At 38.2% G+C, this 144,179-nt stretch overlaps 1 protein-coding gene and 1 pseudogene across 1 annotated transcript; both read left to right on the forward strand.

Annotated features, from left to right (window-relative positions):
* Positions 1–50,426: 50,426 nt before the first annotated feature.
* Positions 50,427–103,271, forward strand: SUCNR1 (succinate receptor 1). The gene is given in 2 exon segments (XM_068545633.1): positions 50,427–50,489; positions 102,282–103,271. Coding segments are annotated over 2 exon segments (1,053 nt in total).
* A 24,630-nt stretch (positions 103,272–127,901) lies between these two features.
* On the forward strand, positions 127,902–128,516 carry LOC137766782 (rRNA-processing protein FCF1 homolog pseudogene; annotated as a pseudogene).
* Positions 128,517–144,179: the final 15,663 nt, after the last annotated feature.

Raw genomic sequence — 144,179 nt, forward strand, 5'->3', positions numbered from 1 at the left:
TCCCTAACACCATACACAAAAATAAACTCAAAATTGGTTAAAGACCTAAATGTAAGGCCAGAAACTATAAAACTCTTAGAGGAAAACATAGGCAGAACACTCTATGACATAAATCACAGCAAGATCCTTTTTGACCCACCCCCTAGAGAAATAGAAATAAAAACAAAAATAAACAAATGGGAACTAATGAAACTTAAAAGCTTTTGCACAGCAAAGGAAACCATAAACAAGATGAAAAGAAAACCCTCAGAATGGGAGAAAATATTTGCAAATGAAGCAACTGACAAAGGATTAAACTCCAATATTTACAAGCAGCTCATGCAGCTCAATATCAAAAAAAACAAACAACCCAATACAAAAATGGGGAGAAGACCTAAACAGACATTTCTCCAAAAAAGATATACAGATTGCCAACAAACCCATGAAAGAATGCTCAACACCACTAATCATTAGAGAAATGCAAATCAAAACTACAATGAGGTATCACCTCACACCAGTCGGAATGGCCATCATCAAAAATTCTACAAACAATAAATGTTGGAGAGGGTGTGGAGAAAAGGGAACCCTCTTGCACTGTTGGTGGCAGTGTAAATTGATACAGCCACTATGGAGAACAGTATGGAGGTTCCTTAAAAAACTAAAATTGGAACTACCATATGACCCAGAAATCCCACCACTGGACATATACCCTGAGAAAACCATTATTCAAAGAGAGTCATGTACCACAATGTTCATTGCAGCTCTATTTACAATAGCTAGGACATGGAAGCAACCTAAGTGTCCACTGACAGATGAATGGATAAAGAAGATGTGGCACATATATACAATGGAATATTACTCGGCCATAAAAAGAAATGAAATTGAGTTATTTGCAGTCAGTTGGATGGACCTAGAGTCTGTCATACAGAGTGAAGTAAGTCAGAAAGAGAAAAACAAATACCATATGCTAACACATCTATATGGAATCTAAAAAAAAAAAAAAGTTTCTGATGAACCTAGGGGCAGGACAGAAATAAAGACGCAGAAGTAGAGAATGGACTTGAGGACATGGGGAGGGGGAAGGGTAAGCTGGGACGAAGTGAGAGAGTGATGGACTTATATATACTACCAAATGTAAAATAGATAGCTAGTGGGAAGCAGCCGCATAGCACAGGGAGATCAGCTTGGTGCTTTGTGACCACCTAGAGGGGTGGGAGGGAGACACAAGAGGGAGGAGATATAGGGATATATGTATATGTATAGCTGATTCACTTCCTTATAAAGCAGAAACTAACACAGCATTTAAAAGCAATTATACTCCATTAAAGATGTTAAAAAATAAAAAAGAACTGTGATGGTTCTGTATGAAGGAAAACAAAAAACAAAACACTAGGAGTTGTTATGTGGCTTGAATTACTTATGTCTTAGTCAGGTTGGGCTGCTATAATACAATACCATAGAATGAGTAGCTTAAACATTTCTTTCTTACAGTATTGGTGAAAAGTAAGTTTTCTGGAGGTTGGAAATTCCAAGATCAAGACACCAGCAAATCCATTGTCTGATGAAGGACCCCTTCCTTGTTTACAGATGGCTCTCTTCTTCCTATATCTTCCAGACCAGAAAGGGAAGGCATGCTCTTGTGTCTCTTATAAGGGCACTAATTCCATTCATGAGAACTCCACCCTCATGTTCTAATCATCTCACAAGTGGTTTGCCTCCTAATACCATTATACTAGGGGTTAGGACTTAAGCATATGAATTTGGGGGGGGGCATAAAAATTCAGTCCATAACAATATATAAATCTCTTAGATCTAGAGTGCAGTTAAGTCATCAATAACTATTGGCTATTATACCCAGATAGCTACCCTACTTCTCTGCCAGGTTGTATCAAAGCATCTTAAACTCTTTTTGTCCCTCTACCCTTTTGTGTCTTGCTTTTTCCCATATTAGGAAAGCACCAACTTCCATGTAGTTATTAAGCGAGAAGCCAAGGATCATTGTCCTCCTTCATCCTTGCCCCTGGTATTCTAGATCTCAGTGAATTCTCTTAGTCTTGAAAATTTTAAAAATTCACTCACTTCTCTTCATTTTCACCCTCAACTCTCTAACCAAGTTCTTGTTTGTTGTTCTCTGGACCTTAGTAGAAGAATTCTGACTTTACCACCTCCTCTTGTACCTCCCACTCCTGACCTTTTTGATCCATTGTCCATACTGTACCTACCAGTACACATATCATTGCTCTGCATGAAATTCTTCTCCTTTGAATTGAGAAGTGGACATCTATCCCTAGGGAAGAGGAGGCTGAGGCAAGGCTAGTAACTAAATTGGGAGGTGGGGTGAGGAGGGGATTGCCTGCCAGGCATGCCTAACTAATCTGTAGATGTAGGAATAGAAGTTGCGAGACTGAGCTGGGGCTAGGTCAAAGGGACTGTGATGAGAAATCCAAGGCAGATGGTGGGATAAAGTTCTGCTTGTGTCCTTCGTGGATGTAGATGAGAATGAAGCTATTATTGGAGGGAGTAAACAAGCTGACTTAGCGATCCCAGACATGTTAAAGCAATCAAGAAGCAAGGAACAATGGAAATCATTTCAGCCAGGAGAGCTGAAAGAGGGCCAGACAATAATGGAGCCAGTCAGGCACAGTAGCTGAAAGTGTGTAATTCAAGATCACTGTCTTAACAGGCCAATTTGGCATTTCCAGGGAAGCTCTGCCTTGGGTGTTGTCTCTCTTCTTTTTAAAGGGGCTGTGTCTGAAAAATAAACTGGTAAAACCTCAGGCAGGAGTAGGGTGTTGGTTTTTAGAGTTCCAATTCATATTTTTCACTGAATAAATTTTATAAAAATAAAAATATTCAAAACCATATACGACGAACAGTAAACCTTCCTGCCACTCTATCTCTGTAGCCACTTAATCCTCCTCCCAAGAGGAAATCACTAGTACCAATTTCATGTATATTTTGGAGATACCCCCTTTCACAAAAAAGTATATATGCTATGTGAAAATAACTTAGCAGAATAAACACAATACTTGGCACCTTGGTTTTTCACTGTAAATCTACATAGATACACCTTATTCTTTTAAACAGTTGCTGACTATTCCATTGCATAGATGTGTACCCACAATTTATTTAGCTAGACCCTTAGTAATAGAGATTTAAGTTGTTTTCAACCTTCTGATCTTATAAACAATGTTAAAATGAATAAGTTCTGCATATATCAGTTCCAAATATAAATCAGGTTATATTTATAGAAGTGGTTTTTCTGGGTCAAAGAATACGCACATTTTTTTATTTGAACTGCCATTGTTAAATCACCCTTCTCAGTGGCTGTTTCAATTTACACTCCCATTGGTAATGTATGAAAATGCCTGTTTTCCCACACCTTTGGTAGCAATTTTTGTTTTTTTGAAAATAACACTTTGTAATCTTTGTCAAACTGACAAGAGGAAAATATCTGTAGCTGCAGATGGTTAAGACCTAGTTGAGGTTTTATTTTATTAAGTTTTCTTCTTCTGCATTTTGTTCATAGCCTTTGCTGAAATTTTAGTTGGATTGTTGACCCTTTTAAAATTTGTAAAAGTTTACTATCAGTTAATGAAGTTAACACATTGTCTGTGATATGAGTTGTAAATATTTTTCCTAATTTTATTTTCCTTCTATAGACTTTATTCTTGGCCTTGATAAAATTTTTGGTAGTTGAATTTATCAATCTTTTATTTGGCTTCTGAGTTTTGTGCTACACTTAGAAAATTTTTACTCCAAGTTTATTTTACACGATACTCCCATATTTTCATCTAGTAGATTTACATTTTTTTTAATTGTTGATGATGACAGCATTTACTGAATAAGCTGATTTTCTTCATTGATTTGAAATGCCACTTTTATTGTATACCATATCTCTTTGTGTGTTTCATCTACTATTGGATTTCCTTTTCCCATTATCAGTTTTCCATTATTATAGCTAATCATATGCTTTTTATTGTAGCTTTATGACATTCATGTGCTGGATTAATTATTATAGTTTTATAATGTGCTTTGACTTCTGAAAAACTGATAATCCATCAGTAATCTTCAGAATTTCCCTACTGACTTTTCCTTGTTAGTGTTGTATATGAACTTTAGAATCAGCTTATTTTTATTTTTTAACATCTTTATTGGAGTATAATTGCTTCACAAGTGTTGTGTTAGTTTCTGCTGTATAACAAAATGAATCAGTTATATGTATACATATATCACCATATTCCCTCCTTCTTGAATCTCCCTCCCACCCTCCTTATCCCACCCCTCTAGGTGCACACAAAGCACTGAGCTGATCTCCCTGTGCTATGCACCTACTTCCCACTAGCTATCTATTTTACATTTGATAGTGTATATACGTCCATGCTACTCTTTCAGTTCGTCCCAGTTTACCCTTCCCCCTCTCCATGTCCTCAAGTCCATTCTCTACCTCTATGTCTTTATTCCTGTCCTGCCCCTAGGTTCATCAGAACCTTTTTTTTTTTTGTTTTTTATTTAGATTCCATATATATGTGTTAGCATACAGTATTTGTTTTTCTCTTTCTGACTTCACTCTGTATGACAGACTCTAGGTCCATCAAACTCACTACAGATAACTCAATTTCATTTCTTTTTACAGCCAAGTAATATTCCATTGTACATATGTGCTACATCTTCTTTATCCATTCCTCTGTCGATGGACACTTAAGTTGCTTCCATGTCCTGGCTATTGTAAATAGTGCTGCAATGTACATTGTGGTACATGTCTCTTTTTGAATTATGGTTTTCTCAGGGTATACGCCCAGTAGTGGGATTGCTGGGTCATATGGTAGTTTTAGCTTTTTAAGGAACCTCCACACTGTTCTCCATAGTGGCTGTATCAATTTACATTTCCACCAGCAGTGCAAGAGGGTTCCCTTTTCTCCACACCCTCTCCAGCATTTACTGTCTGTAGATTTTTTGATGATGGCCATTCCGACTGGTGTGAGGTGATACCTCATTGTAGTTTTGATTTTCACTTCTCTGATGATTAGTCATGTTGAGCATCCTTTCATGTGTTTGTTGGCAATCTGTATATCTTCTTTGGAGAAATGTCTGTTTAGGTTTTCCGCCGATTTTTGGATTGGGTTGTTTGTTTTTTGATATTGAACTGCATGAGCTGCTTGTATATTTTGGAGATTAATCCTTTGTCAGTTGCTTCGTTTGCAAATAGTTTCTCCATTTCTGAGGGTTGTCTTTTCGTCTTGTTTATGGTTTCCTTTGCTGTGCAAAAGCTTTTAAGTTTCATTAGGTCCCATTTGTTTATTTTTGTTTTTATTTCCATTTCTCTAGGAGGTGGGTCAAAAAGGATCTTACTATGATTTCTGTCATAGAGTGTTCTGCCTATGTTTTCTTCTAAGAGTTTTATAGTGTCTGGCCTTACATTTAGGTCTTTAATCCATTTTGACCCAGAAGTGGGATTGCTGGATCATATGGTAATTCTGTTTTTAACTTTTTGAGGAATCTCGATACTGCTTTCTATAGTGGCTCTGCCAATTTACATCGCACCCAACAAGACACAGGGTTCCCATGTTGTCACATCCTTGCCAACATGTTGTCACTTGTCTTTTTGATAACAGCCATCCTAACATGTGTAAGTGATACCTCATTGCTTTTGATTTGCATTTCCCTGATGATTAGTGAAGTTAGCACCTTTTCATGTACCTGTTGGTCATTTGTATATTTTCTTTGGAAAAATGTGTATTTAGTTCCTCTGCCCATTTTCTAATTGGATTTTTTTTTTTTTTTTTTTTGCTATTGGGTCATATGAGTTTCTTATATATTTTGCATATTAACCCCATATCAGGATATCCTCCCAATCCATAGGTTGCCTTTTCATTTTGTTGACTGTTTCTTTTGCTGTGTAGAAGCTTTTTAGTTTGATACAGGCCAACTTGTTGATTTTTGCTTTTGTTGCTTATGTTTTTGGTGTCATATACAAAAAATTGTTGCCAAGACCAATGTCAAGGAGTTTTTCAATGTTTTCTTCTAGGAGTTTTAGAGTTTCAGGTGTTACATTTGAGCCTTTAATCCATTTAGAGTTAATTTTTGTGAGGGGTGTAAGATAAGGGTCCAGTCTCACTCTTTTGCATGTGAATATCCAGTTTTCCCCACACCATTTATTGAAGAGATTATCCTTTCTCTACTGACTATTCTTGGCTCCTTTATCAAGTATTAGTTGACTGTAAATGCATAAGCTTATTTCTGGGTTCTCAATTCTGTTCCATTTATCTGTGAGTATGTCTCTATGCTAGTACCATACAGTTTTGGTTACTATAGCTTTGTAATATAGCTTGTAATCACGAAGTGTGATGCCCATAGCTTTGTTTTTCTTTTTCAGAATTGCTTCGGCTATTCGGGGTCTTTTGTGGTTTCATACAGATTTTAGGATTGTTTGTTCTAGTTCTGTGAAAAATAACATTAGAATTTTTATAGGCATCGTATTTAATCTATAGATGGCTTTGAGTAGTAAGGACAGTTTAACAATATTAATTCTTCCAGTTCATAAAATGAAATATCTTTCCATGTATTTGTGTCTTCAATTTCTTTCATCTGTGTCTTCATGTTTCAGGGCACAGATTTTTCTCCTCCTGATTAAATTTATTCCAAATGTTCTTAAAAATTGTTTTAATGCTACTGTAAATGAGATGGTTTTCTGTATATAATATCATGTCATCTGCAAACAGAGACAATTTGAATTTTTTTCCTTTCCAATTTGGATAACTTTTCTTTTTCTTGCCTAAATCCTCTGGCTAGGACTTCCAATACTGTGTTGAATAAAAGTGGCAAGAATAGGCATATTTGGCTTATTCCTGATCCTAGAGGAAAATTTTTTTTTTTTAGATTAATTAATTAATTAATTTTTATTTATTTTTGGCTGCATTGGGTCTTCATTGCTGCACAGGCTTTCTCTAGTTGCAGCAAGCGGGGGCTACTCTTTGTTGCAGTGCATGGGCTTCTCATTGCGGTGGCTTCTCTTGTTGTGGAGCATGGGCTCTAGGTGCATGGGCTCAGTAGTTGTGGCACGCGGGCTCAGTAGTTGTGACTCATGGACTCTAGAGCTCAGGCTCAGTAGTTGTGGCGCATGGGCTTAGTTGCTCTGTGGCACGTGGGATCTTCCCAGACCAGGGCTCGAACCCGTGTCCCCTGCATTGGCAGGTGGATTCTTAACCACTGTGCCACCAGGGAAGCTCTCTTTTTTTTCTTAGTCTAGCTAAATGTTCAATTTTATTTACCTTTCCAAAAAAAAAACAGCTCTTAGTTTTGTTGATCTTTTCTGTTATTTTTTTGTTCTCTAGTTCGTTTACTTCTGCTCTAATCTTTGTTATTTCCTTCCTTCTCTTAACTTGGGACTTAGTATGTTTTTCTTTTTCTGGTTTCTTGAGGTATAAATTTAAGTAATTTACTTGAGATCTTTTTTCTTAATGTGGATGTTTATCACTATAAACGTCCCTCTTAGAACTGCTTTTTTTCCTGCATCCCATAACTGTTGGTATGCTATTTTCATGTGTTTCAAGATATTTTTTGATTTCCCTTTTGAGTTCTTTGATACATTGGTTGATCAATAGCCTATTGTTTAATCTCCACATATTTGAGAATTTTTCCAGTTTTCTTTCTGTTATTGATTTCTAATTTCATAACACTGTAGTCAGAAAAGATATTTAGTATGGTTTCAATCTTCTTAAATTTGCTAAGACTTGTTTTGTCGCCTAACATATGATCTATCCTGGAGAATAGTCCTTGTGTGCTTGAGAAGAATGTGTATTCTGCTGCTGTTGGATGGAATATTCTGTATATACCTGTTAGGTTTATTTGGTCTGAAGTACAGTTAAAGTTCAATGTTTCCTTATTAATTTTCTGTATGGATAATCTATCCATTGTTGGAAGTGGAGTACTGAAGGCCCCTACTATTATTGTATTGTTGTCTATTTCTACCTTCGGATCTATCAGTATTTGCTTACTATATTTAGTATATGTAAGTGTTCTGATGTTGGTTGCATATATATTTAGAATTGTTATATTCTCTTGATAAATTGACCCCTTTATCGTTATATAATGACCCTTTTTTGTCCCTTGTTACTTAAAGTCTATTTTGTCTGATATAAGATTAGCTACCCCTGTGGGACTTCCCTGGTGGTCCAGGGTTAAGACTCGTGCTCTCAATGCAGGGGGCCTGGGTTCAATCCCTGATCAGGGAACTAGATCCCTCATGCCACAACTAAAAGAGCCCACAGGCCACAACTAAAAGATCCCGCATGCCACAACTAAAGAACCTGCATGACGCAACTAAGACCTGGTGTGGCCAAATAAATAAATAAATAAATATCTAAAAGAAAAAAAAATTAGCTACCCTTGTTCTCTTTGGTTTCCGTTTGCATTAAATACTATTTTCCATTCTCCCGGTTGGAAACTATGTGTGTTCTTAAAGCTGAAATGAGTCTATTGTAGGCAGCATATAGTTGTGTGTCATTTTTTTAAATCCATTTAGTCACTCTGTACCTTTTGATTGGACAATTTAATCCATTTACATTTGAAGAAATTCTTGATAGTTAAGAACTTACTAATGGCATTTTATTGTTTTTTGACTGTTAAGTAGTTCCCTTGTTTCTTTCTTCCTCTCTTGCTGTCTTTTGTAACTTAATGATTTTCTGTAATGGTATACTTTGATTCCCTTCTCTTTATCTTCTGTGTATCTGCTATAGGTTTTTACTTTGTGGTTACCAGGAGGCTCACATAAAACCTCTTATAGATAAAACAGTCTGTTTTAAGATGATAGCAACTTAACTTTGAGCTCATTCAAAAACTCTTTTGTACTTCCTTATTAAGGATTCTGAGGCTTTCTCAGACCTTTTATATGGATATGCCTGCTCTACATTTCTTGTGTCCTCTTGAGGAGGAATTCTCAAGATTATATGCCTTCTCTGGATCCTGCCAAGCCAAGCCAGGTGCTCACTGTGTCTTGTTTGCTTTCCCTAGTGTGGTATGGAATGTTCAGGTTTGTGTACTTTTTCCCAAACCTGCAGAGTTGAGTCTCTTTCTACACACATTCACTAACTGTCTGCAGTTAGGGGCAAACATAGGGAGCTGGCCTGGGGTGCATGGTGGGGGAGGGAGAATGAGGCATGTGGAGTGTTGGAGGAACCCATGGGCCAGTTGGGATGATCTGCAGGTGAGGCAGCCCCAGAGGCTCATGGGTGGTCTTCCTGATGGAGTCTGCAAAGCAGTTAGTAGGATCTGCATTTCTTTGATATCTTTCATTCATAGCCCAGGCTGCTGTTCTCCCAGCCACTCACTGCCTCCCAGCTGTGCAGTTCATGATGCAGTACTGTGGGTGGAGCAAGAAAGAAATGGCAGTGACCCGCACAGCTGGGGAAATCAGGTGCTCACTCACATGTTCTCAGTTTCCCCTGTGGCAGAAATCATGGGCCAAGAAGGTCTCTCTTGGCACTTTGTTCACCCTGGGGGAAGTGACACAGGTAAAGTAACACTGCTCCTCCTACCCTCTTCAACGAGTCCAATCTCAGACTTTTTTTGCTCCATTGGTATGTGGATCTTCTCTGCTGAACTTTGGAAATCCACAGAGGCTCTGTCATTCATGGATGATAGTCAAAAGTCTATTTTCTCTGGGGAGGAAGATGGTAGAAAACTCCTATACAGCCATTTTGATGATTTCACCTTATTTTTATTCAATAAAAGTTTTCTCATGACTAAATACAATTGGCTTCATAGAAACCCAAATAACATTTGCAGTTGGCCTTTGCATGGACAAAACTAAATTTATTTAATAGCTCTGAAATCATTTTTACTTCTCATCATTAAGCTTTCCTAAGCCTCATTTTTCTCCTTTCCCTATCAACTCAAACATTTGTAGGTGGAAATGAAAAATGAAGGCTACAAGGAGGGACAATAAACAGAATGTAAAAGAAAGGTATTTTGAAGATAAAGGGGAAATGTGCTTTTGGAGCAATTTGAGGAATGGAATTAAAATTATCAAAAACAAAAAGAACACATACACCATCATTTACTCTTTTTTTCCCTCCATACCCTCCATAGTCACCTTGGCACTGAAATATAAACTTGTTAATAACCACAATAAACTTTAGATCAAGCCTTGGTTGTTTTCTGGTTTTAAATTTTTAGTCTTCTTTTCTGCTGATGATAATTTTTATGATCTGTTTGTGGATGGTCCAAAGACGGGTTAAACTAGGGCAGTGGTCGAAAGAAAAAGGTGGAATAAATATATCTAAAATGCTTTGTCCAGTTTCACTGAATAGTAGCAATATAAATTCCAAAAAAAAACTTTGGCTTAGGTATGGAAGAACTTCATTTAAAAATTTTCCATCAAAACAGAAGTGACATATGTAAAGCTTGTATCTTGGCATCTGGTCTTTACTCAGTAAGCCCTCAACAAATTATGAAACAAAAGCTTTCAATAAATCATAGAATAAGAGCACTCAACAGCTTAAGGAACAAAAGAAAGGCCTCCACATTGAATGGTGATCAGGTGCAGGCTGAAGGGAAGTTATTTGTCCGTTATGGGGATTTTGGAAAAGCCATTCTTGACTCTTCTTGGAGCTTGGCTCCTAAGCTCTGGAAAGCTATAAGCAGACTCTCTGATTTGGATGTCAAATACCTATTGAAGTTTCCTTAGATTTTCTTTCTAGCAGATCATTTTGTTCTAAGGCTATTTATAGCTAAACTAAAAATTACAGCAGGGGCTCTAAGTGATGTTTTGGATTTCTCATTCTCCCCAGGATGGGAACAAAGAAAACAGAAGGCAGAAGAGTGGTATGGATGAATTACCCCTTTTTGGCATTGGGTTCTTAGAGAGGTAACTAAGAAATGAATGCCCTAGGGTGACTAGACAAGTCTAAAGGACTTCCTGGAGCTTCATAAGGTATGGTCTTCAGAGAACTGTGAAATGAAAGGGGTCCATATAAAGCTGCTTCATCTTAAGGCAGGCATGGTTGAGAGTTGGGGGTGGTGATCAATGCCTTATATTCTCAATTAGGCAAAATTATGAGATACAGTGAAAGTTGTCTCAGATATTTGTTCCAGCTACAGGAGCCTCCACAGCAGAGGAGTCCTCTCTTCCCTAACTTATCCATGGAGTCTCCTCAAAAAACATTTTCTTCATCTCTGGATCTACTTTTTTTACCCCTTTGTAGGCACTATCTCAACTCTCATTTTCTCCTTAACATTTGAGGGGTAAACTTATTAGTTATATATGGAATAGTGTGTGTGGTTGGGGGGGGGGGTAATGTTATTAATAATTCAAGTAACATTTAACTTTATAGCTTTCACATGCAACAATTTGTTCTCATAAGAATAATTTCATAGTGGTCATCTGTCAGAGGAGTTACTGCTGAGTCTTTCTATAAGGAAAAGACACTTTAAGGCAAGGATTGCTTCTCAAATCCTCTCTGTTATGTAAGTGATAGTAAATAGGAATTAACAAACATATTCTGTTTTATTCAATCACAGATAATCAATCAATACTCTATTTTATTCAATCACAAATAATCAATCCTATTTAACAAACACTTATCCACCATCTACTATATGCCAGCCACTATTATATCCTTTGGTTTTTAACCCTACAAATATCCCTCTCTCCTTTCTTGTAAGAACATTCTAATTCCATTGAAGGAATGTGTCCTGTATAAAATCAAATTCTGGCCTCCTCAGAGCAAAGCTTATGCATACCCAGATCCCAAATACTTCTTTTTACCCACTGATTTGTGATGGATGAACAGTTACGAGTTACTTTTGGGCAAGAATTTGCATCCTGATCTAAAGCTTAGCAAAGTGTGTTTGGTCTCGAAATTGGTCAGGCTATTTTAGACCATGAAACGGTACACTGAGACTTCTGTTCTAAGATAAGAAGAAATTTAGAGAAATAAGCAATAGAAGTCAAAACAAAGATTTTTGAATTTGAAAATGTGTGTTTTAATTCTATTTTGGATAAAATTAGTCCTTCTGTTTTTGTCAGAGAAATGTCTCCTTTTCACTCTCTTTGTTGTGATTAGTTCTAGTTTTTTGGAATATTTTTCAAAACTCCTAGGCTTGGAAGTTTATTGATCATGAATTATTATTTCTTGAAAGTACAGCATACCATGTCAAGAATACACCTATGATAATAGTTAGAATATTTGAAAATATTTACTCTAATAGACAGTAGCTCTACTATAATGATATATGTTATAAATCTCCCTTACCAAATTTCTTATGTTTTGATTTATACTTTTATTCCTTTATTCTCTGAAAAATCATTTGTTGTACCCTTTCTATGTTACTACTTTCTTTCTTTTTTTTTAGCTAATTTCTATGCCAAACTTTGGGAATGTATGAGCTGATTGAAATACTATCCTCAAGCCTGTTAAGAAAGAATATATGTAAACAAATTAATTATAATTGCTTGTTGCTATGTAGAATAGTATCACCATGATAAAGTATGTCAGAGAAGAGAAATTGATTTACTCTATTTGGTAGGGAGGAGTGAGTGAAGATACACTGAAGAAAGTGACACCTGAACTGAATATGGAAGGACAAATCAGTGAACGTTAGAGACAGTGGAGAGCAGCAGTGTGGTGTGGGATGTAAAGGTTTTCTAGACTTGTGCAAAAGACTGAGGAACACAAAATAATATTGTTTGTTAAGGGAAACGATCCTTCTTTATTCTTTTACTTGAAAAACATTAAGTGCCTGCTTTTACCACACTTTGTGTTAGGAGAAACAAAGATAATTTAAAACGTTCCTGTCCTTAAGGGGGAAGGTAGCAACAGATAAGTCTAGAAAAGTAAACAGGACCATGTTAAGAAATACAGATTTTTATCCTGATAGTGATGAAGAATCACTGATGATACCAGCTACTAGGTGAGAAACCAGAACAGAACAATATTTTTTAAAGATAATCCTGGGAGCAGTCTGGAGGATAGATTAGGAGGAGGGAGGAGAAATGAGAGACACGAAGCCCCCTGAGAAAGCATTTCAGGAACCCAGGAGAGATAATTCAGGCTGAGTGAGAGTTAGAATGAAGAGAAGTTATTGATTTACAACTAAATGTGGAATCAATTTGGTTTGGGGAAGGGAAAGAGAAACAGTTTTGGTTTTGGAAAATGGAATGGATGAGATATTAAAATCAAGATAGAGAAAATAGGTGTAAGAATAAATTGGGGGATAAATTGATTATTTGTGGACCTATTTGAGTTTAAAGTTTATTTCTATCCCAGTCCACTCCTCTGACAATCTGACATCTAACTGCTTTCTGGATGTCCCAACAGATACTTTATACTTTCTATAATTTTGAGTACTCTAAGTATCTTATATACAGTGTGTGCATGTGTGTGCGTGTGTGACTGGCTTATTTTACTTAGTATAATAACCCCAAGTTTCATCCATGTTGTAGCATATGTCAGAATTTCCTTCCTTTTGAGGGCCAAATAACAGTCCATGGTATGCATATGCACATTTTGCTTAGCCATTCATATATCCATAGACTCTTGGATGCTTTCATGTGAATAGCTATTAGCTATTGTGAATAATGTTGCTATGACTATGACTATGGTTATACATATCTCTTTGAGACCCTACTTTCAATTCTTTTGCGTTTATATCCAGAGGTGGAATTGCTGGATCATACGATAATTCTGTTTTTAATTTTTGAGGAGATGCTATACTGTTTTCCACAGCAGCTGCAGCATCTTACAGCATTTTACATTCCCATCAACAGTACACAGGGTTCCAATTTCTCCGCATTCTTTTCAACCCTTTATATTTTCTGTTGTTGTTGTAGTTGTTTGTTTGTTTTTTAGTAGCCAGCCTAATGGGTGTGAGATGGTATCTCAAGATGGTATCTTGTTAAAGTTTTGATGTTGGGCATTTTTTCATGTGCTTATTGGCCATTTGTATATCTTCTCTGAAGAAACGTCTATTCAGTCCACTGACTATTTTTGAATAAGGTTCTTTTGTTAATTTTTGAATTATAGGAATTCTCTAGGTATTCTGGACATTAATCCCTTATCAGATATATAATTTGCAAATATTTTCTCCCATTCTATAGGTTGCCTTTTTACTCTGTTGATATTGTCTTTTGGTGCACAAATTTTTAAATTTTCATGAAGTCCAATTTGTTTGTTTTTTTCTCTTATGGCCTGTGCCTTTGGTGTCCTATTGGAGAAATGATAAAGCAATGGTTTTTATCTTTTCATAAAGATATTGTCCCAAAGTCATCTCATAGTTGAGCAGATAATACAAATATAACATTACCTTTCAAATTCAAGAAATACTTTATTTTATTAGATGTAAAACATGACTTTCATTTTTTTTGAGAACTTTAAAAATATCTTCTAATACAATCTGTCCTGAAGAGACGTTACACTACGTCTGGATCTGTTTGAGAAATCTCACATGATCAGAAAATAAGCATTTTATTCTAATGCCCAATATTTGGTAATATTATGCAACATCATTTGAAAATTATTTGCAGTGGCTTGGGTGAAGTTTCCCCTTACATAAGCAAATAACTCTCAAATATTTAGTGGTAGTGGTTTTTAACATGTGTTGACTATTAGCTTTTATTTCTTTTCCATGGTTTTTTTTTTTTTTTTGTCCTTTCAACAAGTAATCTAGTGAAAGTGGTATTGTTTCAACAAATTTAAAAACAAGTGGGAAATAAAAAGCTAAAGCCATTTAGAGACTTTACATAATTTTGTGTGTAATTTTGGAATGTGGAGGGCATCAAGGTCAGTCTGAAGAGCAGAGACCAAAACTAGCTGTTATATCTCACAGGTCTAGTGCAAAGGCCAACTTCATGAGGCAGGCAGAGGTACACATAGGTGAGAGGTCCAGAATATTGGAGGCCCAACAGCAAACCATATTGACAAAAAGGAGACAACAAGAGTGAGTTTTATTATATATGACAGGCTAATTGCTCTTCTTTTACAGTCTTTGCTATGTGGAAGGCAAGCATGATGGCGGAAGTCTAGGCTGCCTACTTCGCCTTTTCTGGCATAGGTTGGGGTGAGCCACAGTTTTTTTCTGTGTTGTTTGACTGGAGTAGTGTGTTTATTATCTATATATTTATGACATGCTAAGCTGCCCCTTTCTTAGTCCTTTTTTAAAGAGAGCAGGTTTTTTTTTGTTTGTTTTTGTCTGTGTACCTTGGCTTTTCGAGGTAGCTGCTTTTTTCAGCTCAAAGTTTAGGACTCATGAGCCAAAAGAGAAAACCCAAGAAACTCACTATGATTTGTTCCTTAGGTCTGGAGAGCCCTAGCTGGTCTGCCTTCTTTCCACCTTTCAGAGACTTTTCATGTTTATTTTATGTATAATATTCAGGACTTTTAGTTGTACTTAGTGGGAGAAATAGGGAAAAGTGTGTCTATTCTATCTTCCTGTAAGTGGAAATCCATTTCTTTATTTTTTAGCATCTCTGAATTACTTTGATTTATGGTTGTCTCTTGTTTACAGCATATATTTGGGCCTTGTTTTGTGAGCCAAATTGGAAATTGTTTTTTTATTAAACAAGTGAGTTAAATACATTCACATTTATTGATATGACTGATATATTTGTTTTCAATTGTCATGATATTTTGTAATTATGAATATTTTGTTGTATTTGCTCTGTGTCTTCATCTATGAGATGTATATTCTTTATGTTCTTCTTTGTTCATTTATTATTTGTGTTTAGGAAGATTTGTATTTTTATTCTTGTGATTACCCCTTTTAAAAATATATTTAGTTCCATGTTTTCTTATCTAACTTTTTACTATCTGGTTTATACTATTTTTTCAGCATTCTTTAATGCTCACCTATTGCCTATATAGCAATGAGCCTTTTCTGTTTCACTATTTCCTTCTTTGTTCTACTCCATTTTTTTAGTTGTTTAATTTCTACTATGTCACAGCATGTAACATTTGTATTTTAGTCTTCCACTTTTATCCCATATTGTTTTAGTCTTATATGTACATTTATATATTTTATTACACTTATTATTGATCCTTTTGATGAAGGTTTCCTCATCATTGCTTGGTTGAAATTCTTTCGCTAGTTAATTCCTCAAGAAGGGCTGCTAAGTGCAGAATCTCCTGTGTTCTTCTATGTTAGAAATGAATTTACTAAGCTTGATATTTAAAGGACAGCTTGGTTGAACATAAAATGCTTTTTTTCACATTTTCTTTTACTGAATATTTTTATAAAGATTGATTCATAGTTGTCTTGTATTTGGTTTTGAAAAATCTGTCAATCTAATTATTTTGACTTTGTAAATTATTTGAATTTTTGCTTGGAGGTCTTGAAGATTTTAAATTTATCTTTAAAATCTAGTTATTTTACTAAGAAAATGCCTTCATCATTTTTGCCAGCTACTCAGTAAACCTTTTCAATGTGTAGATTTAGGTGATTTTTTAAAAATTTCTGGAACTTTTTCTTGGGCTATAGTTTTATATATTATTTCTGTTCCATTGTTTTCTTTTTCTTTTCCAGTGACTCTGATAATATAAATATTATTCCTACTTTACCTGTCTTCTATTTCCACCCTTTTTACTTCTTTATGTCATTTTCATTCTCTTGGTCATTTTCCTGCCTTTCTTCAATGCCTTTGTTACATTTTTATTTGACATGATTCTGCCTTAAGAATCTTATATTTTTCATTTCTGAGATAATTTTGTCTTTTCTTCCATTTCTTTCCTGAGTTCAAGCAACTCTTTTTTTTATTTCTCCCTGTTTTTTCCCCATATCTGTTTCCATTTCTGATTCAAGGTGGTTTTATTATCTGCAAATGTTTGTGTATATTTACTCTTCTATCTATATCTTTATTTATATAGAATGTTTTTTTCTGGGTGTCTGTAGCCTTCTGATCATGGTAATCATGTTTTTGAGGCTATCAAACTTCTGTTTTTATATTTTCTACAACATTTAGCATATGTTATGCTTAGCCTAGACTTTCAATAAATATAACTTTTCTATAGTTTTATATCTATAGATTTAGTAACTCAAATGATTATTTCCTATGAAAATGTTCAATTAGACTCTTGCAAACTATGTTTTCTGTAAAGGAAGACCTTCTTGCAGGGGTAACATCTGAGCTGAGATGTGAGAAGTCCACAAAATCCTCCTGTATCTTCTGATGCTTTCATCTTTTATCTAAATAAATTTATGGAACCCTGACCAGGCCTTCATGTGTTGGGTCATCTTTTGGCATTTCCTGGAGCTCCACTGGTATTGGAAGGTGTTGGGGAAGCTAGTAAAATAGTCTTATTCAGGCTTCAGAGGCAACAGTAGGCCTTTGACTAAACAAAGACCCTGAAAGAGCTACATGCCGAACTGCTAGACTACATGCAGGTCAGCAGAAACGGTGCTAGCAAGTCTTGGGAACTAACAGATAAAGAAGGGAGTAATCATGAAGCTTCCTGAGCCTTGGGAATCTGGCCAGTTCCCGGGGATAAGTAAATAACAAGCAATATGTTTTACCTCATTTAAATTTTTATCTGTTTTCTTATAAATCTATTGATCTTAGAGCTTTCATTTTTATTTGTAGGAGCCATTATGAGGAATGAACTCATTGTTATTTTCTATTTAATCTCTTATGTTAGAAGACATTCTCAAAGATAAAGAACAGGATTTTGAACTTTCTTGACTAAGCTGTGAGAGAGAAAAGATTTATGAACAGAGGATGTCTTTCTATTTATTTGGGTGTTAATTTTTTTCAATAATGTTTTGTAGTTTTCAGAGAATATGTTTTGTACTTCTTTTGGTAATTTATTTCTAAGTATTTCATTCTTTTTTATGTTGTACATAGAACTGTTTTCTTAATTTTATTTTTGAATTATTCATTGCTAGTGTACAGAAATACAATTGATTTTTATATATTCATCTTGCACACTTATGATGTAGTTCAACATGGTTCTCTGTCTTCTGTATTTCATGCAAATTGGCAGCTGGTTTAAAAGTCCTGATCAGACTCAGGTTCCATCTCTTTGGCCATTCTGTAGGTAAGGCTGTGTTCTTCCATCAGAAGACACATGCTGTCAGTTTTTGCTCTTTTTTGGTGTAGTAATCATTGATGCTTAGTAGCTAGACCTGTTAACCTCAATTGAGTTTGAAAAAAGGTGATATTCTAGTTGTATCACTTGTTTCATTTATTAGCTGTAATTTTAATAAAAAGCCTTTTACTCTTACCTACTCCTAGTTTGACCAGTAGTACAGTTTATATGGGAAAGTCAGGATAAATTCTTGATTCTTGAAAACATAGTTTTCAAGATGAAAAACTGCTTCACTGTCATTCTCAGAAGATACCTAGTTTATTGGTTTACTTTTTAAATATAATTATGAACTTACATATTTAAACATTTTTGATGGAATTCAATCCACTGCATTTCTCCTCCATATTAAAACTTAAATTGTTCCATATTTGGTCAGTGGGAGCCCCTTCAAGTTGGCTCCTGCATCCTTTTAACATGACCCTTGTGATATTTGATAGCTTCCTTACTATCTGGTAGGACAAGGTGTTCTTGGCTCAACTAGTATATTTCTTGCACTGGAATCATGTCATTTTTCAAGATGTTCTGGTTTCTTTCACTTTGAATTGTTATTTCAAGATCACAGTCTGGATACTTAAAATGCTTATTGCTCATGGGTTGGTTATTGTCAATCATTTTTAGGCTTTTTTAGTTGACAAAGCTAGAAAATGTTATGTGTGAATGCACACATAGAATCATATTTATATTTTAAAATGAAATACTTTGTGGCTTTAACAATGACAGTTCCACTTAGTATGATTTGTAAGTGTTTTTCCCCCCAAGAGTAGAACAGTTTATTTCCCATGATGAATCTCTGCTCTCATCATCCAAGCCTCCTCTGACCTGATGTTTTTATTCATGCTCCTCAAAGTCTCATATTGTTTTTCTCAGGCTCCCAACTAGCTTAACATGAAAGAATGAAAACATGAGGAAAGATATTTTCAGGAAGTTTCCCATCTGTACAAAAGCAAAACTCTTTTCACTTCAATTAGAATTTAAAACATTACAAATTAATATTGCTTGGAGTCCAGATACTTTGTGTGTTTCTTTTACTATTGAATATTTAATTGCTTTATTCAAAGAAGTCGAAATGTATTTCCTATATAGGGCCTCTAATTCAGGAGTGTCTCGAAAAGAGCTATACAGTCTTTGAAAACATGACTTTATAAACGTACAATGATGTAAGATAAAAAGAAACCATTTTTTGAGCAGCATAGATGATTCTCATCTATACGGTACATGATTTTTTGCTTTTTTACGTAAAGTTCTTCTCATGTATTTTGTTTTTCTGATTTCATTTGGTTGTCTGTCTATGTTCTCTCATAGCTCATTGAACTCCTTTTAGACAATTATTTTGAATTCTTTGTCAGGTAGTAAGATCTCCATTTCTTTAGGGCAGTTACTAGGGTTCTATTTTAGTTCCTTTGGTGGTGTCAAGTTTCCCCTGATTCTTTGTGATCCTTGTGGCCTTGTGTTGGTGTCCATGCATTTGAAGAAGAAACACTTCTTCCAGTCTTTGCAGGGAAAGCCCTTCACCAGTCAGCCCAGCCAAAGATTCTGGGTGGGCTGGCTGATGGGGTCCACCAGTGTTCGAGGGTCTGCAGCAAAATCCCTTGCTCACTTCAGTCTCCCTTCCTCCATGGGAGACTTGTGGGCCAAGGGGATCTCTCTTAGCATTGTACTCTGATGGGTGATGCACGTAAAGTGAAACTACTCATACCCTTTTCAATTCATCTTTTTTTATTTCTGTGCTCCACCTTGGTGCTGTTACCTCTCACCTGAATTCCAGAAATCTCATGAAGGTATTTTCTTCTGTGGACAGTTATAAAATTGGTGTTTCTGTATTAGGCTAGAACCTCCTATTCCTCCATCTTCTTGATGTCACTCAGCATTTTTTCTGGTACTTCTTTTGGTGAAAGACACTTTGGCCCAGGCCTGCCTCAAATACATGAGGTATTTAATCTGAATTATTTTTTTGTTTTTGGAGTTGTATGTTTAGTCAGAAGATGATTCATGAAACGAAGCTATTTGTTTCCATTTGTGCAAGTCCTAATCTGGTAATTAATAACAGATGAGAAAGAAAACCATTCTCTTTTGCATTAAAAATGTTCTAACAGTTTTTAAAAATATTTTAGTCACACTTAAAGATTCCTTATTAAAACAAGTCACATTAAGTGGGCTCCTCTACAGAATAATCACCCTTGCAAAAAAAAAAAAAATCTATGGTTAAGCTCCCACTCCCTCATTTTCTTCCCCCAAGGAATGTTAAGATCCTAAAAATTACCATAAACTGGTGATGTGTATACTTTAATTTCTGACACAACTTGGGCTACCTTGAATGAACTACCCAGGCATATTTTTATAGTAAAATATGTACTTGTGGTGTTGTGGGATGAACAGGAATCAAAATGTATAGGTCATACCCAACTGTATCAAATTAATTATATACTCCCTTCCCTCCCCTCTTTTTTTTTTTTTTAACCCTAACAGTATTATGGGATGATTTAAAGATAAATTATGGCTAGCTAACAAAATACAAAGTGTGCAAATAGCAAGTTTGAAACTTCCACTTCCAAGGTTCTTTTAACCCTTCTTAAATATATTTGCCAATTTCAGTGTATTTCCCCTGTTATGATTTCAAAGGACACACCCTTATGTGATTTAGGTGCATAAAGCTTGTACCAAATGAGTGTTCTTGATCTTTCCCTAAGGATAAAGGCAGAGCATTTTCCTTAACTGTTAGCTTATTAAACAACAGGATGCAATGAGACAGTCACGTTGAACCTCTATCCTCACCATTTTAAAACAGGATGAATAGTTAAGAAATTTGGCCTATGTAGAACTTATCTTTTTTAGTTCATGGTTTCTTCCTCTGCCAAGTTAACAGAAATACAAGCCTGCTGTGTTCGTTTTGGAAAGAGAAGGTACATTTTACTCAGGAGCTTACATGTGTGATGTCTCTCCTGGACAAGAAAGTATACTGGGCTTCTCCTGTCAAGCCGTTTCTTTCCTGTGTACCAGGTGAGAAGAAATGTTGACTTGTTATTCTTTGCCATTTTGTACAAGCCTATTTACTTGCCACGGAGAGGGGGGAGAAAGCAATTTGCATCCTGAGATAATCTAAACAATAGCCTTCAACTAAATGTGCATTGCTATATGTCTAAAGAAAAACATGAAGATATTAAAATGGTTAAAGGAAGCTTATAATAAAGAGAAATAATAAAGAGAAAAACAACAAAATAGTTCAAAGGAAAATTGATCTTTGAATCTACTGGCCACTCTTGACAAGTAGCACTACATTTTTCTCTTCTTAGGTGGCAAAAGTTTCTTATAATCATCAAAACAGTCTCACTCAAAGGGAACACTCTTGCACTGTTGGTGGGAATGTAAATTGATACAGCCACTATGGAGAATAGTATGGAGGTTCCTTAAAAAACTAAAAATAGAACTACCATACGACCCAGCAATCCCACTACTCGGCATATACCCTGAGAAAACCATAATTCAAAAAGAGTCATGTACCAAAATGTTCATTGCAGCTCTATTTACAATAGCCAGGACATGGAAGCAACCAAAGTGTCCATCATTGGATGAATGGATAAAGAAGATGTGGCACATATATACAATGGAATATTACTCAGCCATAAAAAGAAATGAAATGGAGGTATTTGTAATGAGGTGGATGGAGTTAGAGTCTGTCATACAGAGTGAAGTTAAGTCAGAAAGAGAAAAACAAATACAGTATGCTAACACATATATATGGAATCTAAGGGAAAAAAAAAAAAAAAGGACATGAAGAACCTAGTGGCAAGATGGGAATAAAGACACAGACCTACTAAAGAATGGACTTGAGGATATGGGGAGGGGGAGGGGTGAGACGTGACAGGGTGAGAGAGTGTCATGGACATATATACACTACCAAATGTAAAATAGATAGCTAGTGGGAAGCAGCCGCATAGCACAGGGAGATCAGCTCTGTGCTTTGTGACCACCTAGAGGGGTGGGACAGGGAGGGTGGGAGGGAGGGAGATGAAAGAGGGAAGAGATATGGGAACATATGTATATGTATAACTGATTCACTTTGTTTTAAAGCAGAAACTAACACACCATTGTAAAGCAATTACACTTCAATAAAGATGTTAAAAAAAAAAAACAGTCTCACTCAAGAGCCTACTGATTTTTGTGTGTGTACTTTTTTCATGCTTTTGAATATAGTTTTAACAAGATTTCACTTCTGAAAAGCTAGATTTCCTCATATATCTTGTTACTCACTGCTGTGTTTATTTTCAGTCGAAATCAAGATTGTAACTGTTTCCTATAAGCATTTATCTTTAAACTCTCATAACATACATTATCTCCTTTTGAGAGCAACAGATTCAGCCCTCAAAACCAGAGTAATAAAACTATCAAGGTGTCTTTTATACCCAGAAGACCAATAGATCAATCAATAATCATACATCAGTAAATTTCTCTTTTACTTTATAAAAGAAGGGATGCTAAAAATAATTGTGTATGTATATAAAATCATACCATAATTTTAATTGGCTCGACACTACTGTGAAACCTGTCTTGTTTGCCAAGCCCAAGATATAAGAAGAGCTGACAAATCAAAAAGAGCACATTTTTCCTACAATAATTATATGCAAAATAAATAGTTTAGTACATTTGTACTTTTTAGGATGAATAGAAACACTCAAGTTAATGTACAAAGACAGCCATAGTGTGCAAAGACGGCTACAACAACTATCAATAAGTTGATTATAAAGAGTTAGTTTCTAGGCTTAAAATAGCTTGCCAATTGGTGACAATTATAACACACATTTTTGGGGATAAATTAAAAGACCCTGGAGACTTGTCACTGACATCACTGTCATTAATATGTTCTTATTCTCAGGGTAATCATTTACTGAATTGTTAAAAAATTGATTTGTCTGAAACTTCAGTAGCAGATTTCTCCATTCTTATTTTGTTCATTCTTATAATAAAATAACCAGAGTCTTTCAATCCTATAAACAAAAAGTGGTTTCTCCTTTTCATTCACACTTATCTAAAGGTCCCTACTACAAGCTTCAGAGTGTACTGGAAGAAACATCAAAAGAATGATGACTTCAGTAAAGGACTTGACCACACACTCTTAATTACTGATGCTGTAAGGAACAGCCTTCAGCATACAGCTCTCAGGAGCAGATGTCTATCAGACAGGATTTCTAGCATTCTTGGTATAGATGCAGATGACTTTGTGATAGTAGACTCCCCAAAAACTCCAGATCAAATGAGTAATTACTTCAGACTGAATGACTCTAAAGAGAAAATTTAATTGTGCTTAATGTTTTGTTTTATTTTTTACTAAGTATGAGAACACTTTTCTTCTTGATCTATCCATTTTAACAGCCCATCTTATTACAAACTGCAAAAATTCTTTAAATGACATCTATTTAATTGATTTCTTAGAGTTCAGTAAGAGTCCTAAAAATAAAACCCTCAATATACAAAATAAACATAATTGGAAAAATTTAAGAAAGACGATTTTGTTTAAATCAAAGGTACATTATTGGTTCCTATTGACAGAACTGCTCAGAACAATGGTTAAATATTAGGCAAAATGCCTTTAATATGTCCTGTGGCTTTTTATTATAATTATTTGCATAGTTTCAATAAAAATCTTATTTAGTAAGGCATGATAAGTCTATTGGGGAAAAAAGAATATATTTTTTCATGTGGAAATGATGCCACAATATACTCTTTGGTTCCTGCTCTATGATTTATGGATTCCCAGACTTACAGATAGGAAAGAATGCTACTTTCTTGCAGGACAGGAATCTTGGAGATCTTAGAGAAAGAGAAATATTTCTACATTTATAGTATTGCAGGCAAAACTTAGTAGGGGTACATTGGTTGTTTTCTGAACCCAAGCCTTGCAATTTATAGTTATAAGGGCAATAAAAGTACTTCTGAATAAAAGTGATTAACTTATGGCCCTCAGACTTTTACAAAGCCTCCAGAGAGAAATTAAATATCATGCTCTAGTTTCACATGGTTCTAGTTACGTTAATCATATTAACAAGAACATTTTTGTTTATTAATTACAATAAAATAAAATAAAACCAGCCAAATAAACATCAAATTATTGATACTGAATTAGAAATAGCTATACAAACATATGTGGTCAAATCCCTACTTATGTGGGAATGATATTTAACCAGAAACAGGGACTGAGAGAGCAAAATGGACTCCTTGCTCTGTTGCCTTTTTTACTAAGCACCTCACTTAAACAGTGAGAAAAAAAGCAATTTGTATCCTCAGATAAACTTAAAGCAAAAGCATTCTTTTAGAGCACTGGTTTCTGAGTAAGTAAAGCCTTGAACCCTTTCTCTAAGTTGCTATCTCCCCTACTTTTGAAATACTGATGACTGGAGATATACGATGACCTTTGACTCTCGCAGATATGAAAATCAAGTAAGCAAACTGCTATCTCCCCACCTTGAACAGACTACCTATAACTATGGTAATATTTATGTTTGTTTTTTTGGTTTTTACTCTAAGTACTTTGTGTGTTTGGCTTTTTTTTGGATAGCTAGTTATTCTGAAGTCATTTTTGCAAAACATTGCAAGTGAAAAAAAATTACTTTTTTAAATGCTTGTGTCCCTCTGAGTTTTCCTTTCCCAGAGACGATGTGGTGAGTAGCACAGTATCACCTGCAGGTGGAGCAGGAACCAAAAAAAGTTCTATCCGTTCAACTGAAATGTTTTACTGTGAGTTTGTCTTGTTTAGTTTCATAAATCTGCTTGATACCTTCACAGTGGACCATTTAATCCTTATTTCTGGGTTTTTCCACTGAATTTGTTTCAGTAAAATTACTTGCTAAAAATGCTTGGCTCAAATGAGATCCTTAACAAATGTTAAATCCACCCCTGTTCCAATGATGATAAATATTCACCTTATGATCTTGCTGGGAAAACATTTTTTTTAGGACAGTTTTTAATTTTCCGGGACGTGTTTCCAAAATAGCTTGATTTTTGGTTGTATAGAAAAAGAGCCAGTAAGAAGAATGAGATATTGCCAATGAGTCTTCATCCCTTATGTACGCCAAAATCTTTGAAAGTAGTATTAGTATGCTCTGGATTCAAAAGGAAAACTAAAACCATCTTTTTATGGGAAGAAAGGATAATTTGGGGGACTACACTCCCTCTCAGTGGTTCATTTAATATTTACTTCAATTACAAAATCTTTTATAAAATAAAAAACCTAAAATTTACAGTAACAGATTTTTCAATATTTTTACTTCAGTGAGCTCCTGAGAGTAATGGTAATGTAAATTATCTTGCGTTACGTGTGTATATATCCTCACTGATTGAACACACAGAAGCTATGATATCTTATAAAAAGAGTTTCATAGTCTCCTTTCCCTGAGGCAGGAATGAAGGAGGCTACATGTCAAAGAGGCATTGATTTACTGTGAAGGAGATGGTCAAGCCAGGCTGAGTCGAGGGCATGGTTAGCTTGGAAAATCTCACCTCTCTGAACATTCATTGTTCTGAATCCAGGCATTACTAAGTTGGTTTTTGATATATATTTTGGTATCCTGACAATAAATCCTATAAACTAGAGAGCTAAAAGTTCACTTTGAGAGCCCTGCCTGTTAAGTTGGCTTAATTCAACTTTGAGAGTACGTGTGTATTTCTAGAAGCCAGGAACTTCTAGAAAGACAGAGACAAATAAAATTTGGTTTCAGTCATCAAGGAATTTATCGTTCATTATAACAAAGGGAATATTTTACTTTTGTCCCCTTAACATTACCTAGCATTTGTTGATGCACTGAATAATCAAAACTATCAACTATTTCTCCTTTTTTTTTTTTGATAAATTTATTTTATTTATTTATTTATTGGCTGCATTGGGTCTTCATTGCTGCGCGCAGGTTTTCTCTAGTTGCGGCGAGCAGGGGCTACTCTTCATTGCGGTGAGCGTGCTTCTCACTGTGGTGGCTTCCATTGTTGCAGAGCACCGGCTCTAGGTGCACGGGCTTCAGTAGTTGTGGCACGCGGGCTCAGTAGTTGTGATGCACGGGCTTAGCTGCTCTGCGGCATGTGGGACGTTCCTGGACCAGGGCTCGAACCCGTGTCCCCTGCATTAGCAGGCGGATTCTTAACCACTGCACCACCAGGGAAGTCCAACTATTTCTCCTTTTTACAGTGCAATTTTATAATTTGCTGAAAGATATTATGCCAAAAATAGTGATAAAGTGGAAAAAACAGGCTTCAAAAATCTACGGGGTTGCTCCTATTTGGGTGAGGACCCATGGTGTGATGTCTGATTGAGGTTTTGGAGAAATGTCTTATATTGATTCATGATCTTAGAGGCATAATTTATTCAAGACTGACAATGTTTAGAAGTTCCAAAATAGACTTAAGTGAACTGGAAGCAAGCAACATGTTGAAAGGATAATCTTACTCAAGTCTTTACAATTTCACTATCATAAAAGTTCTAGAATTTGAAGAAACAAGGTGTTGTGAGAAAGGACTAGGAAAAAGGAAATGCATTGAGTAATTATTTACCAGGGACACTTTTTGGCATCAAGAATCAATAGATCAGAAATAGATAAGTATTGGCAAAAGGCAGCCAGCGACCAGTTATTTCTGCCTCTGTCATCTAACACAGAACAAGGAATACCACATGGTGATGAGGAAAGGAAAAATCAGAGACGGAGAATCCTAATTTGACTGAGCATCTACCCAAAAGAAAATGAATTTTAAACTGTAAATAACTGAGTTTACCTTGAATTAACAAAAGTAAAATTTCCCCGTATGGGCAATTATGCAAGAATAAGAGCTAAGTGAAGTTTTATTATAGCAAGCAGAGTTACATTTTTAAATATTTGAGCCTTGTGACAATAAATTTACTTCTGCCATGAAATATCTGGATTTTTGGAAGAGGAATTTAGCATCAGTAAGAACAAAGAGCTAGATGACATCATACAGAAAGTTCAAAGCAGAAGACAACTGAACAGGAAGCAGAATCTTGGGGCTCCAAATGAAGGGAATTAGGATGTGCCACCCCAAAATAAGACACTTTGGCATAAGGATTATTTTGAGCTGAAGGTAATTGAGAAACAGCAGATGCAGGAAGGGCTCTCTGCCCTCCCCCATCTGCCACAATCAGGGCACACATGTCCCATGAGAAAGGTGCCCTCCCTGCACCAGGAAGAGGAGAGCATTCTTAGCATTGGAGATGAGTCTACACGGAGATGAGTTTGCATAAACAACCTTACGAATATAAACCTTACCCTCCATTATTTCCCCTCCAATATCATGTCTAGTCATTTCCCCAAATTTATCAGCCCTAGAAGCTTAATTATTTGGGAACATAGTCCAATGACTAAAAAGCCTAAATTGTTATATCAGTGTGACGCTATGTATGTGATTGACTGAAACTCAGGAGAAATTTACTGGGCTTTGCAAGGAAACCACTTAATTACAAATTCAGCTTATTGGTCTCCAGAGTTAAGCTACTCTGTAGGCTTGGATTGGGTAAGACTTCATAAGGAATTGCCAAATACTTGACAGTTGATAATTTGAAAGTACAAGCATTAAAGACATCACAGCTTGTAAAATTTATGTATGACCAAGAAAAAATTGTGTTCATTGCTAACCAGGAATCTGATTTAACTATTTACCAATTGGTATATTCCCCAATAATTTTACCTGGATGTGAAACACAAAGACACCCATGGCCATCATCAAATATGAAAATCTCACTATGAGGTACCCACTGAAAGGTACAGATTGAACTTCCAATGTTTAATGTATATGAAAAACTCACCCTCTAGGTCACTTTTTTTTTCCTGCACTGGGTCTAAATCCATAATTATACTCTTATAATAGTCAACTACATATGCATTAATGACAGGCACTTACTTTAGTTTATCCAGATATACTGGAGCTAGAGGCAACTTGCATCCCAAAGTTAATAGAATGAGGTTGACTTCAAGTTCCTATCTGTAAACGCCGGATGTGTCTATTAATTCAGTGATGTTCTTTTTTACATCATCTTTCCAATCAAACCAGTTAACAAAACATTTTCGTGTCAAATTTAGGGCTTGAGTATCTGGGTGCATATTAGTTATTTTTACTTTGTTATTATAAAAAAAATTACTAAGAAAGATTATTCTACTTTTACTCTATCAATAATCAGATTGTTGAATTTATAAGTCCAGACCTTGTTTACACTGGGAATACAATTTAGAACTGATTGAGATTATAGGCATCATTACTGGGAATACCAAAGAAAAAGTAATGTAACAAATAGCGTGTTTGTTTTCTAGGAAATGTGATTTTAAAGTATCTGAAATAACCCTATTGTGAATAGGTCAGCAAGGTAGTCTATGAGAATAGTAATAAGTTTGCTAGAACACCTCCCTTCAGTTGAGTTCAGTACCAATATCAGTCTAAAAAATTTAAGTTTGAAGTTATTTATGGGAATGCTTCCCATGGGAAGCACAGATACAACTGAGTTTTTCTCTTACTTTGATAGCCAAGGTGATCAGCATCAACCTGAGTGGGTCCTTTTCAGGGCAGTGACAGCCCATCTTTCCTCTGGAATACCTTCATGCAGGTGAGCTATCCTGGTGAATACGGGTGGCAGACTTTTTCCAGTGGGTCCTTCCAGGTCCTTATGACTTTATGTCTCAGGGTTTCTAGGAAAGAGAGAAGCTCTTTTAAGTTTTGGACAATGATTATGACAGGATTCAGTTAAATCAGGCACAGGATATAGTCTCAGACCCAAATTCATAGGCATGACAATTATAAGTTCAGAGGGAGAGATTCTGTTCTTGCCTGTAGGGGTCCCTCTAATTTTTAACAAAGCTAGAAGTAAAGCTCTAGGCCTTTTTAACATAGGAGGTTGCAAAATCTTTCCCAATGAGTTTTTTTTAGAGTTTTATTCATTCATTCTACTTGTGCAGAGGAGTGAGGCTTATAGGAATCTGCAAACGTTTGTATAATTCCCAGACAACAGTAGAAATAAATGACTTCTATATCTAATATGCTCTGATGTGCCCAAAGTAGGAATTATGTGTATTAAGAAAGGCTTCCCTGGTGGCGCAGTGGTTGAGAATCTGCCTGCCAATGCAGGGGACACGGGTTCGAGCCCTGGCCTGGGAAGATCCCACATGCCGTGGAGCAACTAAGCCCGTGAACCACAACTACTGAGCCTACGCGTCTGGAGCTTGTGCTCCACAACAAGAGAGGCCGCAATAGTGAGAGGCCCGCGCACCGCGATGAAGAGTGGTCCCCGCTTGCCGCAACTAGAGAAAGCCCTCGTACAGAAACGAAGACCCAACACAGCCAATAAATAAATAAATAAATAAATAAATTTTTTTTAAAAAAGAAGAAAGGCTTTACTGCTGCCTGGGCCATTCAAACATCATATCCACCATAACTAGACAGAATCTTTTTCCTTTTGCATGCCTTAATTCTATGAAATTCAACTGACACCAGGTTCCTGGAAAGTTGATTAAGGAAAACTCCCTGCATTTATTTTGGAAGCGTCCTCAAAGAATTCTACTGAGGAGTAGCACAACTCTTTAATATTTTAAATAATTTCATCTTTTTATTCGGAGTAGTATTAAGTCTAGCTCCTTTAAAATCCTTCTTTTAGAACATTTCTTGGCATCCCAATAATTCTATTTGCCAGCTTTTTCTTCCTGTTAGTACTGAGTGTACCCTGTTACTCAATATACTAAATCTACCTTCAGGTATTCAACTTAACCACGACAAAAACAAAGCAAGTCTTACATATATGTGTAAGAACTTCTTAGATATGAAGAATTTTATAAGACTTTCCTAGTTTCCTCAAATTACAGCTCACTAAAATTAATAAAAAGTGAGGAAACTGTGAATTCGTAACGTTCTTAAATGTTAAAACAAAAACAAACCCCCCAAAATTTTAAACTAAGATAAAATCCCTCTTTTATTCAGATGACTTTGTTGACACAGCAGTATTAGCCAAACTAATAGGGACTATGATATAGGAATTACTTTGTTAGGTAATTCCCAGAGTCCAGTCACATTTCTTTGGGCCTCTTTTATAGTCCATTTGTCCATTTTATTTAGTGAAGCATATTTTTGAAAATGAACAAAAGTTTCTTATAGCATTAAAAGTGGGACTTCTAAATTCGGAGATGGCCATAGGTTAATAGTCGCTTTTGAAACTCTTGTCAGCACATTTATTGCCTTTAGAAATTTTGCCCTTCTGCCCTGTGAGTCCTACAGTAAATCACTGACAGCTGAATAGGCAGCTGTAAAGCCTCTGATAAAGCAGCTATCAGTTTCCTATGGGATATCTAAGTTCCCATTGATACAAAAAATTCTCTCCTCAAAACACTTACCGCGGGGGCTTCCCTGGTGGCGCAGTGGTTGAGAATCTGCCTGCCAATGCAGGGGACACGGGTTCGAGCCCTGGTCTGGGAGGATCCCACATGCCGCGGAGCAACTGGGCCCGTGAGCCACAATTACTGAGCCTGCGCGTCTGGAGCCTGCGCTCCGCAACAAGAGAGGCCGCGATGGTGAGAGGCCCGCGCACCGCGATGAAGAGTGGCCCCCGCTTGCCACAACTAGAGAAAGCCCTCGCACAGAAACGAAGACCCAACACAGCCACAAATTAATTAATTAATTAATTAAAAAAAAAAAAAAAAGAATTCTGGACTTTATAAAAAAAAAAACAAAACTTACCGCGAACCTCGGAGCAAGATGGCGGCGGGGGCGTCCGTGACGCGCGGGCGGCGGCGACCACGTTGCCCATGAGGGACCCGGGCGGCTCTGGGCTGGCGCCCCGCCGCGGGACGCACCAGGCTACGCTCCGCCGGCTTCCTCCCGGCCTTCTACTGCTCCTATGGGGCTGGGACACCCGGAGGCCCTTTACAAAAAAAACTTCCCCTGTTTCATGGCAAACACCAAACATATATTTATTAATAGTATACATATTCATTGTAAATGCAGGACCAAGAATTACAGCTCTCCTAAGTGCTATTAACTTAGCTGCTTGTGACGACTTAATTACAGACCGAAAAAAACAAAACAAAATCCCCCCCCCCCAAAAAAACCCCTCCAAACTTCCAAGTTTAATAAGAAATCACCATAGCATAGCATCAAAGCCAATTTCAGTTGTTCAAAGCCTCTTCATACCAAACCAGAGGACGAATTATCATGGAGAATTATCACGCACGTTTTTCGTCAGATGTTTTGTCTACTCTGCAAATGTTGGAGTCTGCTGTGTACAATTCTGTACTAGTCCCACGAGTTGCTTTTTTTTTTTTTTTTTTGGTGGTGGTAAGCTGTTATTACTGACTCCTAGATTGTAATACTCTGTGACTTATAGCTGACAACAGATGCGTCAAACATTCAGCAAGATTGCAGTTTGTCTGGGAGGCCTTATGCCCCTGTGAAGGAAAGCCAAATTATCAATCTCGCATTGCTCTCTAGCTGTTGACACTACCAGCAAATCATCTACATATTGAGTAATTACAGATCCCTCTGGGGGTGGGACAAATCTCTTGCTCACTTTTTGTTTTGCAAATAATTTTTAAAAAATAGAGTCCCAAAAGCCTTTAGGAATCCTTTGCCGTAAATACTGGATACTGGATTCCTTTATAAGCAAAAGCAATAATAATTTAGATTTATCCGCGAGAGGGACAGAAAGTGAGAAATGCAGAACATAGATCAACTATTCAATACAGAGAAAAACCTTGCAAACAATGGTATTGAAGTCAGAACAGTTGCAGGGTTAGGAACCACACTGATAATGGAACAACAAATTTATTTGTTATTTGTCCGAAACAAATAACAAATTTGTTATTTGTCCGAAATTTTGTACAAAGCCATATAGTCATTGACCATCCATATAAAATTAACGTTCCTTCTTTATTGGAGGCATGGGAGTATTACAGAATGAGCATTCTTTTTAAACTACCCCTTATTTTTCTGATTCTCTTAGTGGTTCTAGGGCCAAAAGTGATGCATCAACCTGTTTCATGGTGTCACACTGCTACTCTCTGCAGTATCCCTTTTCTTTCAGACGACACACAGTAAACAAATCAGGTGGCTTTTTCCCCATAGAAATCCACAGACATTCTGCCAGAGTACAGAATATGCTGGCTTTTAAGTTGCACAGCAGATCTCTTCCCAGGGGATACAGGAAGTAAGAAAATTTGCACTTCAATCAGAGGACCGATTTGTATGGGAACCTCGGAGGAAAAGGAACATGGTGGATCCAATATACCAATATCTTATATTGATCTATCACCAAATGGAAATGAGAAATTCTCAAGGAAATTGCAGAGTAAGTAGCACCAGCATGACCATTTCACCAGTTTCTGTCTCTGAGATCCCTGAATTTGTCAATTTTAAGCCATTTGTCAATTATTTCCTAGCCTCTGGCCTTTCTTGCTTCCCTTGTTCATGAAATTCTTGCATCCTCCAAAGTAACTTTTTACAGTCCTTCTTCCAACATCCCGTTTTCTTGCAATAATTACATATTATCTCTTTGCTTTCATTCCCTTCATAGGTTGTCCAGAGTAGGGATTATTTCTTTTAGTAAAGAGTTCTGAGCAGCTGACATAGCAGTTTTTAATTTATTCCTTTCTTCTTTATCCTTCTCTAGGTTGTCCCCAAGCTAAGTAGTCACTGTTAAGATTTAAGCAGTAGTCTGTACTGTTCATCCTCCCACCTTTTCCCTAATTCGATAATTTGGATAATCAGTAAAAAAGGCAAGACAAAAGTGGTTAGGGCCAGAGGATGATTTTGATCCATCCTTGCACCCATGCCAATAATTTTTGAGAAAACCTCAATAAAGCACTGATGGAAGTCAATGGGGGAATGTACCCATCTTCTGGATACACCACTGCAACTTCTCTGAGCTCACCTGTAGCAGAAAGCCTTCAAAGGTCACTCATTAGCGACCCCTCCTCTGGGCCTCTGAAGTCCTTAGGTCTTCCAGAGCAGTGTGGGTCGGTGGGGGCAGTAGATAGCTGGCTTCCCCTGGCCACCGTACTTTGATGTGGTGATCTTCTGGATGAGCTTGTGCCATCAAAGGAACAAAGTCAGCTGGTGGCAGAATTCCATGCTTTGGCCAGTGCACATCTCCGTCTGTGAGGCTGTAAACTGGACACAAGCTGCGGAGTACGTCTGCAAACATCTAGGGCACTGGGAAAAGAGGTCTTTAAATAAGTAGTATCAGCTGGCGACAAAGTCATGGGAACTACCTGGGTAGCTTCCAATGCTGGTGATCCAAGTAGGAAGGTCTGGTTTTCCTATTAAGAAACATGTAAAATTAGATGGCACTTTTGTTTCCTTCCTGTGTTGACATTCATCAGCTTAACACCTTGTTCATTTGCCTTTTGCAAGTGTCCGTGATATGCAGCTGATCTCAGAGAGACAGCAGTGAGTGGTCCTGAAGAGATCTTATTTCCCTGCCCAGGAATTGAACCTGGGGAGCCTGGATGAAAACCAGGAATCCTAACCGCTGGTCCACCAGGGGCTAGAGGCTAGAGGCAAAGCGGCCCTGGCTCTTTTCCCCGTTTAAAAGCAAGAATGTTTCAAGGAGTCAAAAACTGTAAAAACAGGTGCAAAGTTTATTATTAGAGACACAGCATAACATGTGGGAGAGCACACAGAGAAACAGTTTGTTTATTTAAGACAGAGTAAGGCAGAAGTACGCACCCAGAGAGAAAGGGTATGGGCGTCCTGTCTAATGAGGAGGAGCGCAGTAAGTCAGAAGCGAGGCAGAAATACACACCCGGAGAGGAGTGCAGGCATCCTAAATGAGGAGCACAGTAAAGAGGTGATTTAAATTACTTATATAGGACAGTCCTTCCCCGTCTCTGTTTACCTTTGGCCAATTATATTCTTTCTTTTTTCACAACTGACTGGTCCTAGGACCCTCCCCAACACGTGTATGCAACTCTTTGCTAAGATGGATCCCACTGCAGAGGCCTGTGGGTGCATGTCCACACATATTATGGGGTGGTGCCCCCTCCCTTTTTGACCCCCAAAGGAGCCTTCCTGCGCATGTGCAGACAGGGAAGTTTTCCTTGACCTCAAGAGTGGGCACCTTATCTTTTTTTTTTTTTAACATCTTTATTGGAGTATAATTGCTTTACAATGGTGTGTTAGTTGCTGCCGTATAACAAAGTGAATCAGCTATATGTATACATATATCCCCATATCCCCTCCCTCTTGCGTCTCCCTCCCACCCTCCCTATCCCACCCCTCTAGGTGGTCACGAAGCACCAAGCTGATATCCCTGTGCTATGCGGCTGCTTCCCACTAGCTATCTATTTTACATTTGGTAGTATATATAAGTCCATGCCACTCTCTCACTTCTTCCCAGCTTACCCTTCCCCCTCCCTATGTCCCCAAGTCCATTCTCTACGTCTGCTCCTGTCCTGCCCCTAGGTTCTTCAGAGCCATTTTTCTTTTTTTAGACTCCATATATATGTGTTAGCATATGGTATTTATTTTTCTCTTTCTGACTTACTTCACTCTGTATGACAGACTCTAGGTCCATCCACCTCACTATAAATAACTCAGTTTCGTTTCCTTTTATGGCTGAGTAATATTCCATTGTGTATATGTGCTACATCTTCTTTATCCAGTCCTCTGTCGATGGACACTTAGGTTGCTTCCATGTCCTAGCTATTGTAAATAAAGCTGCAATGAACATTGTGGTACATGACTCTTTTTGAATTATGGTTTTCTCAGAGTATATGCCCAGTAGTGGGATTGCTGGGTCGTATGGTAGTTCTTTTTTTAGTTTTTTAAGGAACCTCCATACTGTTCTCCATAGTGGCTATATCCGTTTACATTCCCACCAACAGTGCAAGAGGGTTCCCTTTTCTCCACACCCTCTCCAGCATTTATTGTTTGTAGATTTTTTGATGATGGCCATTCTGACTCGTGTGAGGTGATACCTCATTGTAGTTTTGATTTGCATTTCTCTAATGATTCGTGATGTTGAGCATCCTTTCATGTGTTTGTTGGCAATCTGTATATTTTCTTTGGAGAAATGTCTATTTATGTCTTCTCCCCATTTTTGGATTGGGTTGTTTGATTTTTTTGATATTGAGCTGCAAGAGCTGCTTGTAAATCTTGGAGATTAATCCTTTGTCAGTTGCTTCATTTGCAAGTATTTTCTCCCATTCTGAGGGTTGTCTTTTCGTCTTGTTTATGGTTTCCTTTGCTGTGCAAAAGCTTTTAAGTTTCATTAGGTCCCATTTGTTACTTCCATTTCTCTAGGAGGTGGGTTAAAAAGGATCTTGCTGTGATTTATGTCATAGAGTGTTCTGCCTATGTTTTCCTCTAAGAGTTTTATAGTGTCTGGCCTTACATTTAGGTCTTTAATCCATTTTGAGTTTATTTTTGTATATGGTGTTAGGGAGTGTTCTAATTTCATTCTTTTACATGTAGCTGTCCAGTTTTCCCAGCACCACTTACTGAAGAGGCTGTCTTTTCTCCATTGTATAGTCTCGCCTCCTTTATCAAAAATAAGGTGACCATACGTGCGTGGGTTTATCTCTGGGCTTTCTATCCTGTTCCATTGATCTATATTTCTGTTTTTGTGCCAGTACCATACTGTCTTGATTACTGTGCTTTGTAGCATAGTCTGAAGTCAGGGAGCCTGATTCCTCCAGCTCCATTTTTCTTTCTCAAGATTGCTTTGGCTATTCGGGGTCTTTTGTGTTTCCATACAAATTGTGAAATTTTTTGTTCTAGTTCTGTGAAAAATGCCAGTGGTAGTTTGATAGGGATTGCATTGAATCCGTAGATTGCTTTGGGTAGTGTAGTCATTTTCACAATGTTGACTCTTCCAATCCAAAAACATGGTATATCTCTCCATCTGTTTGTATCATCTTTAATTTCTTTCATCAGTGTCTTATAGATTTCTGTATAGAGGTCTTTTGTCTCCTTAGGTAGGTTTATTCCTAGGTATTTTATTCTTTTTGTTGCAATGGTAAATGGGAGTGTTTCCTTAACTTCTCTTTCAGATTTTTCATCATTAGTGTATAGGAATGCAAGAGATTTCTGTGCGGGGCTTCCCTGGTGGCGCAGTGGTTAAGAATCTGCCTGCCAATGCAGGGGACACGGGTTCGAGCCCTGGTCTGGGAAGATCCCACATGCCGCGGAGCAACTAAGCCCGTGAGCCACAACTACTGAGCCTGTGCATCTGGAGCCTGTGCTCCGCAACAAGAGAGGCCACGATAGTGAGAGGCCCGCGCACCGCGATGAAGAGTGGCCCCTGCTCGCCGCAACTGGAGAAAGCCCTCGCACAGAAACCAAGACCCAACACAGCCATAAATAAATAAATAAATAAAAATTAAAAAAAAAAAAAAAAGAGAGATTTCTGTGCATTAATTTTGTATCCTGCAACTTTACCAAATTCATTGATTAGCTCTAGTAGTTTTCTGGTGGCATTTTTAGGATTCTCTATGTATAGTATCATGTCATCTGCAAACAGTGACAGTTTTACTTCTTCTTTTCCAATTTGTATTCCTTTTATTTCTTTTTCTTCTCTGATTGCCACGGTTAGGACTTCCAAAACTATGTTGGATAATAGTGGTGAGAGTGGACATCCTTGTCTTGTTCCTGATCTTAGAGGAAATGCTGAGGTGACCCAGCACTGGAGCCTATGGGCTCTTTGGTGGGGTTAATGGAGGACTCCGGGGGAGCTCACACCAAGGAGTACTTCCCAGAACTTCTGTTGCCAGTGTCCTTGTCCCCACAGTGAGCCACATCTGCCCCCCATCTCTGCAGGAGACCCTCCAACACTAGCAGGTAGGTCTGTTTCCGTCTCCTGTGGGGTCACTGCTCCTTCCCCCTGGGTCCTGATGTGCACACTACTTTGTGTGTGCCCTCCAAGAGTGGAGTCTCTCTTTCCCCCAGTCCTGTCAAAGTCTTGCAACCAAATCCTGCTAGCCTTCAAAGTCTGATTCTCTGGGAATTCCTCCTCCCGTTGCTGGACCCCCAGGTTGGGAAGCCTGACGTGGGGCTCAGAACCTTCACTCCAGTGGGTGGACTTCTGTGGTATAAGTGTTCTCCAGTCTGTGAGTCACCCACTCAGCAGTTATGGGATTTGATTTTATGTGATTGCGCCCCTCCTACTGTCTCATTGTGGCTTCTCCTTTGTCTTTGGATGCGGGGTATCTTTTTTGGTTAGTTCTAGTGTCTTCCTTTCAATGATTGGTCAGCAGTTAGTTGTGATTCTGGTGCTCTTGCAAGAGGGAGTGAGATCACGTCCTTCTACTACGCCATCTTGAACCAATCTCTCAACACAGAGTATCTCACCGCTTGTTTGTTTATTTTGTTTTTTGGATTCAACATAGGATTGGAATCATATGGCATTTGTCTTTCTCTATCTGAGTCATCTCACTTAACATAATACCTTCCAGATCCATCCATGTTGTCACAAATGGCAGGATCTCATTCTTTTTTTTATGGCTTTTTTTTATGGCTGAGTGGTATATGTGTATATTTACCACATCTTCTTTATCCATTCATCCACTGATGTACACTTAGATTGTTTCCATATCTTGGCTATTCTAAATAATTCCTCAATGAAGATAAGGGTGCATATATCTTTGTGAATTAATGTTTTTGTATTTTTCAGATAAATACTCAGAAATAGAATAGCTGGGTCCTGTGGTAGTTTTATTCTTAATTTTTTGAGGACTCTCCATCTTCCACATATTTTATTCATAACCCTATGCCTCAGACTTTGAGCATAATTGGATCTGCTTGGTAATAAGGCCTGAGGGGCCTTATTTTTTCAGTCAATTTACATATCTTCCAGGCTCAGACACTGTAATCATCATTCTAGGGCACCAGGATTTTATTCTGGTTGTGAATCTGGAAGCAAAACAAGGTGATGGGAGTGAATCTTGGAAGAAAACTGACTCAAGTGAGGTTATTACACGATCTTCAAGAATTGGAAGATAAATTCTTCAGCCAGAGGATGAAGGAGAAGGATGATTGCTGCAGGCAAGGCAGGTTTTGTGGACCTTTGACGTTTAAGCATTATTTAAGGAATCAGAGAATCCACACCAATGTTATCAACACAATTCTCTGATCTCACTCTTCTTTCTCAAGTTCTTAGTTGCACATAAGAGGCCTGGAAGGACAGTGAATTTAACTGGCAAAGTTTGGGTTTAATTTTAAATACATTGGGCCTACACCTGTAAGAGATGCTGTTCTGTCAGGGCAGACAGAATTTCTGAATTTCTGATGGTGCCATGAGCTGCATATCTAATGGCTTAAACTTATAGTTTTTTCTTTCTTTAAATTTTCCATTGCAATCCTTACTTAAACTCCTTATTTTCACCAAAATATTTCATTGTCACTGTGATTTAATCTCCCAAATAGGCATTTCTGTATCCATCATAGTTCTGTAAGAAAAATAGCAGTTTTTCTGCTATGTATCTATGTATCTCTATAGAAATAGATAAAGGATAGAAAATTAGGTGTACAGCACCTTTCATATGGTTTGGGAATGAAAGAATGCAGTAGCCTCAGTTGGCTGCCGCACTGAAGTGCTACTGTGTCTGTGAATCTAAGATATTTCTCCCTGGAGATACCATATCATTAGTTCCTGCTTTTTCATCTGGTCTGACAACATCTGTTTTTTATTGGAGACTTGGTCTATTCACATTCAGTGGAGTTACTGATATCATTGGAATTTTGCTATTTGATATCATTGCCATTTTGCTATTTGTTTTCTATACGGCTTGCGTAATTTTTTCTTCAATTACTTTTGAATGCCTTATTTTTATGAATCTTTATGTACCGGTTAAATCCTTTACTGATGATTTAAATATGCTTGTGTTCTTTTCGTGGTGGTTGCTCTATGAATATGCACCCTTATTGTATCACAACCTACTCTGTTTAATACTGACTAAATTACAGTAAAATATGGCAACTTTACTGCCTTTACTGCAATATAGCTCAATTTTTTTCTCTTCTTTCTAGCTGTCAGTGTTATATCTGTATATGTAATAAACAGAAGCTAGAAGAGAAAATATATAAGTACGCACACACAAATAAGTTGAAAGTAAAAGGATGGAAAAAGATAAACCATAAAACTATAACCATAAACATACTGAGTGGATCTAATAATATCAGACAAAATGGACTTTAAAACAAACATTGTTAGAGACATAGATATCCACGCAGAGCCTTCTATATTTACCAATATGTTTACAATTTCCAGCACTCTTCATTCCTTCTTGTGGATTTATGTGATCATGTTGTATCATTTCCATTCAACCTGAGGGATTTCCTTTAGTATTATTTGAAGGGCAAGGTTTTGCAAGCAACAAAGTCTGTCAGTTTCCATTTATCTAGTGATGACTTTATTGATACTTTGACTTAACATTGAAGGATAGTTTTTTCTGGATATAGAATCCTTGCCTGACAGTGTATTTCCCCACCCCCCGCCCCCCGCCCCCAGCACTTTGTATGTCATTCTACTGCCCTCTGGACTCCATTGTTTTTGTTTTTTTGGCCATGCCACGCAGCTTACAAGATCTTAGTTCCCCGACCAGGGATCGAACTCATGCCTAACCACATGCCTAACTCGTGCCTAACCACCGGACTGCCAGGGAATTCCCTAGGCTCCGTTGTTTTTAATGAAAAGTCAGCACTGTCCTTGAGAATAGGTTTTGTTTTAGTCTCATGTGTAATTAGGTGACTAATTGCTTTTTTCTTTTGAGGGAGTACTAAATGACATAAACTACTATGAATTTTAAGTATATTTTATCACTTCCTCCTCAAAAACATCCTATGATGTAAAAATTTTTATAGTGATCCCAGTACACAGATGAAGAAACAAGGTAGAAAAATACTATTTAACTTACACAAAGTCAATTAACCTTAAAGACAGGACTTAAACCTTATCTTACATCTCTGGAAATCTTATTCTTATTCACTTTGATAATTCATGACTGACTAGAAATCCAGTGGTAGCCTTTGTGTCCTTGAGCTGTCATATTTTAATTTTATTAAAACACGTTGGCACTCTGCATTGGTTTCCATGTACATCACTATATCACCTTTTCTCTCTAAGTACTGAAAAGACCCTAACACGCTTTCTCTATCCTCTATTACACATAATTTCATTAGAACCACAGATTTATAACTAGAGTTATAACCATAACTAATCACCATGGAAACTGAGAGTATTATCACATATAAGGCCTTTAGCTTAAAATGAAACTAACATAGAGCTCTTACTTGGCTGGCATGACAACAGAATCCAGCAAGTCTAACAGACATCTGTTTTCATAGATTATAATTACACAAAACTGAAAAGAAAAGAAAATCAGGATACTAGTTAAAATTGACAAATAAATTGATGGTTATTTTCTTGAGCAGAAACCCTACAATAATGTTTTTATATTTCCACAGAATGGAAAATTTACTGTAATAAACCCTACAGTTATGTTTTTATATTCCCTTAACTAAAACCTTGTTTTTCACTGAAATGCCCTGGAGAAAAAAAAAATCTAACATTTAGATTCATTGTAGCTATAGACCAAGGGGCAGCAAAATCTGTCTCCGACCAATTGCTTCTGACTTACTTGGGGACCCATGGTTATCTGGAGAATTTGCACCTCACGTTAAATCAGCAGATTTTGTGAGTAAATTTTGCAAGCAACATAATGCTGTTCACGTTTTTTGGCTTCTCCTTTTGTTCTGCTTTAAAAGAATTGAATAAAGGGAAGGGTGGGTGGGAGGGGTAGATTGGGAGTTTGGTATTGACATGTACACACTGCTATATTTAAAATAGGTAACCAACAAGGACCTACTGTATATCACAGGGAGCTCTGCTCAATATTCTGTAATAACCTAAATGGGACAAGAATTTGAAAAAGAATAGATACATGTATATGTATAACTGAATCACTTTGCTGTACACCTGAAACTAACACAATTGTTTAATCAACTGTACTCCAAAACAAAATAAAAATTTAAAAAACGGAATGTGTGGAAAAAAGACTGATATAATTTTGACAAATGGGTATACAAATGCTTGTATTATCAGGGTCCAGATAGGAAATTGAAATGATGCTAAGTATACCAAACAGAAAGAATCTGATTTGGATAGTTGATTATACAGGCATCAGAAGTTTCAAAAAACAAAAACAACGAATCCCAGAGATTTGTAACTACGTGATGCAACTAGCGCTCCTAGGACCAGGTGAACAAAAGGGAAAAGGTAGTGACAGAGGAGCATAGAAACTACATCATGAGGAGAAAATCACTGTATCTTCTAACCTTTTAGCATATTATGTTTATATACCTCTCCCAGATAATTTTGAGGAGCCATTGGAGAATAATATGGTTGAACACAGGTGAAAACTATAGCATACGTGGTAAGTTTAGAATTTTATGAATTCAGATGTGTGTATGCAACCATTTGATCTGGAGAAGTAAGTTCCAGGATTCGGCTCTTTTGTTTGTTTGATTGATTGATTGATTCACTTTTTAAAAATAAGTGCTGCATCTTTTGTCTATATAATGTTTAGAAATGTTTCCTTGTTTGTTTGCTTTCTAGTTTATATATCAGAATCATGTTTTTAAAAATCAAGAAAAACAAGCAAGGAGGCATTTGAGCAGGTTTTACTAAAAAATGCTTTGTTTACGTAGCATGAATGTCAAGAGAGTGGCAGTTGTTTGAAATTCTTATCTTAGATGTTGCCTGGTATTTAACTTCATCAACAAATCAGAGATCATCTGACGCTGAGTTAGTTATAGACTGTTATGCCATCATTTGGGGATCCAGAGTACAGACCAAGGACGTGTAAGGAAGGTCTCAAGGAAATGCTCTATAAGCAGGCTGGTTGGCATGTGCCCAGGGTTAACCATGAGAGATATGATATTCAGAAATGGAAGGAGAGGAGGACCCTAGGATATCATGGCAACTGACTGCCTTCCAAAGCAGCTCTGATGCTGGCCTGCAAAAAAGGTGTGCCTCTGTCTGGCTCCTTGGGGATGTCTTCCTATCACTTCTTTGATTATTTTATTCCTTCACTAAAAAAAAACTCTTTCTAGAGATGATCTATTATCTCTCTTTTATTAGACAATTGAACTCTGTTAAATTCTACCAGGCAAGTAAGGAGTCTGCCCCCACAGAGCTTACATTCTAGTGGTGGAGTAAAATAACAAATTAGTATCAAACTAACGAATAAATGAATAATTTAAGATCATGAGAAGTGCTTTGAGGGAGATAAACAGGAGGAAAAGAGAGTGATTTGGGCAGATGGCAGGGGCAGGGCTGTATGGTCAGAGAGAGCCTCACTGAAGAGGAAACATCTGCTTAGAGACTAAAATAATGAAAAGGAAATAGCCACCCTGAGTGTTGAGGAAAAAGTTTTCCAGCAGAGCCAGTAACAAGAACAAAAGTCCCTGCTGCAAAATATCAAGTTCAAGAAATCATATGAGACATCTGGGATTGATGGGGAAGCTGTAATTTAGTTCGAAGATGTTAGGTTAACAGTGGTCCGTGGGCAACGACAGCAAGTTTTGCTTTCATTCTGTGTGCAATGCAGAGCTACCGAAGAGTTTCAAGAAGCAGAACAATGTTTTTTCTTATATTTGCTTTTTGCTCTACAATTTACGAGGTCCTTGATTATTTTTTCTTTGAGTCCTGCAATTAATTACTTTTTAAACACTGGCCTTAAAAGGATTTAATTGTGAAAGGAATAAGCAAGAGGATGATAGATTGAAGGGAGAGTAAAGTGAGATCATTTAATTTTAAATTTTTTTTAATGTGAGAGAGACCTGACAAACTTCATAAACTGAAAAAAATAAAGTTAATTAATAGCATTATGTTAGAGAAATAGATGGACTGTAAGTGTTGACCAATGGAGGAACATCCCAGAGGAAATAAGAGGGAAGAAGATTCCGAGCATTGGCAAAAGAGTTAGATGCAGATAAAAGGATTAGAAGTGCTTACAGAGAGCATTGAGCCTTCCTCCTAGACAAGAGAAAAAGAGGCAAAGTCAAGTCTTAGCTAGATACGTTTTTAGGATAGTAATGCCGATGTAAGCAGTAAATGAGGGCATTCCAGCTTTGTGTTTTAAGGGAATGTAGTTCTATCCCACTTATTTTCAGACATTTTGCTATTGTCCATGCAGATTTAGGTGGTCCTTCTATATTACCACAATTCTGTTTATAATTCCTTGGCTCACATACCTAACAGGACATTGGTCAATTCAGTGACTTGTGTTTTCATGTTTAACTATCCATCACCTAACACAGAGCCAAATCAATATCTCTTCCTGTAAGGGTGTTGGGATAGTCTTTTGGAGAACGAGGCTGGTTTAGAACAGCCTGTGACCAATGCAGAGCAAAAGATAAAAGAGACAGAGCAATTAGGAAGTCCGCTGAGAAACTCCAGTTCTACTGAATTTCTTACAGATAAGTCCAGCATTAAATTTGTCTCCCTAGTATTTCAGTGTGGAACAGATGGAGAACTACCAGAATATAAAGTAAGTGCAGGGACTTCCTTTGTGGCCCAGTGGTTAAGAATCTGCCTGCCAATGCAGGGGACACGGGTTCGATTCCTGGTCTGGGAAGATCCCACATGCCACGGAGCAACTAAGCCAGGGTGCCACAACTACTGAGCCTGCGCTCTAGAGCCTGTGAGCCACAACTACTGAAGCCCGTGCACCTAGAGCCCGTGCTCTGCAACAAGAGAAGCCCCCGCGGTGAGAAGCCAGCACACCACAACGCTGCTCGCCGCAACTAGAGAAAACCCATGCACAGCAGTGAAGACCCAACACAGCCAAAAATAAAATAAAAGTATGTTTATTTAAAAAAAAAAAAAGTACAGTAGGATTTTTGTGAAGGAAACACCCTTCTCTTCATTTGTTCATTCTCACTAATATCCTGCTTCTATTCCTTTCATTTCAGCCTCACAATATTATGACCAGCTGTCAAGATGGACAGCAGACAGACTTGATGCTAATGTCATATCAACCAACCAAGAGCTGTGTGGATTTGTTTTCAGACCAGATGCCTTACATACCAAGATTCTCTCAGCTTTATGGGCTGATGCGTGATTATGCCAAAAATAAATGTTTCTTAGATAAGACTGAGTAGGTGATAAAAAGTGAAGGCTAGGCCTACGCTGATCAGAGTCAAGAAAAAAAAAATGTATATGTGTGTGTGTTATTTAGGCAGAAAGGAAGACCTAAAAGTAAATGATTTCATTTCTCAGTGATAATGGGTATCATTTAAAATATGTCAGATCTTACTTTAGGAGACAGAAATCCCAAGATCACATGGCTAGTAAGTGGCAAGGCTGGAAATCAACCCCAGACAGCGCAGCTTCAAAGCCTGGCCTATCATTTACTTAATGATATTGGAGGCTACTCTTCCCTTCCTTAGGGAGGGTGGTTGGGAGAGGAGTGATAAGTATAAAACTGTTAACTACCTAGGTCACCTAGGTCACCTTAGGCAAGTCTCAAGGTTCCTGGGTCTGCCCCAAAGCTCCACAGCTCCACTGGGGATAGTGTAACATGTAAATCACCAAGAAGTAATTATGCATAGTTGTTTACCATATAAACCAATCAACACCTTCATTCAGAACATATTTCTGATGTACCTCAATAGTGCAAACAACATTTAACACTCTGCAAAATAATCACTACAAATAATAACATGTATTCTTCCTAGTGGACCGGGCTCAGGTTGGCTCTTGTCCCAAGTGGATGTGTTGGGGGAAGGAGCAGGAGAGTGTTTGAGCTGCACAAATACCCAGGTATTTAGATACTCATCAGCCTCCAGAGGGGGCATGAGACACAGGAGCCAGGAGCCAGGAGCCAGAAAAAAAGGACTTAGATTTCCTCTGTGCTCTGAGCATTTTAACTCGGACTTGAGAATCTGCCCGGCAACCTATCAAAAGGAAGCAGTGGGGGAAAAGCCAAGCTGCTGTGGCTGGTGGATTTAGAACATTTTAGCTCAAACATGGCAAATCTTTGTTTCCAAATCACCCAATATTATTGATTGTGCCACATAATTTATAACTACCCTTCTAGTCTTTAAAACTTTACATATTTTGGCATGCCTCTTTCAATTTGTTTTTTGATATCATTTTTTAAAGTGGAGTCTAATGTTGGTAGGCCTTACTCTAGATAGGAATGTCCTCCCAGGACTGGTATTCACTTCTTTCTCTTGATTAGGGTTGGAATTATTTCTAATTGTATTTCTAAAATTCTCAGCTCTCCCTTTTCCCTAGGCTCTAGGCTAGGGTATCATTATAAAATAAAATCATAACCCTTTTTGGAAAGCCTAAGAGCCCTTAAAACTTAAATCTCTTATGAAAGATTGTAGAATTCTGACAGGAGGCTGAGGGTGGGTTAGGGAAGCATCTCATTTGTCAGTTTCTAGAGAACAGTAGTGGGGTTTTTTTGTGTGTGTTTTTTTTTAAGTACATTTAAGGCTCTGAAGAAGACGAGGTGCCTGCATAAGAAGAATGAATGTTTCATTGTGGAGCTGTTTTCCCTCAGAGAACGTCTGTTGACACCATTCAGAGGGTGTATCTAAGTGAGAGATCTCTCTTGCAAGAAAAACCCTAAATGACTGTCAGAGAAGCATACACTCCATTTTGTCTCCTAGCGATATGATGTCACTCTTCTTTTCCAAGCTGAGGTCTCAGATTATCAAAAGGCCTCGACTCCCCTAAATTCTCAGGAGATGACTCACTCTGGAGGGAACCCCAGTATTATGCCTGTGGTATAACGCAGCAAGCCTGCAGTCTTGGAGAGACATGTTCTCACTACTGTCAGGATAAGCCAGGCACACGAGTTGAGATCATGTCATCCAAAAACTTAGTGTTACTAAAGCTAAAAGCTCTATCCTTCTGATCCTAACAGTCTCCCAAATTATGCTGCCTGGAAATTAAATCTCTTCTTCCCTAAAAAGTGGCCGAGTCTATGCAATGATCTTTATCAACTTTTGTCGTGGGCTTTAAAATTCTATGCCAGTAAAAGACCTGAAGTTTAGAATATATATTTCCTCTTTTTCAAATGCTTCTCCCTAACTTATGGGGAGTGGGGATCAGTTCAGCAGGGGGTTGATATGTGGGTTGGCTTTTCAGCTATGAACAGTTCTAATTTCAGTTGCTCTTTCATTCTCTTTATCCTTAGGTTGAGATGAATGGTGTCTGTTTAGAGATCTAACCACTATTTTTCAACTTTTAAAATCTTTATTCTATGAATTAAATACCAAATTTAAACGTGTGTATTTTTAAAATCTCAAACAAAAGAATAGGCAGTGAGAGTAAATTGTGACTATTTGGAGTGTAGGATGCATTATACCTGGGCTAGATCTCAAGCAGTAATTTGGAATTAGAGACTGGGGCTAAGTGAATAGGAAACTTCATATTTTATCTATAATAATTTAAATGAAATACTTCACTTGGATATATTTAAGTATGTAGGCTGTTGGATAACTTCCATGTTTAAATCTAGTTGAATTTAGAAGTAATATAGCTGAACATATTAGCTAAATCTCACCTATTTATAATGGATCAAAATGTTGACTGCAGTGAAGATCTTTTCTTCATTCTAACCATGCATTCATTCTTCATGAACATTCAGTTAATTATTAAGGATTAATGCAAACATGAACCTTTCCTTCTTGTGCCAAAGAATGGTTTTCAATATGTTAGTCTTATAACTGTTACACAATAGTTATCATTTTTAGATAGATGAGCACACAAGTATACTTCCCTGAAAAAAAAAATTGATTCTGTTAGAAAATATTTTTCCCTACTAATCAAATTACCTTCAAGTAAATATAGAGAGGTGTTTAAAAGTTTCAATCAAGGGACTTCCCTCATGGTCCAGCGATTAGGACCTGGTGCTTTCATTGCCGTTGCCCAGGGTTCAGCCCCTGGAGGGGGAACTAAGATACCACTAAGCTGTGCAGCATGGCCAAAATAAGTAAATAAATAAAAGTTTCAGTCAACCTATGAAGTCGAAATAAGAGTAAGATGAATACAAGAGTACCCAAGCCATTTCTTTTAAAAATATTAATCTATATAATTGCTATGAAAACAAATAAGACATTAGTTGTGAATAATATTTTTCCATATTTTAAAGTAAAATATCAAAAAGAAAATTAATTAGTGGAAAATAATGGAATGAAAATTTATTCCTCCAGCATAATTTGTGACTTCAACACAGTTCTTCTATCTACCTCTTAGAAGAAAATAAGAGAGAAACTGGGTATGGTCAATCAAATAAATTTAGATTTTTAGTGCTCAATCAGTTTTTCAATATTTACAAAGAGATTGTGAAATTGTTTTCACGGTCAGAAGAAAACAATATAAAATTCAGTAAAAAGAAATTAAAACCAGATCCGTTCAGTCTGAAAGTAACTTTTAACCAGAAAAAGAGGCTACAGATTGATTATTTTCCTTCATTTGTTCTTAGTCTGCCCCCTTGTGGTCTCCAGAAAGCTGTTACCCAGCACAAGCTAAAATGGCAAAGCTATAAAAGCCTTATTATATATATATCCAGTAAGATCAAGTTTTAATATCCCTTAAAGTGGTTTAGAAAAATGTCTCATCCTGCTTTAGTTTAGCATACAAAAAAATATATAAAATTAGAAATATATGCCTCGGGGCTTCCCTGGTGGCCCAGTGGTTAAGAATCTGCCTGCCAATGCAGGGGACACAGGGTCGAGCCCTGGTACAGGAAGATCCCACATGCCGCGGAGCAACTAAGCCCGTGAGCCACAACTACTGAGCCTGCGCTCTAGAGCCCGCCAGCCACAGCTACTGAGGCCACGTGCCACAACTACTGAAGCCCGTGCGCCTAGAGCCCGTGCTCCGCATCAAGAGACGCCACCGCAGTGAGAAGCCAGCACACCACATCGAAGAGTAACCCCCACTCGCTGCAACTAGAAAAAGCCCACGCGCAGCCACGAAGACCCAATGCAGCCAAGAATAAATAAATAAAATAAATACATTTATTAAAAAAAAAAAGAAATACATGCCTCAAAACCTACATCTTTGAATAAATTGAAGATATTTCCTTTAATTCTTAAAATTATTTTTAAGAATGAAAATAGTATAGGGCTTCCCTGGTGGCGCAGTGGTTGAGAGTCTGCCTGCCAATGCAGGGGACACGGGTTCGAGCCCTGGTCTGGGACGATCCCACATGCCACGGAGCGACTAGGCCCGTGAGCCACAACTGCTGAGCCTGCGCGTCCGGAGCCTGTGCTCCGCAACAAGAGAGGCCGCGACAGTGAGAGGCCCGCGCACCGCGATGAAGAGAGGCCCCCGCTTGCCGCAACTGGACAAAGCCCTCGCACAGAAACGAAGACTCAACGCAGCCATAAATAAATAAATAAATAAAATTTAAAAAAATTAAAAAAAAAAAAAAAGAAAATAGTATATAAACTATATATAATCAATAATTTTAAGATTTTTATTTTTACAAACTCTATAGAAATTGGATCTTTGAAGCAATTGTCAAAAAATACTATATGAAACAATTTGGCTGAGGGCTCTTTTTGTGCTCATTCACTGTCCCGTGTGATAAATGGAATATTTATAAATGGAATGGAATATTTATAAATGGAATATTGCCTGCCATATTAATAAACAAAGGATGTCACAGTCACCAAAGATTGCAACCCTCCAGCGTGAGCTGGTGAGCCCTGAGGAAACTCAGGATGTGAAAATACAGGCCCCAGATAGCTAAGGTGCATATCAAAGGAATGATTTCAGTGAGCCCAGACTCTTGCATCTTCCCATATATAGAAAAGCGTTAAATTCCTTAACTTGAGATATCTGGTTCTCTTTATTTAACAATAATCTTTTGACGTTCCCAATTACCTCCTCTTTGCTGCAAAACTCCTATATATCTTGGCTCCCCCCTCACCTCCTCAGAGCAGTTTCTCAGAGTTATCTGAAACGCTGTCTCCGGCTGCAGTCTTCATTTTGCCCCAAATAAAACTTAACTCACAACTCTCACGTTGTGCGTATATTCTTTTTAAGTCAACATGTGAATAAATTTTGAAAGCATTTATCACTTCCTTGCAAAATAAATTGGGTTTTTATTGTCTGAGAGAGGCACATTCAATAGTATTGTAGCTGGTTGTCCTTAGAAATGGCTCTGGTGGAGACATGGCAAACCAGAGGAGGACTTTATTGCTGATTCTGTCATCTTTCCTTGGTTTGCCTAAACTTTAAATGCCAATGTTTTGTAGATTTTAAAAGGTATCCAGTGATAACTATCTCCTGGCATATTTTGGTAACTAATAGGTCGATGTTGTATTATAAGTTCTTAAATTTTGAGTATTTAAACAGGTAATCTCTAAACTACAATATTATTAATATTACACTTGATTTCATTTTTTTAGTACTTATTCCGTATCTTTCATTTTATCTTTTACATTACACACAGTTCTTCTGTGACTTAGGGGATTTGTTTTTGTTTTGTTTTCTTTTTTGGTGGAGAAATTGGTTTTTAGCTTTCCATGTTTTAATGAATGAGTGGATTCTTAAATTAAATGAATAAAGGAAAGCATAAACACAAACCTTATAATTAATTGCAATGCCTTTTTCCCAAATGATGTCTTAGGTTTCAATATGACCATAACCTTTAAGTAAAGGGCAGCATGTTGTTTCAAGACTTAAAGTGAAGGAAAACTAGGTGGACACAAACTATGTCATATGTACACACACTCACATGTGCGCACACACACACACACACTCACGCACAATCTTCTTACCAAGTCTTATGCCGTTAACTCTTTGGTGACCCTGAACAAGGCCCCCTCACCTCCCTGGACTTAACTTTTTCACTTGTGAAATCATAGTGTAGGAGCTGGTCAGTATTTTTCAAACTGAGATCTACATATCTATTTTTAAGTGTCCACAAGTCCTCCAGGAGTATTTTTAAGTTTTTGTTTTTGTAATTTTGATAATGTAAATCTACATGCAAACTGTGGATAATTTAGATGACCACCTTATGACTAGGCACCACCATGAAGCGAAAACATAAAGCAGAGGCTTTGAATTTGTAAGAAACAGTTTCTCAATATATAGTCTAAGAATTTTGTAGTCTTCAAAGGTACTCTTGACGACTTCCACCAGTGCTCAAGTCTGAGAAACATTTCTTAAATTCCTTTCAGCATTTAATATTTAATTTTAAAATCTGATATTCACTTACTTTAAATGGAACTACCAGAGGAAGGCAGCGCACCGCTAAAGAAAGACAAATTGATTTTTCTTTATTATTTTTGGGTGTTCAGTTCCTCTACGCATTTCAAAAGAAGCAAACCAGTTTAGAAGACTATAAGGCATGTGATGTCTAAAGCGAAGCCGCAATAATGTTTGTGAAGAAAACTGACAGCCTCCAGGAAGTGCTGGCTGAAATTTCTAGCATAATGATGGTAATCTGGGGTGCCCCTTGGTGTGGTAGGGGGAAGGGATGTCATGAATTCTGAGGGAAAACATAGGGCAAGAAACCAAAACATATTTGTGACATCAATGATACTTAAGCAAAGAATGTTAAAAGTTTCAAGGAAATACACTCCCCAAGCACACAAGTCATTCCAGGAAGCCTTTAAAATAATTGAGCTGTTGCAAAAATGAGGTTATAAATGAATGGACTAAACAATAATAAGAGCAATTGATCAAGAGACAGGTTGGGGGCTTCCCTGGTGGCGCAGTGGTTGAGAATCTGCCTGCCAATGCAGGGGACACGGGTTCGAGCCCTGGTCTGGGGGGATCCCACATGTCGCAGAGCAACTAGGTCCGTGAGCCACAGCTACTGAGCCTGCACGTCTGGAGCCTGTGCTCCGCAACGAGAGGCCGCGATAGTGAGAGGCCCGCGCACCGCGATGAAGAGTGGCCCCCGCTCGCCGCAACTGGAGAAAGCCCTCGCACAGAAACGAAGACCCAGCACAGCCATAAATAAATAAATAAATAAATAAAAGAGACAGGTTGGTTGCCAATGAGGTTCGGAATGAACATACTCCAAAGGAAAAGATGGTTCAGAATACTTGGACTAATCAACTGAAATAACTCCAGACGGAAAGAAATAGGTGGTAAATAAAAATAATATCTACTGGGCTTCTAGCACATGTTTGTTTATAACTAATAATAAACATGTTTGTTTATTTATTCTACAAATAAAAACGATAGGTTCAAACTCTGTCTCCACTAACAAATAGTTCAAGAGCCCCAAATTTGTTAAGATCATTTTAAAAAGCAGTATTCAAAACTTGTCAAATACAGCATTTATTTTTAAAAGTCAATATAGTTAGCTACCAAACTATTCAGTGACTACATTGATGGTATTTCCTGATATGATTATTCGAGTTTTGTTTAATTTGGTCTGATAATTCGAGTATAACACAATCATGTGTCTGTTACCAAAATATTTAATGGTTAAAATTTTTCATTAAATGATTATAACTGATTTAAAATTCATAACTGAATAAGCATTTTATTATAAAACACACTATATTCTACAGTTACTTTCTTTCTTAGTCACATAATATGTTTTATTACTCTACGTAGATTAGAAGGGATATACTTCTAGTTAATAATGAAATATCATTTAAATTTCAAAAGCGATGCATTTTTTTCATAAAGAGAAATTTTTTAGTCCTAAAAAAAGAATCTTTATAGCCCTATATATTCATTCCTTATCAAATACAGTTAAAATAAAAACAAAAATTCAGATAAAAACAAAAACTGCACATCTATATTGGATCTGCCTCTTTTCTCTTACCAATAATGGAAAAATAACCAGCTTGAGCAACTTTGTAGAAAAGATGCACGTGACCTCAAGGTCAAAGACAAACAGCAGAAAAGGTCATATTTTATCATGGCGCTAACACAAATAGAAGAGAAAGCAAACATCTCTGTCCCTGCTTTCATAGTACACAGGATTAAAAGCAACAGCTGGCTTTGCCTTCCTGAAGCCATCTATCATGAACAGGATTGCCGAACATCAACTTAGAGAGATCGCTATTTCATAAACTGAGTTGAAGGTGTAGGCAAACAAAACGTGCCAACTTGCCACCCCCAAATGTGTCTGGCATGCCGATTATTTCAGGCTGAAAACAATCAAGCCCCAAAGAGTCAGGAAGAAACTCTGACTTTCCCCCTAACTGCCTTATAACAATTTAGATAGAGGGCCTGTTCCTGGAACAGAGCTATCACCAGAGACCTCTGCAAAGAATATGGGTTAGATGTGGTGAGGGAAACTCAGCGGGGGCCCCGTGATTAGAGTTCCCTCAGTGTCCCACTGTCTCTGCAGGGCCCAGCAAACATTTATTTACCAAACATTTGCTTTTCCATCTCCATGTGAATTGCCATTCTACCCTTTGACGTCCCAAATCATGATGAACAACACCTTCTTTTGTCTTTAGCTGAAGATGATATTTAAGGTGAGGGTTTTAGCCATTTTGGTGACTTACTCAGTTCTTCTGGGTCTCTCCCATATATATACATGTTATTAAACTTTGTTTGATTTTCTCCTGTTAATCAGTCTCATGTCAATTTAATTTTTAGACCAGCCAGAAGAACCTGGAAGGGTAGAGGAGAATTCTTCCTCTCCCACAAAGGTACATGGAGAGAAGGGGCCTCTAATTTCTGTTCTTGCACTTCTAGCTGACAGCACACCCTCTCACAGCTTCTCCCTCAGCTCAGAGCAATGGCTCAACACGTCACTAATTTGTGTGAAATCCTCGCAATTTTGCCATATCTAGGTGAAAACTATACTATTAATTTTCTTAATGTTTCTTAATAATTAACTATTTGTAAATTAAATACATTTATTTTTAAAAAGTAAACTTCAGGGACTTCCCTGGTGGCGCAGTGGTTGAGAGTCTGCCTGCCAATGCAGGGGACATGGGTTCGATCCCTGGTCCAGGGAGATCCCAGACGCCCCGGAGCAACTAAGCCCGTGCGCCATAATTACTGAGCCCGAGCTCTAGAGCCCGCGAGCCACACCTATTGAGCCCACGTGCCACAACTACTTAAGCCTGTGTGCCTAGAGCCTGTGCTCCACAAGAGAAGCCACCTCAATGAGAAGTCCGTGCACCGCAATGAAGAGTAGCCCCCACTCTCCGAAACTAGAGAAAGCCCGCGTGCAGCAACGAAGACCCAAGGAAGCCAAAAATTAAATAAATTTATTTTAAAAAAGTAAACTTCGGGACTTCCCGGGTGGCGCAGTGGTTAAGAATCCGCCTGCCGATGCAGGGGACACGGGTTTGAGCCCTGGTTTGGGAAGAACCCACATGCCGCAGAGCAACTAAGCCTGCGAGCCACAACTACTGTGCCTGCGTGCTGCAACTACTGAAGCCCATGTACCTAGAGCCCGTGCTCCGCAACAAGAGAAGCCACCGCAATGAGAAGCCCTTGCACCACAACAAAGAGTAGCCCCGCTCACCGCAACTAGAGAAAGCCCGCGTGCAGCAACGAAGACCCAACGCAGCCAAAAATAGATAAATAAATAAGTTAATTTTAAAAAAAGTAAACTTCATATTACGTCATAAATAGTAAACCAATATCACCTTTCATAAATGTAATGAACATAGAATACTAATAAATACTATCTGAATACTCTTGCCTGTCAATGCTCTGAGCCTGACACCTCATAGCCCCCCCTTTAAAAAGGGCAATAGTAAGTGTTAAAGAATTGTTAAAAAACTTAATATTCTTTAAAATATTAAAATCAGGCTTTCTTCTTGAGGTATTCCCAAAGGTTGAAAAGGGACTGAATCTTTCTCAGTATGTGAGCAGATGTCATGGTAACCCCTACAATCATGTGGTGTCTTGCCATCAGTAAGAGGACCATACTTGGGAAACAAAGGGTGAGAGCTGAGTATAAGGCCAAGAATGGTGACAGTTCAGACCCTTCATACAGAAAAATGTGAATTTCATATCAAGCTCCAAGATGACTCAGCTTAGACCATTAGGCCTCCCAAGATTGGAGTGGAGTGTATTCAGTACTTACTGCATGAAGCACAACAGATCTGATCCTCCAAAGACTCTGTGCTCTGCACCTGTCCTTATCATTCCTTTTTCCTGATATGCTGTTGTCTCACCGTGTTCGCTCCAAGTCAATTGGCTGTTAATGTACACAAACTATTATATAAGACTCAGAGCAACTTAAGGATATAAGTTAAACACAATAAGATTTGGCAAAAATGTGCAGTTTGGAATTTCCTGTTGTTTCCAAGTTTACTAAAATCTAACAGTAATAGCCTGAAGTCAGAGCCGTGTTTAGTTCGCTTGTTTTATCTTCAGTTTTATCAATCATTGAGTGTTTAAGATCCATTTTTTGTTTGCCTCCAAAGTCTACCACTGATCAATATATAATTCCCTTTCCAGAAACAAATGATAAAACCTGATAAAATAAGTTATGCCCAAAGTCTTTGGTCAATTAACACCACTTGACTGAACGTAATCCATTTCATTTTCCAAGGCTCAATTCAAAATTGTATCCTCTTCCTTTAATTCTCCAATAAGAACTTTACTTACTTATTTGCAGTGACAATTTCATCCTCCTTTTCCTTAGTAGTAGTTCACCCAGTTTTCATTTCTGTATTCCTCTCTGGTACCATCACAGGGTTTTGTACTTAAAAACTAAATAAATACTTCCTGAATCAGTTCATGGAATGAGAAAATATGAAGTGATTATATTCAAACAAGTCTATATTACAGTCTTCACAATAATATGTCGATTTTTATGAAGAGGATATCCATTGTTTTTTGCATAACAATATACTAAATCTGTAATAAAAATGAGCTCTGAAAATATGATATTTAGGAGGTTAACTTTGTATTTTAAAATCCAATGTGCAGAATTTTTACATAGGTAACAGAGTTGTGTATACAAAGATTCTCCCCCTACTGTTAAGAAGAATGGAAAAAGTCATAATTTTATCCTTATTTCATTTAATAGAATATATATCTGCCCTCAGATAATTTATTTCACCAAATATTTTATTTTTTATAAATTGAAACTGCCATAACTATGTCATATAATTGCAACTTGTATTCAGATGTAGAGTCTAAAGCTTTTAGAGTTGTTTCAAAAAAGCAGAATTAACAAACTTTTTAAAAAATGTTTATTTTTTTGGGCCTAGCTGTAATTTATTACTGAATAAAATAGAAATCAAAGTTAATCATTCTCCATATCTTTATCATTTTAAAAACATGTCTGAAATGGTGGATTATTTCCTCATTGAAATTTTAATCAATTACAGATGTTCTATCTTATAATTTATTTATTTACTCAGCAAATATTTAATCTGCTCTTATGTGTCAGGCACTTCAAGTATATAATAATTAATTAATTTTTGTTCATTCTTTTTTTTTAAACCATTGAATTGTACTCTTTCTTTCTTTCATTCTTTCTTTTTGGCCACGCTGAAACAGGAGGGAAGGAGGCAGGGCACAATCTTTGAAAGAATGACATAGCCCAAGGACATGACATAAACTGATTAGAACCAAATGGGTCCAAGATGGCAAACAAGTCGACTTCCACTAGACCTTGAGCCTCAGTATACGCTCACTGTAACACATCAGCAAACTAAATGACACACCCACAGGCGCCATGACAGTTCCAGGATGGACCATAAGCATCAAAAAGTAGGCGGTGACCCAATTCCTGGAAATCCCCGCCCCTTCCTAAAATAGCTGGAATACTCCTCCCACTCATTAGCCTGTGAAATTACACACTCCTATAAAAACTGACAACCCCATACCCTGGTGCCTTTCTTACCTCTGAGATGGCCCACACTCTGTCTGTGGAGTGTGTTTCTCTCTAAATAAACCCACTTCTTACCTATCACTTTGTGTCTCACTGAATTCTTTCTGCAATGAGACATCAAAAACCAGAGCTTCATTAAGTCCTGAAAGCAGGTGTGTGATCGCATTTGGAAGACTGTGGGTTTTGGCTGGGTTCGAGTCCCAGCATCATGGGTTCAAGTCCCAATCTGGGTTTTGGCCCGGTTTGAGTCCTGGCACGTGGGTTCAAGTCCCAATCTGAGGTGCACGGTTTCAGTGCCACGTGGCTTGCGGGATCTTAGTTCCCCCACCAGGGATCGAACCCATGCCCCTGCAGTGGAAGCGTGGAGTCCTAACCACTGGACTACCAGGAATTCCCTAATTCTTATCCATTCTGTTTAGTTGGGGCTCCTTTGGTTTAAAGTAAAGGAAACACACTCAAGCCTGCTAAATAATAGAGCAGTACGTGGAGAAGAAATGGGGGAGAGAAAGTACAAAGAATGTCTCATAGAAAGCCAAGGGCAAGAAATGTACAGAGCAAGAAATCATGGAAATATGAAGGTAACAGCAACTGGGGACACAGTCTCTCTCTCTCTCTCTCTCTCTCTCTCCCAGAGAGGGGTCCTCTTCTTGTTCTGGACTGATTTAAAATTGAATGAATGACACAGCAATGGCCTTAACTTCATAGAAAATCTTGATATATGTGTTGGCTTCTGCTCTTGAGGCTGCCTCATTTTCTGATTGTTGTGCTTACTTTTGAAACCAGGCCATTTAAACCAAAGGTCAAACCACGAACAGCTGCCCCTTCACAAAACTTCAGAATAAGGACTTACTTGCTCAGCAGGGCCTGGAGGTGAGCAGAATTTCTTAAGTGTGTGAGTGGGCTTTTTCACACATTGCTCTCCAAAGGTTACGATTTTGTTGAGGTAGATAGCACATTATCCAAAGCCTTCTTTGCATGTTCAGAGGTAGAACCTAATTTTACTTACTACTTTTTTTCTTTTTTTCAAATAATATGTTGACTTAATATATTTTTTCCTAAGTCACTTTCCAAGTGAAATTTTTAACAGGTTAGAAACTAAATTCTATTTTCTAAGACATTTTTCAGTATTTTATTTTTTAAAATTTCAAACTATTCCCTAAGATTTAATTTCAGCTCTATCTATCTTCATAATACACTAGTGCTAATATTTTCCTTTCAGTTTTGCTTTTGTCAAAACTGGGAAGAAAAACCATATTTTTAAGTTCTTGATATAAGAAACCGGACAATAAACCATGCTTTTTATATTTGAAGAAATATCAGTAGCATAAACATTATTCATCACTAGAAATTTTTGAAAAATTCCGTGTAGTTTAGTTTTGAAGTTATTTCCTTTTTTCCTCATTAATTCCTCTTTTATTGTTCCTGTCATAGTCTCTATTTGATATTATCAGAGATATTTGATATTATCATTTTTGCCATTTTATATTTTTAAGTATAAAAGTTTTCCATTTCCAGTTGGAAATTTTAAAAATTTGTATTATTGAAATATAATATATTATTTCAGCTGAGACTGTATAAGCAACCCTTCTCTATTAATGACAAGTCATATCTTGTCTTTCATTAATTAGGCTATACCTTGTCTATTTGAAAATTCAAATAACTTGATTTCCTTTGCTTTCAATTTTGTCTAGGTTTGCTCTTTTAATATATTTCCTCTTTCTGGGTTTCTTTAGTGGGAGACTGAGTGGTAGTAGTTACATTGTACATGCTTTACAAATATAGACATTTAGGTCAACACATTACCCCTTAAGGAAGAGCTGGAGACAAGGCATACCTTCTGTGAAATGGTAGGTTTTTATTTTTAGCTTTTTGTCCTTTCTTTTTCAACATTTCATGTAAAAATTTTCACATGTACAGAAAAGGTGAAAAAATTTTATAGTGAATACTTATATACCCACCCCCTAGACTTGACAATAAATATCTCATTACATCTGCTTCATTAGCTCCCTATTCATCTATCCATTCTCTATCAACTCCATCAATCCAATTTTTTTTTAATGCATGTCAAAGTTGCAGACGTCAGTACATTCCACCCCTAAACATTTTAGCATACATTTCACTAACCAGAGTACAGTAGTTATTTTTGTTTTTGCTTTCTTTGAGACTATATATATATATATATATATATATATAGAAATGCACAAATCTTAAACATATCATCCACTGAGTCCTGACAAATGTGTATACCTAGACAAATCCTATCCTAACAGGATAGAGAGCACGCTAGCACCCCTCAAAAAGTTTCCTTATGCTCCTTCTTCAGTGACTCCTAGCCCATAGCCACAGACGTAAACTTTGTTATGATTTTTTTTTCCACAGTAGACTTGTATTTGTGGTTGTAAGAAATCTTCTAACATGCTTTACTTTTTATCATTTACTTTTTATCAATCAAAGCATTATTTGATAAGATGCTAAAAAATTTCAGTTATAAGAACAATGTTATAGTATCTTATTGTCTAAAAGTATTTCAACTGTACTGTGACATCTGATTTGACACTCTAGCAACCTTATTTTACAGAGTAAGAATCTTAGGCTGTTAGAGGTGAAAAACCCACTTCAGTGCAGTAAAGACTCAGTCCCAGATTTACAAACTCCAGAGCCAATGCTTTTTCCCATTATTTCATAATGTGTGATTGTTCTGATTTCATTGTACTGTGGAATGAGAATACACAGATTGGCAACAAAGTCTGGAAACATAGATAAGTTTAATTGTTTTAAACAGAATGAGACTACTTATTTTGTCTCTGGAATATGCTAAAAATGAAGTTTTATTCAGTGAAAATGTGAGACACATCATATGAGGTAGCACATCACAGATGCACCTGTATGGTTTAGGGAAATGCTTTGTGTTCACTATAATCTTGCACAGCATCCTGAACTCTGTATTGCTAATAATAACAACACATTGAACATACCATGTGATGTCACTGAACACTGCAATGCAATATCAATAATTTTTAATGTATCTTTGCATTTGTTTCCAAATTTCATAGAAACCCTGTAGCATTTAGAATTCTGCCTATTAAGAGTATACAAAAGGAAACGTTTCTTGCTAGAATATGAATAATGTTTACTAATGATTTTAATGAATGAAAAGAAAATGATTGTGCTGTTTTCCTGTGTCGGTCCATTCAATTTATTAACTGATCAGAGTAATATTTCGATCTATTGTTTACATGACCTTCAGTATTCTGGAAGTGGAATGCTAAACAAACTATTATTTTTCTGTCTTTTAGTTATCTCATTGTATACTTGATTTCTGTGGTGTTTAAAACAAAACTATAGTATCAAATTGTAAAGTTATAATTTTACTATTTTCACCATTTTTATGTTGGGGGGGGGGGGTTGGGCTGCACCCCACAGGCCTGCAAGCCCTGTACTTACCCAGCCTTGAGTTGGAAGAAAGAGCCTGGCGTCAGTGGCAGCGGCATCAATGGTTTAGTAGATAGTGGGATCTTACATGTCTGAAGCAAGGTCCATGGAGTGACACCTGCAGGTGGGCAGGTGGGCGGGACGTGGCAGCAGTCTTCGCTATGGGGGCACGGGGAGGGGAGGTTACTAGTTATAGGGGGAATTGACGTCGGGTTGGCTCATCGGCTACCAGGGAAACCAGCAGAGGACAAGCAGAACCATCACTGCCCCTTTGATAAGCTATCATGGTGGAGATGTTCTGAGCTAAAGATTAGAACAATTACTAGTTGGGGCTGGGAGCAAGTATGTAGGCATTTACTGATTAGGCTCCGTGATGAAGAGGGAAGGTCAGTCAGGTTGAGTAGGGTGTATGTGAAGCAGGGACTGATCGAGCAAGGCGATGTACTGAGAGCAAGCGAACAGTGATCTTGAATGGCCTGATCATACCAGGAGAAAAGAAATTTTCCTCTACACTTATTGGTTCTTCTGCCTGGTCTACACATTAAATTGACATGAGACAGATTAACAGGTGAAAATCAAACAAAAGTTTAATAACACGTATTCATGGGAGATACCCAGAAACACTGAGTCATTAGCCAAACTGTCCAAAGCCCTCACTTTAAATACTATCCTCAGCTACAGACAAAAGAGGATGTTGAGGGTGGAGAGAGTCAGTTATGGGAGGTTACCAAGAAAAGCACAGTAAACAAGGGATTGTGATGCAGATTGACGTCCTTGCCTTTTCGTTGTTAAGAATTTCTAGATTTTGTCATCTTTCTCTTCCAGATATAGAGAGGGAGACACCCTTACAAATGGAGATTTCCTTTACAAATGTAAATTTTTCTTACAAAATAGCAACTCCTATTTGGTTTTTCAGAGCCCTTCCCATGTCTGCTGTTTCTCAGAAAAGAAAGAAGAAAAAACAACTTAAAACAATTAATATGCCAGAGAGACATATCTTAGCATGGGGAATTCTGCTCCTGTATATCATAAACTCCATTGTATCATTCAATCTATTCCTTATCACTTCTCTTAAATTAAATTACTATACTGAATTGTTCTACAACCACAGAAATTTAAGCTTATTAAATAATATGTGTGTATCCTTTGGTTTCTGGTGTGTATCTTTAAGAGTTTTTAAATGAACTTTATTCAAATATTTTATAAGATTAATCAATTCATAATAAATAAATTTGTATTATTCTTTATTTTTCTGAAAGTTTGGCTTTGAGGTAGGCTTTATGATCTTTAATGTTACCTTTCTGAAACTGAATGATTCCTTCTTCAGATTATACACCAAATATGGTATTAAAGAGAAATTCTAAATGCAGTGAATGAGAATATAATTTCAATTTAAAACTTTTTATTTATTTAGGCCTAGAAAAATAAAAATTAGGGTGAAAATAAATGCTAAATTTATCCTAAAAGTAAATTTAGTAAACTGATTTTCATTCAATACAGGATTTGGATGAGGTGACAAACTTTCCCTAAGAATCTGTGTTGTTTCTCCTTAAACAGAGTATTGAACAAATACAATTCCTCTGCCTGCTCATGAAGCACCACTAAAATGAGATGAGGGAATTGCATCATGTAAATTCGTAAGAAAAAGATCACAGAAATGGAGAAAACAGAGCTCTATAAATTTTTGGAAGACAAAAAGAGTTGAAAAAGCTGAAGTAGGGAATTCCCTGGCAGTCCAGAGGTTAGGACTCTGCTCTTTCACTGCTGAGGGCACGGGTTGGATCCCTGGTCAGGGAACTAGGATCCTGCAGGTTGCACAGTGCAGCCAAAAAGAAAAGAAAAAAGAAAAAGCTGAAGTAGTGATGCCAAAAACTTGACCTCTGTACACTGGTGCCAAATTGAATCTCAGAGACAGGGTTTTGGGTAAAGTAGTAAAGAATAGCTTTATTGCTTTGCCAGGCAAAGGGGGACACAGTGAGCTAATGGCCTCAAAACTATGTGTCCCAACCCAGGGGGATTTGGTGAGGAGTTTTATAGCAATGGTTCAAGGGCAGGGTTGCTAGTAAGGATCAGGGTGTGTGCAAGGCCTGTACTCTTTAATCTGGCCTCAGGTGGTTCTCGAAGTTATCAAGCTGTGACTGTCTCTGGGATGAAGAATGCTTTATCAAGTAGTTAACATCTTCCTTTTGGTGGGGCTTTTGACTTCTGTAGAAGTGCTCAGAGATACTGTTATGTGTACACCTTGAGGTGGAACCAGAACCCTGCCCCAAGGCTGCCCTATTGTTTCTTGACGGCTCCTGCCTTGTCTCTTTCTCCCCTCCCTTCCCTGATTAACAACTGTTTGAACCTGCCCTTTGGAGCTCAGGGAAGGTCATAGAGGCTGAAGCCTAAATAAGAAATGGGAGATACAGAAAGGCTTCCAGGCCTAGGAGCCCCACGGTGTCCTGCTGGGTTTCAGTAGCAGATCTCACGAGAAGCAAGCTTCTCCTGGCCATAGAAAACGAGGTAAGCTTGGAGTTTGAGATACAAGGTGTTTTGAAAGTCAGTGGTTAGATGAGGGATTAAAACATAGAGAAATTCTCCAAAGTGTTAATGCTAGGCTCCAATTCCTCTCCATTTATCCTCTCTTATATCACTGCACTCTGTGTTTTACCTCATAAATCCACCAAAATACTCTTGGAAACATCACCAATGACTCCACGCTGCTAAATGTAATAGTTAATTCTCAATCAACCATATTTTCTCATCTTATCAGCATATGTCCCTTGGAACTCCTAATGAATATATCCAAGAGTTTAATTCTAAAACTTAGAGAAAAAGGAAAATAATAAATATGAAACAGAAAAAGAAACATGATTCAATCAGATTCAAACATTCAAACATGATTCAATCATTCAATCATGATTTAATAGAGCTTCCTTCTATTTCAGGTGATACTTATTGACGATAGAGAGAGCATACAATTATGTTCTCTCTCTGAGAGGTCTCTAGAACTTCAACAATGGAAATAATAAAGTAACTTTATACAGCAAAATGTGTTATGTGCCCCAACAAAGTTATTAAAAAATGATAAGGGAAAGCTGAGATTTCAATTGGCTAAAGGGAAGGAAGTTTAAAAGCACGGTACAAAATAGTGGCCAATAAGGCAAAGTACATTTTCTCTAGAAAATAAATAACAGATCATAAATCAAGGTCCTGTAATGCTGAAGGGAAAACATTTTGTATATACAATCCCAACTGTCTCTGTAAATATATTGCTGTAAAATCAGTCACAAAGTGGGACATTATAAAATGGTTCATAGATTTCTATATGAATCTAAGAATTAACACCAAGTAAATCATAGCTTTGGCTATCAATGTCATAAGAACAAATATGCAACAATTAGATGCTTATTATTCAAGTGAAGTTAGCAGGAACCCTACTCTAGTTACACAATTTACACTCTTTGCCACCCACACACTCTCTTACACAAACATATGCATGAAGACTTGGGGCACACAATTATCATAAACAATTATTTTTAAAGAATTAAGACTGTTCTATTCTAAATATTGAGGCAAAGATGGCAATGTTTAATCAAATCTGAAATAGGGACCAAGTTGGATAAAGAAAAAAAACAAACTGAAATCATAAAAATAATATTATAGAAATAATAATATAATAGATTCAATTCCCTGCCCCAATCTGAAATTTCTTTAAATGATGGGAAAGAGTAATAAACTGTGCCTTTCTCTTCGTATTTTATTTTTAAGAAGAAGTACTCATGAGTTTGCTTAAGTAAGGTGAGATTGTATTTAAAATTGTCCTTTCAACACTTCACAAAGTGGAGATCCAAGCATTGAACTGAGCCAGGCATTCCGGGTACCAGGATGGTGAGGAATTCTGGCCAGAAAAAGAAATGGAGGCAGGAAATGATACAGACATAAGAACCGAGCAGTCATAATTTTATCACCGTCCAACTAGTTTCCTTGCAGTTGATTAAGGTAGGAATTAATCAGTAACGTGCCCAATATAAGGTTAACATTAGAAGTAAAATAACTGCAACAATTTCAAGTTTTCCTGACTCTCCTGTTTACAAGTACTCCAGTCTCCTGTCAGGCTAGGCAAGGGACTACTTACTGCAGCGATATTTCTAGAGTCAGAGTGCTAGGATTAAAAACTCCGTTCTGCCTGTTGCTATGCAGGTCACTTTGAGTAAGTTAGTTAATTGCTCTAAGTATTTGTTTCCTCACCTATAAAATATGGGTACTGTTTTAAATTTGTACTTTTTTTTTGAAATTGAAATGAAATAGCATATATAAAGTTCCAGTAAGTGAATGGCATTAATGTCATAAAATCAGTGAATCATCAGCCTTCAAGAGCTGATTGGATATGTGGAGATAAGGAAGAAAAATCAATCGTGTCTTCCATCCTTTTTGATTGGATAACTAGATTGGATAACTAGATGAACCATTCATGAAGATAGGGATACAAAGAAGATGAGTATGGTGTAGATATGGATTAGGAAGGATGTGGAGAAGAGAAATGATTCTAGTTTTAGGCATGTTGTGATTAAGATGCCTGTTTATAAGAGGTGCTTTTCACTGCTTACTCCATCCATATCCCTTTCTAAAGAAAACTACATTCAACATGTACCACTTGACCCCATGCCTTGCTTATTCCTTACTCATGACCCATAGACCCAGCCGAAGAAGGTGAACTTAGAAAGTTAGACCTCTCTTTCAAAAATTGGGAATGAGGTCATTAGGTTAAGGAAGTTGTGCTGAAGGAATATGCAACCTTAGTGGCTAAGATGACCGTTTGGAGCCATACAGAAAGAGAAGATGATGGGGTAAATAATGAGAGATAATAGATGATAGTGATGATAGATAGACAGATGATAGACATATGGACAGATAGATATAAGTAAATAGAGAGAAGAGCTGATAGACAGATTAGCTTCCATTTATTAATTGCTGACTTCTAAATTTCCAGGTTCTTAATAAGGCCTAACTGTACTTATGTTTATATTCTTATTTGTGAGTACATACTTAAAATAAGCCTCCTTTGCAACCAGATATGCCCTGACTAGGATACTGTGGGTGAAACCATATACCTAGTTAGTGTTTTCTGTAATCCCCAAAGGACTCTAAAACAGTCATTAAACTGCGGACATGGTCAGTAAAAAATCACAGACATCCTATACTAGCAAGCTGAGCATGATGATATTGCAGAAAAGTTCATATCACAGTCATGCACTATGAACTCAAATATATATGCTCCTCATTTCAGAATTGGCCTGACATGAAGGGCCATGATTATTTCATGGATTATGAAATTATATGTCCTTTAATCTAATCCTCCTCCCAGAAACCAAGAAAATGCTTCACTAAGCAGCCATTTTTGCTTCTCTGCTGCAAGCCCTTCTAACATAATGTCATATAAAATTTAATAAAGATATATATATATATATATAATATATCAAGGGATATAAAATGTAGTATACTAAGAAACCAAGAGTCACATAATAATTTTACATTTTTCAACATTCCATATTTAGTATTCCACATGTCAATTAGTCTTTGAGGAAAGGTGGAAGACGTGAAGCTTCCTATTAAGAGTCCTGGGTTAGGACTCCGCACTTCCACTGCAGAGGGCATGGGTTTGATCCCATACCTCTGTGGTTCCTGGGTGGTAACTGATAGTTTCAAATACATTATTAAGTAAGTTTTTAAGGCAGGGGCTTTATTTTATTATCTATCTCTACCTCAGGACAAATGGCAGAGTACTTAGCCATAACAGGGATAATTTAAACATCATTAATTTATTTATTACCAAATATATATATGGAAAGTGGCACCTTTCTATTTATGGAAGGTTATGGATAATATGCTGTAATTTATTATAGAAAAGTTAATTTGTTTTTTAAATCATACTTGCCAATCAAAATACAAGTATCCTACAATATACATCATTGGTTCACTGATTCAAACAAGCCATTCCATTGCGTGCTATTCCATTCCATTACGTGGAATTCAGATTCAAGAGGGTAATGGGAGCCCCAGATTTCATGGCCATGGAAAGAGAATATCACTGAGTGTGACTTATGGGAATTTAAAGATATAAGAGGTCAGGGAACCAGCTCTCATAGGTCATGAGGACATAGCAACTATGAAACACAAGAAAGTAAACTTTGTGGAAGAAAAAAATATAGAGAACATAAAAAGGCAAGTAACTAAAAGATATTTGAAACAGTCATGCAAAATTTCAACTATTGACGAATAATATTACTATGTGAATGCTAGTATTAGGAAAATAGATGTTCTGCCAGTAACAATAAAATGTTGCCCATTCAAAATTATAGTCCTCGATGTGTCTTTATCATGCATTTTCAAGAGCTGCAAGTTTTAGCCTGTAAATATCGTATCTCAGGGATTTTTAAATCTCAGAGGAAAATACAGGTCCAAAAAGAAACATTGTAATTAAGTCCATTCTGTTTAGTATAATTACCTCTAATCCAGAATTTGGAAAGCTCTATGCCCATGGGGCTCCTTTCTCAAGACTTGACCTCTGGTACATGGGAACTATGCAACAACCTCTGTGCATGGATGTGTAGATATTGTTTTAGAGAAATATTAGTTAGCTATTTTGAAACATCTTGTTGACTTATTATTGGTATGCAAGTTCTTCAGTTATACAACTAAATGTGACCTAATGTCATTTTTGTAAGGGAAAAGGCCATTGAGAGGCAGAGTGGGAATGTGATACATGTTCTTACCATCTGTCACCACAGGACCAGCCTGAGCCATCTTGGGGGTAGGAAGAGTCATTCGTTGGGATTAGAAAATTCCAAGTATTTATCCCCTTTACTTATCAAAGAATGTCTGCAACAGAGGACATAGGAAGGTGGAATTGCTCTAGTCTAGGAACATTTTTGGAATTAAGCACGGACTTAATTTCTCCTTTCAAGACAAAGAGTACCAATTCCTCAACACAGGACACTCATATCTCTTGGTGCTGATAAGGTCCCCATCATTCTGACTCCCTGAGATTGTACCAGGTTAGGTTCCTAGATATACAGGGACAAAAATGATTTTTATGGGACATTTCTTTCTTTCTTAGATGGTCACTTTTGTAAGAACAGCAGTGTAACATCCTTTTTCTAGTTTATTTTGGTCAATGCTACATGGAAGTTATAAAGCATTTATTGCCAAAGTTAAGACAACTCATTTTATATTTCATTTCTTTCTCTTTATGATACTTGCACAGTCTGAAATGAGATATATTAAACTGGCAGAAATTTAAGAACACAACCATATAAATGATAGTCAATACAATAAGCACTATCAAGAGAATATTTTATTTGCTATTATGATTGCATCTAACAGCAATGTGTAACTTTAAAGTAAACTAAGACAGGTGCAAATCTAGATGTACATAATTTTCCCTCTGAGGATTATGCAGCAATTATTTATTTGATGACATGAATAACAGGCTTAGATTTCATGATTCAAACAAGCTCCACAATTTCAAGTCATTTATCATTTAGCTCCTTAAAGACAATAATGATACATCTGAAACAGAATCATTATTAGTTCAAACTTAATGATCCTAATAATGAACCATGTTTTCTTATTGTACAGATATTTTCTTATTCTATATTTAACTGATAAGTGCCTGAAGAAAATGAGGAATAAAATAAATCAGCACCCAACATTTATTTCCTATAGCTTTCTCTCCCTTCAGGCCTATACAACCAGTTTAAATCTTTTCATATTAAGAAATTTAAAAATGCATTGATTGTAGTCGGGAGTGAGAGGAAGGCTGTCTTCTTATTTAGTGAGCTGAATGGGGTAAACACCATGATTTCCTTCTCTCTCAAAAGTGAAGCCATGAGAAAAGTAGAACTACCGTATGACCCAGCAATCCTACTACTGGGCATATACCCTGAGAAAACCACAATTCAAAGGTGTCATGTACCACAATGTTCATGGCAGCCCTATTTACAAGAGCCAGAACATGGAAGCAACCTAAGTGTCCATCGACAGATGAATGGATAAAGAAGATGGGGCACATATATACAGTGGAATATTACTCAGCCATAAAAAGAAATGAAATTGAGTTATTTGTAGTGAGGTGGATGGGCCTAGAGTCTATCGTACAGAGTGAAGCAAGTCAGAAAGAGAAAAACAAATACCGTATGCCGACACATATATATGGAATCTAAAAAAAAAAGGTTCTGAAGAACCTAGGGGCTGAACAGGAATAAAGACGCAGACGTAGAGAATGGAATTGAGGACACAGGGAGGGGGAAGGGTAAGCTGGACGAAGTGAGAGAGTGACATTGACATATATACTCTACCAAATGTTAAATAAATAGTTAGTGGGAAGCAGCTGCATAGCACAGGGAGATCAGCTTTGTGCTTTGTGACCACCTAGAGGGGTGGGATAGGGAGGGTGGGAGGGAGATGCAAGAGGGAGGGGATATGGGGATATATGTATACGTATAGCTGATTCACTTTGTTATACAGCAGAAACTAACACAACAATGTAAAGCAATTATACTCCAATAAAGATGTTAAAAAAAAAAAAAGTGAAGCCATGAAGAAAGATTGGGAGTGCTGAGCTGGGATACTAGAGGGAAGAGAAGGAAGCAGAGTTCAGATCCCTGAATCCTTATGGTGATTCTTCTTGATCTCCACAGCCTTATCACACAGGCCCACCTTCCCACCTGCTGCATTCAAACAGGAGAGATTTTTTATCCTTTGCTGGAGGGTGGATACCTGCAAGAAAGGGAGGATTCCTACGCATTTTTGGAATATACCATGTAGTGCTTTATATCAGTACTATTTGTTTGTAACTTCCTGCGGAGAGAAAACCTGCACGTGCTCACCAAAAGAACTAAGGGATTTTCAAGCAGTCATTTCTGTAAATATTTGTTTAATTATCAACCGTTTCCATGAAATATTTATTTCACGACTCCAAGGAGAAAATGAGGCAGAGGTGAGGGAGAAAATGTCACAATGTTGTTTTCATTTTTGTTTCAAATTAGGTACTCTAATGAAAAACAGGCAGGGGACTTCTTTTAGTCACTCTTGTGTTCCCTAATGCACCTAGCATGGGTTCTGCCACAGGGCAGCGTTAAGACACACACTGGTGGGAAAAGCAATCTTGGACTGTAGATGTGTGTGTGTATGTGTGTGTGTATAAAATATATATACTGATATATAATTAAAAATTATTTCTGGAGCAAGTGTATATATACTTGCCATATAATATTTGCTATACACATTTGCCATATACATTTATTAAATATATATATTTAATATATATACACTTATTCAATATACATATGTAAGTGACAGTAATGATGACAAATACAAGGGTTTATGGAGTGGTGTGTTTGTAAATATTTAACAACCATCTCTCTGTGAAAAGTAAGAGTTGGGGGGAAAGATGGTGCTGATTTAAAGGATTTGCCGATTTCCAGGGTGTAAATATTCTCACTATGGCAAGGTTCAAACAATTTCCTTGACCTCAGCTAGCTTGAAAAATTCCTGAAAATTTAACAATAGGTTCTTATGAGCTGGTATGAGTGAGATCCAGCATACCATTGGCTATATATGTATGCATTTGCTTATACATGTAAGTAGGTAGAATATAAGGTATCTGCTTATGTGAAAATGTTTTGTGAATATCAGAGGAAATTACTTCTTTGTTTCACATTACTCTAGACATGACTATTCTAAATAGCCAGTGGCTTTCTGTGACCTGTGTCACAATATAATAAATCAGATTATAATTGTATCAACAATGAGCAGTTTATCAGTGTCCTTTAGAAGTTGGATACAACTTGCTGGGCAAAGTTAATCTTCAGACAACAATGCATAAATTATTTTTATTTTTTATTTACTTATTTTTAAAATTTATCACCTTAACCATTTTATTTCTTTACTTATTTATTTATTTATTTATTTATTTATTTTGGCCGCACTCTGTGGCATGTGGGATCTTAGCTCCCTGACCAGGGATGGAACCTGAGTCCCCTGCATTGGAAGCGTGGAGCCTTAACCACTGGACCTCCAGGGAAGTCCCCATAAATTATTTTTAAAAATTTAACTGGCATACACTTACAGCATGCATACATGTTCGGTTCTGAAAATCCTGTGATACATGGACAATGAAAGAAATTTAATGTCATTTCATTCTATGAAAGAAATTATTGTTTTACTGACACAAGAGATTTTGCTATTTAAACTACAGCTACTATTCTCATTTTTTCCTAGCATTATCTTCAAAAACTCACCTTCGAATTCTATTTTTCCTTCAGATGACTTTTGTCAAGGATATACTTTGTAATTAAACATAAAAAAAAAAAAAAAACCCAAAACACCTCAGTTTAATATACTTGAACTTTCTCATCTCCAGAATAATTCTCTGGTTATACTTGGTACATCTTTGAAACTTTTAAAAGTACTTTCTAGACAGATTTAAAACATAACGTGGGGACAAAGATAATGTCAAGCTGAAAATTAATCTAAGCATTGAAGCTCCTCCCAGTAATTTCACTCATTTCTAATATCACTTACCTTCCTGCTAATCTTTGAGCAAAAACAAGGCAATACTGTTTTATTTCTAATTTTGAAGGAGCCACTACACATAGCTAGGATATGGAAATATAAGAACATATGCATTAACAGTGTGATTTATTTCTCTTATTTTAAAGAAACAATTATTAACTTATAATGTTTGATTTAAATTCCTGTGTTGGGAGACCGCTGCTTCTGGGAAGATGAAACAGATATAGTTTTTCCTATTCTTTCTGTTAAGTGCAACTAAAAACATGAGAAGATTCTGAAAGCGGGAGAGAAGAAGACAGATCAGCCAAGACTTTTGTACCCAAGGAATGACACAGTGATGATGTCCCTTGGTTGTTTTTTGGGTTTTTTGTTAATTTGTTGTTATTTGCTTCAGGTAGACCAGACTTGGAGCTAAAGAAGCATAACCTAGAAATGGCAACAGGCATAGACAGAAAAAAAAAAAGAGCCACAATAAAAGCCTGTTCTCTCTAGCCCAAGGGATAGGAAAGGGACAGTCTAGCAAGATACAAACCTTTTAAAACCACTCTAATTGAATCAAACACCAGAGCAGAAAAAACTAGACCACTCCCACCACACCAGCAAAGGCTGAGTGAGGATCCCAGACCCTCACCCTTTCCAGGCTGTAAAGGCACCTCAAACTCTCCTGTAGGGAGCCAGAACTTTCATCCCCACGGGACAGTATCAAGGCACTTCCCCTACCCCTACTCCCTGCTGGGACGGGGTCAGAGGAGGCCCAGTGGGCAGTATTCTTATTACTTGCTTCAGTGTCCTGACTGAGCTGGAATCTCTTTTATTGATTCACATTAACCTTTTCTCTTCACATATAATATTTTCCTGCTGCCTCTTTCATGCCCCACAATTAAATCTTTGTTCTTTTCCCTTTATTGCTCAGTTTAATAGTAGATGTTACATTACTGACTTTCTGCCTAGAAAATATAATTTTATTATTTTTTAATTTACCTAAAATTAAAAATAATAAAATTTTATCTGTAAATTTAGAACTTTGTCTAGCAGAATACCTATAAATAAACTTTAAAAATTATGACCTGCAAATATTTCCAATTTTGTAAAGATAGAGTATGCAAACTAAAATTAACAAAAACATCAATTCTGGCAAAATCTTCCCATCTGTGTAAATTAAACAGTTATAAGGTTAATAGAGGCAGAAGATTGTCTTAATTAAAATAAATATGCAACAGACCTAGTTAAGAGAAAGGTAAGGCAGATTTCTTGAATTTTGTTAATTTTTACCATCAGCAGTGAATTTATTGCTTGCTATTAGTGAAGTGCTTGGTCTTCTCATTAATTCTTGTTCTTTGACCTAGACATGCATGTATCTATGTTTCCAAACATTCCCCAAGTCAGTACCACTCTTTGATGTCTTGAATTCTAAGAGGATTTTCTCCCCATTTCTATGATTTATTTTCTTCTTCATTCTCTTCTTGAGTTCACAAAGCATGGTACTATGGGATAGAATTTTTTTTTTTGCATTTCCCCCCCCCCCACAGATTTTCTAAGAGGCTGGGTTTTCATTTCTCTAGGGAATAATATGTGGAAACTTATTCTTGCCCTTTGTCCTGTATACACAATTCTTCCTGCTATTTAAAAGGAGACTTGACTAATAACCAAAGATGGGCAAGGCTCTTGTATTAGTCACAAATCTACATATTACAAAAACAAATTGTGAAAACTTCAAGCACTACATGTTGGATTCTAAATCAGTCAGCATGCTAATACTCTGAATTAATTTAAGTTGAAATTGGTACCCTATGAGTCTTGAATAAGATTATAAAGACCATACAAATCACTGAAACATTAATTCACTTACTATTTAGAAGCTCACATTTTGCAGACAGTATTTGAAGCAGTTTATAATAATTTCCAGATATAATAAAACCATTAAAACTTGAGTAAACAAGTCTAGCTAGTATATTAACTGTAGTCAAACTCACAACCAGGAATTTTCTAGGAGCCCAGGACAATACGGAAATATGAAATGGCAGAAAAAAATTTTTAAAAATTCGTGGTACCACATTATAAGAGGACATTATCATATGGTAGAATCAGATAATTATATTTAAATGAGTTACTATATTCAAGACAAGACACAGCAAGAGTGATATCTTTAATTGGTAGGGATGTCCTGGAGCACTCCATTAAGAAATATTCTGAGGTTAAGTTTGGGCACAGCAGAAACAACAGAGTGACTGATGTCCGCCGTGGACTCAAGCATGGGGACAGGTAACCCTTATTATTTGCCATTCATAACTCAGTCCACCAATTTGCTTCATTTTTTTGAGAAAATCAAGGCTCAGATAATGCTGTAAATTTTTCTAGGTCACATATTAAATATTTAACTTTGCACACCAACAAAAGAGGAGATTATGGAAAATCTAGATATTTAACAGAGTATTATAGAAATTCTATTGTTTAAGAATTCAAACAATAACAAGTATCATATTGTAGACTAGCTGAAGACAAAAAAGGAAAGCTTCATATGGGATAAGACTTTGTTGAAAATTTTAACTAGATTTGTGTGTTAAAAAGTCACAATTTCCTTATACTTATTTATCCCTTATTTCCCATATGGCCCTGAACATAGTAGTTGATCAATACATGTTTGTTGAATTAATTATTGAAGTAATGAAGTATTAGTGTTTAAGTTATGAGGACAGAATAAAAATTAGGAGAGAAGAGAAATATCAGGTACTGTTTTCTGAAGAGCTTTTCTAATCTCTGCTAATTTTCCTCCTGTCACGATGCTTGGTATTTCACATTCAAGAAGCTAGTGTCATTGGAAATATTTATTTCATTTTCCCTGTATTCTAATCTCTGCTACAAATTACCATTTCACCATTTCCAGTTCCTGATAGATATACACGGAGGCCTTTAAAAGATGTTGAGTGAAGGAGAAAGAATGGCAGGATACAGGAAATGGGCCATTTTTATTCAAAACATTTACTTGGACTTTGGGGATTAAGGTCCTATCAGTGGCAAAACAAATTGATGCAGCTGGTGCATTTCATTATGGTCACAGTGTACAGACACACAGAATTCTGTTTAGAGTGAATTGTCTTTTGGCATAAACTTTTGTGTTTTGCAGTCCTTTGGCAGTGAGAAGTTTCTGGCCAGCTCACGTTTGTCATATCTCTCCCCTGACCATGGAGACATCATGGAGGGTCAAATGGCTGGACCCTGTTTCTCAAGATTGTTGTTATTTTTCTTTCCTTCTTTTTTGTTAAATAAAATAAATAATGTTAGGCGCCAGTCCAGGGATGGATCAAATAGTGGTTTTATCCTCTTCCAGCAGGAAACAAAGTGCATATATGTCTCTCAGGGAGGGCTCCCTAGTACTCTGTCTTCCCCAGCATGGAGCCTGGCATCTCCACTGTGCACAGAACATCCCTCATTGTTCCTGAAGTCAGCCTTCCAATCCATGTGCGTCCCTCTTAACCACTCTTAGCCTTTTGTCCTTGTGCTTAGGGTGAGGGAGCTCTATGCAATGATTTCTAAGCATTTCTCCAGTTCTGACAGCCCCCGCTAGGAGTTTTGACCAGCAAAAAATCTTTTAAATAATACAAGTGATGTTGGGTTTTAAAGTTAGGTTGGGAATTTCCCTGGCAGTCCAGTGGTTAGGACTCGGCACTTTCACTGCCAGGGCCAGGTTTGATCACTGGTCGGGGAACTAACATCCTGCAAGCCACACAGAGTGGCCAAAAAAAAAAAAAATTTAGGTTAACATGAAAAAAAAAATGCTACTTATAGACGCATAAATGATACATACAGGGTAGAAGGATATTTTAAAAGGCAATATTTGTAATGTAAAAGGTTTCTTAACCTTTTACATTGTTTAATTGTAATTGTCAAAATTGCTATAATTTGAAAGTTTTTCATTTACTATGTTACAAATATTGACCTAATAGTGAAGTCAAATTTTATTAGTTTTGCAGTGTAATAAGCCAGCATAAAACACACTTTAAAATTAATAATTGCATCAGTGAGTATGTCGTAGAGACAAAGAAACTAATACAAGAGAATCATATCACTAAATGTTTTATTAGTGGAGACAGGTAATTTTTAAAATTTAATTCATAACACAGTCACAGAGCACTTAGCTCTCTTAATGAACATACTTCTCAACTCCAGGGAATTTTTAAAATCTCTCAATTCAATTACAAAATGCTCAGTGAGACTCAATCATACTGATTTCTTGTTCTATATTCCAGGGGTAAATAATATATTAGAACAAGCAAGAGGTGCAAGATGGGGAGTGGTTAATTAGCATCCAATTCAAAGTGCTTATAGGTACATCAAAACAATGAACTAGCTGTTTTTTGTTTTGCTTTGTTTTCATAAATAATGCAAAATATTCCAAGAATCAAGCAAATTTGTACAAAATACAATAAATGTGACTGGAAAAGACTGAGTAGCTGTATAGCCAATTAGATGAATAAATTATTTCAATATTTCAGGCAAGCTCTCCTTTTTTAATCAAAAAGACTGTGCCTTGGTCAGTGATAGTTAAGAATGAAAATTGTCTCCAGAATTTTACATAAATGTTTGAATTTCATATCAGGAAAACAAGACAACATTATTTCTGTACGGAGACACTGGTGATTAATGCTTACCATATATCAAAAAAAAAAATTTTAACTGTTGGAATTTGAGTATAAACTGAAAAATAAAAAGTGAGTTTCTTGTGTTTCTAGACTATTACTAGTTCAAAACACTTAGCATCTTTTCAGCTATAGCCAGATATTTTAACAAGTAACATATTTAATTCAGCAGAAAGCAATTCTTTTGAGTTATGCTCAGAAATAATAAACACAACACATTTTATTCAGTGGGATAAGAAACAAAGAAGCAGCAATGTTGTACAAAATCACATTATTCATGTGACTCTTACATGACAAGGATTTTTATATTAAGTAGAAACAAATTGCTTTGCCTCAGCTGGAATGCCCATCCTGGATGGACTACTTTCCATGGTAAAGTAAATTTGGTCAATAGAAGGTTTGTTTGAATTTTAGAATCTGGAAGAGTTTAGAGACAATCTACATATACCCTCTATTATGTTTTCTGTTTTGCTGTTCTCTTAATTTCTCTTTTCCTATCCAAACCCATTCTTTGATTGTTGTACACCTGAAACTGACACAATATTGTAAATCGACTACACTCCAATAAAAATTAAAACAAAACAGAACAACAACAACAACAAAAAACCCATTGTATGAATAGAGAAATAGCCTTTGGTAAATCCACCTAGCACAGCAACACCAAAACAATATCTTCCTCAATAATCTTCTTGATTCATTTCAACCTCTTTGGGGTCATAATGTTATTATTATTACCTATAAAGGTTTGATAGAAATTCCTTGAATTGAATTAATTGTCCTCCTCTTTCCCTGCTTGTGATTTCTTGATGATCAGTGTGACGCTTAGACAAGTTTGTTTTCCACTCAGATTTGTTCACGCTGTTAAAAGAAATGTCTTATAAACATGATGAGGGCTACTGTTAGTAGAACCGTCCCATAAACACCTTACTTATTTTTTTTTTAATTTATATTAATAAATTTATTTATTTTATTTTTATTTATTTTTGGCTGCACTGGGTCTTCTTTGCTGTGCGTGGGCGGTGAGCAGGGGCTACTCTTCGTTGTGATGCGTGGGCTTCTCATTGCGGTGGCTTCTCTTGTTGAGGAGCACGGGCTCCAGTAGCTGTGGCACGTGGGCTCCAGAGCGCAGCCTCAGCAATTGTGGTGCATGGGCTTACTTACTCCAGGGCATATGGGATCTTCCCAGACCAGGGTTTGAACCCATGTCCCCTGCATTGGCAGGCAGATTCTTAACCACTGTGCCACCAGGGAAGCCCAACACCTTATTTATTTTAAATGTGTCTAGTTGTCTGATTTCTTATGTAAAATGTCCTATTCTCTTTAGTTGTCAGATTTAAAAACTTAAATTTGATAGCCAATAAATCTGAAAATTAGTAATTAAACTTAGTGTTAGTTTTAAACTTATTTTTATTAGGTTAAAACACATGAAATTACAATATATAAAGTAAAAATTACCCAATGTCAGTCACTTTATATTTTGACCTGGTATTTTCTCCTTTACCATGAGAGGGACAGAATAAGAGTCAAAGGCTTGGGTTCAGGAGTCAAACAGACAAGCCTTCAAATTATAGTCCAGTCATTTACTAGCTGTGTGATTGTGGATAATTCTTTAATCTTTATTTGGCCTCAGTCTCTTCATCAGAAAATTAGGGATATAATCCCTAATATATATATGTATTTTTATATAATTAAATATAATTAAATATATTAGATATATAATTAGATATATAATTAAAATTTTTTTTGAATTTTGAAATTAATTTTATGTATTTTTTATACAGCAGGTTTTTATTAGTTATCTATTTTATACATATTAGTGTATATATGTCAATCCCAATCTCCCAATTCATCACACCACCACCACCCCTGTCACTTTCCCCCCTTGATGTCCATACGTTAGTTCTCTACATCTGTGTCTCTATTTCTGCCTTGCAAACCAGTTCATCTGTACCATTTTTCTGGGTTCCACATATATGTGTTAATATATGATATTTGTTTTTCTCTTTCTGACTTACTTGACCCTGTATGACAGTCTCTAGATCCATCCACGTCTCTACAAATGACCCAATTTCATTCCTTTTTATGGCTGAGTAATATTCCATTGTATATATGTACCATATCTTCTTTATCCATTCGTCTGTCGATGGGCATTTAGGTTGCTTCCATGGCCTGGCTATTGTAAATAGTGCTGCAATGAACATTGGGGTACATATGTCTTTTTGAATTATGGTTTTCTCTGGGTATATACCCAGTAGTGGGGTTGCTGGGTCATATGGTAATTCTATTTTTGGATTTTTAAGGAACCTCCATACTGTTCTCCATAGTGGCTGTATCAATTTACATTCCCACCAACAGTGCAAGAGGGTTCCCTTTTCTCCACACCATCTCCAGCATTTCTTGTTTGTAGATTTTCTGATGATGCCCATTCTAACTGGTGTGAGGTGATACCTCATTGTAGTTTTGATTTGCACTTCTCTAATAATTAGTGATGTTGAGCAGCTTTACATGTGCTTCTTGGGCATCTGTATGTCTTCTTTGGAGAAATGTCTATTTACGTCTTCTGCCCATTTTCTGATTGGGCTGGTTTTTTTTTTTAATATTGAGCTGCATGAGCTGTTTATGTATTTTGGAGATAAATCCTTTGTCTGTTGATTGGTTTGCAAATATTTTCTGCCATTCTGAGGGTTGTCTTTTCGTCTTGTTTGTAGTTTCCTTTGCTTTGCAAAACCTTTTAAGTTTCATTAGGTCCCATTTGTTTTTTTTTTGTTGTTGTTTTTATTTCCATTACTCTAGGAGGTGGATCAAAAAAGATCTGGCTGTGATTTATGTCAAAGAGTGTTCTTCCTATGTTTTCCTCTAAGAGTTTTATAGTGGCTGGTCTTACATTTAGGTCTCTAATCCATTTTGAGTTTATTTTTGTGTATGGTGTTAGGGAGTGTTCTAATTTCATTCTTTTACATGTTAGCTGTCGAGTTTTCCCAGCACCACTTATTGAAGAGGCTGTCTTTTCTCCATTGTTTATTCTTGCCTCCTTTATCAAAAATAAGGTGACCATATGTGCGTGGGTTTATCTCTGGGCTTTCTATCCTGTTCCATTGATCTATATTTCTGTTTTTGTGCCAGTACCATATTGTCTTGATTACTGTAGATTTGTAGTATAGTCTGAAGTCAGGGAGTCTGATTCCTCCATCTCCATTTTTTTCACTCAAGACTACTTTGGCTATTTGGGGTCTTTTGTGTCTCCAAACAAATTTTAAGATTTTTTGTTCTAGTTCTGTAAAAAATGCCACTGGTGATTTGATAGGGATTGCACTGAATCTGTAGATTGCTTTGGGTAGTATAGTCATTTTCAAAATATTGATTCTTCCAATCCAAGAACATTGTATATCTCTCCATCTGTTTGTGTCATCTCTGATTTCTTTCATCAGTGTCTTATAGTTTTGTGCATAAAGGTCTTTTACCTCCTTAGGTAGGTTTATTCCTATGTATTTTATGCTTTTTGTTGCAATGGTGCATGGGTTGTTTCCTTAAATTCTCTTTCTGATTTTTCATTGTTAGTGTTTAGGAATGCAAGAGATTTCTGTGCATTAATTTTGTATCCTGCAACTTTACCAAATTCATTGATTAGCTCTAGTAGTTTTCTGGTGGCATCTTTAGGATTCTCTATGTATAGTGTCATGTCATGTGTAAACAGTGACAGTTTTACTTCTTCTTTTCCAATTTGTATTCCCTTTATTTCTTTTTCTTCTCTGATTGCCATGGCTAGGACTTCCAAAACTGTGTTGAATAATAGTGGTGAGAGTGGGCATCCTTGTCTTCTTCCTGATCTTAGAGGAAATGGTTTCGGTTTTTCACCATTGAGAACAATATTGGCTATGGGATTGTCATAGATGGCCTTTATTATGTTGAGGTAGGTTCCCTCTATGCCCACTTTCTGGAGAGTTTTTCTCATAAATGAGAGTTGAATTTTCTCAGAAGCTTTTTCTGTATCTATTGAGATGATCATATGGTTTTTATACTTCAATTTGTTAATATGGTGTATCACACTGACTGATTTGCATATACTGAAGAATCGTTGCATCCCTGGGATAAATCCCACTTGATCATGGTGTATGATCCTTTTAATGTGCTGTTGGATTCTGTTTGCTAGTATTTTGTTGAGGATTTTTGCATCTATATTCATCAGTGATATTGGTCTGTAATTTTCTTTTTTTGTAGTATCTTTGTCTGGTTTGCTATCAGGGTGATGGTGGCCTCGTAGAATGAGTTTGGGAGTGTTCCTCCCTCTGCAATTTTTTGGAAGAGTTTGAGAAGGATGGGTGTTAGCTCTTCTCTAAATGTTTGCTAGAATTCACCTGTGAAGCCATCTGGTCCCGGACTTTTGTTTGTTGGAAGATTTTAAATCACAGTTTCAATTTCAGTGCTTGTGATTGGTCTGTTCATAGTTTCTATTTCTTCCTGGTTCAGTCTTGGAAGGTTATACCTTTCTAAGAATTTGTCCATTTCTTCCACGTTGTCCATTTTATTGGCATAGAGTTGCTTGTAGTAGTCTCTTATGTTGCTTTGTATTTCTGTGGTGTCCATTGTAACTTCTCCTTTTTCATTTCTAATTTTATTGATTTGAGTCCTTCCCTCTTTTTCTTGATGAGTCTGGCTAATGGTTTATCAATTTTGTTTATCTTCTCAAGGAACCAGCTCATAGTTTTATTGATCTTTGCTGTTGTTTTCTTCGTTTCTATTTCATTTATTTCTGCTCTGATCTTTATGATTTCTTTCCTTCTGCTAACTTTGGGTTTTGTTTGTTCTTCTTTCTCTAGTTCCTTTAGTTGTAAGGTTAGATTGTTTATTTGAGATTTTTCTTGTTTCTTGAGGTAGGCTTGTATAGCTATACACATCCCTCTTAGAAATGGTTTTGCTGCATCCCATAGGTTTTGCATCATCGTGTTTTCATTGTCATTTGTCTCTAGGTATTTTTTGATTTCCTCTTTGATATCTTCAGTGATCTCTTGGTTATTTAGTAACGTATTGTTTAGCCTCCATGTGTTTGTATTTTTTACGTTTTTTCCCCTGTAATTGATTGCTAATCTCATAGTATTGTCATCAGAAAAGATGCTTGATATGATTTCAGTTTTCTTAAATTTACTGAGGCTTGATTTGTGACCCAAGATGTGATCTATCCTGGAGAATGTTCCGTGCACACTTGAGAAGAAAGTGTAATCTGCTGTTTTTGTTGGAATGTCCTATAAATATCAATTAAATCTTTCTGGTCTATTGTGTCATTTAAAGCTTGTGTTTCCTTATTAATTCTCTGTCTGGATGATCTGTCCATTGGTTTTAAGTGAGATGTTAAAGTCCCCCAGTATTATTGTGTTATTGTTGATTTCCTCTTATATAGCTGTTAGCATTTGCCTTATGTATTGAGGTGTTCCTATGTTGGGTGCATATATATTTATAAGTGTTATATCTTCTTCTTGGACTGATCCGCTGATCATTATGTAGTGTCCTTCCTTGTCTCTTGTCACATTCTTTATTTTAAAATCTATGTTATGTGATATGAGTATTGTTACCCCAGCTTTCTTTTGATTTCCATTTGCATGGTATATCTTTTTCCATCCCCTCACTTTCAGTCTGTATGTGTCCCTAGGTCTGAAGTGGGTCTCTTGTAGACAGCTTATATATGAGTCTTGTTTTTGTATCCATTCAGCAAGCCTGTGCCTTTCGGTTGGAGCACTTAATCCATTCACGTTTACGGTAATTATCGATATGTATGTTCCTATGACCATTTTCTTAATTGTTATGGGTTTGTTTTTCTAGGTCCTTTTCTTGTCTTGTGTTTCCCACTTAGAGAATTTCCTTTAGCATTTGTTGTAAAGCTGGTTTGGGGGTGCTGAATTCTCTTAGCTTTTGCTTGTCTGTGAAGTTTTTGATTTCTCCATTGAATCTGAATGAGATCCTTGCCGGCTAGAGTAATCTTGATTGTAGGTTCTTCCCTTTCATCGCTTTAAATATATCGTGCCACTCCCTTCTGGCTTGTAGAGTTTCTTATGAGAAATCAGCTGTTAACTTTATGGGAGTTCCCTTGTATGTTATTTGTCGTTTTTCCCTTGTTGCTTTCAATAATTTTTCTTTGCCTTTAATTTTTGTCGGTTTGATTACTGTGTGTCTTAGCATGTTTCTCCTTGGGTTTATCCTGCATGGGGCTCTCTGCTCTTCCTGGACTTGGGTGGCTATTTCCTTTCCCATGTTAGGGAAGTTTCGAGTATAATCTCTTCAGATATTTTCTCGGGTCCTTTCTCTCTCTCTTCTCCTTCTGGGACCCCTATAATGTGAACGTTGTTGCTTTTAATGTTGTCCCAGAGGTCTCTTATGCTGTCTTCATTTCTTTTCATTCTTTTTCTTTATTCTGTTCCATGGCAGTGAATTCCACCATTCTGTCTTCCAGGTCACTTCTCCATTCTTCTGCTTCAGTTATTCTGCTACTGATTCCTTCTAGTGTATTTTTCATTTCAGTTATTGTATTGTTCACCTCTGTTTGTTTGTTGTTTAATTCTTCTGGGTGTTTGTTCTTTAATTCTTCTAGGTCTTTGTTAAACATTTCTTGCATCTTCTGGATCTTTGCCTCCATTCTTTTTCTGAGGTCCTGGATTATCTTCACTATCATTATTCTGAATTCTTTTTCTGGAAGGTTGCCTATCTCCACTTCATTTAGTTGTTTTTCTGGGGTCTTATCTTGTTTCTTCATCTGGTACAATGTTCTCTGCCTTTTCATTGTGTCTATCTTTCTGTGAATGTTGTTTTCCTTCCACAGGCTGCAGGATTGTAGTTCTTCTTGCTTCTGTTCTCTGCCTTCTGGGAGATGAGTCTATCTAAGAGGCTTGTGCAAGCTTCCTGATGGGAGGGACTGGTGGTGGCTAGAGCTGAGTTTTGCTCCGGTGGGCAGAGCTCAGTAAAAGTTTAATCTGCTTGTCTGCTGATGCGTGGGCCTGGGTTCCCTCCGTGTTGGTTGTTTGGCCTGAGACAACCCAGCACTGGATCCTACCCGGCTCTTTGGTGGGGCTAATGGCACACTCTGGGAGGGCTCACGCCAAGGAGTACTTCCCAGAACTTCTGCTGCCACTGTCCTTGTCCCCATGGTGAGCCACAGCCACCCCCTGCCTCTGCAGGAGACCCTCCAACACTAGTAGGTAGGTCTGGTTCCATCTCCTATGGGGTCACTGCTCCTTCCCCTGGGTCCCGATGTGCACACTACTTTGTGTGTGCCCTCCAAGAGTGGAGTCTCTATTTCCCCCAGTCCTGTCAAGGTCCTGCAATCAAATCCTGATAGACTTCAAAGTCTGATTCTCTAGGAATTCCTCCTCCTGTTGCTGGACCCCCAGCTTGGGAAGCCTGATGTGGGGCTCAGAACCTTCACTCCAGTGGGTGGACTTCTGTGGTTTAATTGTTCTCCAGTTTATGAGTCACCCACCCAGCAGCTATGGGATTTGATTTTATTGTAATTGCGTACCTCCTACCGTCTGATTGCGGCTTCTCCTTTGTCTTTGGATGTGGGGTATCTTTTTTGGTGAATTCCAGTGTCTTCCTGTCAATGATCGTTCAGCAGTTAGTTGTGATTCTGATCCTCTCTCAAGAGAGAGTGAGCGCACGTCCTTCTACTCTGCCACCTTGATCCAATCTCCCCTTCATTAAGTTCTTGTGTATGTTAAAGGAATTAATAAGCACAGTGTTGTTACAGAGTGAGTGCTCAAAAAACATTAGTGAAAGTTATTAACATTGGATTTAATTAATATTTTGATTGTCTTTCCCACTATTTTCTTTTTCCTATTGAATTTCCTGATTGGTACCCCTGGTTTATATGAACTGCTCTTGTATTCATGGCTCATTACATATTATCTCATTTGATACTATGAACATTATGAGGTTTATGGGGTAGGAATTATTATCCCCCTTTTCCAAACAAGGAAACTAAGTTTTGTTATCTTTTCAAAGAGCGCACAGTGAGTAAAAGGCAAAACCACGTGAGAATTCACTAACCTTTTTTCACCAAGCTTCCTTTTATAAGGTCATTTGAAATGGATATTCCCGGGCAACAAATATTCTAACATTGATGGCATTGGATTGACATGATCATTCTGAGGAAGTCTTCTCATTTATTACAAACTTCTGTAATAGCCAGCATTTATTTAGCACTTAGTATATATCCCATACTACATATGTATAAACTATGTGCTTCTATTATCTACATAACAACTCCTTGAGACTGGCACTCTTATAGTCCCTGATTTACAGATAAGAAAACTGAGAGCTAGTAAGTGGTGAAGCCAAGGTGTGAAAGGAGGAAGTTTGCCTCCAGGGCCTGTGCTCTTAACCAGTACACTGTATTACCTATTAGTAAATTATACTGCAAACTTACTGCTTTCAAAGTTTCATTTCTCCTCAACCAGTAAATTTCAACATGTCACTGTTTCTAAAACAAAACAAAACAAGACCAAAAGCAAAAAAAAAGGAAAAACCCAAAACACTGTCCCCATTGAAAATTTGTGTGCTGAATAGAAATATTTCCTAGGAGGTTTGTACTCTCACAGGCAAGACTGCTACATAATTTGCAGAGTCCAGTGCAAAATAAAATTAGAGGACCCCACTTTAAAAAGTTATTAAGCATCCCAATTAGAATGTGACAGTAGAGCATTAAGTCAAGTGTGTGGTCCTGTGGAGCATGAGACCCTGTGCGACTAAAAGGTAGTCCACCCATGACATGGGCCCAAGCAGGGCCCATAACCCCATACCTGGCCTCGGCCCAACACATCTGTCCTATTGTAGACTCCAATGAAGCCTCGTAATGGAACAGAAGTACTGGAGACCTCTTATTGAGTCTGTCTCAGAATCACTCTAGTTTTTCCATTGAGAGCACCCTGAGGCAATGGGACCTTTTGGTGAAGTAAGACTTGGGAGGGAAGCAAGGCTACCAGATCTGCTGTGAAAAAGGAGAAGCAGAGACCAGATTTTATCTTAGCAGTCCAGAGTGAGATAGTGGTCAGGATGTGGGGAGAAGAAAGAGGAAGTTCTGGGGAACTCCCACTATCCCACAAAGAGGGAATCACGCTTGCCTCCCATCAGAATGGTGGCAGAAACCTGTAAAATATATCCATTTATCTTGGTCATTTGGATGGGGGGGTCCATGTTAATTTTGTTTAAAATTAGTAAGCCTGGCACTGGTCATTCAAATGCTTTGTGTTTTGCACTCTTAAAATTGTAGACAAAAAATAATGTTTTTAGTCTTCCTTCTAAAAGTAGAAAAGAGTTGCATTTCTGAAAAATAGTTGTCATTAATTTTTTTTTAAATAAATTTATTTATTTATTTATTTTTGGCTCCATTGTGTCTTCGTTGCTGTGTGCGGGCTTTTTCTAGTTGTGGCGAGCAGGGGCTACCCTTTGTTGTGGTGCGCAAGCTTCTCATTGTGGTGGCTTCTCTTGTTGCAGAGCATGGGCTCTACGTGCTCAGGCTTCAGTACTTGTGGCACACGGGCTCAGTAGTTGTGGTTCAAGGGTTCTAGAGCTCAGGCTCAGTAGTTGTGGCACATGGGCTTAATTGCTCCAAGGGCATGTGGGATCTTCCCGGACCAGGGCCCGAACCTGTGTCCCCTGCGTTGGCAGGTGGATTCTTAACCACTGCGCTACCAGGGAAGTCCCAGTTGTCATTAATTTTTGATCTTTGATTCAATCTGTGGTGTACATCAAAAGTATTGTCATTCTATATTGGAGGCAATCAAGAATTAGAGCAGGGGGCTTCCCTGGTGGCGCAGTGGTTGAGAATCTGCCTGCCAATGCAGGGGACACGGGTTCGAGCCCTGGTCTGGGAAGATCCCACATGCCGCGGAGCAACTAGGCCCATGAGCCACAACTACTGCGCCTGCGCGCCTGGAGCCTGTGCCCCGCAACAAGAGAGGCCGCGACAGTGAAAGGCCCGTGCACCGCAATGAAGAGTGGCCCCCGCTTGCCACAACTAGAGAAAGCCCTCTCATAGAAACAAAGACTCAACACAGCAAAAAATAAAATAAATAAATAAAGTAAATAAATAAATAAGTCAGGAGCTCTAAAAAAAAAAAAGAATTAGAGCAGGTTTGAATCAAAATACATAGGTTTAAACTCAGGTCCCTCTCTTTACTGATTCTGTGATCTTGAGAAAGTTACTTAACCTCTCTGAGCCTCAGTGTTTTTTAATCTGTAAAGTGAGAAAACTTTAGAAATAATAAACAACCTCAGAGGATCTTTACAAGTATTCAATACATAAAGGTGCTTAGTGCAATACCTGGCACATCACAAGAATTCAACAAATTATAGAGACATTATTTCATATAAATATGCATACATTTCATATATGAGTACATTTGTATTTCATGTATGTATATACTTTTAAGTGTATAGTATAGGTAAACAAATACATATGTGTGTATACTTATAAAATATATTTTTTAGGTTTCTGAGTTTTGAGTTCTTGTATATCAGAGAAGGGGAAATACTTGGCTAGGAGGACTGGCTGCAGTAGTTTATTCTGGGGCTTCTGTCTGTCACTGCCAATTGAACATTCAACTTTTATGGCATTCAAATTAAATTACTACTGCCTGCACAATTAGGAACTTTTTCAGCATCATCCCTATGCTTCAAATCAAGCAGACTGAGTGTTTACTTGAGTATAAATGTAATGTAACCCAAAGAAAAAGCCAGGTGTGTTTCCTGTTTGAAATGGTGGTTATGTGTTTCCAGGTGTTATGCAGAGCATTGATTGGGACGCATAAATTGCCTTCTATTGAGGTTATCTTACTTAACTGCCACCTCTCTCCCTAATCCCTAGCTACCTGATGTATTTTTTATGTGTCTCTTGTTTTTAATCACTGAAAATAAAATGGGAAATACCTGAAGCTCTAGTATCCCTTTTGATAGTACACTGACAGCATATATCCAGCTTTCCCTCCAAAATTTCAGTTTTATAGTTCCCTCAAATTTGTTGAGAACAGCTGTTTAGTTATTATATGCCTAATACAGAATTCGCCAAAATTTGCGAATTTGAAAAATGAAGAAAAAACAGAAGCAATTGTAAACCCGACATAAACAGTGCTTTACCTGTTTCTTATTATTTAAATATGCAAATAAACATGAAAATAATGAGTGCTTCTCTGTTGTTTTGCTAGTGAATAGAATAATTTCAACAGCAGTCTTTTTAAAACCTATATGTGAAATGTGTTTTCCATGAAATGAGTCATTTGTTTTGTGTCTCAACTTCTCAGGAAGTTCGCTTACATGAACGTCTGACTTGGAGGCTTGACTGAAGAAATTTCTCCTGGACTTTTGAATTATTAATCTTGGCTGCATGATATGCAAATCAGACTGCACTAACTATGGCCAGCAGCACAGCACTGGGTCAGAAGCTGTGTTAAGCGGCTGGTAAAGAATTTCTGTCAAGGGATCAGGGCCTTCTGACACAATGGTAAGCTCTAATGCAACTCATGTTGTCCAGGTATATAAAGTAATGCTAGACCTCCCATTTGTTAAGGGTTTCTTTTAAAAGTGTCCTGTGAACAATTAAGGTTTTAAATAATGTTTAAATGAACTGTCTGAACTGTCATTTGTAAGTACATGTAGAACAGCAAAAGAAAGGAAGTCATAGTTGTTTCCTCATTTATTTTCTACCAAATTTTGTCTTGTTTTAATTGCCAAATACTAAATTTATTTTATTAAATTTAATACTAAATTTATTTTATTTTATTTTATTGCCAAATACTAAATTTATTGTATTAAGTACTAAATTTATTTTATAAATTTTATTAAATTTATTTTATTAAATTTATTTTATTTAATAATGTCTTGGTTACTGATATTTCAACAAAAAGAGTAATTGGATTTACTTAAATGCATATAACTACTTATAGAATGTAATTTAAAGTTTCTAAATCAGATGAAAGAATCTAGTCTATAATATTTGCATGTTCAGAAAATAATGTGTTGGAGGAAATTTTAAGGCATTCTAAAAATGAAATTTAGCATTTATGTTTGTAAAAATTACATTATTCAAGAATATATATAGTTCACCAAGGAAAAAAAGAAAATTGCAGAAACTATTGCTATTACACCTTTCAGAACTTTTAATAATTGGTGAAGTATTTTTAAAGAACTTCATAAACACACAAGTTGATACCATACTATCACTTTTTAATATCTTGATTTCTGATATAATTTTTGGAATATATAAAAATATATTAAAAATGAAGTCATCAATATTAAGTGATTGTATATTTTCAGTGTAAATATTTTCATTCAGTTTATCAATGAAAAATTAATTTGTTTATAAATACTTATGTTGCTATATAAATTTGTCTTGTAGTTAAGAATTAAAATTTCATAAATGTTCTTTGTTTAATTGTGATGATTATAAGAAAAAGCAGTTTAAAAGCTAACAGACTATCAAACATATTTTTAAATTTAAGTTTTTAAAATGTTCATTTTTAAAAGGCTGAATACAATTAAAGTGAAAGAAACATTATTCCCAAATTAAAAATGAGAACTACTGATCTGCTTATGTAAGTAAATTGAATGTTATTTATAGTTTAATACCTCTAAGAGGTTTGGATATATTTTTATAAATATAATTAAAGATTTCACTTTAATTGCCAATATCTAAAGGAAAAAAAAAACTGTTAAAAATAATTAATCCAAATCAGCTATAACCTATTTATTATGATTTCTATTTCCTAAAAATTAAAAATATAACCACTACAAAGCAGAAGAGAAATATTAATTTTTCATGAGAGAAGTTCCTCTTCAACAGGAATTTTGCTTAAAGGACTAGCTTACTTCATCAATTTGTAGAATTGTGATGGCCACACTAAAAACACATGCAGCTACAAATATCATCCAATTTGAAATCTAAAATCTGTGGGTCCTGATGAGGTTAAATTGGTTTGCAAATATTAGACAACCTTACCTTTATAAAACCACAAATTACTAATATTGGACTTAGAAAAATTATTTTAAGAACGAAATAAATGTATCAAAAAAGCAGATTATAAAACATCATAAAGAGTATAATATCATTTTTGTAAAGATAAATTCAAGTATATATTAAAGTGTAGGAGGGTATCCAAATATTAGGAGCGGTTGGTTATAGAAATTTTTGATTTTTTTTTTTTTTTTTTTTTTTGCCTATCTGCCTTTTCTGAGTGAGTGTTACATAATAACAGGTGTTTTTAAAAGTTATTCTTTAAAAAAAGAATGAAGCAACCACTCTAAGCAGGACAATGGTAAGTCATTCACTTCCCTTATTCTAGTTGTGGTATTTTTTATCCCTGCTACCTCCCTTAATCTCCCAATCCCAGTGGATGACTCAAAAGCAGAAGAATTCTCTGTGGCATCAACATGGCCCCTACCTGCCCGAGTGGTAGCTATTGGTAATCTGGCTTCTAGTTATACAAGTCTTCATGGATGTATTTTTCTTCCATGGCAGACAAACCTTTATGCTACACATAAGCTACTGACATAAGTCAGTACATTTAAGAACTGACTAGGCAGAAAGATAAGAATTATGACTAGAAAAGGAGGAAATACAAAAATAAAACAAGTAAGTTTCTTGTCATAATGAGACTTCCTATTGTCTTAATATTCATTTGAGTGTGTGCATCAGCGTTTTGAGTATTCCCAAAATAGAGTTGCCTAGAACTGAGCGTTGAGAAACTCCAATATTTACAACTTGGGCAAAGAAGGATTAGACCGTAAAAGAGTCTACAAAGAGAGGAAGGAGGACAAGGAGATTGCCATGTCATAGAAGGCAAGGAAGGGAGAACTTCCAGAAATTGTGGAATGGGAAGTTGCTGGGAATAGAGTAAAAAATAATATTGAAAAATTACCAATGAGCTAGAAACTAAAGCCTATTATTATTTTTTAAAAGACCATTGACCTTCGGCTGTATTCCTAAGAATTTTTAATTTTTAATATTATACATGCTGATCTGCAGGAAAAAAATAGGAAGTCCAGATAAACCAAAAGGAGAAAGGACACAATAAAAATTATCTGGAATCTCATCACTAGGGATAAAAGTATTAATACTTTGGTACATGTCCTAAGCTTTCTAAGGTTTATTAATTTCAGATGTAAATTTCTAATTTTTTTTGTTAATTTTCATCTAAAAAATTGAGTTTAGAAGATATATATATCAAATTTTACCTTCTACAGCAATACGCCTAAATCACAGCTATCACTCCTCCAGTTGCCAGTTTTGAATGTTTGTCATACTATATGCAGCATCATCTTTTATAGGAAAATAGAGCACGGAGCTTAATTTGGTGGACTTACTACTTATCTGACCTGGAGGAAATACTTATAAAGATGTTTTGTAAACAGTCAAGTGTTTATATTCCTCTTTCCACTGAGCAAGCATTTACAGACCATCTACTTACCTGGTAGTCACTGTACCAGGTGTAGAAGGTAAACTGTGAGTAAGATAAAGGTGTGAGAAATGCTAAGAGCAAGATAAGTATACAATGCGGCGGGGAGGGGGTGCTAATTAGACTAGGGAGTCAGAGATCCTATCTTGGGAAACCCACACTTAAATTGAGGTCTGAAAGAAGTGTAGATGTAAGACAGAGTATGTGATGGAGCAAGGATCGTAGGGGGAAAGTGTTAGAGAAAAATTCAATGAATTGAACATTAGGAAAGTTCTCTGTGCATTCAAAGAGCAGGAAGAAAGATGAGAAAGGAGGAGAATAATACCAGGTGAGGCTGAAGTGGAGTCCAGGAGCCAGACCATGCAGGGCTTGAAGTCTCTTTAAAAATTTTGGACTTTATTCCTTAGACAGTGAAAAGTCATTGAAACGTTTTGGTTGAGGAGAGTAATATGACTGGAATTTTGATTGTAGTTTTTTTTAAGATTGTTTAGCTATCATGTTGAAGGTAGATTAAAAGGGGGCAAGAGAAGATGTGAGGAGACCATGGAAGGATATGGTATGGTCCAAGATGATAGTAGCCCGGATTAGAATGGTGATGAAGGAGATGGAGCAATAGTGGTGAATTTGAGAAATAGCCAGACATTATAGTCAACGAGACATGGATAGTTTAGTTGTTATTGGAGGTGAGCAACAGATGACTTCAAGGATGTTGCTCGGATGTCTGAGGTGACCACCTGGGTAAATGGTGTGGCCATTCACTGAGTTAGGTGGAGGTACAGCAAGACTGAGAAGGAAGTTGGAGAGCTTATGTAGGATTTCTGGAGGTAGAGGTGCCTCTGAGAGATCAATCCGTGGTAATAAGTATAAACCACTAGAGCTTATAAGACAGGTCTGTGCTGGGATAAACATTGAGAGGTTGATATGTGGATGGTCATTAAAGATAGAAAGTGGATGAGATCATCCGGGCAGAGCCTAGATAAAGAAGGTGTTCAGTACTGATCCTTGAGGAACTTAACATTTAATGCTTAACACGAAAAGGCTTAGGTCACAAAAGAGCCTGCAAAGAACAACCAGGGAGAAAGAAGGAAAACTAGGAGACTGTCAAGTCAGAGAAGGCAAAGGAAGAGAGTGCTTCCAGAAGTTATGGTACGAAAAACAGCTGAGAAGTCAAGTAAGAAGATGACTGAAAAATGAGCATTAGATGGAGGAACGTGGAGGCTATTTTGGTGGAATGATGGATCAGGAGCCAAATTAGAGTATGTTGAAAAGGGAATAGGGTGTCAGGATGTCAAAACAATTAGTGAAGACAGCTATTTTTGTTGCTCAAGGTATGACAAGGAGAGAAACGTGTGAAACCAGGGAGAGTTGTTGATGTCTTATCTATGCCTTGTTTATCTTTTTTTTCTTTTTTAAACTTAACTTTTATTTTATATTGGAGTATAGCTGATTTACAATGTTGTGTTAGTTTCAGGTGTATAGCAAAGTGGTTCAGATATACATATACAGATATCCATTCTTTTTCAGATTCTTTTCCCATATAGGTTATCACAGAATATTGAGTAGAATTCCCTGTGCTATACAGTAGGTCCTTGTTGGTTATCTATTTTATACATAGTAGTGTGTATATGTTCATCCCAAACTCCTAATTTATCCCTCCCCCGCTCACCTTTCCCCTTTGGTAATCATTAATGTATTTTTGAAGTCTGTGAGTCTGTTTCTGTTTTGTAAATAAGTTCATTTGTGTCATATTTTAGATTCCACATATAAGGGATATATGATATTTGTCTTTCTCTGTCTGACTTACTTCACTTAGTATGATACAGATGCATTCTTATTAACTAAAGTCCACATTAGAGATATGCATTAGAGATCACTCTTTGTGTTGCACATTCTCTGGGTTTGGATGACGCATAATGACAAGTATCCACCATTCCAGCATCATACAGAATAGTTTCACTGTCCTAAAAATCCTTTGTGCGCCACCTGATCATCCTTCCCTCCCTCCCCCCAAACCCCTGGTAACCCCTGATCTTTTTATTATCCTTATAGTTTTGCATTTTCCAGAATGTCATAGAGTTGGAATCACAGAATGTAGCCTTTTCAGATTGGCTTCTTTCGCTTGTTCATATGCATTTAAGGTTCCTCCATATCTTTTCATGGCTTGCTAGCTCATTTGATTTCAGCACTGAATGATATTCCATTGTCTGGATGAACCACCGTTTATTTATCCATTCACCTGCCAAGGGACATCTTGATTGCCTCCAAGTTTTGGCATTTGGGAATAAAGCTGCCATAAACATCTGTGTGTGTATTTTTTGTGGGCCTACGTTTTCAACTCCTTTAGGTAAACACCAAGGAACGTGATTGCTGGATGTTACGGTAAGAGTATGTTTAGTTTTGTATGAAACTGCCAAACTATCCCTGAAAGCGACTGCACCATTTTGCATCCCCACCAGCAAAGAATAAGAGCTCCTGTCGCTGCCCCATATCCTCACAGATACTTGGTGGGTAGTGTTTTTGGATTTTAGCTACTCTAATAGGTGTGCAGTAGTTTCTCACTGTTGTTTTAATTAGCAACTCCCTAAGAACATACGATGTGAAGCATCTTTTCATATGCTTATTTTCCATCTGTATCTCTTTTTTGGTGAGGTGTCTGATCAGATCTTTGGCCCATTTAAAAAATTGGCGTGTTTTTTCTTATTGCTGTGTGTTAAGAGGTCTTTGTATATCTTAGACACCCATCCTTTATCGGTTACATGCTTTGCAAATATCTTCTCCCGGTCTGTGGCTTGTCTTTTCATTCTCTTAATCAAATATACATTTTGAGTAGTGATACCATGTAGGGAATAAGTTCATAGCTTTCAAAGTGGCTACATTTAGTTGATGAAGAAATTTCCCTAATTCTCAGTATGGCTCGTTTGGAGCAGAAAACTTTATATTTGGGTGTTTGGGAGTGGTTGCTAAAAATTGCGTCTTACTTTATGCCTGTGAGTCCTCCTGCTGACCAGGAGGGCCTTGCTGGCTGAAGACAGTATTCCTGCCAATATGCAGGCTCATTCCTAGAAATTCCTTGTGGCCACCACATGGCCTCTGACTGAGGTCTCTCCTCACTAATCCATTCTGCTACCAGCTGCCAGACTAATCTTAAAATACTGCTTTCATCACCACCTAGTGATTCCCTGTTGCCTGTCTCAGCAAGTCTAAACAATTGGCTTCCCTTCTTATGGTCTTTTTATTTATTTATTTATTTATTAACATCTTTATTGGAGTATAATTGCTTTACAATGGTGTGTTAGTTTCTGCTTTATAACAACGTGAATCAGCTATACATATACGTATATCCCCATATGTCCTCCCTCTTGCGTCTCCCTCCCACCCTCCCTATCCCACCCCTCTAGGTGGTCACAAAGCACCGAGCTGATCTCCCTGTGCTATGCAGCTGCTTCCCACTAGCTATCTATTTTACATTTGGTAGTATATAGAATTCCGTACAACTCTCTCACTTCGTCCCAACTTACCCTTCCTCCTCCCCGTATCCTCAAGTCCATTCTCTACGTCTGCGTCTTTATTCCTGCCCTGCCCCTAGGTTGTTGAGAAACTTGTTTTTTTTTTTTTAGATTCCATATATATGTGTTAGCATACAGTATTTGTTTTTCTCTTTCTGACTTACTTCACTCTGTATGACAGACTCTAGGTCTATCCACCTCACTACAAATAACTCAATTTCGTTTCATTCTATGGCAGAGTACTATTCCGTTGTATATTCGTGCCACATCTTCTTTATCCATTCATCTGTCAATGGACACTCAGGTTGCTTCCATGTCCTGGCTATTGTAAATAGAGCTGCAATGAACATTGTGGTACATGACTCTTTTTGAACTATGGTTTTCTCAGGGTATATACCCAGTAGTGGGAGTGCTGGGTTGTATGGCAGTTCTATGTTTACTTTTTTAAGGAACCTCCATACTGTTCTCCATAGTGGCTGTATCAATTTACATTCCCACCAACAATGCAAGAGGGTTCCCTTTTCTCCATACCCTCTCCAGCATTTATTGTTTATAGATTTTTTGATGATGCCCATTCTGACTGGTGTGAGGTGATACCTCATTTTAGTTTTGGTTTGCATTTCTGTAATGATTAGTGATGTTGAGCATCCTTTCATGTGTTTGTTGGCAATCTGTATATCTTCTTTGGAGAAATGTCTATTTAGGTCTTCTGCCCATTTTTTGATTGGGTTTTTTGTTTCTTTGATATTGAGCTGCATGAGCTGCTTGTAAATTTTGGAGATTAATCCTTTGTCAATTGCTTCATTTGCAAATATTTTCTCCCATTCAGAGGGCTGTGTTTTCGTCTTGTTTATGGTTTCCTTTGCTGTGCAAAAGCTTTTAAGTTTCATTAGGTCCCATTTGTTTATTTTTGTTTTATTTCCATTTCTCTACAAGGTGGGTCAAAAAGGATCTTGTTGTGATTTATGTCAAAGAGTGTTCTGCCTATGTTTTCCTCTAAGAGTTTTATAGTGTCTGGCCTTACATTAAGGTCTTTAATCTATTTTGAGTTTATTTTTATGTATGGTGTTAGGGAGTGTTCTAATTTCATTCTTTTACAGATAGCTGTCCAGTTTTCCCAGCACCACTTATTGAAGAGGCTGTCTTTTCTCCATTGTATATTCTTGCCTCCTATCAAAAATAAGGTGACCATATGTGCGTGGGTTTATCTCTGGGCTTTCTATCCTGTTCCATTGATCTATATTTCTGTTTTTGTGCCAGTACCATATTGTCTTGATTACTGTAGCTTTGTAGTATAGTCTGAAGTCAGGGAGCCTGATTCCTCCAGCTCCATTTTTTTTTTTTCAAGATTGCTCTGGCTATTCGGGGTCTTTTGTGTATCCATACAAATTGTGAAATTTTTTGCTCTAGTTCTGTGAAAAATGCCATTGGTAGTTTGATAGGGATTTCATTGAATGCATAGATTGCTTTGGGTAGTATAGGCATTTTCACAATGTTGATTCTTCCAATCCAGAAACATGGTATATCTCTTCATCTGTTTGTAGCCTCTTTAATTTCTTTCATCAGTGTCTTATGGTTTTCTGCATACAGATCTTTCGTCTCCTTAGGTAAACATTCCTAGGTATTTTATTCTTTTTGTTGCAATGATAAATGGGAGTGTTTCCTTAATTTCTCTTTCAGATTTTCCATCACTAGTGTATAGGAATGCAAGAGATTCTATGCATTAATTTTGTATCCTGCTACTGTACCAAATTCATTGATTAGCTCTAGGAGTTTTCTGGTAGCATCTTTAGGATTCTCTATGTATAGTATCATGTCATCTGCAAACAATGACAGCTTTACTTCTTCTTTTCCAACTTGGATTCCTTTTATTTCATTTTCTTCTCTGATTGATGTGGCTAAAAGTTCCAAAACTATGTTGAATAATAGTGGCGAGTGTGGGCAACCTTGTCTTGTTCCTAATCTTAGTGGAAATGGTATCAGTTTTTCCCACTGAGAATGATGTTGCCTGTGGGTTTGTCATATACGCCCTTTATTATGTTGAGGTACGTTCCCTCTATGCCTACTTTCTGGAGGGTTTTTATCATAAATGGGTGTTGAATTTTGTCTAAAGCTTTTTCTGCATCTATTGAGATGATCATATGGTTTTTCTCCTTCATTTTATTAATATGGTGTATCACATTGATTGATTTGCATATATTGAAGAATACTTGCATTCCTGGGATAAACCCCACTTGATCATGGTGTATGATCCTTTTAATGTGTTGTTGGATTCTGTTTGCTAGTATTTTGTTGAGGATTTTTGCATCTGTTTTCATCAGTGATATTGGCCTGTAGTTTTCTTTCTTTGTGACATCTTTGTCTGGTTTTGGTATCAGGGTGATGGTGGTCTCGTAGAGTGAGTTTGGGAGTGCTCCTTCCTCTACTATATTTTGGAAGAGTTTAAGAAGGATAGGTGTTAGCTCTTCACTAAATGTTTGAGAGAATTCGCCTGTGAAGCCATGTGGTCCTGGGCTTTTGTTTGTTGGAAGATTTTTAGTCACAGTCTCAATTTCAGTGCTTGTGATTGGTCTGTTTATATTTTCTATTTCTTTCTGCTTCAGTCTCGGAAGGTTGTGATTTTTTAAGAATTTGTCCATTTCTTCCAGGTTGTCGATTGTATTGGCATATAGTTGCTTGTAGTAATCTCTCATGATCCTCCGTATTTCTGCAGTGTCAGTTGTTACTTCTCCTTTTCATTTCTAATTTTATTGATTTGAGTCTTCTCCCTTTTTTTCTTGATGAGTCTGGCTAATGGTTTATCAATTTTGTTTATCTTCTCAAAGAACCAGCTTTTAGTTTTATTAATCGTTGCTATTGTTTCCTTCATTTCTTTTTCATTTATTTCTGCTGTGATCTTTATGATTTCTTTCCTTCTGCTAACTTTGGGGTTTTTTTGTTCTTCTTTCTCTAATTGCTTTAGGTGCAAGGTTAGGTTGTTTATTTGAGATGTTTCTTGTTTCTTGAGGTGGGATTGTATTGCTATAAACTTCCCTCTTAGAACTTCTTTTGCTGCATCCCATAGGTTTTAGGTTGTCACGTTTTCACTGTCATTTGTTTCTAGGTATTTTTTTATTTCCTCTTTGATTTCTCCAGTGATCTCTTGGTTATTAAGTAGTGTATTGTTTAGCCTCCATGTGTTTGTATTTTTTACAGATTTTTACTGTAATTGATATCTAGTCTCATAGCGTTGTGGTCAGAAAAGATACTTGATACGATTTCAATTTTCTTAAATTTACCAAGGCTTGATTTGTGACCCAAGATATGATCTATCCTGGAGAATGTTCCATGAGCACTTGAGAAGAAAGTGTATTCTGTTGTTTTGGATGGAATGTCCTATAAATATCAATTAACTCCACCTTGTTTAATGTATCATTTAAGGCTTGTGTTTCCGTATTTATTTTCACTTTGGATGATCTGTCCTTTGGTGAAAGTGGGGTGTTAAAGTCGCCTACTATGATTTTTTTAGTGTTGATTTCCATTTTTATGGCTGTTAGCATTTGCCTTATGTATTGAGGTGCTCCTGTTGAGTGCATAAATATTTACAATTGTTATATCTTCTTCTTGGATTGATCCCTTGATCATTATGTAGTGTCCTTCTCTGTCCCTTGTAATAGTCTTTATTTTAAAGTCTATTTTGCCTGATATGAGAATTGCTACTCCAGCTTTATTTTGATGTCCATTTGCATGGAATATCTTTTAAAATCCCTTCACTTTCAGTCTATATGTGTCCCTAGGTCTGAAGTGGGTCTCTTGTAGACAGAATATATATGCGTCTAGGTTTTGCATCCATTCAGCCAGTCTATGTCTTTTGGTTGTAGCACTTAATCCACTTACGTTTAGGTAAATATTGATATGTATGTTCCTATTACCATTTTCTTAATTGTCTTGGGTTTGTTATTGTAGGTCTTTTCCTTCTCTTGTGTTTCCTGCCTAGAGAAGTTCCTTTAGCATTTGTTGTAAAGCTGGTTTGGTGGAGCTGAATTCTCTTAGCTTTTGTTTGTCTGTAAAGCTTTTAATTTCTCCATCAAATCTGTATGAGATCCTTGCTGGCTAGAGTAATTTTGGTTGTAGGTTTTTCTCTCTCATCACTTTAAATATGTCCTGCCAGTCCCTTCTGGCTTGCAGAGTCTCTGCTGAAAGATCAGCTGCTAACCTTATGGGGATTCCCTTGTATGTTATCTGTTGTTTTTCCCTTGCTGCTTTTAATATTTTTTCTTTGTATTTAACTTTTGATAGTTTGATTAATATGTGTCTTGGAGTGCTTCTCCTTGGATTTATCCTGTATGAGACTCTGCACTTCCTGGACTTGATTGACTATTTCCTTTCCCATACTAGGGATGTTTTCAACTATAATCTCTTCAAATATTTTCTCAGTCCCTTTCTTTTTCTCCTCTTCTTCTTGGACCCCTATAATTCGAATGTTGGTGCATGTTAATGTTGTCCCAGAGGTCTCTGAGACTGTCCTCAATTCTTGTCATTCTTTTTGCTTTATTCTGCTCTGCGGTAGTTATTCCCACTATTTTATCTTCCAGGTCACTTATCCGTTCTTCTGCCTCAGTTTTTTGCTATTGGTTCCTTCTAGAGAATTTTTATTTTCATTTATTGCGTTGTCCATCATTGTTTGTTTGCCCTTTAGTTCTTCTAAGTCCTTGTTAAGCGTTTCTTCTATTTTCTCCATTCTATTTCCAAGATTTTAGATAATCTTTACTATCATTACTCTGAATTCTGTTTCAGGTAGACTGTCGATTTCCTCTTCCTTTGTTTGGTCTGGTCGGTTTTTACCTTGCTCGTTCATCTGCTGTGTGTTTCTCTGTCTTCTCCTTTTGCTTAACTTACTGTGTTTGGGTTCTCCTTTTTGCAGGGTGCAAGTTCGTAGTTCCCGTTGTTTTTGGTGTCTGCCCCCAGTGGCTAAGTCTGGTTCAGTGGGTTGTGTAGGCTTCCTGGTGGAGGGGACTGGTGCCTGTGCTTTGGTAGGTGGGGCTGGACCTTGTCTTTCTGGTGGGCAGGACTGCATCCGGTGGTGTGTTTTGGGGTGTCTGTGACTTTATTATGATTTTAGACAGCCTCTCTGCTAATGGGTGGTGTTGTGTTCCTGTCTTGCTAGTTGTTTGGCATAGGGTGTCCAGCCCTGTAGCTTGCTGGTCGTTCAGTTGAGCTGGGTCTCAGCATTGAGATGGAGATATCTGGGAGAGCTTTCACCATTTGATATTACATGGAGCCAGGACGTCTCTGGTGGACCAATGTCTCAGCTCTCCCACCTCAGAGCCACATTCCTGACACCCGGCCAGAGCACCAAAACCCTGTCAGCCACTCAGCTCAGAAGTACAGGGAGAATGAAAGAAAGAAAGAAAGAAAGAAAGAAAGAAAGAAAGAAAGAAAGAAAGAAAGAAAGAAAGAAAGAAAGAAAGAAAGAAAGAAAGAAAGAAAGAAAGAAAGAAAGAAAGAAAGAAAGAAAGAAAGAGAGAGAGAGAGAGAGAGAGAGAGAGAAAGAAAGAAAGAAAGAAAGAAAGAAAGAAAGAAAAAAATAAAAGTTATTAAAATAAAAAATAATTATTAAAAATTAAAAAATTAAAAAGTAATTCAAAAAAGAAAAAAAAAAAAAAGAAAGATAGAAATAAGAGAGCACCAAACCAAAAAACAAATGCAGCAATGATAACAAGTGCTAAAATCTATACTAAAAAAAAAACAAAAAAACCGCCCCAAAACAGACAGACAGAACCCTAGGATAAATGGTAAAAGCAAAGCTATGCAGACAAAATCACACAAAGAACCATATAATACACACTCACAAAAAGAGAAAAAGGAAAAAATATATGTATATCTTTGCTCCCAAATTCCACTGCCTCAATTTTGGGATGATTCATTGTCTATTCAGGTATTCCACAGATGCAGGTACAGCAAGTTGATTGTGGAGATTTAATCCGCTGCTCCTGAGGCGGCTGGGAGAGATTTCCCTTTCTCTTCTTTGTTCGCACAGCTCCTGGGGTTCAGCTTTGGATTTGGACCCCCCTCTGCGTGTAGGTCTCCTGAGGGCGTCTCTCCTTCGCTCACACAGGACGGGGTTAAAGGAACAGCTGCTTCAGGGGCTCTGGCTCACTCAGGCCGGGGGGAGGGAGGGGTACGGATGCAGGGTGAGCCTGCGGTGGCAGAGGCCGGCGTGACGTTGCACCAGCCTGAGGTGCGCTGTGCGTTCTCCCGGGGAAGTTGTCCCTGGATCACGGGACCCTAGCAGTGGCGGGCTGCACTGGCTCCTGGGAGGGGAGGTGTGGAGAGTGACCTGTGCTCGCACACAGGCTTCTTGGTGGCTGCAGCAGCAGCCTTAGCGCCTCATGCCCGTCTCTGGGGTCCGTGCTGATAGCTGCTGCTTGTGCCTTTCTCTTGAGCTTGTTTAGGCGGTGCTCTGAATCCCCTCTCCTCGCTCACCCTGAAACAATGGTCTCTTGCCTCTTCGGCAGGTCCAGACCTTTTCCCAGACTCCCTCCCAGCTAGCCGTGGCGCACTAGCCCCCTTCAGGCTGTGTTCACGCTGCCAACCCCAGTCCTCTCCCTGGGATCCGACCTCCGAAGCCCGAGCCTCGGCTCCCAGCCCCCGCCCGCCCCTGCGGCTGAGCAGACAAGCCTCTCGGGTTGGTGAGTGCTGGTCGGCACCGATCTGTGCGGGAATTTCTCCGCCTTGCCCTCCGCACCCCTGTTGCTGCACTCTCCTCTGTGGCTCCAAAGCTCCCCCCTCCACCACCCCCGTCTCTGCATGCAAAGGGGCTTCCTAGTGTGCGGAGACCTTTCCTCCTTCACAGCTCCCTCCCACTGGTGCAGGTCCCGTCCCTATTCTTTTGTCTCTGTTTTTTCTTTTTCCTTTTGCCCTACCCAGGTACGTGGGGAGTTTCTTGCCTTTTGGGAAGTCTGAGGTGTTCTGCCAGCGTTCAGTGTTCTGTAGGAGTTGTTCCACATGTAGGTGTATTTCTGATGTATTTGTGGGGAGGAAGGTGATCTCCACGTCTTACTCTTCTGCCATCTTGAAGGTCTCCTATGTCTTGTTTTTAAGACTGACAAGATGAGAGTATCTAAATGATGATCAAAAGGATGCAGTTCAGGTGGAGAAGCTGAAGCGACAGAAAAGAGACAAGATGGATAACGTGTAGGAATCTTGAGAATTTGGGAATGAGTTGGATCTGGAGTAAGACCAGAGGAATAGATATTCTCTGTTGTCACAGGAAGGAAGGAGGAGAGGACAGTAACGGAGGAAGGAACCAGAGAGTGGACACCCAGTGAACGGGCTCTGTCTCAGGGATTTGTAGGAAAAACTCATCCATGATGAGTAGGACAGAGGTTTAAAACAATTGGAAAGTTATGACAATGAGACATGTAATAAGACGCGGGCAATGTGAGAGAGTAGAATCACATAACCTCAAACACAGAGTGAAACCAATTTGCTTGGTTCTTCAGCATCGTTCAATGTGTCTGCTGCCTGAGGAAGTTCCAATCTAGCTTCTTCTAGTGTTGGACTTTGTGGCAGGTTGCCATGGAAAGCCTTGAGGAGAGGCTCAGAGGAATTTAGGATGTTTTAAAGTAAGTGATTAAAAATAACTTATCAAAATATTGCATTTATCATATCTACAATTCCATGAATTATTTTTGTAAATAAAACACTCTCAAAGTAGCAGCGATCTTGGGAACTCCCTAGCAGTCCAGTGGTTAGGACTCTAGGACTCGGTGCTTTCACTACAGGGGAGCTTGGATCAATCCCTGGTTGAGGAACTAAGATTCCGGAAGCCTCGTGGCACAGCAAAAAAAAAAAAAAAGTAGCAGTGATCTTCAACTGAAACAAAACACTTGAATTTGACAAAAATCAATAAAAGTTCTCCAGATGCCTTAATTTCAGAAAATTCTGCTCAGTGTTTACATGCTTCCCAGAAGAGGCAGTTCAGATGCATTTGTTCTTATTTTGCTCTAGTTACCAAAATACTATACTAAGAGAATCATTTGATTGCAAGTAACACTCTGAGGCCTATTCGATAGGAAATTTTTAGAAAATTTTATTTTCAACCTTGCTTTTTTTTACTAGAAATAAGTAGGATTTAATATTTCAAAATGGCAATCCAGTACCTTTTTAAGAAATTCAATTCTTTAGTCTATCCAACCACAAATAATCTTGCCTCTTTAAAGAGAGAAAGTGGCAGGTGAGCAAGACTTTTGAAGTTTGAATGAATCAGATCGCTTATTTTCATGGTCCCTATTCAGAAGGGGCTATGATTGAGGTCTATTACTAAATGTATGACCTTTCAAGACTCAGTGACTTTGTGTGTAAAGTGAAAGTAGTAACAATCCCCAGTCCCTTATGTCACTGTATTAAATGAGATAATCCTTGGAAAGTGGTGAGCACAGTGCCTAGTACACTATAAGCTTTCAGTAAATAGTGGCCACTGGTATTATTATTACTAATATTTTCAGCTTCATATTTTAAATTTTTAAAATCCTGTTTTAACACTGGAGTTGTACAGATTCTATTAAATGTTAAGACTACTATTTTGAGCACTATACTTGTTGCTAGGTCTGCCATAACAAAATGTTTTGGATTGGGTGGCTTAAACAACAGAAACTTACTTTCTCACAGTTCTAGAGGCTAGAAATCCAAGATCAAGGTGTCGGCAGGTTTGGTTTCTCTTGAGGCCTCTCTCTTTGGCTTGCAGATGGCTGTCTTCTGACTATGTCCTCACATGGCCTTTCCTCTATGTGCGTGCATCCCTGCCGTCTCTTTCTCATCATATATGGACACAAACATATATGATCTCATGTAACCTTAATTACTTCTTTTAAGGTCCAGCTCCAAATATGGTTAAATTCTGAGGTACTGGGCTTTGGGACCTCACCATATGAATTTGTGGGGAGCACAATCCATCCCATAACAAGCATGCTGAAGTATGTAGTGAAAGATCACTGTGTGTGGTGCAATAGGCTGCAGGTCAAATTCTGGCTCTGGCATATGGTGACCTGTGATTAGTAGTTTAATTCTTCAACCCAGGTTGTTCTCACGTCTAGTAGGATGGAAGTGGGATTGAGTTAAATGGATTCTTCTGAAAATTAGAGATAATATTTGTGATGTGCTGGGCTTATAACATGTCAATAAATATGTTGTCTTGTTGCAAAAATTCTTAAAAACTGCCGTTGTGTTTTATAAACTTAAAACAACAAGCATAATCCTTTGTCAATATGGAAACATAATCAAAGCTATTAAAATTGCAAGACTGGAGTAATAAGAATCCCTGTTTCCTCTTCTAGGTTATGGTTCAATTAAATTTAACTCAGAGGATTTGTTGAACAACTGTGATATGCTAGGGACCACAGTCAATCCTGAAGACACACTTTGAATTCGACTCTTCACTTACTTCACTGCACTTTCTCTTGGCCTCCTTGCATTTGTCAAGTCCTCTATGCATGTTTCCACCTCTGGGCCTTTGCATGTGCTTTTCTTTATGTCTGATACTCTTTATCATGACATGATATGCACTTATTTGTTTATTTCCTGATTTTTCCCAAGAGAGTGTAAATTATTTGAGATGAGGAGCTTTGTTTTACTCATGGCTGTCATCCCGTGTCCAGCACATAGTTCAAAGGAACTCAATAAATATTTGTTGCAATAATATATTAGTGATATATATGTACATGATTATGTTTGTATACATATGCACTCCTTACTAATGTAACCAACTCTCTGCAGTTCAACTTTTAAGTGTTATTTGATGATGATGATGATGATGATGATGGAGGTGGTGATGATGTTCTGCACAGTTTTGTCCGCAGTCGTAGTCTAGTGATTCATCCTTATATTTTCTCTCTCTCTTCTTTAGGCATGGAATGCAACTTGTGAAAACTGGCAGGCAGTGGAGGCTGCTCTGGAAAAGTACTACCTTTCCATTTTTTACGGGTTTGAGTTTATTGTGGGAATCCTTGGGAATACTGCTGTTGTTTTCGGCTACCTCTTCTGCCTGAAGAACTGGAACAGCAGTAACATCTATCTCTTTAATCTCTCTATCTCTGACTTGGCTTTTTTGTGTACCCTCCCCATGCTGATGAGAAATTATGCCCAAGGAAAATGGACATATGGGGATGTGCTCTGCATAAGCAACCGATATGTACTTCATGCTAACCTCTACACCAGCATTCTTTTCCTCACTTTTATCAGCATCGATCGATACCTGCTCATGAAGTATCCTTTCCGGGAACACTTCCTGCAAAAGAAAAAGTTTGCTGTTTTAATCTCTTTGGCCATTTGGGGTTTAGTAACCTTAGAGCTCCTGCCCATACTTCCTCTTATAAATCCTGTTATAGCTTCCAAAGGCACCAACTGTACTGATTACGCAAGTTCTGGAGACCCCAGTAACGTCCTCATTTACAGCATGTGTCTAACCTTCTCGGGGTTCCTCATTCCTCTTTTTGTGATGTGCTTCTTTTATTTCAAGATTGGTCTCTTCCTAAAGCATAGGAGCAGGCAGCTCTCTACTGCGTTGCCCCTTGAGAAGCCTCTCACCTTAGTCATCATGGCAGTTGTGATCTTCTCCGTGCTTTTTACTCCCTATCACATCATGCGAAACGTGAGGATTGCTTCACGCTGGGGGATGTGGAAGCAGACCCCATGCACTAAGGCCACCATCAACTCTTTGTACATCGTGACTCGGCCGTTGGCCTTTCTGAACAGTGTCATCAACCCTGTCTTCTATTTCTTTATGGGAGATCACTTCAGGGAGATGTTGATGAATAAACTGAGACACCTCTTCTAGTCCCTTACATCCTTCAGAAGACGAGCTCATGGACTAACGTTTTCATTCAGGGAAAACTGAGGTGCTTGTGTAACAGATTGTTTTACACAGCAGCTGTAGGCCAGTTAGAGTTTGATTTAACTCACAGACATAAATCAGAGAGGGTCACAGATTTGATCCTGTTTTAAAGGCATGTTGGACCCAGGGTGTGTGAAAAGGAGCGGATGGGAAGTACTTATTGGTGTCTTGACCTAAGCACCAAAAGGAGTTGGACTAGCACTGTCTAATGTTGGAGCACATAAGTCCAAAACTCTAGGTGTTATAAGACCTTCTCAATCAGTGTAAAAGGAACAGAGATAGATAAAGCAGCAAGTTGTCTGTGTTTAATCACTGGTCAGATTGCAATAAAAACAATTTTGTTGGCACCATTCTGTATGTTATTCATACAATCCTATAACTTTGTGGGAGAACCAAATAATAGAAGGTTGGTCATATGCTATTAAATATTGTTGCTAGAAGTGCTCTTGAGCATATTTAGAGTAAACAGTAACAACGAGCAGGAAGCAATATAACGAGTTCAAGGATGCCTATATTTCTTTATATTGATCATGAATTGGGGTCAAATTGTAATTTTAAGCCCTTTTTTATTGTATGGTTTTTAATGAAAAGAATCCTATAAAATAGAAAGAGATGGTTTAATAAAGAGAGCGATATGAGATGGTTTAATAAAGAGAGAGATATATTTGAGCTTGGATCTCAGGGGACTTGGGTATAAATGATTTTATGAGAATGCTAGAGAGAGATACCAAGGATAACTGCAAAAATTCCAAAGTCATAGAACAAAGCACCTACCAGGAAACCCAAAGCAAGACAAAACAAAACAAAACAAAAGTGGGTGCACTGTTTTTATAATGAGTGTGCCATCTGGCATTTTATGATCACAGTTTGATTGTCAGTGCATGGAAATATATTAAGTTCATTAGCCTTCCTGATCTTGATTAAGTAGTAAACTTTAAAATATATTAATATCATAAAACCAGCAAGTAAGAGGAAATGAAATGGTAAGACCAAAATTTGTTGGGTTATTTTCCCTTTCAGAGGGAAAAAAAATCACAGTTTTTCCACCTCCCCACACACATTTTTTTTTTGTAAGCAATGGGATCATTTACAAGGACAACTTTATCTTGAGAGAGTGACTCACATCTTCAATGAGACTTATTTTCATAGAACATTACCTAAGACCATTGGAAGGAATGTCCTAAACAAAATGCATTATATGAACTTGCAAAATATATGGAACATTTATGTATATATCCATATAGATTATCTCAGGAGGGTTACTTGGACACCATTCCATGCCACAAAACAAATTTAGGGGAAAAAAATGAGTGCTGCATTAGCTATTTGAAGTCAAAAAGTATCACATAATAACTCACTTATTGATATAATAAAATGTTTGCATGGCCACATGTGTATGCTCTTTTCCTTGAGGCCATTAGCTGTAATGTGAAGGATAAAATAAGCCTTATGAGAGCAAAGACATAAAATTCCATTGTCCTTCCTGTTTTGAGATACTCTGGTAATATTATATTCTGACATTCCAAAAACCCAAAATATTCCCATTGAAATATTGTAAAAACACATTACCCATAAAGGATTCGTTTTCCTACCTAACATTAGGCTTTAAAATATTTTTTCATGCTTTGTCTTTATTATCAATATTTTTAAAATGTCAATGTAATTTTATAACTGCCTGATAACAGTTACTCTTCTGAATTTTTTCATCAGAAAAGCCTGCAGAAAGGGTCTTAGGAAAGAAATATTTGCTTACCTGCAAATATTAGCAGATAAGCTTAGCAACATATAATTTAATTGCAATTTGTATTTTAAGCATTGGTTTTCACTTGTAAAGATGAAATTCAATTTGCCTCACACCTATGCCAAGGAGTGGCAGGGGTAGACTCTTTTTAATAGTACAGTGAAATATTTTGTGAAACTATAAGCTCTTACATATATTTTTTAACCAAAATGTTAAGTAATTTTATAGCACATTTATCTTTTTCTTTTTTTGCTCAAATCTGTCATGTGGTAACTTAATCCTTAACAGACTAAAGAGACCTGCACTGAAATTATGAGCTATTCCGTTTGCATTTTGTACTAGGTGATTACAATCACAAACAATAAATAATGGAAATCCTTTCTGCATTTGTGGTTTTCAAAGGAAATAATGTTGGATTTTTGTATCTTGTCTTTTATTGGCTCCCTAGTATCTTCAGAATCATGTCTAAACTACTTGGTCCAGCATTTTTCAATCTGGACCCACCTATTCTTTGTGCATTCTCTCTCGTTGCTTTTGTCACAATTTATACCCTCCAGCCAAAGATAGCTACTTCATTTCATTATATTTAGAACTTTCTTTACTGGGTACACCTGGATGCTCACCCTTGTTTTTTCATGCCCGCATATAAAAAAAATCTAAGCCTTTATTAAGGTCCATCTTATCTGTCATGTCATCTTAAAGCCTTACTTTTAGATCTTCTGCTCCCAAAATCTGGAAATAAATCTGCCTACCTCTAGGGCTTCAGACTACTTTTAAGTACTGTTTTTATAAAACACATTATTTTTGGCCTTATATTATAGTTGTTCAGATTCAAGTTAACTCTTAAGTCTGCTAATGGAAAAACCATATCTAATTTTTTAATTTAATTTTTGTTGTCTTCATAGCACCCAACAAGGTACATTTTAAACGATTCTTCATTATGAATGAATATCTTATAGAACAAATCTGAATTCAATGTTCCTTTTGAGGGTGCATGTCAAGCTATTTTCTGTCATCACTACTTTTATAATGAATGCTATTTTATATGAAGGATAGAGTGTCTATACACAAATACATGTGCCAGCTGCCATTGCCTTGTCCCTTATATTTTCCTCTATACTTTTTAGCATAGTTTTAATGGATGCTTAAGATCTGTGCCTGCTAGTTCCAAATCTGGGTCATGTTGAAGTTGGTCTCCATTGATTGCTTTTTCTCTTTAAGTTCTTTAAGTATGGGTGACAATTTCCTGTTTCTTCCCATCTAATAAATTTAACTATACTCTGAACACTATGGATAATACCTTGTGGAGACTCTGGATTCTGTTATGTTCCATTGAAAAGTACTGATATTTTGTTTCATGGCTGAACTCAAACTCCAAACTCTGCAATCTCAGTTCAGATATTTAAGCCAGCTTAGAAACTAAGCTGTTTAGAATCTACCCAGCACATCCATAATTCAGAGGTCAGCTAGAGACTTGAGCAGAGTTTATACACAAGATGTATATAAACTCTTCTGTAGGATCTTCCGCCACTTACTTTCCAGATGCTGAGTTCATCCTGAACTTGTCCTTTGCTTTCTCATGCCAGATAGACACAACAGGTTTCTTTCTGGATTTTAACAACCCTGCATTGCCTGACAAGGACCTGCACCACGCCACAAGCTGTTTAAAAAGAAAGATCTTCACACACTTAACCTTGGAATATCATGCTATTTTGAAACTTGAGTGATATAATATCCATTGGTGACAGTGGTTTTTCCCAGATGCCAGATCTAAGTGGAAGTACTCATCAAGAGCACAGTGGTTAGTCAGATCTCTTGGGTTCAGCAATCCAAGCAGGATGCCATGAAAAAGAATCTGCAACAGAAGAGGAGAAGGAAACATGAGCATATTTATGAGTATAAATGAGACATATTCCAGGGGCCTTACAAAAATACATACCCGGGCAGGATTTTAGACATACTGAGTAGGTGGAGCGCAATCAAGAAAAAGCATTATTATTTTATGATTCTATTCGCACTCCCAAATCGGTGGACCTGGAGAAAGCCTTGGCATACATATACAAATTTTCTATATAGAGAGATAAATATATACATATTTAATACATGTAACAGGAAAGTAAACTCATGACATCAATCATGCAATCACTTAGTTCCTATGAGACATTTTCTCATTAAACTTTGTCTATACCAGGAGACTGATGAGACTTAAACTGAGATGTGCCTTGGATTCTAAACACATTTAAAATAAAAATAAAAATCATATTATGTATTATGTAAACAGGTAGAATCATGTGGCAGCTTGCCACTTGTATAAAAAAATACTTATTCAACAAATATTTCCAGTGTTTGCCAGAAATTTTGTCATTGGTTAAGCTATGAATAACAAATATTTCTTGCCTTCAATTAGCTCCTGGTCTTATAAGGAAAACAGACACGTAAACAGACAGGAGTAAGTACAGGGCAAAAATAGAGATGTGCCCAAATTGCTAAAAGTGCATGGAATCATTCTGTCACAGTAGGTTGGGGTGGGGAATGATTTGGAGGTGACACCAATCTTGCTGAGGGCTGCCATGTGGAGGGGGGTGGGTGTGCGGAGGGCAACAGAAGGGGGAGCTGAGGCATAAAGGCATATGCCTGGAAGGTAGACATTTGCAGGCAAACCCCATGAGGGATCAATTCTTGTCTAAGTGTGCATTTTTAGATGAGACGGTCAGTAGTGTCTTTCTGGAAGTAGAGAAACCATACACGTATGCAAAGCTGTTCAGCTTGCAAGGCAGTGTACATGGAACCATTCAAGAGTTCTCCAACTAGGACTTTTCCCAAAAGGGTTATTTTAGGGAGGCTTAAACAAAGACAGAAAATAAAATTTACTCAACAGTTAAATCATTAATTTGACATACTTTGCCCTGCTCTCTTTCTTTCACTGCTCTACCAGCTCTGTCACTCTTATCCCAGCCTCCTCTTTCTTAAATATTGGTCTTCTCAGCTCCCTGCTCTTTTTCACTCTTTCCCTCCAGAAAAGTTCATTGATTTATGTCTTATCTCTGAGCTTAAATTGATTCCTGTGCCACCTCTACAGGGAAATTTGATTTTACCTTCAAATCTTATTTCAAGATTTTATAGATACCCTGTCAATAAAGAGACATATTTTAGAAATATTGGTATCATATTAATTATGGCATCAAATAATTAAATCAATGAGATAGAGTGTCACACTTTATCTGTTTATAGCAATGTTTCTCAAGATACATAAAAAGAGGATTGAGATCAACATTACCTGCAAATCTCTCAAAATACTTTTTTTTAATTTGTGAAAAATTTCGTGCCCCTTCTGAGGTAAAGGAATTGCTTTGAATGTCTGTTCATTCTCAGAGAACCTCCAGTGTGCAGCCTCAAAATGTTAATGCAACAGTACAGAAATATCTACCCCAGTATCAATTATAGCAAGCAACCTCATTTTGTAACTATGGTTTCCTTTATAGAGATCACAGATAAAATATTCAGTATGCAACACACATAATTTTTTGATTTATCAGTCTAGGTGCAATTATCAGTAAAATTTATATTGCTTAGAAATAGTTTCTAATCTTTTTACTAATTATTGTTTATAATTACTTACAAAAAGGAGGAATTTTGTTTTGGTCTTGTAACTAACTACCCAGAGCTTTAGTACCCATTACTCTATTTCTGAGTCACATAGTTCAAAACAGTTATTGGGAAACCCCATGATTTAATTTAGACAGCGTTTAAATGTTTTAAAATATTGTTAAATCAGTCTGACACAAATAAATCAATTAAATAAAATAAATAAATAAAAGACCATACCCAGTACCAAGGTTTACTAATATTTTCAAGGTTGTGGGCAGGCAAGGGGCATAAGCAAAGCAGGGAATGCTCTGGAACATTGAGAGCACCTCCCCAGGTCCTTCCTTCTCCCAATGGAAAAGCCCTCTGACCCAAAGTAATGGATGAGGTATCTAAGAAAGTTTGCAAGGCACTTTAGATTGCCATACATAGATGTTGTATGTCCTAGATAGTTATAGCACATGTTACATTTCACAGGGAGCCATGCTTCATAAAGCCAGATTCTAGCTTTATTCATCAATATGTCAATCCTAAACCATGGGAATTCTGCTAAAAAATATTCCATAGATAAGCACTCTCTTATGAATAGCATTAGTCTATTTGCCAGGAGGCCCAATCACCACGTTTACAAAATTAGACCAGGACGTCGCTAGCCTTTTTCTTTCCTAGGTGACTCTCCACTTACCAGAACAGGAGAGAATGAATCATAGGCATCTGTTTGAAATACTTTCTTCCCAATCCCTGCTAGGTGATTTGAAAAGGAGTTGTGGAGTGCCCTGACTGTTGTTTTCAAATTCGGTTCCAGTACACTCCTGTTAAGTCAGTTACAGTTTGTAAATATCACCAAACCTGTGTTCAGTTATCAATAGTATAAACTTTTCATACTCAAATCACATATGGAATCAAGTAAGAGTCAAAAATCTAATTTATTTTCAAATCAGCATTACTTAAATAATTTCTATTGCACAAAGTACTTCTGAGTAAATATTTTAATTTGTTAGAACATTGCACTATTTTATGATTGCTTTTATTGTTGTTTAAGGACTTATGATACAGACTCAATGAGTTGGGAAGAAATATCAGTTCTAAATGTTTGCCTATTAATTAAGAAAAGCATTATTCAGTTCTAAATGTTTGCCTAGTAATTAGGAAAAGCACTTAAAAATTTTTTTTCATCTCTGTTTTTTCACATGTTTGGAAGCTTTTGTAGAGTAATGAAGATGAAGCTGATAAAATGATACCTAAAGGGCTTATGTAAACCTTCAAGTATAAGTTATAAATATCTTGAAATCTAGATAAATAAAATGAAGAGCTAAATAACCTCAATAACATCACATCATTAAGCAAAAGTGGGAAGTGTTAGGATGATCTTGGAAACAGAATAAAAGTTTGTAAATTTGGCAGTAATTTGGTTATGTAGAGTATGGGTAAGAAAAGGGGATTAGAACTTTATTTTTTATTGCATCCAGTAACTGTGATATGTTGAAAAGACAAATGATCATTCATTTTGCTGAATCACTGAATGATCACTAAATAGATGATTGTAGATATATCTTGTTTATAGAATTGAAATGGTTTTCTTGGGAAACATTAGTCATTTATACTTTTAGCATGTATTACTCAAAAGTTTTTCAGAAAGAACAAATATACTTGGTTTGTTATCTGGCCTTTCACAATTCAGAATGACTTCATTTTTAAGAAATCCTACTTCCCTAAGATGGTACTTAAAACTATTTATATACCTAAGAATGCTTAGCAAATATTTGTTCATGATTCTATGGTCTACAAATAATGATGAAAGACATCGAGTATTTGCTTTTTAATTATTCTGAAATTTTTAACTCTTTATGTTGGAACAAAAACAATAGTAAAATGAACTCCCAATGTTCCTGTCACGTAGCTACAATATTTATCAAGTTATGGAAGACCTTGTTTTATAAGAACCCTCACCTTTATCATATTGAAGTAAATGCCAGGCATCATATCATTTAATCCATAAATGTTAATATTTATCTCTAAAAGATAAAAACTTATTTTTAAAATAGTTATATCATAGAATGGGTTACTGATCTCATGTTTTCACTTCTACTTTATTATAGAATTACCCATTTATGACCTTTACCATGTGGCTTTACAGTTCCATCTCTGTGGACAGAGTTTGTGTCCTCACCTGTAGATGTTGAACTTGGCCATGAAAATAGCTTGAAATGTTAGTGCTCATGACACCAGCAAAGACTGCATAGTGCTGTGTGATTAAGTCTGACCTCTGTGCTCCTGTCATCTGTCTTTAAAAGAACATGAGATCTAGGGAGACTGAGAGACTCATGGAACACATTTGAACACAAGCCCATAGACTTGTGAGGCAGAACTGCCCAGACAATGCACAAATATTGGGGAAAGAGAAAGAAATATGTGTTGAGATTTGAGATTTTGATGCAATGATTGCATCTACAATTATTTAACAGTATTTTTTTTACTATCATTGAATATCAAATATCCAGTTTTAAAATTTCCAATTCTGTCAGAAAATGTGATATATATCATAAAGTGTATAATGTATACATATACACAATAAGTGTATAATGTGCATATGTGTGTATACACACACATATATATACACACACATGTATGTGTATATATATATAATATAGTGTATGTGTGTAAAACAAATTCTTTTTTACTTTTAAAACTAAAATTACACATTGTAATTGATTAATGTCTCTAAAATGGGTAGGCATCTTCTCTGTATCTTTTATTTTATTATAATTTATTTGTTGAATAAATTAGGTTGCTCATTCTGTAGATTTTCCTGTGGTCTGCATCTTGCCAACTACATCCTTGTGACTGCCATTTAACGTGTTTCTCTGATTACTGAGTTTCTTATAAATTGGATTTTCAATCTGGAGGCTTAATCAGTTTGCTGCTCACTTTTTACTTGGATGCTTTTGCAAGACTACTTCATAAATGCTGTTTTGTTCTTTCATCAAGAGGTCTGGTTCTCTCTATACTGTGATGATAGAGGCCATTGACCACGAATGAATACATTCACTAATTCTTTGGAGAACTGAAATATGGTGATATCTAAGTCTAATATTCTTTCTTTACTTATTAACTACAATACTTCTATAAAGAGGCGCATTACACATCTGCTATATGGTTACCCAGGAGTAGCCAAATACATATAGAAGAGAAAGGATAAATGCTTGTTCTTTTCCTTTATTTACCAGTTCTAAAGATAATAAGCTGGTTTCCTAGCATCCTCCAATATTGAGCTATAAGCTTTTTTTTTAACTATTATTAGGAACTCATAGATTTAAACTATGTGATATGTTTAAATTTATTATAGTTATATCCTTGTTTATGGCCAAATTATCCCTTATTTGGCCACTGAGAAATTCCTCAAGTGGGCTCCTGAGTACTTTTGGTATGATTTTTTTTTTTTTAAGATTTTTTGTTTTTGATGTGGACCATTTTTTTGAAGTCTTTATTGAATTTGTTACCACATTGCTTCTGTTTTATGTTTTGATTTTTTGGCCACGAGGCATGTGGGATCTTAGCTCCTCAACCAGGGATCGAACCTGCACCCCCTGCATTTGAAGGTGAAGTCCTAACCACTGGACCACCAGGGAAGTCCTGGTATGATTTTTTTTATGTCTTTGATAGTTTCCTTGCTATTTGGTATGCCCATCTTGCACATTTCGTACCACTAGAATCAGCCATTTTCCCAAGGAACTCTCATTCTTTTTAGTGAGACATAATATTTCAATTGAGTGCTAATTGTGTATTTCTTCTAGGTTGCTTATTTTTCCAGAAATTTTCAGTGGACAATATTTTTAAGGTAAAATATAAGAAAAAATGTTTAAGATAAAATACATCATGAGTTTATACTGTCTTCTTTCTCCCATGCCACGAATCCTGATTCTTAATAACATAATGATAAACTTAAATATCATATAATTTTCTTTTTTTCTAGCTTATACACAAGTCCCAGATTGTCAATATCAACACTACCACAAATAGTATGATTTCTAAAATCATTTTAAGATATATATTTTACTTTGTTATTTTTGTCCTTAAAATATACCTACTAAAGATGTATAATCTATTACTACATTTTAACGTCAGTTTTGGAATAGTTTCTCTCAGCATAGTTATATCAACAACTGGATACACTTTTAGGTTCATTCTTTGCATTTTAGTATAAGCATATATGGTAAATAGTCTCCAAAGATGGTCTCCATCAGTTCTTTTCTTACTTGACAAATGTGGTACTCTCCTCTTGAGAGGTGGAATTTTATTTCCCCACACCCTGAATCTGGGTTGGTCGTGTGATGCTTTGATCAGCAAAGGTGATTTCCTGAAAATTCTGAGCCCCGGACTTAAGAGAACTGACAGCTTCTGCTTTCTGCTTTCTTCTTGTAACTCAGCCATAAGGCTTGAGGAAGTTCAGGAAGCCTTGATGATAGACCCATCTGGAGAAGGTCAAGACCTCTGCTGAGAGTCTCAGCTAAGGCCCTTGCAAATGGCAAGCAACTATGTGAATGGAGCCATTTTGGACCCTCCAGCTCTTCCAGCACCCCAGCTCTAGAGCCTATTCTTCCCTGTTTTTTTTGTAAAGTAAATTTTAAAATTGTCATATACTTCCTGAGATCTCCTGGCTTTGCCCTCTGACCCACCCATTCCTTTTATAAGGAATCTTCTCTTTCCTTTATTCCCATTGACACTGTCCTCAATTTGGATTCGATGTCCAGAAGTTTCCCATCAGAGTAGGACTTTATCCTAGAAGACAGCTTCAGTTGATTAATTTTTAAAAAAAAATTCATAGGACTATGAATTGTTCCAGCAACCCCACACCTGACTGTGGACCCCTTGTGCTATATGCTATATCAGAGAGACTTGGATAATAATCTTAGTTTTGCTACTTAACAGCTATGTGAATTTGCACAAGTTTCTTAGTATCACTAAATCTCAGTTTGCTTTTCTACAAAATGAGGAAAATAATGGTCTTTTGGGCACTTCCCTGATGACGCAGTGGTTAAGAATCCACCTGACAATGCAGAGGGGACAGAGGTTTGATCCCTGACCTGGGAAGATCCCACATGCTACGGAGCATCAAAGCCCCCATGCCTAGAGCCCGTGCTCTGCAACAAGAGAAGCCACCGCAATGAGAAGCCTGCGCACCGCAATGAAGAGTAGCCCCAGCTCACCACAGCTAGAGAAAGCCCGCGTGCAGCAACAAAGACTCAACGCAGCCAAAAAATAAATAAATAAATAAACAAACAAAGAAATAAATAAATAAAGGCCTTTTGCCCCATTGAATTATGGTAATGGAGACAGTGCATGATGCACCTAATGCACTTAACACAGTGAATGACACATAATAAGCACTCTGCAACTTTCACACAATTTATTAATTAGAAGTGATTTCAAATGTCTCTATGACATTTTAGTCTTAAAATCTAAGATTAAATCACACCTAGGAACAGTATGAAAAACGAAAGTAATTATTTTTCTTTCTTCACATGTTGACACATTGAACACTTTCATCAAAGAAGGCCAAGAATAGCAGGAGAAACATTCTATGTAAAACAATAATTATCAGTGTAGTTATTGTTATCATTGAGCACCTATGTTGTGTCTAGTGCTATGCATACACTCACACATTTAATCCCTAATGCAATTTTTAAGTTAGGTATTACCACTTCCATCTCTATGAGGCATTAAAGAGGGATCTAATAAACTGCCCAGGTTAAGCACATGGAAATTTGATGTCCACCCAATATGACTCCAAAGGATTCCATGCTGTTCTTATACAAGCAACAGTGGAAGGAACTTAGCTTCAAGAAAAGGGAAACTCAGCCTAACACGGGGGAGAGGAATAGACATGGATGCTATTCACAAATATTTGAATAATTTTCATAAGGAAGAGAAACTATATTTAGTCTGTGGTGCTTTCTAGGGCTGGACTTGCCCAGTGGTTAGAAGGGAACTGAGATTCAGTTCCAGACAAGAACCAACTTTCCTTCCTATGACTGTCTGAAAATTGGCTGCCTTGAAAAGTAATATGTTCACCTTCATTGGCTACGCCCTGTGTTGTTGGAGGTACTATAAAGAGTGTGCATGTCTTACATCGGCCAGAAAAACCACTGGGTTTCCTCCTGCTTGGAGATTCTATGACTGGAGGTACTGCTCCAAGCATAACAGAGTCCTAGAAAAAAAAATTAATCCTAACCTTCAGGCACCTGAGGTTAGTTTGGACAGTCATACAAAAAAAAAAAAAAATCACTCTCCTAAAGAGTTAAAAGTACCCTATTTTATGTTCAAATTGCCACTCATCTCCTATTCAGAGTTCCTCTACACCATTTAAAATTATACAGATGGACTATAAACTAACAGAGTGCTTACTATTTACAGGATCTAGTGGTTCAATTGTCCACATGTATTAAATCATTGATTCCTCTTAAGAAACTCATAAGATAGGTATTATTATCTTCATTATACAGATGAGGACACTAAGGCACATCAAGGGTAAATATCCTGCCAAGGGTTACTGAGTTAGTAACTGATGAAGAAAGGATTGGAACCTTAATAGTCTGACTCCAGAATCCATACTCCTGCCATGCACTGGAGGTGATGATGATAATAAAAGAATTAATATTAGCTACCAAGGGCCAAATATTTTCTGTTTACGGAGCTAAATCATGATACTCATTTTCTTCTTTAATCTTATCCACAACCCTAGCAGATACAGCTGAGGAGTCTATTTCATAGCATAGTTATGTATTTTGTCTCCACAAATGGTTGGTGGATGAAGGATTTGAGCCCAGGCATGCATAATTCCAAAATCCCTAACCTTAAATACTGTGCTCTCCATATAATTTTGGGCAGCTGTGGTCTACCTGCCCCATGTCATCATTTTCTTTTGGTGTTGTCCAACTATGTTTTCTCTCTCCTAGGAAAACCTGCTTCAGATGTTCATTCATGCTGGTGTAATGAACTGGCAACCCCCAAGAAAATCAGCACGTATGAGCTTGAGCAGTGACTCTGCCTCATGGGATCACTCACACCACCCTCCTTTGGTTCTCTTTTAAGCAACTTTGTACCAATTACTGGGTGACATTACCTCTCAGGGAGAGTTATTCACATTAATTAGAGTTCAAAACTCTAACCTGAAAGGAAAACAAAGATGGTGTGAGATTTTAGGCATGAGTTAATTTCTTACTATATTTTCCTAAGACCATAGAATTTATAGCAGGTTAGCATTTAGACAATTTATTATATATAAATCTGGCTCTGACTACAGAATTCCTTTTCACTGCTATCTTAAGACTTGAGGATATTTGTTAAATCTCTCCACCCATTTTTCCTTTTCATCAACCTTTAGCAATCTGTTTTGAATAGCCAATGGTTAGTCAAGTTAATTTAAAGGTCCACTATCCTGATGTTGCAATTCATGAAAAACAGTAAAAGAAAATAGAGTTCTCATTTCTTTCCTAGGGTAATTCCAGAGACCAAGGTACTGATGATTCCTTACAGAGACTGGTGGCCAACACAACCATCACCCCTGTGTCAGCCATGCTAAGCACATTAATAAGGAACAGCGCTGATAAGGCTTTCTGTTTTACCTTTTAATATTTTTGTCTTTTGCCAAAAACTGATGTTGAGTAATAATCGGTTGTCGACAAAATCTTTCTTCCTGATTTTCTTTGCTACATTAACTCTTCAAGGTCATGACTAATGATTTCCTCATGACCCTGAATTTCCTGGACTTGTATTCAGAGCAATTAAACAGGTAGTTCTACACATATCTTAGAATCTCAATGAATAAAACTGTGTCAGTTGACAGTGCCGAAGATTATGAATGAAATCGATAAGGAATATAAAAAATGTGAATATATAAACACATTTCTGCCACCTGTGCTCCTAGATGAAGTAACGCCACAGGCAATTCTATTCAAAGTGGAATACAAATGAAATCTGAATTATATGATGTTTTAACAACAGATTTTCCTTCCTTTAAAATGCCTTATTCCAATGTTAAAATTAACTTGCATTCTTTAAAAACAGACTGGTGTAGGCAGCAGTGTATTATACTAGATGCAGATAAAAACTTGCCCCAGAATTTGTAATTTATCTTAAATAACACACACACACACACACACACACACACACACACACACCCTCTTGTGAAAATCAAGAGTTGCTGTATTTCTTTTTCTTAGTTTTTATATCATATGTCTTAATTACTACATCATTACATAAGTCCAAACCAAATCAATTTTTTACATACATTAAAAACTCTACCTTTAGGCACCCCACCAAGAGAATACCTAACAGTGAATCATAGACATGGGGCCCAGATTCAAGACAGAAGAAGCTAAGTCACAATATTGAAGGAAAGCTGAGGGTCAGAGGAACCTAGGAAAGGTCAGAAACCAAAGGCAAGCACTTGACTATGAGTCAGGGAGCACTGTCACCTCTGTAAGTGCCCCAGTAACCAGAGAGCAGGGATAGGTCTGGGACTTCCTATGCAGGGTCAGAAGGTACTTATTTCAAATTCTGACTCAGTCAGGTATACCCACATAGCTAGGGACAAGTGATTAAGTCTTTCTCAGGCTCATAGTCCTCAAATTAAATAGGGACAATAACACACCTTTGCAGGTCATTGTGAAAATTAAGTGAGTAAATGAGTTCTAAGTGCCAGACATCATGGAAACTCATAATGGTTGTTTTCTCTTACTAAGATCAAAACAGCAGAAGCAAACTGAGTCCAAAGTGGGATAGTACCTTATTACACCTTAGCAACTTAGTGTGGGAATTTTACAATCTAGGTTATTCACAACCACTTTTGCGGGACTCAAAAGACTGAGTTGCCCAGAGTAGCTTGTGTTCCCCAGGAGAAGGATTCTGATAGTGAGGCCAGGTGCAGGGTGACGCCTATGAAGGGAATGGATATTACGGAGTGTGGCTTGTCTATTCTGTATGTTGTTTTTACTAGCCGATGGACCGCTCACGATCCTACGAGGCAAGGTTGTTATGTCAAAAGTGAGGTTCTAAGAGTAACCGACACGTCCAAAGTCAAGATAAAGGCAGAGCTGGAAGTGAAAGAGTTATTCTCAAGGCATGCTGTACCATCTCCAACATGGATAACTATAATCCATAACCCATTTTTATAAAATCATAGATCCACAAAAGTTTAGAAATGAAAGTTGCAGTAATACTTGTAATAATAATAATAATTCCAAAAACCAATATAAATAACAACCAAAGGTAACATGTTTGATTAAAATATAATTACTTTAAAACATAAAATATGAATAAATGAAAATTGTTGAAGATTTAAAAGAGCTACAAAATGTAAATGTCTTCTAACTGCAAACTAATTGTTAAGACTCTGCCATAACTAAAGCTATATTTTCACTTTTGTTCTTCTCTTGATGAACTCTTATTTGAATTCAGATATCAGGATTTCTGGATTTCTGGATTTAAAGGAACGTCTGAGTGAGACAGGGGTTAATGGCTTTGCTGGTAGGAAATTCTTGGTCACTGCCGGTTTAGTGATCTTATCAGACCAAGTCTAGATAGGACTCCTGATATCTACTAACTTAATTAAGAGCAAAGCCTCTGCAGCTCTGCAGCAGCCCTGACTTCCTCTTATAGGCAGAAACTTATCTTCAGCGCCAGCCCAGCCCAAGGCCCAGACCCATCTCCAACTTAAATCTATGCCCAGATCTAGTGCAGAACGAGGCACAATCCCAAACCCAGACCCAGGGTTAGGCCTTGTTCCAGCCCCATCTCTGGTCCCAGTCCCAGTTCCAGCCTCTTTGAGCCCCAAGTCCAGCCTAAGACCCAGTCCCAGACCCAGGCTTAGGGACCTAGACCCAGACCCAAACTCAGACCCAGACCCAGACCCTGACCCAGGCCCAGACCCGGTCCCAGACCCAGACCCAGACCCAGGCCCAGGCCCGGACCCAGGCCCAGACCCTGACCCAGGCCCAGACCCGGAGCCAGGCCCAGGCCCAGACCCAGACCCTGTCCCAGACCCAGACCTGGACCCAGACCCAGACCCAGGCCCAGGCCCAGACCCAGACCCAGGCCCAGACCCTGACCCAGGCCAAGACCCAGACCCAGGCCCAGACCCAGACCCAGTACCAGACCCAGGCCCAGACCCAAGCCCAGACCCAGACCCGGACCCAGGCCCAGACCCGGACCCAGACCCAGACCCAGGCCCAGGCCCAGACCCAGGCCCAGACCCAAGCCCAGACCCAGACCCGGACCCAGGCCCGGACCCGGACCCAGACCCAGACCCGGACCCAGGCCCAGACCCAGGCCCAGACCCTGGCCCAGGCCCAGACCCAGACCCAGATCCAGACCCAGACCCCGGCCCAGACCCAGGCCAAGACCCAGACCCAGGCCCAGACCCAGGCCCAGACCCAGGCCCAGGCCCAGACCCAGACCCGGGCCCGGACCCGGACCCAGACCCGGGCCCGGACCCAGACCCAGACCCAGTCCCAGACCCAGACCCAGGCCCAGACCCTGACGCAGGCCCAGACCCGGACCCAGGCCCAGATGCAGACCCAGGCCCAGATCCAGGCTCAGACCCAGGACCCGGACCCAGACCCAGACCCAGGCCCAGACCCAGGCCCAGACCCGGTCCCAGACCCAGACCCAGACCCAGGCCCAGGCCCGGACCCAGGCCCAGACCCTGACCCAGGCCCAGACCTGGAGCCAGGCCCAGGCCCAGACCCAGACCCTGTCCCAGACCCAGACCCGGACCCAGACCCAGACCCAGGCCCAGGCCCAGACCCAGACCCAGGCCCAGACCCTGACCCAGGCCAAGACCCAGACCCAGGCCCAGACCCAGACCCAGTACCAGACCCAGGCCCAGACCCAAGCCCAGACCCAGACCCGGACCCAGGCCCGGACCCGGACCCAGACCCAGACCCGGACCCAGGCCCAGACCCAGGCCCAGACCCTGGCCCAGGCCCAGAGCCAGACCCAGATCCAGACCCAGACCCCGGCCCAGACCCAGGCCAAGACCCAGACCCAGGCCCAGACCCAGGCCCAGACCCAGGCCCAGGCCCAGACCCAGACCCGGGCCCGGACCCGGACCCAGACCCGGGCCCGGACCCAGACCCAGACCCAGTCCCAGACCCAGACCCAGACCCAGACCCAGGCCCAGGCCCAGACCCAGACCCAGGCCCAGACCCTGACCCAGGCCAAGACCCAGACCCAGGCCCAGACCCAGACCCAGTACCAGACCCAGGCCCAGACCCAAGCCCAGACCCAGACCCGGACCCAGGCCCGGACCCGGACCCAGACCCAGACCCGGACCCAGGCCCAGACCCAGGCCCAGACCCTGGCCCAGGCCCAGAGCCAGACCCAGATCCAGACCCAGACCCCGGCCCAGACCCAGGCCAAGACCCAGACCCAGGCCCAGACCCAGGCCCAGACCCAGGCCCAGGCCCAGACCCAGACCCGGGCCCGGACCCGGACCCAGACCCGGGCCCGGACCCAGACCCAGACCCAGTCCCAGACCCAGACCCAGGCCCAGACCCTGACGCAGGCCCAGACCCAGACCCAGGCCCAGATGCAGACCCAGGCCCAGATCCAGGCTCAGACCCAGGACCCGGACCCAGACCCAGACCCAGGCCCAGACCCAGGCCCAGACCCTGACCCAGGCCCAGACCCAGGCCCAGGCCCGGACCCAGACCCAGACCCAGACCCAGACCCAGACCTGGACCCGGTGCCAGACCCAGACCCAGGCCCAGAGCCTGACACAGGCCCAGACCCAGACCCAGAGCCAGACCCAGACCCTGACCCAAGCCCAGACCCAGGCCCAGACCCTGACCCAGGCCCAGACCCGGGCCCGGGCCCAGACCCAGACCCAGGCACGGGCCCAGACGCACACCCAGACCCAGACCCTTCTACCCGTCTATTGCAAGACAATGATGACTTTGGTTGGGAACAGGTACACTAACAGGACTTATCTTCGAGGCTTGCACTCCCTCAAGCTTCATGGAAAACTCGCCTCCTCTGATCCAAGATTCCTACCAAATCTCTCTGTGGTCTGCATGTACGCCATCCAGAGCTTGGTTAGGCCAAGAGTAGGGCTCAACATGCTGTCTCAGTCACCCAGGTTTGCAAACTGTAGCTCCTTCCCCTCAGATAACACTCTTCCCACTCACTTATTAAACTTCACCTCCTTTCGTGTGGGAAAATATTCTTATCTTAGCAAGCTCCCCTCCCCCACCCCCAACTTTCTCCTCAAGACTCCATGTTTAACATTCTCCAGAGGCTTAGCCTTTTGTAGCTCAGAAATCCTTTGTGATCTCAAAAAGCTTGGCTCATAAAAGGCTTGGATTTCAAAATGCCTGGCTCAGAGGAGTTTTAACATATCTCCTTCCCCTTCTCAGCTACACATATCCTCCCCTGAGAGGGTGAAAGCTGCTCATTTGACAGGTAGAAATCAGGGTAGCAACCAGAACATGTAGGAGGAAAAAAAACAATGATCATTTCCCCTAAATCATATCCCACAACAAGAGGAATAAAGCAGAGTATCAGGCAATTGGTAGCTAAAAAGTGTTAGTTTTAATCTTTAGTTCTATCTACTCCCCACCTTTTCCTCAAATTACTAAATAAGACATGTGCATTATTCCTAAGGTCGCTAATGTTTACAATAAGAGTTAAATGTCCATCTCCTTCTTATAGAACATTGTTCCAGGAAACTGGGAAGTTTTTTTCTACTAGATGGCTGTATATCCTAATAACACCTCTAAAGCTTATAAACAAAGAAATTAAAAGCAATATCAATGCCGGGGGGAAAAAATCAATGCACATTCTAAATCCTTCAACTTAAAAATCACAGTAACCTCAACTCCTACCACGTTTGTTTGTATGATCCATGAGTTAGCTGACTGCTACAAAGACCACTGCATGCAAATAATATGGTCTCTTTTGAGATGTAGTCTATTTCCTTCTGTCTGCTAACATCATGTATTTATCAGTTTTAACCGGTCCTGTCTACAGCATTCTAAACCTGTGCGTGTGGCTGTCTATCTCCTATAGTGTTACTTACTCCCAGCCATCATCCAGACACTAAAAACTGTATCTGGTTTGTACTAGGTAGGACAAAAACTAAGTTGCTATTACAAAGGGTTCAAACAATGCTGTCTGAAGCAAAAAGTAATTTGCTTTCTTCTTATGTGACTGGCCAGCAGGAGACAGGCAGGACAAACTAGGTAGGTGACTTTGCTCTGTGAGACCAGGTTTCTTTTATCCCATCACTCTGCATCACTCTGCATTCCATGTAAGGTGTTTTGGGGTTTTTTTTTTTGGCTGCACCAGCAGGGCTTGTGGGATCTTAGTTCCCCGACCAGGGACTGAACCCGGGCCATGGGCCGTGTCAGTGATAGCGCCAAGTCCTAACCACTGAACCATCAGGGAATTCCTTTCCTGTAATTTTATCTGTATCCACGTGGACAAATGTCATTCATACCCTCCACATCCATGTTATAATTTACAGGAAGGAAAGAATGAAGAGTGCCAAAATCTTCCTTTTTAAGGACACAAAGCATGCATCGTTTCCACTCCTTTTCATTGGCAAGAATTTAGTCCCATCCTCAAGCTTGCCTACAAGAGAGGATGAGAGCTGTAGTCTCTAGTTGGTAGTCAAGGGTCCAGCTAAAACTCAAGATGTTCTATTATCAAAAGAAATAAGGGGAGAATTGCTATAGTGCGGCAAAAAGTACCTCTGGTACCAGATGTTGGTATTAGTAACTAAAGCCCAAAGGTCTTCTTTCTGCTCCAGTCATCAAGAAAAAGTCTTTGATCAGAGGAAACTCTAGTTTAGTATTTTTCAACCTTGGTACTATTGACATGTTGGAGCAGGTAATTCCTTACTGTGGAGGGTGGAGAATGGAGCCGTTCTAGGCATTGTAGGATGTTTAACAGCATCCCTGGCAACCATGCTGGTTGATGGGAAAATATGAAGATGAATTAGGAACTTATGTCCTCAGAGCTTCATAGTCTCATAAGGAAGATAATACGTGTAACATGGCATACGGGCTATAAGGTATATAAGAGCAATAATACATGATAGGAATTGTTACCAACCCTTCCGAGTCGTCCCCAACAAGGGTCCTCCTGCGTCAATAGAACGAAGGTAAGTTCGGCTCAGAAGCAAAGGAAAGCTTTATTCTTTGATCAAAGAATGGAGAGACGAGAGCTGGAGCTACAGAGTCCACGCCCTCCCGGACCGGCTGTGCGCAGGGCTGCTGCACAGGGATCTCGTCAGCAGGGGGAAGGGGTGGGGCTCGCGCCAGGCGGGTGCGCGCCTGCGCAGCTCACGCTCCAGCTTGCAGTGCGGGGTGCAGCGTCTCTGCACACGGCGCGCTGCCACTGTCTTACATTGAATGTCTTGTGCAGCGTTTCTGCCCGCAGGTTGACGGCCTAATGAGCTGAAGTGTCAGGCGCAGCCCTTTCGCACTAGGAACTCTGGCATGAAGTCCCGGGGGGGGGGGCGAGGCCTCTGCGCAGCACCCTATGAGCAAGTGAAACCAAAGGAGGCACAAAGGAAAAGAAAAAGAAAGGTTAGACTTTATTTTATTACCCGGATTCTATTATTATCTCCTGGGAATTGTTAAAGGGCTTTGCCGGGGACAAATGTGAGACATACCTCTCATATTACCCACGTCTTTCAAGTGTGCCTGCTCCCCTCTGTAGCTGAGTTGACAGTTGTTTTTTTTTTTTTTTTTTGAAATTTATTTATTTATGGCTGTGTTGGGTCTTCGTTTCTGTGCGAGGGTTTTCTCTAGTTGCGGCAAGCGGGGGCCACTCTTCATCGCGGTGCGCGGGCCTTTCACTGTCGCGGCTTCTCCCGTTGCGGGGCACAGGCTCCAGACGCGCAGGCTCAGTCGTTGTGGCTCACGGGTCCAGTTGCTCCGTGGCATGTGGGATCTTCCCAGACCAGGGCTCGAACCCGTGTCCCCTGCATTGGCAGGCAGATTCTCAACCACTGCGCCACCAGGGAAGCCCTACAGTTTTTATTTTATTTGCTGTCAGGATGACTGAGTTATAACCTGAACCTTCTGTTTTCCCCACATTTTGACCTTAAGAAGTCCTTCCATAACTTGCAGAGGTTGGTCTCGTTACCCCAGGTGTTCCTTAGTTACTTCCATTAGGTACTGACTAGAAAAGGAAAATGGTGTGGTTGTCTGACGAGCTACTTAAGACCACAGTACTTCATATTTTAGTCTGGGGTCATTTGGTTGCAAGTAACAGAGATTCACATAAAGTACCTTAGGCAAAATTGAGAAACTTATTGAAAGGGTGTAGAGTTACTTCATGGACCCCAGAGGAAGAGCATTCAGACTCGGTGAGAAACCAGTCTAGTGCTTTATCTATAAAGGCTGGGAGAAGACTGGTTTTGCCAGCTTTCACGGAGTTAGGCAGGAGTAAATCTAGTGTTGATCTTTAAATTGTGGAGATGATATGTATCTATTTACTTTAGCTTTGAGACTTGAGTTGTAATTATAGGACAACATGAAAACTGCCACAAAATATCATGGTTTACTTGTCTGTTTCATATTGATCTTTAAAATCTGAAATAAAATCTTTCACTTAGTAGCAGGCTAAGTTTTGTAACTGGCTATGCAAACGTTAACTACTGTAAGAAACTTCCATTTATCCATTTTCTTTCCTATCTCTTTAAAAACTCTAATCAAGGTGCTTCCACTAATTTTACTCGTCTTGTCAGATGAGTGAGTGAGGCCAGTAAAGAATTTACAAAAACCAAAGTATAGTTATTAAAGATCTACTCTCTTCTAGGTATCCCAATTTCTGAGTTCTTCTCTCCTATCCTTGATATTTATACCTTAGAGAATTATACTTTGGAGAAATAGTGGACATGAAATTATTTCTTTCCTCTGTACCCCACTCACCCTTAATAAATCTGCTCAAGCCCTATGATTAGAGAGTTTGCTCCCTGAGAAACTTCTAAATGGGCAAGGCCCCCATAACCCCATATCCTTGGCCACAGCAGATAGAACTGGGGTTTAATATCTGACCCAGTCAATTGCTTTCTCAAAGGAAGTTCTTGGAGTAAAGACCAAATAAGGACAATAATCGCATGACAAAATTTTTTATTATGTGATCAGCAAAAGAAGAGAATGTCAGTCTACAGGACAGAGTGCAGTAAGAGAGTTCTTAGGAGACCAGACATGTGTCCCTGGAAGTTCAAATGCATATGTGAGTGTAATGACCTAAGCTGTTTCTTAACCCAAAAGATTGAATAGATGAAAAGCTTGCTAAATTAGTCCATATTGGCAAAGATATTGAAAGAAGCAACAGCAGTGTAGCCTTTATTAGCCTGGCAAGGACATGCAAGTTTGCCATCAGTCAAGGGACATTAGGTTTGAGCCATTTTACCAGTCCCCAATCCAGAGGCTATCATCTAGGTAAGAAGAACCCAGGAGCAAGTTGGATCTGTGAAGTCATTGGAAGAAGTCATCTAGAAAGCACATGACCCACACCAGACAACTCTACGGCGAGGACACTCTCCCTATAGGTCCTCTAAAGAATTTGTACTTGTGGCCATGCAGTATATCAAAGACAAGGGACTGAAGCAGAATGAGTTACGTGAAAGATTATTGCTTCTTTCTTTTAATCCCATATCTCCACAATCTGATTTTAGAGGAATCTGAAGCACAAGAGGGAAGAGAGTACAGTCATAAGGCAGGAAAGGCTTTGAATTAGAATTTTCAGTGAAATTTTAACTTAGATTGGTCTAAACTTTTTAATATTAAAAAGTGATTATTATTGTGATAATATGTTCTAATAACAGAATATGGCCATAGCTACCCACATGATTTTTGAGACTGACAGATGTCAGAAGACCCAAAGAAGTTATTTCCAACATGTCCCAGCTAGTGTTTCTAAATGAGAGGAGCCTGAAACCTGAGTTCAGACAATTTTGACTTCAGTGACTCCTTAGAATGCATGCAATAGAAGGAGAGAATAGGAAAGCTACCTGATAGGAATGCAATATTCTCTAAGCGTGAGATTGGGTTGTTGCAAAGGGGTACAAAATAGAACATAATTATTATAAGACACATTACCATTTAAGGAAAATGGTTAAAAAGCCATCAGACCATGTTAAAGAACTTGTAACCATTACAGAACTGAGTTTTGGAATCCAAATGAGTCTTCAGAAATCTAGAAAGGTTAAAAATAGATATTGATGGTCATATACTAAACCAATGGACAAAATCTGACCAATATACCTTGATGTTAATACACCCTAGGATTTCTGGTGGAGACTGGTTCTCACTGTTAGATTTAAAGAATGGCTATTGTTTATGAGGGTGAAGGAGATGAGAAAAATTTAGGATTCATTTGTCCAGAGGAAATTTTTTACAGTCTGTAACAGTGCATCAAGATTTCTCCAGATATCATTTACCTACCAGTGACTGGTGTGGGATGGTATTTGAAGGTGTTGGAATATTTAGATAGTATAATTGTATTTGGAAAGACTTGGGGAGGAAAAATCTGAATCCTTAGAGTTTTATACTATCTCAAGGAAGCTGAATAGAAAATGTTTCCTAAGAAGTATTAGTTCTGATGTGACCATGACTCTGTTAATTATATAGCAGACATAGTTTCTCATCAGGGGAAATCTTGTCCTTATATACTGCCCTCCTCCCAGTTGATGTAGAGAAGTGACAATGCTTTGGAAGTTCAGCTGGTGTTTAAGACTGTCAATCAAAGATTCCACCTGGATCCTGCGTCTCTCACTGATGTGATTTGTGAACATTTGGTTAGCACCAAGCTCCCTCCCATCTGTAAGCTAATGCTGGTGGCAGCTGTGGGAGAGAAAGGGCTGACACTACCACCTCCAGGGAAACCTGGAGCAGGTATTCTAAACCCTAGACCAGTGATTCCGAACCATGTCTGATTATGAGAACCACCTGGGGAGATTATTTAAAATTCAGAAATTCTGATTCAGGTAATCTGTTTTTCCTTTTAAAATCTCCCCGGGTGAATTTAATATTTTGCAAGGGTTGAGAACCACTGTTTCGTTTTATTAAGGTAACATTGGTTTATAACATTATATGTTTGTTGTATACAACATTATATTTTGACTTCTATATACACTGCAGCATGTCCATCACTATAAGTTTGGTTTCCACTCATTACCATCTGGTTGACTCCCTTTACCCATTTCACCCTCCCCCACCCCCTCCCCCTCTGGTAACCACTAATCTGTTCTCTGTATCTATGTATTTTCTGTTTGGTTTGTTCATTTATTTTGTTTTCTTTCTTTACATTCCACGTATGAGGGAAATCATACGGTAGTTGACTTATTTTGCTAGCATATTAATGCCCTCAGGGTCCATCCATGTTGTTGCAAATAGCAAGATTTCATCTTTTTATGGCTGAGTAGTAGTATTCCATTGTATATATATATGCCACATCTTTATCCATTCATCCATTTATGGGCACTTAGATTGTATCCATATCTTGAGTATTGTAAATAATGTTGCAGTGAACATAGGGGTGCATATATCTTTCCAATTAGTGTTTTTGTATTGTTTGGATAAATATCCAGAAATGAAATAGCTGGATCATTTACTAGTTCTAGTCTTAATTTTTTGAGGAATCTCCATTGATATAAGTGGGGTGTTAAAAGTTCTAACTGTAGTTGTGTTGCTGTCAGTTTCTCCCTTTGGGTCTGTTAATAATTGCTTTAAATATTTTGGTGCTGTTATATTAGCTGCATATATATTAATAACGGTTATGTCTTCTTGATGAATTGTCCTCTTTATCACTCTATAATGTCCATCTTTGTCTCTTGTTACCTTTGTTGATTGAAGTTTATTTTGTTGGATGTGTGTGGCTATACCCACTTTCTTTTGGCTATTTGTTTGGAGTATCATCTTCCCTCCCTTTGCTTGGAACTTCAGTTTGTCTTTAGAGCTGGATGAGTCGCCTGCATATAGCATATAGTTGGGTCTTGTTTTTAATCCATCCATCCACTCTATTTCTTTTGACTGGTGAATTCAACCCATTTACATTTAGGGGGATTACTGATAAATGAGGACTTAGTACTGCTATTTTGTCTTTTTTTTCCTGGTTCTTTTATATCTCCATTGTTTCTTTTTCCTTGTGTTTATGTCTGCCATTTTAGTCTGGCAGTTTCTATGATGTTTCTCTCAGTTTCCTCTTTTTTTATATTTTGTGTCTCTGCCCTAGATTTATGTTTCGTGGTCACCGTGAGGTTTGTATACAATGTGTCATAGGTAGAGAAACAACAGTGCGGCGTGAACATGGGGAAGCAAAAGAAAACACGGAAGTATGTGACCATGAAGCGAATGCTTAGTCTCAGAGATCAGAGGCTTAAAGAAAAGGATAGATTAAAACCGAAAAAGAAAGAAAAGAAAGATCCCAGTGCACTCAAGGAAAGAGAAGTCCCCCAACACCCTTCCTGCTTATTCTTCCAATATAACACACAGCTGGGCCCACCTTACCACAACCTGGTCGATACCAACTTTATCAACCTTTCCATTAAAGCCAAACTGGACTTAGTGCAGTCAGTGATGGACTGTCTGTATGCCAAGTGTATCCCTTCTATAACTGACTGCGTAATGGCTGAAACTGAGAAATCGGGGCAGAAGTATCGAGTGGCTCTAAGGATTGCCAAGGATCCAAGGTTTGAACGATTACCATGCACACACAAAGGAACCTATGCAGTTGACTGCTTAGTACAAAGAGTAACTCAGCACAAGTGTTACATTGTGGCCACAGTTGACTGGGACCTTAAACAAAGAATCCGGAAGATCCCTGGAGTTCCCATCATGTACATTTCTAACCATAGGTACAACACTGAGCGGTTGCCAGATGATTATGGCGCCCCTCGGTTCTAATTCTTAAAAGACAAATTTCCTCTGCCTTCCTTCGACCAACTTTATCTTTTGCCAGTTCATTAAACATGCTATAGCATGCATTATTATTCCACTCACCCATATGCTCTGTAATGAGCTGAGTATGGTTAAATACACTCACTTTTTAATGTTGTTTTGAAAATTATATTTTGTGTCATTTTAAAATTTGTTGCATCTTTTTATAAATCAAATAATTGCTCACATAAAAAAAAATGTCTCATAGGTAAAATAGTCCTTTTTCTCCTGATAGTGTCTTATCTTCATTTGCCTACATGGCTTCCATCCTTTTCCTATTCCCCTTTTATGTTTTTATTGTCTCAAATAACCTCTTTTTACATTGTGAGTTTGCTGCCAAATAGAAGTAGCTAATGTTAATTTTTACTGCTGTTTTCTCTTTAACCTTTATGCTATAATTAAATGTTTAACAACCTATTCTGATACAGAGTAGCAATTTTTTGATTCTGTCTATTTATCACCTTACTCAAAGTTTTCTGTACTTTGCCCTTTTTTTTTCTGGAAGAAGAGTTCCTTTCTACATTTCTTGTTAGACAGGTCTAGTGGTGATGAACTCCCTCAGCTTTTGTCTGGGAAAGCCTTTATTTCTCCTTCATATCTGAAGCATAACTTTGCTGGATAGAGTACTCTTGGTTGATATTTTTTACCTTTTGATATTTTGAATATGTCATTCCACTCTCTCCTGGCCTATAGAGTTTCTGCTAAAAATTTTGTTGATAGACTAATGGGGGTTCCTTTGTGGGTTACTGTCTTTTTTCCCCTGGTTGCCTTAAAAATATTTTGTCATTGAATTTTAATAGTTTAATATAATGTATCTTGGAGAATGTGTTTTTGCATTGAGGTAGTTAGGTGTGCTCTCAGCATCATGACTTGTATATCCAGTTTCTTCTCCAAGTTTTGGAAGATCTCAGCTATTATTTCTTTAAATAAACTTTCTGTCCCCTCCTTCATCTCTTCTCCTCCTGGGATAACTATTATCCCTATGTTGCCTTTTCCAGTGAAGTCAGATTGTTCTTGTAGGATTTCTTAATTTATTTTTAGTTCTTAGTTCTCTCTCCTCTTCTACCTGAATTATTTCTAGATTTTTATCTTTGAGCTTGATAATTCTCTCTTCCATATGGTCTGCTCTATTTTCAGTGTTTTCTAATGCATTCTTCATCTCACTTTTTTTAGTTCTTCCACTCCAGAATTTATATTTGCTTTTTTTTCTCCTTTTTTTTGCAGTTAGCATTTTTAATTTACAGAGGGGATTGCCTACTTTCACTTTTTTTTTTTTAAACATCTTTATTGGAGTATAATAGTTTTACAATGGTGTGTTAGTTTCTGCTTTATAACAAAGTAAATCAGCTATACATATACATATATCCCCATATCTCCTCCCTCTTGCGTCTCCCTCCCACCCTCCCTATCCCACCCCTCTGGGTGATCACAAAGCATTGAGCTGATCTCCCTGTGCTATGTGGCTGCTTCCCACTAGCTATCTATTTTATATTTGGTAGTGTATATATGTCCATGCCACTCTCTCACTTGGTCCTAGCTTACCCTTCCTCCTCCCCACGTCCTCAAATCCATTCTCTACGTGTGCATCTTTATTCTTGTCCTGCCTGTAGGTTCTTCACAACTTTTTTTTCTTTTTAGATTCCATATATGTGTATGGAAATATGGTATTTGTTTTTCTCTTTCTGACTTACTTCACTCTGTATGAAAGACTCTATGTCCATCCACCTCACTACGAATAACTGAATTTCGTTTCCTTTTATGGCTGAGTAATATTCCATTGTATATATGTGTCACATCTTCTTTATCCATTCCTCTGTCGATGGACACTCAGGTTGCTTCCATGTCCTGGCTATTGTAAATAGAGCTGCAATGAACATTGTGGTACACGAATTTTTTTGAATTATGGTTTTCTCAGGGTATATGCCCAGTAGTGGAATCGCTGGGTCGTATGGTAGTTCTATTATTAATTCTTTAAGGAGCCTCCATACTGTTCTCCATAGTGGCTGTATCAGTTTACATTCCCACCATCAGTGCAAGAGGGTTGGTTTCCTTTTCTCCACACCGTCTCCAGCATTTGTTGTTTGCAGATTTTTTGATGATGGCCATTCTGACTGGTGTGAGGTGATACCTCATTGTAGTTTTGATTTGCATTTCTCTAATGATTCGTGATGTTGAGCATCCTTTCATGTGTTTGTTGGCAATCTGTATATTTTCTTTGGAGAAATGTCTGTTTAGGTCTTCTGCCCATTTTTGGATTGGGTTGTTTGTTTTTTTGATATTGAGCTGCATGAGCTGCTTGTAAATATTGAAGGTTAATCCTTTGTCAGTTGCTTCATTTGCAAGTATTTTCTCCCATTCTGAGGGTTGTCTTTTGGTCTTGTTTATGGTTTCCTTTGCTGTGCAAAAGCTTTTAAGTTTCATTAGGTCCCATTTGTTTATTTTTGTTTTTATTTCTATTTCTCTAGGAGGTGCCTTAAAAAGGATCTTGCTGTGATTTATGTCATAGAGTGTTCTGCCTGTGTTTTCCTCTAAGAGTTTTATAGTGTCTGGCCTTACATTTAGGTCTTTAATCCATTTTGGGTTTATTTATGTGTATGGTGTTAGGGAGGGCTCTAATTTCATTCTTTTACATGTAGCTGTCCAGTTTTCCCAGCACCACTTATTGAAGAGGCTGTCTTTTCTCCATTGTATATTCTTGCCTCCTTTATCAAAAATAAGGTAACCATATGTGTGTGGGTTTATCTCTGGGCTTTCTATCTTGTTCCATTGATCTATACTTCTGTTTTTGTGCCAGTGCCATACTGTATGGATTACTGTAGCTTTGTAGTAGAGTCTGAAGTCAGGGAGCCTGATTCCTCCAGCTCTGTTTTTCTTTCTCAAGATTGCTTTGGCTATTCGGGGTCTTTTGTGTTTCCATACAAATTGTGAAATTTTTTGTTCTAGTTCTGTGAAAAATGCCAGTAGTAGTTTGATAGGGATTGCACTGAATCCGTAGATAGCTTTGGGTAGTAGAGTCATTTTCACAATGTTGATTCTTCCAATCCAAGAACATGGTATATCTCTCCATCTGTTTGTATCATCATTAATTTCTTTCAATAGTGTCTCATAGTTTTCTGCATACAGGTCTTTTGTCTCCCTAGGTAAGTTTATTCCTAGGTATTTTATTCTTTTTGTTGCAATGGTAAATGGGAGTGTTTCCTTAATTTCACTTTCAGATTTTTCATCATCAGTGTATAGGAATGCAGGAGATTTCTGTGTGTTAATTTTGTATCCTGCTACTTTACCAAATGCATTGATTAGCTCTAGGAGTTTTCTGGTAGCATCTTTAGGGTTCTCTATGTATAGTATCATGTCATCTGCAAACAGTGACAGGTTTACATCTTCTTTTCCGGCTTGGATTCCTTTTATTTCATTTTCTTCTCTGATTGATGGGGTTAAAATTTCCAAAACTATGTTGAATAATAGTGGCAAGAGTGGAACACCTTGTCTTGTTCCTGATCTTAGAGGAAATGGTTTCAGTTTTTCACCATTGAGAACAATGTTGGCTGTGGGATTGTCATATGTAGCCTTTATTATGTTGAGGTAAGTTCCCTCTATGCCTACTTTCTGGAGAGTTTTTATCATAGATGGGTGTTGAATTTTGTGAAACGCTTTTTCTGCATCTATTGAGATGATCATATGGTTTTTCTCCTTCAATTTGTTAATATGGTGTGTCACATTGATTGATTTGCCTATATTGAAGAATCCTTGCATTCCTGGGATAAACCCCACTTGATCATGGTGTATGATCCTTTTAATGTGCTGTTGGATTCTGTTTGCTAGTATTTGGTTGAGGATTTTTGCATCTATGTTCATCAGTGATATTGGCCTGTAGTTTTCTTTCTTTGTGACATCTTTGTCTGGTTTTGGTATCAGGGTGATGGTGACCTCGTAGAGTGAGTTGGGGAGTGTTCCTCCCTCTGCAATATTTTGGAAGAGTTTGAGAAGGATAGGTGTTAGCTCTTCTGTAAATGTTTGATAGAATTCGCTTGTGAAGCCATCTGGTCCTGGGCTTTTGTTTGTTGGAAGAGTTTTAATCACAGTTTCAATTTCAGTGCTTGTGATTGGTCTGTTTATATTTTGTATTTCTTCCTGGTTCAGTCTTGGAAGGTGGTGCTTTTCTAAGAATTTGTCCATTTCTTCCAGGTTGTCCATTTTATTGGCATATAGTTGCTTCTATTAATGTCTCATGATCCTTTGTATTTCTGCAGTGTCACTTGTTACTTCTCCTTTTTCATTTGTAATTTTATTGATTTGAGTCTTTTCCCTTTTTTTCTTGATGACTCTGGCTAATGATTTATCAATTTTGCTTACCTTTCAAAGAACCAGCTTTTAGTTTTATTGATCTTTGCTATCATTTCCTTCATTTCTTTTTCATTTATTTCTGATCTGATCTTTATGATTTCTTTCCTTCTGCTAACTTTCAGTTTATTTTGTTCTTCTTTCTCTGATTGTTTTAGGTGTAAGGTTAGGTTGTTTATTTGAGATGTTTCTTGTTTCTTGAGGTAGGATTGTATTGCTATAAACTTCCCTCTTAGAACTTCTTTTGCTGCATCCCATAGGTTTTGGGTAGTCGTGTTTTCATTGTCATTTGTTTCTAGGTATTTTTCGATTTCCTCTTTAATTTCCTCACTGATCTCTTCATTATTTAGGACTGTATTCTTTAGCCTCCATGTGTTGGTATTTTTTACAGATTTTTTCCTGTAATTGTTATGTAGTCTCATAGTGTTGTGGTCAGAAAAGGTACTTGCTATGATTTCAATATTCTTAAATTTACCAAGGCTTGATTTGTGACCCAGGATATGATTTATCCTGGAGAATGTTCCATGAGCACTTGAGAAGAAAGTGTATTCTGTTGTTTTTGGATGGAATGTCCTATAAATATCAATTAAGTCCATCTTGTTTAATGTATCATTTAAAGCTTGTGTTTCCATATTTATTTTCAATTTGGATGATCTGTCCATTGGTGAAAGTGGGGTGTTAAAGTCCACTACTATGATTGTGTTACTGTCGATTTCCCCTTTTATTGCTGTTAGTATTTGCCTTATATATTGAGGGGCTCCTATGTTGGGTGCATAAATATTTACAATTGTTATATCTTCTTCTTGGATTGAACCCTTGGTCAGTATGTCATGTCCTTCTTTGTCTCTTGTAATAGTCTTTATTTTAAAGTCTATTTTGTCTGATATGAGAATTGCTACTCCAGCTTTCTTTTGATTTCCATTTGCATGGAATATCTTTTTCCATCCCCTCACTTTCAGTCTGTATGTGTCCCTAGATCTGAAGTGGGTCTCTTGTAGACAGCATATATATGGGTCTTGTTTTTGTATCCATTCAGCCATGCTGCGTCTTTTGGTTGGAGCTTCTTATCCATTTACATTTAAGGTAGTTATCGATATGTATGTTCCTATTACCACTTTCTCAATTGTTTTGGGTTTGTTATTGTAGGTCTTTTCCTTTTCTTGTGTTTCCTTCCTAGGGAAGTTCCTTTAGCATTTGTTGTAAAGCTGGTTTGGTGGTGCTGAATTCTCTTAGCTTTTGCTTGTCTGTAAAGGTTTTAATTTCCCCATCGAATCTGAATGAGATCCTTGCTGGGTAGAGTAATCTTGGTTGTAGGTTTTTCTCCTTCATCACTTTAAATATGTCCTGCCACTCCCTTCTGGCTTGCAGAGTTTCTGCTGAAAGACCAGCTGTTAACCTTATGGGGCTTCCCTTGTATGTTATCTGTTGTTTTTCTCATGCTGCTTTTAATATTTTTTCTTTGTATTTAATTTTTGGTAGTTTGATTAATATGTGTCTTGGAGTGTTTCTCCTTGGATTTATCCTGTATGAGACTGTCTGCTTCCTGGACTTGATTGACTATTTCCTTTCCCATATTAGGGAAGTTTTTAACTATAATCTCTTCAAATATTTTCTCAGTCCCCTTCTTTTTCTCTTCTTCTTCTGGGACCCCTATAATTGGAATATTGGTGCATGTTAATGTTGTCCCAGAGGTCTCTGAGACTGTCCTCAATTCTTGTCATTCTTTTTGCTTTATTCTGCTCTACGGTAGTTATTTCCACTATTTTATTTTCCAGGTCAGTTTTCTGTTCTTCTGCCTCAGTTATTCTGCTATTGATTCCTTCTAGAGAACTTTTAATTTCATTTATTGAGTTGTTCATCTTTGTTTTTTTGCTCTTTAATTCTTCTAGGTTCTTGTTAAACGTTTCTTATATTTTCTCCATTCTATTTCCAAGATTTTGGATCATCTTTACTATCATTACTCTGAATTCTTTTTCAGGTAGACTGCCTATTTCCTCTTCAGTTGTTTAATCTGGTGGGTTTTTACCTTGCTCGTTCATCTGCTGTGTGTTTCTCTGTCTTATTTTGCTTAACATACTGTGTTTGGGGTCTCCTGTTCACAGGCTGCAGGTTCGTAGTTCCTGTTGTTTTTGGTGTCTGCCTCCAGTGGGTAAGATTGGTCCAGTGGGTTCTGTAGGCTTCCTGGTGGTGGGGATTGGTGCCTGTGTTTTGGTAGGTGGGCCTGGACCTTGTCTTTCTGTTTGGCAGGACCGCATCCGGTGGTGTGTTTTGGGGTGTCTGTGACCTTATTATGATTTTAGGCAGCCTCTCTGCTAATGGGTGGGGTTGTGTTCCTGTCTTGCTAGTTGTTTGGCATAAGGTGTCCAGCACTGTAGCTTGCTGGTCATTGAGTGGAGCTGGGTCTTAGCGTTGAGATGGAGATCTCTGGGAGAGCTTTCGCTGTTTGATATTACGTGGAGCTGAGAGGTCTCTAGTGGACCGATGTCCTGAACTTGGCTCTCCCAACTCAGAGGCACAGGCCTGACATCCGGCCGGAGCACCAAGACTCTGTTAGCCACACGGCTCAGAAGAAAAGGGAGAAAGAAAGAAAGAAAGAAAGAGAGAGAGAGAGAGGAAGGAAGGAAGAGGGGAGGGAGGGAGGGAGGGAAAGAAAAATAAAGTTATTAAAATAAAAGAACAGTATTAAAAATTAAAAAAATTAAAAAGTAATTAAAAAAAAGGAAGAAAGAAAAAAGAGAGCAACGAAGCCAAAAAACAAATCCACCAATCATAACAAGCGCTAAAAACTATATTAAAAAAAAAAAACAGAAAAAAAACCTGAAAGAACCTCCTAGGACAAATGGTAAAAGCAAAGCTATACAAAGTCACACAAAATCCACTGCCTCAATTTTGGGATGATTTGTTGTCTATTCAGGTATTCCACAGATGCAGGGTACATCAAGTTGATTGTGGAGATTTAATCTGCTGCTCCTGAGGCTGCTGGGAGAAATTTCCCTTTCTCCTCTTCGTTTGCACAGCTCCTGGGGTTCAGCTTTGGATTTGACCCCACCTCTGCATGTAAGCTGCCCTCTGGCATCTGTTCTTTGCTCAGACAGGACGGGGTTAAAGCAATGGCTGCTTCAGCGGCTCTGGCTCACTCAGGCCTGCGGGAGGGAGGGGTGCTGAATGCGGGGCGAGTCTGCGGCGGCAGAGGCGGGCATGACGTTGCACCAGCCTGAGGCGCGCCGTGTGTTCTCTCGGGGGAAGTTGTCCCTGGATCACGGGACCCTTGCAGTGGTGGGCTGCACAGGCTACCGGGAGGGGAAGTGTGGATAGTAACTTGTGCCTGCACACAGGCTTCTTGGTGGCGACAGCAGCAGCCTTAGCGTCTCATGCCCATCTCTGGGGTCTGCGCTGATAGCCGCGGCTCGTGCCCGTCTCTGGAGCTCGTTTAGGCGGTGCTCTGAATCCCCTCTCCTCGTGCACCCCGAAACAATGGTCTCTTGCCTCTTAGGCCGTTCGACTTTTTCCCGGATTCCCTCCCGGCTAGCCGTGGCGCACTAGCCCCTTCAGGCTGTGTTCACGCTGCCAACCCCAGTCCTCTCCCTGGGATCCGACCTCCGAAGCCCGAGCCTCAGCTCCCAGCCCCCGCCCGCCCTGGCGGGTGAGCAGACAAGCCTGTCGGGCTGGTGAGTGCTGGTTGGCACCGCTCCTCTGTGCGGGAATCTCTCCGCTTTGCCCTCTGCACCCCTGTGGCTGCGCTCTCCTCCGTGGCTCCGAAGCTTCCCCCCTCCGCCACCCCCAGTCTCTGCCTGCGATAGGGGCTTCCTAGTGTGTGGAAACCTTTCCTCCTTCACAGCTCCCTCCCACTGGTGCAGGTCCCGTCCCTATTCTTTTGTCTGCTTTTTCTTTTTTCTTTTGCCTTACCCAGGTACGTGGGGAGTTTCTTGCGTTTTGGAAGTCTGAGGTCTTCTTCCAGCGTTCAGTAGGTGTTCTGTAGGAGTTGTTCCACATGTAGATGTATTTCTGATGTATTTGTGGGGAGGAAGGTGATCTCCACGTCTTACTCCTCCACCATCTTGAAGGTCTCTCTCTTTGGTTCTTTATTAGTTTCAGTCTCTTTAGTAAAGCATTCCTTCTGTTTGTTAATTTTATTCATGAACTCATTGGATTACCTTCCTGAGTTTTCTTGTAGCTTATTGAGCTTCATGACAACTATGTTGAATTTTTCTCAGATCGTAATATTCCATGCCTTTAAGTTTGGTTTCTGAAGAATTTTCATTTTCTTTCAGTGGCACAGTGCTACTGTGGTTCTTCATGGTGTCTGATAAGTTGTTCTGATGCTGGTGCATTTTAAGTAGTGACTACCTTTCTTCTCTAGGTAAAACTTTTTTTATTTGATTCAAACAATCCAATAGATTGGTAATTAGGGGCCTTTCTTTTGTTTTTCACTAGGTGGCACTATAGCACAAGTTTTTGGTTCTCTTACCTGCGCTGCCTCTGGCTGTTATTTGAGAATGGGAACCTTCCCTTCTCCAACAATTCTGTCTGAGGTGTCACCTGGTGCCCTCATTGTCACTGCTTGTGCCTCCAGGGTTGCTGATGCCTCGATGCTGTCAGTGTCACTGCTGTCACTGGTGTTGCTGCTGCGGACACCAGGATGGCAGGCACCTCCACTGTGTTCAGGATTGCCTGGGCTGAGAGCACCACCATGATAGGGGAAGGGGGAAGGTATGCAGGGAGCTGGGGTCATGGGTGCCTTTGCCACATTTGGGGTTGTTGGGTCATGTATGCCACCACTGTAGGTGGGGGAGCCAGAGTTGCAGGTGCCACCATAGCTGGAGGGATGGGGTCACAGGTCCCACTGCTGCTGCTGCTGCTAATTCCCTGTGGTAGTGTGTCCTCCTGCAACCAGGAGGCTGGAGTCACGTGCACTCCTTCTCTTGTTGCTACTGGGTTCTCTTGGGCTTCAGGCTTAGCTGCTGTAGCAGGGAGACCAGGATTTCGGGCACCACCTCTGCTGTTCCCCTGGTTCTGCCTCTTCTGTGTGTTCAGTTCACCCACCTTTCGATATACAGATGTATGGAACTCTCCAACGTCCTGGTGTGTTGGGCAGAGGAACTTTTTGTTGAGTTACAGATGTTTTACTGGTGGTAGATTGAAGAGGAGGGACAGAGAGCGTCTCCCATCACCATGATGCTGCTGTCACTCCCAAGAACCTCTCTCTTAATCAGAACATCTCCGTTTGAGTTCTACGAATTTCAGTAAGCATTACACATCATGCATGGGTGCTGGCTCATAAGTCTTATGAGTGGTATTATATTTTTAAAAATTAAATATGTGGAGAAAGAAAATGCTGGCATTTGCTAGTCTATGGCTAAAAGCTCAATCCCTCATTCATAAACTAGACTTTTTAGCACTGAAGTAGGCTACATGGTTAAATTTAAGGCATATATTTGGAGGGTCCTTTCAAGAGTAGACTGGTAACAGCAGCCCTCACTTCCCAATTATGTCCTTACTTGTCCTGAAGTGAATGGGATAATACTATAAAGTTAGCTAGCCACAAGAGTATGCTTAATCATTTGTTACTGGTCAGGGTTCAGCCAGAGAAGGCAAATGCTCTGTAAGACAGTTTTTACCCTCAGAGCACTGACACCCTCCGCTGGGGTATAAGTTGGCTGGTCCTCTCAAAGTTGGGGTGGGCAGAGACATGACTGATAATCTGGGGCTTCCATCAGAGGTTTTACCAATAGCAGCCGAGGATTATACAACTTTAAATCTAGTATCTCTCTAGGTAGAAAGGAAGGACTGAAAAATGCATCCTTTGGGAAGATTTGCAAGTGCAGGTGAGAGTGGAGTGAGAAATGAGCATTCCTGGCCTCTTTCCTAAAAGTGTGAGAACCATATTCTGAGAATGGGAGAAATTAGCATTAATGAGTGGTATAGGATATGACGTACTAACGCCTAGTGCATGGGCTATGGAGGCAACTGATATTGCTTCAGAAATACTGCTCCTTCGTGCTGAGAGTAATACATGATGACTTCAGTGCTCTAGGGAAGAAACATGCAAGAGCTGATAAGAAGGCATGATTTGGCTCCATTATGGCAAAGGATGTTTACACAAAATGTGACTCCCTGCCCCCAAGAAAAATATCACCAGTAAGTCAGCCTATCTAGAAAATGATCCAGCCGTCAAACTCTATAATCAGTATGCATTGTCTTTCTTTCTTTAGTACCACAAAGACAATATCTGGACAAACTTTTCCAAGTTGTGAATCACTTTATAATTGCTATGTCCAGGAAATTCCAAGCTGAAATCCACCCCATCCCCTGTTTCCTTTCCAACCAAGTGGGGTATTTTTTTACTCAATTAACCTGAGAATTTTTTTCCTTGGTGGAGGTCTAAATGTCCCTTTCATTGCCAAAGGGATCCATAACCTAAAAGATTTAATAAGATTTTATTAATCATACTAGGAACACTCCGATGGGGGAAAATAAAAGGGGGGGACAAAATTCCAAGTTAAAACATCCAGTGTCACAAAGAATGCTGCTGTTGGCTTCCCTCTGTATCCATTGATGGACAAATCAGAGTCTAATGCCCATGCATTTCTCTTCGCAGACTGTTTCTCACACACTGAAGGAGGAGCTAAAAAAGGTTTTTGTCTGTTGGCTCTAATATTGATTCCTCATAACAATGAGACAGAAAAAAATTCAAGATGCCCTGTGCAAAGCTTTGCTATGGATTTTAGTTCTGAATGGGCATAACATAGTTTACGGGTAAAATGGAACCCCTTGTCTAAAAGTACATAGGTTGGGATTCGATCCTGTGTATATGGTGGAGCCAGAGACTCAGATATGAGGGGTAGTTCTATTAAAGAGGTTCTTAAAAGCAATCTGTCAATCAGGAAGCTTCAGGAAAGAAGCTCCACAACCCCCGCTCTCACCCGCAAGCTCAGGAAACTAACACAAAACCCATGACAGAACTTTATTTTAATCACCCGTCTTACCTCAGAAAATTGTCTGACTGCGAGCTCCCCAAGACTGTGGGGCTGTCTTATTAATTTGCATATCAGTAGAACTTAAGACTGGTTGCTACACAAAGGAGATGCTCAAAATATTTGTTGAATGGAATTTCTCTCTCCTATTGATGAAGTTATTAACATCTTTATAGAATTGGGGCTACTTAAAATGTTTCTCAAATACTTTAATTTCAAAATCCCTACGTTTAAGTAAAATTTTGTTGTTTTAAATGATGTGGCTGAGGGCTGTACTGGGACTCTTTCTCTGTTTCTGCTGAGTTTCCTAAAGGCTGAGAACAAAATAGCGTGGGGCAAGAACTTGCAGTTTTCAGAGTGAGGCTGAACCCCTTACACAGACCCTGCATAGCAGGGGCCAAAAACTGAAGTTTTGACCCTCAATTCCTCACCCATCTTGAGGGTATAAAAGAATTGAGGTGAAGAAGTCAGGGAGCTAGAGGAGGGATTGATTTGTTGACAGTATCTAGAGGAGGAGGGGCTTCAAGGAGCACATGGAGAGAGCTTCAATGGGACCGTCATGGTTTAGGAACAGAATAGAATCATCTGACTCCTGCCTGAGAAAAACAATCTCTGGGGAGAGGTTGGCTCCCCAGAGGACTTGTGGCACTGCTACCATAGAGCTTTCCAATAGCTGTACTCCCCAGAGGTCTTGCTTTTTTGGAGCAAAAGAACCTAAGTAGGGGTATTGGCTTGTGGTCTCAATTCACAGAATACTGCCCAAGGGGGTTTCTGCCAGAGATGTAATCTGACCAGAAAGAAGCCGAGGGGGAGATTATAAATTGACAGCTGAAGGAGAGGCACTGCCCTGCAACAGAGCTGAAGTTGGAGGGGCTCAGTCAGGACCTGCTTTGTAACTTGTGGGACCCAGTGATAAAGGAAAACGCGGGGTTCTCTTCTTCAAAATGTATTAAAAATTTCAAGATGGCGATGACAGAGCATTAGACCAAAAGCCTGAGGCCCCTCTAAGCTCGTGGTCCTGAGCGTCCACACAGGGCTCACGCCAGTGAAACTGGCCCTGGACACAGCAGTGAAATCACACAGCTCACAAAAGTTCCCGAACGTTGACTCAAGAGAAATTAGACTTCTGCCACAGCCAGAGAAAATCAGTGGGGATTACAGAGATTTCAATGAAAGACGTCTCCTTTACCTCTCTTTCCTCTTCCTCTTCCGATCCTCCAGGAGTAAGAGGCAGCCTAGTAAGCAGGAAGGTGAGTAGAAACTAGGCAGAGAAATCAGCCTGAATGTTTGTCACCACTTCTCCACACTGCAGAAGCAGACAAAATGACGAAGGGGGAAGCTTAGCTTTACATGAAGTTTAGAATTTTAAGTATTTTATAAGGTGGACATTTTCATTACTGAAATAAGATATTTTGAGAAGGAAACAAAAGTAACTTGACAACTTTTTTTTTTTTTAACATCTGAGACTTGCCCAAGATTTACGCAAGGTGGTCATGAAAAAGAGGCCGACATGTGACATAGTGGGTTTACAGGACAGTGCTGGGAAAGAATAAAGGTACTTTATGAATGTGCCCCCAAAGAATTCTGCTGGTTCACTGTAATGGTTTCAAGTGTTTTTTAATTTATTTACTCAAACTTTTCTGAGTAAACACACACACACACACACACACACACACACACACACACGGGTGCCCACATATATAGATGGACTTTGGGATATACTTACATGAACATAACGGATTATTCGAGGTGAAGAAATTGAACTAGTGACTTAATTGAGCAATGTCTCAGAATTACATCAGTTACAAGCCACAGCAAAAAAAAAAAATGTGTGCATTTAAAATACTTTTTGTTGTTGTTTCACCTACATGAGAGAAATGCTCTAGGAATCTGAACTACAGAGGTGGGAGATAGCTCTAGACTAAGGGAGAAATACAAAAAAGGGCATTTTGGTAAAGTGTTCAATTTTAAAGTTATAATTAAATCATCTGCAACAAACAGGCAAGAAATGTGCTTTTACTGCCCTCAAGTGGTTTTAGTTTATCATTGCAACATCTCTATTTCAAGAGTGCTTCCATCACGTTCACATCTTAGAGACTATTTATTTGACAAAAGATATCTGGAATAAAGACTTTTAATGCTCAGATATTTTCCAAATAATCAAATAGATTAAGTAGCTTTATGTAATTGTGTTGAAATATGTCGACTCTATACAGATTTGCAAAATTAGTTGGTTTTGTCTTTTTTTTTTAATTTGTCTGTGATTGCTTCATGAGATCTAAGTTAACTGGTTAGTGTTTGGATAGGGAAAGGGTTTGGGGATAACTTTATGTTCCAAATTAAACACGCAAGCAGTCTCATTTCATACAAATGTTCAGAGAGTTCATACCTCAACATCTAATCACTGTTTGCTTCCTTCCCCTTCTACCTCACAGGAAGCTCGCTACTCCCTCCCTGGGTGCTGGGTCTGTGCAGAACTGGCTGGTCAGTCCACTGTGTTGCTGGCTTGGATGCTCCTTGGCTCTTTCAGATACTGCCAGCCCCTTGTGAACCCAGGCTTGGAGGGGTTGCTTGCAGTTTCTGCTCCCAGAGCATGTATTCCTGACCATGGAAAGGCCTTTCTAAGTCTGCTGGTTTACACACACACACACACACACACACACACACACACACACACACACACACACACACACACACACACACACGCCCCAAGGAAGCACAAGGAAATGTCTAGATGCCCTCCTATAACAGAAGAGCTCCTATTAATGCAAGGGATCTGTCTTGGGCCCTCTTTTTTCTGAAACCTCCTATTCCTCAAATGTTAGCTCCAACAGAATCTCCTGGAAGATTTGTTAAAACACTGATATCTGGGCCCACCCCCAGAGTTTCTGTTTCAGTAGTGGTGGAGTGGGTTCCAAAGACTTGCATTTCTAACAGGTTCCCAGGTGATGTGGGTGCTGCTGGCTGCAGGACCATCCTTTATGAACTGCTGGCTTAAATCAGTATTTCCCCAATTGTTCACATTAAGGTATAAGTAAAAACCAATCAAATGTATACTTCATTCTGGGTGTACTTTATGTTGATTGGTCTTCCCCCCAACCCCTCCACCGAGCCACAGGAGAACTTAGATCTTCGTCAGGAGAACCCAGTGATAAACGCCGTAAAAATGTTGAGGCCTCTGGAGAGGCCTGTGGCCCCCAGGACTTTCTCACTAGTTCACATTCAGCCTCCAGCAGTTTGTGAAAATGAGCATTTGATGTTCCTGCCAGCTGATGGCCCTAGTGGCTTCTGCTTCAGGTAAGCTGCCTGGCCATGACTCTCTGGATTCACCTATCTATCAGTATTATTTTCCTACTGCTACTGTATCAAGTTACCACAAGCCTGATGTCTTAAAACAATACAAGTTTATAGCTCTGGAAGTCAGAAATTTGTATGGGTCTCACTGGGCTAAAATCACTGAGTTGACAGGGCTACATTTCTTCTGGATGTTCCATGGGAGACTCTTTTCCCTAATTTTTTCCACCTTCTACAGCCCACCTGCATTCCTTGATGGTAAATCCATTCCTCCATCTTGCAAACCATTAACACAGGGCAGAGTACTTTTCACATTGCCTCCCTCTTCTACTTTTAGGGCCCCTTGTGATTACTTTGGGCCCAATCTATAATCGATTTACCTATTAGTTGGTTAGCAACCATAATTCCATCTGCAACCTTGATTCCCCTTTGCTGTGTAAAGTAACATATTCACAGATTCCAGGGCTTAGGATGTGAACTTCTTTGGGCAGCTATTATTTACCTACCACCACTTGTCTCCAGATTTCAGGGGCATTTCCCCTACAACCTCAGTTCTCTAATGTGTCTAAGAATAGTTGCTGATTGTTCTTATTTGTTCAGCTTTCTCTTATTCTAAGGACAGGAGCAATGACTTCTAAGCTCTTTACATTATCAGGGCTAACACTGGAAGTAGTATTTTTTCATACTAGATCTGGAGTTCTTACATAGCAATAACTGAATCTCTTACATCTTTTATCTGTAGCCTTAGACACACAACTTTTAAGAGAGAGGATATGGAAGGAAGTTATTCTGTCCATTATAAAGACTTTGCTTTAAATTTGAGGAATTTAGAGCAAAAGACAGAATATAAAAGATTTACATTTCACAGAAGTCAGTAGTCTTTCACGTAGTCTTTTGAAAATAAGTAAGAGGACAATTGAAGCAGACAAGGAAGAGACTTATCACTGAATTATAATCTGAAAGCCATGCCTTGTATCATCTTTTATACGCTTTGCATTTCAACAAAAATGTATATTCTATT

The sequence above is a fragment of the Eschrichtius robustus genome, chromosome 6 (assembly GCF_028021215.1).
Source record: "Eschrichtius robustus isolate mEscRob2 chromosome 6, mEscRob2.pri, whole genome shotgun sequence".
Taxonomy (NCBI): Eukaryota; Metazoa; Chordata; class Mammalia; order Artiodactyla; family Eschrichtiidae; genus Eschrichtius; species Eschrichtius robustus.